The sequence below is a fragment of the Ranitomeya variabilis genome, chromosome 4 (genome assembly GCF_051348905.1).
Source record: "Ranitomeya variabilis isolate aRanVar5 chromosome 4, aRanVar5.hap1, whole genome shotgun sequence".
NCBI lineage: Eukaryota > Metazoa > Chordata > Amphibia > Anura > Dendrobatidae > Ranitomeya > Ranitomeya variabilis.
Window position 1 is genome coordinate 737,486,770 of NC_135235.1, and position 144,179 is coordinate 737,630,948.

Below are 144,179 nucleotides of genomic sequence, written 5' to 3' on the forward strand. Positions count from 1 at the left end.
TTCCTCGGGACAGGTGGAGCCTTCTGACTGTCCTGGGGTAGATTCCGTGGTGGATAGGTTGCAGCAGATCTGGAATCATGTGGTGGACAACTTAAAGTTGTCACAGGAGAAGGCTCAGCGTTTTACCAACCGCCGCCGCGGTGTGGGTCCCCGACTTCGTGTTGGGGATTTGGAATGGCTGTCTTCTCGATTTGTTCCTATGAAGGTCTCCTCTCCTAAATTTAAGCCTCGCTTCATCGGTCCTTACAAGATATTGGAAATCCTTAATCCTGTGTCCTTTCGCTTGGATCTTCCGGTGTCGTTTGCCATTCACAACGTGTTCCATAGGTCTTTGTTGCGGCAGTACGTTGTACCTGTGGTTCCTTCTGTTGAGCCTCCTGCTCCGGTGTTGGTTGAGGGCGAGTTGGAGTACGTGGTGGAGAAGATCTTGGATTCTCGTCTCTCCAGGCGGAGGCTTCAGTATCTGGTCAAGTGGAAGGGCTATGGTCAGGAGGATAATTCCTGGGTGGTTGCCTCTGATGTGCATGCGGCCGATTTAGTTCGTGCCTTTCACGCTGCTCATCCTGATCGCCCTGGTGGTCTTGGTGAGGGTTCGGTGACCCCTCCTTAAAGGGGGGGTACTGTTGTGAATTAGACTTTTTTGGCTCCCTCTTGTGGTCACTAGTGATATGACTCTGGGATTGTCTTTCCTCAGTTTGGCACCCACCTGGGTCGTTAGTCCAGGGGTGTTGCTATATAAACTTCTTGGATTCTCAGTCCTGTGCCTGGCATCGTTGTAATCAGTTCCTTTCTGTTTGCTCCTGTCTGCTGGTCCTGGATCTTGCAAAATTAAGCTAAGTCCTGCTTCCTTGTTTTTTGGTTATTTGCATAGCTCTTATTTTTTGTCCAGCTTGTACTAAATGTGATTCCTGATTTTGCTGGAAGCTCTAGGGGGCTGGTGTTCTCCCCCCGGGCCGTTAGACGGTTCGGGGGTTCTTGAATATCCAGCGTGGAAATTTTGATAGGGTTTTTGCTGACCGTATAAGTCATCTTACTATATTCTGCTATTAGTCAGTGGGCCTCTCTTTGCTAAATATCTAGTTCATTCTTACGTTTGTCTTTTCTCCTTACCTCACCGTTATTATTTGTTGGGGGCTTGTATCCAACTTTTGGGGTCTTTTCTCTGGAGGCAAGAAAAGTCTATCTTTTCCCTTCTAGGGTTAGTTAGTTCTCCGGCTGGCGCAAGACGTCTAGAACCAACGTAGGCACGTTCCCCGGCTGCTGCTATTTGTGGTGCTAGGATTAGATATATGGTCAGCCCAGTTACCACTGCCCTAAGAGCTGGTTTTTTTTGTGTTTGCAGACTTGGTATGTACTTTTGAGACCCTCTGCCATTGGGGTCATAACAACAATGGTCAACTGTGTCAAAAGCAGAGGACAAGTCTAGAAGGAGGAGTATAGAGAATTGTCTGTTAGCTTTGGCTGTAAATAAGTCATTAGCAATTTTGGTCAGGGCAGTCTCAGTGGAATGGTGGGGACGGAAGCCAGATTGTAGGTTGTCGAAGAGAGAGTTAGATGCAAAGTGAGAGGAAAGCTCAGCATGGACGTGCTGCTCAAGGAGTTTGGAAGCAAATGGGAGCAAAGATATGGGGTGATAGCTGGACATAGCGCTCAGGTCAAGGGATGGCTTTTTGAGGATAGGTGTGATTGTGGCATGTTTGAAAGCAGAGGGGAAGGTACCAGAAGTTAGTGATAGGTTGAAGAGATGGGTTAGGGATGGGATGAGTGGTGGTGAGGATGGGGATTGAGTCAAGAGCACAAGTGGTGAGGTGTGATTTGGAGAGAAGATGTGCAAGCTCTTCAGTGATTTTGGAGAGGGAAGTTATGGGGTTAGGGTATTGGTCTGGTATACAAAGGGTTTGACAACGAAGACTTGCCTTGTTTGGTTGATCTTATATTTGAAGTGTGTGGCAAAGTCTTCAGCAGAGATCAGGGAGGTTGCAGGGGGCAGTGGTGGACGGAGGAGGGAGATAAAAGTGTTGAACAACTGTTTGGGGTTGTGGGATAAAGAAGATAAGAGGGATGTGTAATAGGCCTGTTTAGCAGAGGTGAGAGCTGATTTCAATGCAAGTGTTGCTTGTTTGATTGCAGTGAAGTAAGGGTGTATACAGCGTACACAGAGGGGTCTGCGACCAAAGAAGGGGGTATAGGGGTGTATACAGAGTGGTCCGCATGCACGTGGCTCCACTCCATTCACCTCGTACACACACGGCTCCACTCCATATACTTCGTACACACACGGCTCTGCTCCATACACACGCGGCTCCGCTATGTACATCTCGTACAAGCAAGGCTCCGCTCCGTACACTTCGTACACACACAGCACAGCAGAGTCCTGCATGTACTGAAGCCCCTGATCATGTGACCCCTGACTCCTCCCCTCCTGTGACCTCATCACAGGTCCTGTGCGCACAGAGCAGCCATATATGTGGAGTGCGGCTCTGCGGGTGGAGGTCGGTGCTGGAGGCTCCATTATTCTCTATGTGGCTCTGCGGATGGAGGGATGTGGAGATTCCCCATCACTGGCGCATTAATACTAAAAATATATTGCACAGGGGATATCGCAGCCAATTCCCACAAGAAGAATCCTGGAAACGTCGGCTCATCTTCTCATTCGAGTCTCTACAATATCGGATCCTCTCAGTGAAGACCTTTTATATAAGAGAATTTTCCTGATTTACCCATCATTGATGGACATGGACAGATACAAGATGGCGGAGAGGATATTACACCTCACCCTAGAGATCCTCTTCCGGCTTACTGGAGAGGTGAGAGATTCTGATGACGTCACATTACATCATTCTTATCTATGGGAATAACAGATGGACAGAACTGGAGAGGTGAGGACTCTGGAAATGTCTGTAGTGAGATTTATTAATGTGTCTCTCCATAACCAGGATTACACGGTAGTGAAGAAGACCTCTAGTGAGCGCTGTCAGGACCCTGTGTCTGAGGGATGGGGAAGACCCCTGAGCCCAATCACGAGGCCTCCACCTCATCCCCTGATACATGAGGACATCAATGACCAGAAGATCCTAGAACTCACCTACAAGATGATTGAGCTACTGACTGGAGAGGTGACACTGCTGGGAATGCTGGGACATTATACAGTAACGCTATGAAGGGATCGGGGGATGACGGTATCATTTTACACTGGGGGAAATAATTATTTGATCCCTTGCTGATTTTGTTTGCCCTGACATGAACAGTCTATAATTTTAAGGGTCGGTTAATTTTAACATTGAGAGATAGAATATCAAAAATGAAATCCAGAAAATCACACTGTATAAATTATATAAATGTATTTGCATTTTGCAGTGAGAAATAAGTATTTGATCCCTCTGGAAAACAAGACTTAATACTTGGTGTCAAAACCCTTGTTGGCAAGCACAGCAGTCAGACGCTTTTTGTAGTTGATGATGAGGTTTGCGCACATGTCGTGAGGAATTTTGGTCCACTCCTCTTTGCAGATCATCTCTAAATCATTAATATTTTGAGGCTATCGCTTGGCAACTCGGAGCTTCAATTCCCTCCATAAGTTTTCTATGGGATTACGGTCTGGAGACTGTCTAGGCCACTCCATGATCTTAATGTGCTTCTTTTTGAGTCACTACTTTGTTGCCTTGGCTGTATTTTTTGGGGGTCATTATCTTGATGGAAGACCCAGCCACGACCCATTTTTAATGTCCTGGCAGAGGTTGTCACTCAAGATTTTACGGTACATGGCCCCATCCATTCTCCCATTGGTGAGGTGAAGTAGTCCTGTGCCCTTATCAGAGCAATACCCCCAAAACATAATGTTTCCACCTCTATGCTTGAAAGTGGGGACGGTGTTCTTTGGTTGATGGGCAGTATTTCTCTTCCTCCAAACACGGCGAGTTGAATAAATGCCAAAGACCTCAATTTTTGTCTCATCTGATCATAGCACCTTCTCCCAATCCCTCACAGAATCATCCAGGTGTTGCCAAACTTTAGACAGTCCTGTACATGTGCCTTCTTGAGCAGGGGGACCTTGCGGGCACTGCAGGATTTTAAACCTTTACTGCGTAATGTGTTACCAATGGTTTTCTTGGTGACTGTGGTCCCAGCTGCCGTGAGATCATTAACAAGTTCCCCCCATGTAGTTTTAGGGTATGTGCACACGTTGCGGATTCTCTGCGGATCCTCAGCTTTTTTTGCAGTGCAGAAACGCTGCAGATCCGCAACTGATTTACAGTACAATGTAAATCAATGAGAAAAAAAAAATGCTGTGCACACTTTGCGGAAAATCCGCTGCGGAAACGCTGTGGTTTTAAAGAAATAGCATGTCAATTCTTTTTTGTGAATCTGCAGCGTTTTTGTACCTATTCCATTATAGAAAACCGCAGGGGTAAAAAATGCAGCAAATCCGCAAGAAAACCGCAGCAAAAACGCACAAAAAACACTGCGGAACAGCACAAAAAACCGCAGGTGCGTTTTCGGCCAGGAGAGACAGAATCCGCACCAGAAATTCCAAAGCCGAATCCGCAACATGTGCACATAGCCTTAGGGTGATCTCTCACCTTCCTCATGATCAAGGATACCCCATAAGGTAAGATTTTGCATGGTGCCCTAGATCGATGTTGATTGACAATCATTTTGTTTTTCTTCCATTTTCTTACTATTGCACCAGAAGTTGTCTCCTTCTCACCCAGCTTCTTACTTACTTATGGTTTTGTAGCCCATTCCAGCTTTGTGCAGGTCCATGATCTTGACCCTGACATCCTTGGAAAGCTCTTTGGTCTTGCCCATGTTGTAGAGGTTAGAGTCTGACTGAGTCTGTGGACAGGAGTCTTTTTTAAAAGTGAATATGTAAGACAGCTGTCTTTAATGCAGGTAACGAGTTGATTAGGAGCGTCTAATTGGTCTGTAGGAGCCAGAACTCTTAATGGTTGGTAGGGGATCAAATACTTATTTCTCACTGCAAAATGCAAATAAATGTATATAATTTTATACAATGTGATTTTCTGGATTTTATTTTTGATATTCTGTCTCTCAATGTTAAAACTAACCTACCCTTATAATTATAGACTGTTCATGTGTTAGTCAGTGGGCAAACTTAAAAAATCAGCAAGGGATCAAATATTTATTTCCCCACTGTATGTGTCAGGTTCCTATAAGGTGTCAGGATGTCGCTGTCTATGTCTCCATGGAGGAGTGGGAGTATTTAGAAGGACACAAAGATGTATACAAGGACGTCATGATGGAGGTTCCCCAGCCCCTCACATCACCAGGTAATAGACAGGACTAATTACACAAGAACTATAATTATCTGTATGTAATGAATGAATTCAGTCCCTGTATGTGTTTCCTCCAGATGTATCCAGTAAGAGGACAACACCAGAGAGATGTCCTCATCCTCTTCTTCCACAGGACTGTAAACAAGAAGATCCCAATGTTCCTGAGGATCATCAGGTAGATGGAGAGAAGGAGTCATGAGATCTCCCCTATGATGTGTAGACGGCTGTGAAGGTCTTGTGCTCAGTCTTGTTTTATCCACCAGTATTATATGTTTTATACTTGTGTAATGAGAACGGTGGAGATGGCAGGATTAGAGCTGATCATAGATGTGACTTCTCCATCTGTCTGTGACTTTTACAATATTTGTTTCAGGGTGAAGATCTGACCCATATTAATACTACAGAGACATATGTGAGGGGGGATGAGTGGTGTAAAGAGGAGATTCCTACATATGACTACCCAGGTGAGTAGTAACCACAAAATGCAGAGAAGTCACAGATTCTTCTCAGTCACCGGCTGTGGCTGCTTTATCGGTGGTGTAGTCCGACCATATTACAATCGTGTGATCAACATTTTGCCTCTAGAACACATTCTCCTCCCAAAAATATTCAGATGACTTTGGACATTGAAAGCCCTTTTCTATAGAACTTACAACCTGGAAAATCCACCTACCCCCTGGGATTAGGAGATGCTGACCGTCACCTGCCCAGATCTGTAAACTACAAAGACAAATGACGTAGAATGTGCTGACAAGTTAGAATCACTTGAACAAAAATATTATGATGGGCCTGTAAGAGAAAGCGGAGGGTAATGATGCTGTTGGTTTCCTAGAACCCTGATATCTTATTGGATGAATCTACCTTCTCCCCCTTCTGTGCTGCTGAATGTGCTCATATGGTCCCTACAAGACCAGGTCCAGTCTTTCTGGCCAAACTTCACTTTTATAATCAACAACATTAAATGTGCAGTGAGGCCAAGTGTGAATTTCTGTACAATAACAACAGCGTTGTCCTTTATCCTAAATTTGTAATTTGTTTTAAAACCAACTAACTTTAAACAGGATTGTGATAAACTTCATAAAAACCATCACCCCTGTGCCATGATATATCTCTAAGCTGTGCGTGGCTGATGGCTGTAATATACATTTAGTCACCCCTGCTGGAGATGTGTTGGCATGGCTCGAGCCCTGGTTTTGTGGATTCACTCCACGTCATAAACTCCACGTCATTATTTTTTCAACCCTAAGGAATTCACATTATTGCACAATTTCTCCTGAAATGGGGAGCACTGATACTTATTGTTCTTTTCTGGTCAGGACTCATATTAGCTCCATTGGTCCACCATTAATGACTGCAACTCCTCTTTAGTGTTGGAGCTTGCCCCTATACATACGTTATTGTTACGGATGTAACATTTTTTTATTCTATGTCTATTTGATTACACATTTTCATTTTGGATGATTTGTGGTGGGATTGGTCTGATTGACTCCATTTTTGAAATGATAACCCTCAGTGAGCTTATCTTTAGAAGAGGGGACTATTTTGACTCCACAGTGTGATTCCGCCAATTAGCATGCATTAGATGTTGGAGAGTGAAAATTGCACATTTGTCATTTTGTTACACAACACATAGTGCCCGGATTGTGCTTGAGAAGACGCACACACATACAAATGAAGTGGGTTCTTCTCACTATAGTAATGCAAAATACATGGATGATAAATGTGGTTTGGGCACACTACAAGGTTCAGAAGCAAGGGGGCATTTGACTTTGGCAGAGCAGATTTTGTTGCACTGGTTTATGAAATCCGTGTTGCTTTTTAAGAGCCTTTGATATACTAATAATGTGGAAACCTCTATTTTTAAATTGACAGATGATGGACTTGAGTGGGAGCTTTTTTTTGTGATGAGTAGAAGTTTTTACTGGTATTATTTTCACCTACATAACATTGTTTGGTGGCTTTTTATTCCATATTTGGGAGGCAGAATGAACAAACAGTTGAACACCACACTCTACTGGTTGAGATTTTCCATTAGACTGTGACCTGTTATTGTCTTGGTGAATAATTACACTTTTTACATACCTTGCCATTCTTACAGAGAGTTTAAGTAGAAATTTTCAAAAATATAAATTTCAAGGATATAATAATTTGTTTTATTCTTAGCAGATGTCTGTACCAGAAGATCAGAGGCACAGCTGACATTTTCAATTTTTAAATCAGATGATCTTGAGATCCCGGATACAATTGAAGAGAATGCCATTACTCCAGATATACCATCATCCCTTCAGAACAAAGATCTGTCATCTGATCCTTTGAAACAGGTCCTGTGTTCTGATTCATTACCGACTACTAAGGAAAATCTAAAGCACAAATTAAGCATTAAAAAACAAACTACTCCTAAAGCAAAGGAACTATTTTCAAGTTCAGAATATGGAAATAGTTTTCCCCTTAAAAAGTCTTTCGTTAAACAGCAAAAATTTCACACAGCACAAAATAGATTTTCTTGTTCCAAATGTGGGAAATGTTTTAACCGGAAAGCGCATCTTGATAACCATCAGAGAACTCACACAGGGGAAAAGCCTTTTTCCTGTTTAGAATGTCGAAAATGTTTTACAGAGAAATCAAGTCTTATCAGACATCAGAGAACTCACACAGGGGAGAAGCCTTTTTCATGTTCAGAATGTGGGAAACATTTTCTAGAAAAATCAAATCTTGTCACACATCAGAGAACTCACACAGGGGAAAAGCCTTTTTCATGTTCAGAGTGTGGAAGATGTTTTACAGCAAATTCTACTCTTAGCAGACATCAGAGAACTCACACAGAGTAGAAGCCTTTTTCCTGTTCAGAATGTGGGAAATATTTTATACAGAAGTCAAATTTTGTTAAGCACCTGAGAACTCACACAGGGGAGAAGCCTTTTACTCTTTCAGAATGTGGGAAATGTTTTATCCCGAAAATGCATCATGATAGACATCAGAGAACTTTGGAAATGTTTTAACAGAAAATTATATCTTCTTTAAGGAGTTGTCCTCCATTAAGACAGTCCGTTGTCATTCATCATGTGTGGCCTAGTTAAATAAAAATATACTCAGCTCCCATGTCAGCGCCGTTCTTTTGGCATTAAAACGCACATTCCTGGGGCTCACATGAAGTTGTTACATCACACAAAACCTGCTCCCAATGAGTGCAGACTTCATTGTCCCCACCTTCGGACATATTTACCATCAACAGGAAGCCAGTACTTTGGCTTCTCTCCGACTTCCTCATGATGTTCGATTTGTTTGAAGGAGGGGACAGTGATAACAACACAGATTAGGTGGAGGGCTCACATAATGTAACAACCTCACATGAGCCCAAGGAACACACATACTGACACTGCTGTAACAGCATCTGCATGGGAGGTTTGTGCAAGGGTTTTTTTTTTTTTAATAGAACCAAACAAGAGGAATAAAAAAGTTGGCCAAGTAGTGAGTAACAATTTTATACATTAAAAATCCCACACAGAGAGGTGGCATTATCACACCCAGGGTGTGAAAAACAAATTACTGGAAAATCGTATTTTGTTGATCATCAAAAATAACTCAGGCGGGGAGAAACTATACACCATATTTTTCAGATAATAATACTATCTCCCCCCCCCCCAGATTTGGGAGGAAAATGGGAGTGCATCACATAGTCTGAATGTAGCTCACCTATGGGGGCGGGGGTGACTGCCATGGAGGGGGCAGGGTCAGTGCTGCAGGAGGACGGTGGTGGCAGGAGTGGGGCAATGCTGAAGTCCCTGAATTTCCCATTGATTTCTTGGCAGTGGGCTTTAGGAAAATGGCCGCCTCTGGTGCGTAGATTGAGATTTCAGCTCCCGTGCATTGTACCACTTCTACTGCCGCTGCCAGCTTCCTGCAGCAGAGACCCTGCCTTATATGACTGCTCCATCGCCACTGTGTCCCCTTTCCTGGTAAGAAAGTCATATATTTAATTAAGAAATGGTAATAACTTTAGAACTTACCATGTTTTTTGGACTTTGGAATATTAGACATGCTTTTACAAAAATAAAATCTGGTTAGTAAGTGAGTGCCTCTTGACTGTAGGCAGCTTCCTGTAATAGAGGAGAATGGTGAGACAGTGTCCTTCCTGATCACTGAGTTAACTACTCAATGGTCCACTGTGTCGAAGGCAGAGGAAAGGTCCAGGAGGAATAGAACAGAGTAGTGTCATTTGGATTTGGTGAATAGTAGGTAATTTGTTACGTTAGTCAGGGCAGTTTCTGTCGAATGATGCAGTTGGAAGCCAGATTGTAAGCAGTCAAAGAGGGAGCAGGAGGAGAGGTGGGGGACAGTTTAAGATGGAAGTGTTATTCCAGTAGTGTTGAGGCATAGGGGAGAAGTGATATGGGGCCGTAGCTAGACACCGAGAATAGGTCAAGGACAAGAATATAGGACAAGAATAGTCAGACTTATGTGCCAGGGTTACTTGTTATCGCTCAAGCTTTGGAATGTGTGAGGGGGCCGACCCATTCGCTAGCTGTAGCGGTGTTATATAAAGCGTCAACAGCATCTTCATTGTGAAAGAAGGAGAAGAGACTGAGAATGTGAATGTAAGGTGATTGAAGTTTCCGTGAGCATGTGCAAGTTTTTGGATTGGGGATTGCGTACATGGATATGAGAGGAAATAGAATGTAGTAGGTTGTGGTCAGATGGGAGAGAGGTTAGATAGCAAATAGAGGCTGATGAAGATGAGGTCCATTGTGTGGTCAACTTTGTGAATGGCTACTGAGGACCATTGAGCAAAGCCGAAGAAAGAAGTGAGTTAGGGTACTGTCTCACAGTGGCACTTTTGTCGCTACGACGGTATGATCCGTGACGTTCCAGCGATATCCATACGATATCGCTGTGTCTGACACGCAGCAGCGATCAGGGACCCTGCTGAGAATCGTACGTCGTAGCAGATCGTTTGGAACTTTCTTTCGTCGCTGGATCTCCCGCTGTCATCGTTGGATCGGTGTGTGTGACACCGATCCAACGATGCGTTCGCTTGTAACCAGGGTAAACATCGGGTTACTAAGCGCAGGGCCTTAGTAACCCGATGTTTACCCTGGTTACCGTCGTAAATGTAAAAAAAAAAAAACAGTACATACTCACCCTCTGATGTCCGTCAGGTCCCTTGCCGTCTGCTTCCAGCACTGACTGACTGACTGCCGGCTGGAAAGTGAAAGCACAGCACAGCGGTGACGTCACCGCTGTGATCTGCTTTCACTTTACGGCGGCACTCAGTCAGAGCGGGAAGCAGACTGCGAGGGACCTGACGGGCACTGGAATGTGAGTATGTACGTTTTTTTTTTTTTTTACTTTTACGATGGTAACCAGGGTAAACCATCGGGTTACTAAGCGCGGCCCTGCGCTTAGTAACCCGATGTTTACCCTGGTTACCCGGGGCCTTCGGCATCGTTGGTCGCTGGAGAGCGGTCTGTGTGACAGCTCTCCAGCGACCACACAACGACTTTCCAATGATCACGGCCAGGTCGTATCGCTGGTCGTGATCGTTGGAAAGTTGCAGAGTGTGACAGTACCCTTAGAAGCTTAGAAACAGGTGAGTGGGAAATGTCAATGGGGACGTTGAAGTAGCATATGGTGACAGTGGGGATGTCAGTGGAAAAGAAATGTGGGTAGATAAAAACTGGAATGACAATAAGCGTAATAGGGTTTTATCCAGATTACAAAAGAAAGAGTAAAACGGGATTTGTATACCTTGTTAGGGTTGCGAAAGTCACAGCCTCTTTCTTAGCTTGTAAGTAAAGATGGGTGCTGCAGATCCACCAAACAGATAATAAACAAAATTGGATAAAGGTGGATGCAAAACTGGCTGCTGAGAATTCAATATGCAATAGGAAACCAGATGCGGTTTTATTTGTCAATGCATTTCAAGGTGATCATACCTCTTCATCAGGAAGAAAAAGGTATTAGAAAAAAAAAAGAAAGAGGGGGATGAAAAAGAGAAAAGGGGGATGAGAAGATAAAAAAATGGGGGGTAAGGTAAACATTTTCAATTAAAAAAAGCTAAAAAATATTGTGGAGTGATGAAAGAAAGAGATGTTTGCTTTTATTGAAAAAAAAACAAAACAGTACTATTGTGAAAACTCAAGCATTGTGGAGTGAAGGAGAATATTCCTACTTTTATTTTTTTTAAAAAAAAACTTCTATTGTGGTGAAGACTTAGAATATTGTGGAATGGTGAAAGAGAAGATGCTTGGCTTTGTTGAAAAAGACTGGGAGAACTCCGATAGCTGTATTAGTACTGAGCCTATGAGAAGAGAATGGAAGCCCCCTCTAACTGCAGTTACCGTGAAGCACGAGTCGTTGCTCTGCATAAAATGTTCATCAGTGCGTCAGACTGTTTAATATGCTTATTTTGCACATTTATTTAATTAGGACTCTTCACCAGGTGCGTTACTCTTAAAGAAAAAATGTCATGATATTTTCATAAAAAATGTAGTGGTTTATTGAATTGTCCACAGAAAAACCACATTGCAGCAAAACATAATAGGTAAAATAGTTACGAACAGATTGTCCATTTGTTCCTATCAGCGTTTGTTCCACATCTTTCCCAAAGTTCTAAATGGTAAAAGCCATCTGTCTGTGTGAAGTCTGAAGTCATCATGGCTACCAGTTGTTCCTTCCTTCTGTGACTTGTCTGACATCCATGGAGAATGATGGTGAAGGCAGGAGGTGACTGCCCCCACGTGACAAAAAAACCCCTCCCTCGTGAGAGACGTAATTATATATATGTCCCACAAAACCACGTGTTCTCTCTATATGGTGTTAACTTATACTCTGAGCTATATATACATAAATAGCTTTTGTAATGTCAGCGAGAGACAATGTGTTCAGTACAGAATTGAGAATAAGAATAATTAATATTTAACAATTCCCCCTTTTGAGGGTGACAGACATTGATTGGAACCCTCAAAGTAAATATGTATTGATAATAAGATCTTTCTTCTTTTCTTCTTCTTCTTTGGCAAAACAATTTAATAATGATAATAATTTGTTATACGTACTCAATAACATAATGATATGTAAATTCATGTTATGGTAAGCTGTGACCAATATTCATATAAAATATATAATTATACTTCCCTATACATAATTGAAGCATCTCAGGTCTGATGTCATCTGATCTTCATCTTGATGTCTTCTTCTTGGTTCTTTTAAAACAATCTTTATTATAATTCTTTTGAAATAGATGATGGCATGTAGATATTGTAGAGACCGTGTGTCATGTGTCAATCAAAGTCCATAAATTCAAATGTTGATAAGAAAACAAAGTCCATAGATGTAATGTAGCTCTAATATCTGTGCATTGTCACCTTTAAAGACCTGGACTTACATTGGCTCGCCTTGGAAATCATCTGGAATCCTTCCATATCATCCGCACTGGTCTTGGAAGAGGTGTGACATCTTTGGTCAGCACAGCAAGGGTTAAATTGACTCTTCCTTGCTAAACATAGCACCATAACCAGTCCTTAATGCACAAGACACATGTCAGGGTTGTAGCGTCCTGACAATTACCTGATTGTTTACCAGCTTTCATGGAAGTCTTATAGATGATAGGAAACCACTGGAACATAATAAAACGTAATAACAAAGTTCATCTTGGCATCATAGGATCATCATCATCTCCAATTGTGGTTGTCAGTTAGATACTGTACTCATAGTTGTCAGTGATGGATGCTGCAGTCGTGATTGTCAGTGGTGACATGAAATGCAATTGACACAGTCTATTATTATTATTCAGAAATCATATAGCATTGTTACCTTGTAAAACTTGTGGATAGCAGCTTTTTCTTCTTGCAACTTTTAAGAATCAATTGAATTTAGAAATATGAAAAGTCTTTATTAACGTAACTTCAGTATCTTGATTGAAGTCTTCATTCCCTATTCTATACCAAATCTGGTCATTTTCCTAACCTATAATATCACAGCTTACCATAACATGAATTTACATATCATTATGTTATTGATTACGTATAACAAATTATTATTATTATTATTAACATTCAATTATTTTGCCAAACAAGAAGAAAGAAGATCTTATCAATATATATTTACTTTGAGGGTTCCAATCAATGTCTGTCACCCTCAAAAGGGGGAATTGTTAAATATTATTCTTATTTTCAATTCTGTACTGAACACATTGTCTCTTGCTGACATTACAAAAGCTATTTATGTATATATAGCTCAGAGTATAAGTTAACACCATATAGAGAGAACACATGGTTTTGTGGGACATATATAATTACGTCTCTCAGGAGGGAGGGTTTTTTTTGTCACGTGGGGGCTGTCACCTCCTGCCTTCACCATTATTCTCCATGGATGTCAGACAAGTCACAGAAGGAAGGAACAACTGGTAGCCATGATGACTACAGACTTCACACAGATAGACGGCTTTTACCATTAAGAACTTTTGGGAAAGATGTGGAACAAACGCTGATAGGAACAAATGGACAATCTGTTCGTAACTATTTTACCTATTTTATGTTTTGCTGCAATGTGGTTTTTCTGTGGACAATTCAATAAACCACTACATTTTTTATGAAAATATCATGACCTTTTTTCTTTAAGAGTATCGCACCTGGCGAAGAGTCCTGATTAAATAAATATGCAAAATAAGCATATTTAACACAGACATTTATGAAGGAATCTTCCCTGTTAATGACTTGAATAAAGTGATAGACTAACTGCCAGTTATATACCAGGTTACTACACTGCTCAAAAAAATAAAGGGAACACTAAAATCCCACATCCCAGATATCACAATGAAATACTCCAGTTGTAAATCTTTATTCATTACATAGTGGAATGTGTTGAGAACATAAACATCTAAAAATGATCAATATAAATCACAACTAATATCCCACGGAGGGCTGGAGTTGGAATGATGCTCAAAATCAAAGTGGAAAATGAAGTTACAGGCTGATCCAACTTCAGTGGAAATGCCTCAAGACAAGGAAATGGTGCTCAGTAGTGTGTGTGGCCTCCACGTGCCTGTATGATCTCCCTACAACGCCTGGGCATGCTCCTGATGATGCGACGGATGGTCTCCTGAGGGATCTCTTCCCAGACCTGGACTAAAGCATCCACCATCTCCTGGACAGTCTGTGGTGCAACATGACATTGGTGGATGGTGTGAGACATGATGTTCCAGATGTGTTCAGTCGGATTCAGGTCTGGAGAATGGGCAGGCCAGTCCATAGCTTCAATGCATTCATCTTGCAGGAACTGCTGACACACTCCGGCCACATGAGGTCTGGCATTGTCCTGCATTAGGAGGAACCCAGGGCCAACCGCATCAGCATATGATCTCACAAGGGGTCTGAGGATCTCATCTCAGTACCTAATGGCAGTCAGGCTACCTCTGGCGAGCACATGGAGGGCTGTGCGGCCCTCCAAAGAAATGCCACCCCACACCATTACTGCAAAAATCGGGTCTTGATGCAGAGTGTGCGTGGGAAGGCTCTATGTAGTGGAAACCACCACCAGGTGGCCACCCACTCACCTGCGTAATCACAATCCTACTAGTCTAATAAAAACATAAAAGTGATTAAAAACAATCTGAGAATAAGCACTTTACATAAATATGGAATCTTGAACATGAACTGTGCAACCAACATCATATGATACTGCCAACTCTCCATTATAAATATACTGACATATCCAGTCTCATTTAACCCCAAGGGTCCTGTAGCATTAACCCTCATGATCCACTTCCCCTCTCTTCTCAGAAGTAATTTATTATGATCTACTCCCCGATCAGACAAAGCTACTCTTTCTAGTCCTGTGAATCTTAAAACTGACGCATCCCCTCCATGATGTAAACGCATATGTGATATTAACCAAGGGACACCCTTGCCAGTGCTGACACCATTACTGACCCACTGCCAAACCGGTCATGCTGAAGGATGTTGCAGGCAGCAGATCGCTCTCCATGGCGTCTCTAGACTCTGTCACATGTGCTCAGTGTGAACTTGCTTTCATCTGTGGAGAGCACAGGGTGCCAGTGGTGAATTTGCCAATCCTGGCGGCCTGTGGCAAATGCCAAGCGTCCTGCATGGTGTTGGGCTGTGAGCACAACCCCCATCTGTGGACGTCAGGCACTCAGACAATCCTCATGGAGTTGGTTTCTAACAGTTTGTGCAGACACATGCACATCTATGGCCTGCAGGAGATCATTTTGCAGGGCTCTGGCAGTGCTCCTCCTGTTCCTCCTTGCACAAAGGCTGAAGTAGCGGTCCTGCTGCTGGGTTGTTGCCCTCCTACGGCCCCCTCCACGTCTCCTGGTGTACTGGCCTGTCTCCTGGTAGCGCCTCCAGCCTCTGGACACTACGCTGACAGACACAGCAAACTTTCTTGCCACAGCTCGCATTGATGTGCCATCCTGGATGAGCTGCACCACCTGAGTCAATTGTGTGGGTTGTAGAGTCCATCTCATGCTACCACGAGTGTGAAAGCACAACGAACATTCAAAAGTGGATACACCTAAATAAAATGCTGCACATTTCATATGCACACAGCATAGACAATTGCCTTCAGATGACCCCAAAACATCTGAAACAACGGATACTGGAAGAGGGTTGCATTGACAATCCAACACAATGGGCAGCACATTGAACACATTCTATGAGTAGTCAATAAATAACTCATGAAAGAATAAAGTTATGTTGAAACCAGGCACACCATTGTTTTTCTTGTGAAATTCTCAATACGTTTGATGTGTCACATGACCCTCTTTCCATTGAAAAAAATAAGGTTAGATCCAAAATGGCTGACTTCAAAATGGCCACCATGGTCACCACCCATCTTGAAAAGTTTTCCCCTCCCATATACTAATGTGCCACAAACAGGAAGTTGATATCACCAACCATTCCCATTTTATTTAGGTGTTTCCATATAAATGGCCCAGCGTTTATACCGATAGGTGTCAAATGCACCCCATCCTGATGTAAATGCTCCCTGGATGGCACGTCCAGATCGCGATGCCGCACTACCACCACCCCATTCCTAGCCAAAAAACGCAACACCTCCTGATTCACCTAATCTGGGCCCTAATTATTTGTTCCAGTGAATGACCATATTTCCATGCCAAACGAGCCACAATATCGGACCAAACAATGACCATCCCTGAGTGAGCAGCCATGAGGCGCAAGCAGTCAAACTTAATATCCTGAACCAAATCTCTAGAAGTGCTGACCCCCAAATCATTTTCCCCACGTGAATCAATAAAACATCCGGGGGTCTATCCAAACCCATATAAAAATAAATTCTGGAACCAACCTGGACCAGAGCATTCTGCTAATCCCAAACCACCTGACCGGCCCTTCATCGTGTCTTAACCCAAGCTGCCAGATGGACGGTCTGACGTCAGCCCGTAAATCTCCCCACACCACGTACGAGTGTCCATGCCAATTGAACCTAAGCACCTCCTGATTATGGCTAGAAACTGGAATTTAGACAAAGCCGAACCATCCTAATGAATCAATAAAGAACCCTCGGCACCGCCCCTTACCAGAAAAATTGAGACGTTCTATACATCGGCCTCTCCATTATTCCTTCCACTGCCCACAATTCCACCATACAACCCTTGCTATAGATATGTCTTTGACCTCCAAAGTATACAACAGATAACCCCGGGTTCACATACCACATCATGAAATTGCAACCCCCTTTGATGACAACAATTCTTACTCACTAATTCGTTTATTCGAAATGCGCCAAAGAAAGCTAAACTAAAAGCCGTCTGAAACAACAATTTTGACCGACAGACATTTTTCAATGCTGCTAACAGCAGGGCCGTATTTAGTGTTTCTGCTGCCCTAGGAACTTTTAGTGCTGCCTCCCCCTTTGGTGAGTATGACACTATCGGCAGTGACTTTGGCAAGAATCGCTGATGTGAAAGTAGCCTTTTGCAGCAGATCGGACAGTTTTTCGGCATCTGCCGCGTAACAGATCACTTACAGCAACACTGCGTTCGGCCTCATTCATTCCCTATGGGATTTGCAGCACTTGCCGTGATCTGGCAAATGCGGTACAATACCCCCCAACTTTTGATGAAGGGAAGGAGGTGACCACACCCATTTCACAACTAGTCACACCCATATCCACGCCCCAACCACAGCCTTTTAGCACTGCTGATCACGCTGTTTCATATACAATAATTATAAACAAAAAAAAATGGCCACACAGTGCTCCATACTGTATAATGGCCACACATGATGCTCAATACTGTATAATGGCCACACATGATACTCCATTCTGTATAATGGCCCCACACAGTTCTCCATACTGTATAATGGCCACACAGTGCTCCATACTGTATAACAGCCACAAATGATGCTCCATAATGTATAATGGCCACACATTCTCCATACTGTATAATGGCCACACATGATGCTCCATACTGTATAATGGCCACACACAGTTCTCCATACTGTATAATGGCCACACAGTGCTCCATACTGTATAACGGTCACACATGATGCTCTATAATGTATAATGGCCACACACAGTTCTCCTTACTGTATAATGGCCACACATGATGCTCAATACTGTATAATGGCCACACATGATGCTCCATACTGTATAACGGCCACACATGATGCTCCATACTGTATAACGGCCACACATGATGCTCAATACTGTATAATGGCCACACACAATGCTCAATACTGTATAATGGCCACACACAGTTCTCCATACTGTATAATGGCCACACAGTGCTCCATACTGTATAACAGCCACACATGATGCTCCGTAATGTATAATGGCCACACACAGTTCTCCATACTGTATAATGGCCACACATGATGCTCAATACTGTATAATGGCCACACATGATGCTCCATACTGTATAACGGCCACACATGATGCTCCATACTGTATAATGGCCACACGATGCTCAATACTGTATAATTGCCACACACAGTTCTCCATACTGTATAATGGCCACACAGTGCTCCATACTGTATAACAGCTACACATGATGCTCCATAATGTATAATGGCCACACACAGTTCTCCATACTGTATAATGGCCACACATGATGCTCAATACTGTATAATGGCCACACATGATGCTCCATACTGTATAACGGCCACAGATGATGCTCCATACTGTATAATGGCCACACATGATGCTCAATACTGTATAATGGCCACACACAGTTCTCCATACTGTGTAATGATCTCACATGATGCTCAATGCTGTATAATGGCCACACATGATGCCCCATACTGTATAATGGCCACACAGTTCTCCATACTGTATAATGATCCCACATGATGCTCAATACTGTATAATGGCCACACATGATGCTCCATACTGTATAATGACCCCCCTCCTGTATGCATGGCTCATCTCCCTCCCATCCCATATGCATGGCTCATATCCCCCCTCCTGTATGCATGGCTCATATTCCCCCCCTCCTGTATGCATGGCTCATATTCCCCCACTGTATGCATGGCTCATATTCCCCCCCTCCTGTATGCATGGCTCATATTCCCCCCTGTATTCATGGCTCATATTCCCCCCCTGTATGCATGGCTCATATTCCCCCCAGTATACATGGCTCATATCCCCCCTGTATTCATGGCTCATATTCCCCCCCTGTATGCATGGCTCATATTCCCCCCCTGTATGCATGGCTCATATTCCCCCCCTGTATGCATGGCTCATATTCTCCCCCCCATATGCATGGCTCATATTCCCCCCTGTATTCATGGCTCATATTCCCCCCCTGTATGCATGGCTCATATTCCCCCCCTGTATGCATGGCTCATATTCCCCCCCTGTATTCATGGCTCATATTCCCCCCCCTGTATGCATGGCTCATATTCCCCCCCCCTGTATGCATGTCTCATATTCCCCCCTGTATTCATGGCTCATATTCCCCCCCTGTATGCATGGCTCATATTCCCCCCCCCCTGTATGCATGGCTCATACTCCCCCCTGTCTTCATTTCTCACATTTTCACCTGTATGCATGGCTCATATTCCCCCCCTGTATTCATGGCTCATATTCCCCCTCTGTATGCATGGCTCATATTCCCCCTCTGTATGCATGGCTCATATTCCCCCCCTCCTGTATGCATGGCTCATATTCCCCCCCTCCTGTATGCATGGCTCATATTCCCCCCCTGTATGCATGGCTCATATTCCCCCTCCTGTATGCATGGCTCATATTCCCCCCCTGTATGCATGGCTCATAATCCCCCTCCTGTATGCATGGCTCATCTCTCCACCCCCCGCTCCTGCTCCCATCTTGCATGGCGCCAATTACCATCCTCCTTCATCCCCACTGTCCCCCGTCCCTCATACTCACCTGTCCCATACCGCACGGCCGTGCCGGCATCCCTCTGGCTCTGTCCCGACTCCCGGTGCAGCACCTTCTTCCTGCGTGAGCGGTCATGTGATACCGCTCATTAAGCTCATGAATATGTGCAGACTCATGACCTTAATGAGCGGTACCATGTGACCGCTCACTCAGGATGAGCTGCAGATGCTGAGACCAGGCATCGCTGGAGCAGGCTGAGTATGACGTCTTCAAGGAGGGTGGGTAGGAAGCGGCTGGGGGGCGGGCGGTCGGGAGGTGACCCACGACTTAAATAAAAAAAACAAGAAAAAAACCTTGCTCAGGTGCCGCCCCCCGCATTGTTCCCGCCCTAGGCACGTGCCCTCAAGTGCCTAGTGGCAAATACGGCCCTGGCTATCAGTCTACCCAACATATGAAATGAGATCGGATGCCTCCAATCCTGAACCGCCCTTCCTTTCCTGTACTCCTTCAAAGCTTGTCGTATCACAAAAGCCTTGGTAATGTTTTCCACGCCAGACAATTTGAACAAAAATGCCAATGCTGCCATTCGACCATTCAACACCGACACCCCTTCCTCACATGACCTGCCGATCATGTATAACAGATCCACTCTATCGTCATCTGACTGACAACTCCCTGTACTCGCCTCCAACCTATACCAGTAGTCCCACACCGACTTATATCGATGCCACATCCCAGGAGCCACCGATGCCTTAATCAACCTTATCGCTGATCCGATACCAGATATTATAAGCTCGCCGGCCATTGTGTTCCGTGCTGCTCTGACTCCGTGCCAGCTTCCAAAACAGACTCCACTAAAAGTGAGAAATTGCATCAGCAATGGAATTTTTGACTCCTGGTACATGCGTCGCCCTCAACCATGCATTCAAATGCAAGCATCGAAGTACCAAATGACGCATCAAGTTCACCACAGGAGAAGAATGAGCTGACAAGCACTTAACACTGTGCACCACGCTCATGTTATCACACAAAAAACCTCACCTTCTTGTTTTGCAAAACCTCCCCTCACACTTCCACGGCTACCACAATGGGGAATAGCTCTAAGACCACTAAATTCTTTGTCAGCCCATTAACTCTACACTCCTCCGGACACTTCCCGGCCAACCATTTGCCTTGAAAATAGGGTCTAAATCCCGATGATCCTGCTGCATCCATAACCAACTCCACATCAACATTTTCAACCACCTCGTCCATCCACACCGATCATCCGTTATAACTGCCCAAAACTGATCCCACATGTGTAGATCTGCTTTCTGCCCTGCATTCAATCGAATAAAATGCCGTGGTTGAGTCGCACCCACCGTTGCTACAGCCAACCTCCTGGTAAATATTCTACCCATGGGTAAAATCATGCACGCAAAATTTTATTTACCCAGTAAAGATTGCAACTGGCGCTACTGAATCTTGTGGGCTCTCAACACCTCTTGTATGACCATTTCCAAATCCTCCAGCTTTTCAACTGGCAAAGTCTTCTCTGGTGCCAAAGGAATCCCAAACCTCTCCTCTGCTTGTTCCATCGTTCGCATTAATATTGTGCACACCGGAGACCCAGCTGGTCCAATACACAAAAAATCATCAAGATATTGAATAATAGAATTTGCACCTGCCTCCGTTCGAAACACCCATTCCAAAAAGGAACTAAACTTCTCAAAATATGCACATGAGATAGAACAACCCAAGGGCAAACAAAAATGAACATTATAATATCCTTCCCAAAAACAGCCCAACAGGTGAAAATTGTCGGGATTATCCGGCAACAATCGAAAAGCCGCCTCTATGTCCATCTTGGCCAACAGTGCACCCTGACCACACTACCTTACCCACTCCACCACCTTATTGAATGACACGTAAGACACCGAGACCAACTCTGGATAAATGCCATCATTGATCGATTCCCTCTCTTGGTATGATAAATGGAGTATCAACCGATACTTATTTGGTTCCTTCTTTGGAACCAAACCCAATGGAGAAATCTTTAAATGCAGTAATGGTAATTTCCAAAACGGACCTGCCATCCAGCCCAACTCCATTTACCCAATTTTTGACCAACTCTTTTTTCTCCATAGCAGACTTCCAATTCTGACCCAAAACCGATACTTCCTTCACAAACCAAATGAAACCCCCCCTTCAACAAACATGCTGCCTCCCTAACAGGGTAATTTTCTAAATACTGCTCCATCCTCTTTACCCTCAGGAAAGAAAGGAAGATGTTGATGCTCTCGGTGCCGACACTAAACACATCCATAAACTTATGTCCTTGTTATCCCACCGCAAACTCGGACAAACCGCCTTCCTTTGCCTAAGCTGTTCATCGTACCGCAACCAACCAGTCCCACCATACGTACGATATGCTTCCCCGATGCTATCCAGATAGCAAAAAAGAGAAGAACACTTTTCCGGGGCCTTTTCCCCACCATACTAGCCAATATAGAGAATGCCTGCAGCCAGTTGGCAAAAGTTCAGGGAATCAACTGATACCTCCTCCTTTCCTCTTTTTTCCTCTTCATTAACTTCACCCTGTCCAAATTAAACTTCTCCAATGGCAAAAGCAAAAAAATCTCTACATATTCATCCCTCCATATCTTCTTTTTCACCTCCATTTTTAAATGAGCACCCAATTGCCCATCAAAACACACATATACTTCCTCACGAGCCTTATCATCCAGTCTCACTGGGTCAACACTCACCACACTCTCTGACTCAGGGGGCCCCCCTGAGTATCACTTGCCACCCCTACCTAGGCTGAAGCCACTGCAGCAGTTTTCACCATGTGCGCCCCACTTCCTTGCCACACCGCCGCTGGAGAAGACCTAGCGATGCCCATCAATTCATGCATCATTCCCAACAACTGCGACACCTTGCTACCTTCCTACCCCTCAGACACAACCTGCCACATGACACCCACATCACAGCCACTCGCTGCATTACAGTGACCACAAAGCTTACCGGGCCTACTTCGAGTCACTCTCGGAACTGCCACTGCATATCTCCCCCACTTGTCCTCCTGTAGATGCCAGGCCCTCCTCCTCCTCCTCCATCTCCAACACCCCAGCAGCCAAGAACCTCCCGGCCCTTGTTGCGTCAGTGTTGCAAATGTCATTACGGTGGTGGAAGACACTTCAGTTGCATGCCTGCAGCCAGAAATCCTCCAAATGCCTTCATCCTCCCCTTCCGATCTGTCGTCCCTAGGTCCTACAGCTCGTCTGCTTCTTGCTCTATTGTTGGCCCTGCACAGTACAGCAGGCACCCTCTCGGTCTTTCCTCCATTCCCAGGGCCAGTCCCTCTGCTCCATCCTCCTAGGACTGCTCGCTCAAGTCCTCGCTCCCCGGATACTCCAGCCACTTCCATGGTCCTCTTCCTGATGCTCCGTGACCTTGTCCCTCTGCATGACGTCGGCGCCTGAACACCGGAAGATGATGTCACATCCCGGCTCTTACGCATGCTTGCAATCGCAGAAGACTTCCGGCGTGAATTCAAGGCCTCCTGCTTCTCGTATCCTGCCTTCCTCCGTGCCCTGGATGGCAGTTTAGGGCTCACTCTCTAGGGTGTTTTGGGGGCATCGGGTCCACAGCTGATCCGCCTCTGCTGCCACTTAACAGCCACAACTGCTCCTGAAGCCACACTGTGCTCTTTGTCGCTGCCAGTTTCTTAAAGTCCTAGAATAGAGCCTCAATCACGGTACTGTGTGTCCCTGACTCAGATGTACTAACAGACTGTTCCTGGCCCTAACAATCCCCCTAATATACCTGGTCCCCTTATCCAAATTAACCCCCCTCAAATGGCCCCATTCACACCCCTTTTTACTATCTCCCACCATACTTTGGGACTAAACACCTCCTACCTACCCTTATTCCACCATTTTAGATCCTAACCCTCTCCCTCCCCCCACCAAAACTCCATTTAAGTTTACTTCTGATTAACCCCTATTAGGGCCTGGCATACATCCTGGTCATGAGGCCCTCCCCTCTATAGCCTGTGGCTTGCAGTATGGGCCCCATTGGAAGGACAGGAACTCCTGTCTGACATTTAACTCAGCAGCTTCCGCAGAAAACCAGCTGAGAGAGTGTCATGTGACCAAAACTCTTGCACATTTACACTTTGGATAGTAAACGACAATTGAATATTGAATAAAACACAGAACAGGACATAGGTTTTTGGCAACTAACCACCTGACAACTATATTTTGCAACAGATAGGAGACGGTACTGGGACACTACATAACTATTAAGAATTGTAATTGGATGGTTATTCATATAAATAGCTTGGTTGTGAGGAAATATACCGTATTTTTCGGACTATAAGACGCACCTGATTATAAGACGCACCCCCAAATTTGGTGAAGAAAAAGAGAAAAAAATATTTTTTTATGTTAAATGGGGGTCTGTCTTATAATGCCAGTGTTGCCAGTTTCCGTCTTACAAATCATATGTCCCTATCCTGGTATCTTATTAACCCCCATCCTTGTGCTGGCACATGCCCCCCTGTGCTGCTGTCAGGCACATGCCCCCCTGGTCACTATATGCCCCCTGTACTGCTGGCAAACACATGCCCCCCCGGGTCACTATATGCCCCCTTTGCTGCTGGCAGGCACATGCCCCCCTGGGTCACTATATGGCCCCCTGTGCTGGCAGGCACATGCTCCCCCGGTCACAATATGCCTCCTTGTGCTGGTAGGGACATGCCCCCCTGTGCTGCTAGCAGGCACATGCCCCCCAGTCACAATATGTCCCCCTGTGCTGCTGACAGGTACAGCCCCCGGTCACTATATGCCCCCCAGTGCTGCTGGCAGGTTCAGGCTCCCCGGTCACTATATGACCCCTGTGCTGCTGGCAGACACATGCCCCCCCTGTGCTGCTGGCAGACACATGCCCCCCCTGTGCTGCTGGCAGACACATGCCCCCCCTGTGCTACTGGCAGACACATGCCCCCTGTGCTGCTGGCAGACACATGCCCCCCTGTGCTGGTGGCACACATACCAGCCCCCCTGCTGCTGGCAGGCACATGCCACCCCCCCTGCTGCTGGCAGGCACATGCTTCCCCCCTCTGCTGCTGGCAGACACATGCCACCCCCATGCTGCTGGCAGACACATGCCCTCCCTGTGCTGCTGGCAGGCACATGCCCCCCTGTACTGCTGGCAGACACATGCCCTCCCCCCATGCTGCTGGCAGACACATGCCCTCCCTGTGCTGCTGGCAGGCACATGCCTCCCCCTGTACTGCTGGCAGACACATGCCACCCCTGTGCTGCTGGCAGACACATGCCCCACTGTGCTGCTGGCAGACACATGCCCCACTGTGCTGCTGGCAGACACATGCCCCCCTGTGCTGCTGGCAGACACATGCCCCCCCGTGCTGCTGGCAGATACATGCCACCCCCTGCTGCTGGCAGGCACATTCCACCCCCCTGCTGCTGGCAGGCACATGCTTCCCCCCCTCTGCTGTTGGTAGGCACATGCCACCCCCCCTGCTGCTGGCAGACACATGCCCTCCCTGTGCTGCTGGCAGACACATGCCCTCCCTATGCTGCTGGCAGGCACATGCCCCCCTGTACTGCTGGCAGACACATGCCCTCTCCTGTACTGCTGGCAGACACATGCCCCCCTGTGCTGCTGGCAGGCACATGCCCCCCCTGTGTTGCTGGCAGGCACATGCCCCCGTGCTGCTGGCAGGCATATGCTCCCCCTGTGCTGCTGGCAGGCACATGCCCCCCCCCCCCGTGCTGCTGGCAGGCACATGATAAAATAACAAACACTTAACTCACCTTTCCCTGATGGCTCTGTGCTCACAGCTCCTTGGTTGCGCTTCCTGTTTCCCAGGCATTGGATCATGTGACCTGGGCACACAGTGATGTCATCACTGTGCTGTGCCGATCACATGATTGGATGTCAGCACAGACACAGAAAGCAACCGAGGAGCTGTGAGCACGGAGCCATCAGGGGAAGGTGAGTTAAGTGTTTGTTATTTTATCATGTCATTTTACCAGCAGCACAGGGAGGGGGAAGCATGTGCCTGCCAGCAGCACAGGGGGGCATATAAGAGTGACCGGGGGCCATATCCATGATAGGAGTGGGGGGGAGATGCAGGCACAAGCAATATTCGCTGCTCCCCTGTGAATCAACTCGGCGCAGGTTCAGCACAAGGTGATGGACAGCAGGTGCAGTGAATATTACATGAGGCTAATGAGCGGGAGCACAGAACCTCCTGCTGTCTCAGCAGCCCGCAGGCAGCCCACCCCAGCCCCCTGACACCACTCCAGAGCAGCCCCCCTCCTCTACAGCACAGCACACAGATTCGGATTATAAGACGTACCCCCCACTTTCCCAAAAAAATTTTGGGTAACAAAAGTGCGTCTTATAGTCCGAAAAATACAGTATATGAAATGTCTTGTAGACTGTGAGCCCTCATTGGCAGGGACCTCTCTCCTCTTGTACCAGTCGGTGACTTGTATTGTTTAAGATTATTGTACTTTTTTTATAATGTATACCCAATTCATACGTAAAGCACCATGGAATAAATGGCGGTATAATAATTACAATAATAATTATAATAATATAATAATACTTATAGAAACCCAACTTTCCGCCCTTCTCTCGAGATCACATCTCACCACCTGTGCACTTGGCCCGATCCCTTCCTACTTCATCCCAAACCTCACCACAGTCTTCAGCCCAACTCTTACCCATCTCTTCAACCTATCAATAACAAATGGTGTTTTCCCCTTATGCTTCAAACGTGCCTCAACCACACCTATCCTCAAAAAGCCCTCTCTTGACCCATCCTCTGAATCTAACTATTGCCCCATATCACTTCTCGCCTTTGCCTCATAACTACTGGAACAACAAGTCTATTTCGAACTGTCCTTCCACATCTCTTCCTGCTCCCTCTTCGACCGCTTACAATCTGGCTTCTGACAGCATCACTCCAATGAAACTGCCCTAACTAATTTCACCAATGGCCTCCTGACTGCCAAAGCCAAGCGACACTACTCTGTCCTCCTTCTAATGGACCTGTCCTCTGCCTTTGACACACTGGACCACTCCCTATTACTACAGACCCTCTCATCTCTTGGCATCACAGACTTGGCCCTATCTTGGATCGCATCATACCTAACAGATCAGTGTCTCCCACTCACACACCACCTCACCTTGCCTTCTATCTGTCGCAGTCTTGCAAGATTCAGTCGTAGGACCCCTGCTCTTCTCCATTTACTCCTTCAGACTGGGACAGCTCATAGAATCTCACAGCTTGCAGTATCACCTCTATGCTAATGACACACAGATCTACCTCTCTGGATCAGATATCACCGCCCTACTAGCCAAAATACCACAATGTCTGTCCACTATTTCATCCTTCTTCTCCGCTAGATTTCTGAAACTTAACATGGACAAAACCAGAATTCATCATCATTCATCTTTCCTCATTCTCACTCGACTCTCCCAACAAACCTATCGATGAAAGTAAATGGCTGCTCACTTTCACATTTCCACAAGCTCGCTGCCATGGGATAATCCTTGACTCTGATCTCTCCTTCAAACCACATATCCAAGCTCTTTCCACTTCCTGCCTACTTCAACTCAAAAACATCTCCTGGATCCGTACATTCCTCAACAGGTCCAGACTGGGACTAAAATTCAGCCCTGGCATTTGAAGTTACACAGGTCCAATTGTCCCATGGTGACTGTATATCTTTGTACACTTGTAGGTTACAAGAAGTGAAGGGAGTGTAACACGACATGATGACGAGTTTTGTTTCTACCAAACAGTTCTACTTTGGTTGCATCAGACCATATGACATTCTCCCAATACTCTTCTGGATAATCCAAATACTCTCTAGCAAATTTCAAATGGGCCCGGACATGTACTGGCTTAAGCAGTGAGACACGTCTGGCACTGCAGGATCTGAGTCCCTGGCGGCGTAGTGTGTTACTGATGGGTAGCCTTTGTTACGGTGGTCCCAGCTCTATGCAGGTCATTTACTAGGTCTCCCAGTGTGGTTCTGGGATTTTTGCTCACCGTTCTTGTGATCATTTTGACCCCACGGGGTGAGATCTTGCGTGGAACCCCAGATTGAGAGAGATTATCAGTGGTCTTGTATGTCTTCCATTTTCGTATTATTGCTCTCACAGTTGATTTTATCACACCAAACTGCTTGCCTATTGCAGATTCAGTCTTTCCAGCCTGGTGCAGGGCTACAATTTTGTTTCTAGTGTCCTACGACAGCTCTTTGGTCTTCACCATAGTGGAGTTTGGAGAGTGACTGTTTAAGGTTGTGGACAGGTGTCTTTTATACTGATAACAAGTTCAAAAAGGTGCCATTGCAGCGCCCCAGAGTCCTGGTCGTTGCAGTACTGTGGCTCCGCCACTATGGGGAGCTATGGTGCGTCTGATGGCACTGAAGGAGTTCATCTGATCAGGTATCACAGACACCAATACATTTCACAGTCGGGCCTCCGGGGGGAGCTAAGGGTTCTATTCACTAGGCCACTCCCCACCATAGTGGGTAAACTGGGGGTCAGGCAGGAAGTTAGATCAGAAAGCTGACTGGGTTGGAACCAGGCAACACCTTGTGGCAGAGGGTGTTGTAGGGGAAGATACAGTAGGGTCTCTGTCAGGGGTGGGATCCTGACAGAGGCTTGGCAACTTGAACGAACGTAACGGGACCGTGCCTGCTCCGGGTAGCGGCGGTGCCCAAGGAAGGACTAGAAGCGAGATAGATTGTGCTGAGTGAGAAACGAGATCACGCAAAAGGAGAAATACCAGTAGGAGTCGTGCTGTAAGACCGAAGCAACATCCTACTGAGGCGCACTACCGGTGGCCGGAACGCCGAGGGAGTATCATAACATTCAGCTTCAAGCAATACTCCAAACAGCGGCAGGACAGTCAGTTTAAGGCGGGCTGTCTAACTTAAATCACCTATGCAGTCTTGGGGGGCAACTTGTGGAGAGGGGCGACTCTAGGGTCCCGGAAGAGCTCCGAGCCTACCCGTCAAACGGGTGCCGTCCCAACCAGAACAGGGAGGGACGGAGGATTAGCAGAACATCATCTAATCGAGTTGTGAGGGAACTTAAGAAACAGACACAACAGTTGTGGGGACTTTCCGTAAGCACAGCAGGGAAGGACCGCAACACATAGCGCTAGAAGGAAGGCACAGATTTCCACCTGTGAAGAGAACTCTGGAGGTGCCATTGGACCGGCCGGACTTGCGCAGCCTGGTGAACCGTGTTCTGGACTGAGGACCCAGAGATCTTCAGTAAAGAGGTAAAGAGACTGCAACCTGGTGTCCTCGTTATTTACTGCACTGCACCACTACAGCCTCACCACCACCATCTACATCCGTCACATCATTCACTGTGCGCCCCTCGGCAGGGTCACGGATCGGGCCTAGCCACCGTGACAACCCCAGAGCAGAGACTCAGAGGCCCGGTACCGGGTACCCCTCGGCCCTGCGGCAGTGGGGGCGCTCCAACTTGGCGTCACGAACAGGATCTACTTAAGCCTGAAGAATCAGGTCATGTGTGCCTTGGAACTGTGATTTATTGTGCTTGGACTGTGTATTGTCACTTGCCGCCAAAAGTTCGCGCCAAAACCGCCGCCATTGCAGCGTCACAGGGAGCGCAGAGGGAGACGGAGGGCGTGCCATGGGAGGAGACTACCAAAGCGGCGCCAGAAGTAGCGACCGCCCCCTCCAACTCCTGCTGCGAGAGGACGACCTGCCCAGCAGCAGAGGAGAACCGCCCCCTGATTTGCAACGGCGGGAACGAGGTGAAGGAGGAGCCCGACCTCGGAGAAATGGCGGAGCCAGGTGCATGCGTTGCCGTCGAATGCCTGACAGCGACGATGAGCAGCAAGTGCCCGAGCAACGGCGAGATGATCCCGACTTGCCCTCACCCATCAGAAGCGGACTCGTGTCCCCCGCCGGTGAGGGACCTGAACTCCTTGGAGCCGCCAGTGGAGGAGCCGAGCCTACCTATCCCCGCCACGGAACCATGGGAGGCGGAGTTACATCAAGAGGTGACTCCGGAAGAGCCGCGGTCCGGGCTGCAGCCGATTCCAGTGTCCCTGTCAATGGACCGGGGCGACATCGGTGGAATCACATCAGGCGCAGGTATGGACGGCATCCCTACTCCCCTGGTCGATTCTGCTCTCCCGACCGATCCGGCTCCCCTGACCGATCCCGCTCCTGTGACCGCTCCTCACCCCAGCAATGATCGGTCCTTCTTGGTGGAGCGGGTCATCCTCACCTCTAACGCGATGGGAAAGCTAGTGCCTCCGCTACCAACCAAGATGGGAGAACCCATAGATGTGGGCCTAGACGGGGTGATCCTCCGGTGGGACACTCCCTGGACCGGGCCGGATGGGACCCGGGAGGATGGCCTCACCCTTGCGGTACTCACCTGGGAACAGTATAAGCAATGTCTAATACAGCACTGGAAAGATCGAGACGAGACTGAACAACCTGACACACAACGTAAGAAGTCTGCGCCCGGCAGGAAAGACGTAGTAAAGCGGGGAACTGTGCTGGCCTACCACCCGAAGAGGGGATGGGGCTCCATACAGGAACCGGGGCTAGCAACTGATGTCTTTGTTACTAGCTACAACGTGAAAACCCCATGCTGCAGTCGAGATGGTGACCCATTACAAAGAGGGGATCAGGTGACTTACACCCGTCATCGGAATGCACAAGGGTGGTGTGCCCGGAACGTTCGGCGGTGTGAACCTGAGAGAGCGCCCCCTGTTGCTCCGATCAAGACTGATCCCGATTTGCCAGATCTGGTTCCTATCACCACCATGCGCCTTGTAGCGGCTACTGAACTCGCAAGCAGGATTAACCTTCAAATCCAGACACCGGCTGATCTGATGGCATCTGCGGGACCAACTATCAGTACAGGTGCTGCGGTGGCCGGGAAACAAAGATCACCCCCAGATTTAGAAGGATAAACCTTGATACCATGAATATGTACATAGTTTCTTAACTGTTTGGTCGTTTCCTGTTTTTGCTGCTACAACCCGTTCAGAGTTAACTCTTAAGGGGATCCTTCTGTTGACCCGGGATCCCTATTGTTTTGTTTTTGTTTGTTTTTCCAAAGTTTTTGCACAAGTTTTTAGTTGAAAAGAACTGCTGAAATCATGAACAGTGCATGATACGAACTTTTTGTACATAGTTTGCACCTTATTAAAGGTGCTCCCTACTGGTTTTACTTAAAGAAGGACTCTTTGTGAAGATACCACACTGGAACCTTTGCTGAGTATGGACTGGTAGCTTGAGAAGACGCGCTACCTCATAGAGACTTGGTCCCCTCTTAAAGGGGATGTTCATTTGCCGCACTTAAACGATGATATTGCTTTAAGACAGGTAGCAATAATGTTTTGACGAAAGAAAGTGATGATAATGTTTACATGAGTAAGTTATATGTATTCAACTAGTTAATTGTGAAGAAATGCTGATGATGTTCTCTGAAAAGAAAAAGTGAAGGATAGCAGAAGGATGCAGTGGGCCCGTAGGGGTAGACGTGGTGTCCAGCATGCATGTTAGTGAGAAGGATAATGAGAAGGTTTGATGTTATATAAAGAAAATGGTTGATAACGTTGATAGATAATTAGGATAGAAGGTAAACCCTGAGTCCTCATAGGAGTCATGTAGAGATGGCTCAGTGCTCTTAAACTGAAAGTAATGTTATGCTCTATACTGTGTATAGTAGTGGAAAAGGCAGTAGGCCCGGGCTGAACGGGGCGGTCGTGCATAGAAAGGAGAGGCAGTAGGTCTGGTGCCGTTAGGACAGGCGGTCCTGCAGATTTAAAGAAGGAGAATGGAAAAGTTAAATTACCTTATAATGTGATTATAGGAAGGTCTTTAGTGGATTCAGAGTGTATGTCCTTAAAGGCAATGTTAAATTATTGTTCAACAATTTTGCACTTAGTAGAATACCCGGTTGGGTAAGAAAAGTTATTTATAGCATGTTGCTATGATATTTAACCATGTTTGTAACGTTCAAGTGTCCTTACCTCCCATAAAGGGAAGCCTGTTCAAGTATACTTATTGTTATTGCACTCAACAAAACTGTATGTCTTTTTGCTAACTTGTATTGTTGTTTTCTTCCCAGTCCCGGAGTACTGTGTTTAACCAGGGGGGAGTGCAGCGCCCCAGAGTCCTGGTCGTTGCAGTACTGTGGCTCCGCCACTATGGGGAGCTATGGTGCGTCTGATGGCACTGAAGGAGTTCATCTGATCAGGTATCACAGGCACCAATACATTTCACAGCCGGGCCTCCGGGGGGGGGCTAAGGGTTCTATTCACTAGGCCACTCCCCACCATAGTGGGTAAACTGGGGGTCAGGCAGGAAGTTAGATCAGAAAGCTGACTGGGTTGGAACCAGGCAACACCTTGTGGCAGAGGGTGTTGTAGGGGAAGATACAGTAGGGTCTCTGTCAGGGGTGGGATCCTGACAGAGGCTTGGCAACTTGAACGAACGTAACGGGACCGTGCCTGCTCCGGGTAGCGGCGGTGCCCAAGGAAGGACTAGAAGCGAGATAGATTGTGCTGAGTGAGAAACGAGATCACGCAAAAGGAGAAATACCAGTAGGAGTCGTGCTGTAAGACCGAAGCAACATCCTACTGAGGCGCACTACCGGTGGCCGGAACGCCGAGGGAGTATCATAACATTCAGCTTCAAGCAATACTCCAAACAGCGGCAGGACAGTCAGTTTAAGGCGGGCTGTCTAACTTAAATCACCTATGCAGTCTTGGGGGGCAACTTGTGGAGAGGGGCGACTCTAGGGTCCCAGAAGAGCTCTGAGCCTACCCGTCAAACGGGTGCCGTCCCAACCAGAACAACAGGGAGGGACGGAGGATTAGCAGAACATCATCTAATCGAGTTGTGAGGGAACTTAAGAAACAGACACAACAGTTGTGGGGACTTTCAGTAAGCACAGCAGGGAAGGACCGCAACACATAGCGCTAGAAGGAAGGCACAGATTTCCACCTGTGAAGAGAACTCTGGAGGTGCCATTGGACCGGCCGGACTTGCGCAGCCTGGTGAACCGTGTTCTGGACTGAGGACCCAGAGATCTTCAGTAAAGAGGTAAAGAGACTGCAACCTGGTGTCCTCGTTATTTACTGCACTGCACCACTACAGCCTCACCACCACCATCTACATCCGTCACATAATTCACTGTGCGCCCCTCGGCAGGGTCACGGATCGGGCCTAGCCATCGTGACAACCCCAGAGCAGAGACTCAGAGGCCCGGTCCCGGATACCCCTCGGCCCTGCGGCAGTGGGGGCGCTCCACCATTACTACAGGTAATGAGTGGAGGACAGAGGAGCCTCTTGAAGAAGTTCAGGTCTGTAAGAGCCAGAAATCTTGCATGTTTTTAGGTGACCAAATACTTATTTTCCACCATAATTTGCAAAATAAATCTTGCCAAACCAGACAAGGTGATTTTCTGGATTTGTTTTCTCATTTTGACTCTCATAGTTGTGGTCTGCCTATGATGTCAATTATAGGACTCTCTCATCTAAGCAACATCACATGTGAAAAATACTTGGGTATACTAATAGATCATAAACTGAACATGAGGCAACAGTGTGATGCAGCAGCAAAAAAGGCAAATGCAATTATGGGATGTATTAACAGAAGCATACAGTCTAGATCACGTGAAGTCATTATTGCCCTCTAATCGTCTTTGGACAGATCTCATCTGGAATACTGTGTCCAGTTTTGGGCACCACATTTAAAAAAAGACATTAACAAACTCGAGCAAGTTCAGAGAAGAGCAACCAGAATGGTGACCGGTCTGCAAACCATGTCCTATGAGGCACGGTTACAGGATCTGGGAATGTTTAGCTTGCAAAAAAGAAGACTGAAAGGAGACTTAATAGCGGTCTACAAATATCTCAAGGGCTGTCACATTGTAAAAGGATCATCTTTATTCTCATTTGCACAATTATTCACATCGATTTTTCTGGCTAACACGGTGCCACAATACAATTTGTTATTGTACATCATTTGCACAAGGAAAGACTAGAAGCAATGGAATGAAACTGAATGGGAAGAGACAGAGATTAGATATTAGAAAACTTTTTGACAGTTCGGGTGATCAATGAGTAGTACAGGCTGCCACAAGAGGTGGTGAGTTCTCCTTCCATGGAAGCCTTCAAACATAGGCTGGATAGACATCTGTCTGGGATGATTTAGTGAATCCTGCTTTGAGCAGGGGGTTGGACCAGATGACCCAGGAAGTCTCTTACAACTCTACCATTCTATGATTCTATGATCTTTTTAAGTGGGAAACTTGCACATTTGGTGGCTGACTAAATACTTTTTTTTCCCCACTGTAAATCTGGTATCACTGTAATCACACCGACCTGAAGAATAAAGTCGCCTAGTCAATTATACTGCGAGATGAATGGCATAAGAAATAAATAAAACTAATTCTTCACATGCTGTGGATCTTTTCATTCTGCCTCCCAAAGATCACAGTAAGGCTCGGCGCACATTTATTCTGCGCTCTACACTGAGCGCTAACATCGGGGATTCCATGTAAATCTCTGAAATACGTGATTCAGACAGAACCCCCTGCAGAAAATTCCCTATAATGAGGCAGATGGAGGCACTGTGGACGCCGTCTGACCTGTGATCTGGGGGTGTCCATCTTTTTAGGACTGCATAAAAGTGCTGTTAGCCACAGTTTTGTGCACTTCTATAAAGAAAGACACTGCTGAACAGAGGCCAGACGAAGTCCAGAATAAGTCTGCTGCCTCATTATAGTGAAGGGATCCCTCAGGGGTTTCATCTGAATCACGTCACTCAGAGATTTAGATGAAAACCCCAAAGTAAGTGGTCAGCGTAGAACGCCAGATAACTGTGATCTCAAACGTAATGTGAAATGTTCCCAATAGGGTTGAGCGACTTTCATTTTTTTAAGGTCGAGTCGGGTTTTGTGAAACCCGACTTTGTCCAGAGTCGAGTCGAGTGCAGTCGGCCGATTATCGCTAAAAGTCGGGGATCGACCGAAAAACGAAACCAATGCAAGTCAATGGGGAAGCATAGTCGGCAGTGAGTGGAGGCCAGGAAAACACCTACAGTGCCCATTTTAATGCCAAAAACATCCATTCTTGTTTCTGAAGCTTGTCAATCTTAATTAACTTTATAATAATAGTTGGGCATTGGAACTTGGGGGTCATTTGGCAAAAGTTGTGGGGGGTAGGGCTGGTTCAAGGTTTTAGTGGGCCCAGGAAACGTGGACTACGTCACGGCGGTGGAGCAGGGAGAGGTAAGTATTTCAACGTTGCAAGTGCTGTGATCCTGAGCAAGCAGGGGGGGCCCACTCGTTCGCATTGGCACTGGCACAGGGCCCCTCAAAGTACAGCGGTGTGTTTGCATGGCGGGGGCGCCTCCCACCAGCAGCAACACTTTTGCGTACTCTGAGGGGCCCTATGCCAGTGACGTCGCCAACGAGTATGCCCCCCCCACCTGATGAAGGAACCTGCACTTTCATCTGCACCTTCCTCTTTGTCCCTGTGTAAGGTGGTATAACATGCGGGAAGGGGAACCTTACTTTCAGCAGGGTCAGATTCTGGCTGTGTAGAGTGCAAGGGGAATGTAGTGGTCTAGGTCAATGTACCAGCAGACTCATCTAGCAGTGGCTGGGCAATGGGCAGGATGAGGAGGAAACAGATATAGGGCCAAAGAATATAGTAGGCTAAATGCAGTTCAAAATTGGTAACAGGACTAAATAGGCGGCATTGCTTTGTTCAGTGGAGTAGCAAACCCAAGAGCAGCAGACACTGTTTTAAGGGCCCAACCACACTAGTAGGCCAAGTGCAGGTTAATATCTGCTACTGTAGGCCAAAAGCCAGAAGGTTGAAGCTCAGCTGTATTCAGTTGAGGTCAACACCAGGGAGGGGCAGACACCGTTAGTAGGCCGTAACCAAAGTTGAAGGCCAAATGCAGTTTAATATCTGATACTATAGGCCGAAAGCCAGAAGGTTGAAGCTCAGCTGTATTCAGTTGAGGTCAACACCAGGGAGGGGCAGACACCGTTAGTAGGCCGTAACCAAAGTTGAAGGCCAAATGCAGTTTAATATCTGATACTATAGGCCGAAAGCCAGAAGGTAGAAGCTCAGCTTTATTCAGTTGAGGACAAACACCAGGCAGGGGCAGACACCGTTAGTAGGCCCTAAACACCAATTTTTAAAAAAAAAACAGCACTTAATGAGAGCCAGAAGGTTGAAGCTCAGATTTATTCATTTGAGGACAACTTGAATTAGGGACTGCAGACAGACTTACCAGGCTGTCCCCTGTGTGGACCATGCATCCAATACATTAACCCATTGCGCCACAAAGGACACGTAACCTTCCGTGGCCATGCCTACAGGTCCATGTGTCTGTTGTCAGGTGTACCTTTGGACTCACAGATTGACATAGTGTGCATGGACAATGCTGTCTTTTACATGCTGGTGGAGGGGTGGGATGGCTTTTCTCGCAAAAAAATTGTCAACTGGGTAGCCCATAGCGTGGTACAGCATAGTCAATCATGGCTTTATTAATATTAAATAAAATAAAAAAATAGGCTCTATGCACTGTAAAATAGGTTCCAGGGGTAAACGGGCAGCATTGGTGTGGTCAGTGGAGGAGTAATGCGAGTAGGGGCCGCAGACAGGCTATCAAAGGCCTAAAATAACAAACAATAGGCTCATGGCAGTTTTATGTCGGTTACATGGATGCACAGGCAGCATTGTGGTCAGTGGAGGAGTTATGCAAGTAGGGACCGCAGACAGGCTATCAAAGGCCTAAAATAACAAACAGTAGGCTCATGGCAGTTTTACATCGGTTACATGGATACACAGGCAGGCAGCATTGTGGTCAGTGGAGGAGTAATGCAAGTAGGGACCGCAGACAGGCTAACAAAGGCCTAAAATAACAAACAATAGGCTCATGGCAGTTTTACATCGGTTGCATGGATACACAGGCAGGCAGCATTGTGGTCAGTGGAGGAGTAATGCAAGTAGGGACCGCAGACAGGCTAACAAAGGCCTAAAATAAACAATAGGCTCATGGCAGTTTTACATCGGTTACATGGATACACAGGCAGCATTGTGGTCAGTGGAGGAGGAGTAATGCAAGTAGGGACCGCAGACAGGCTAACAAAGGCCTAAAATAACAAACAATAGGCTCATGGCAGTTTTACATCGGTTACATGGATACACAGGCAGGCAGCATTGTGGTCAGTGGAGGAGTAATGCAAGTAGGGACCGCAGACAGGCTAACAAAGGCCTAAAATAACAAACAATAGGCTCATGGCAGTTTTACATCGGTTACATGGATACACAGGCAGGCAGCATTGTGGTCAGTGGAGGAGTAATGCAAGTAGGGACCGCAGACAGGCTAATAAAGGCCTAAAATAACAAACAATAGGCTCATGGCAGTTTTATATCGGTTACATGGATGCACAGGCAGCATTGTGGTCAGTGGAGGAGGAGTAATGCAAGTAAGGACCGCAGACAGGCTATCAAAGGCCTAAAATAACAAACAATAGGCTCATGGCAGTTTTACATCGGTTACATTGATACACAGGCAGGCAGCATTGTGGTCAGTGGAGGAGTAATGCAAGTAGGGACCGCAGACAGGCTATCAAAGGCCTAAAATAACAAACAATAGGCTCATGGCAGTTTTAAATCGGTTACATGGATACACAGGCAGGCAGCATTGTGGTCAGTGGAGGAGTAATGCAAGTAGGGACCGCAGACAGGCTAACAAAGGCCTAAAATAACAAACAATAGGCTCATGGCAGTTTTATATCGGTTACATGGATGCACAGGCAGCATTGTGGTCAGTGGAGGAGGAGTAATGCAAGTAGGGACCGCAGACAGGCTATCAAAGGCCTAAAATAACAAACAATAGGCTCATGGCAGTTTTACATCGGTTACATGGATACACAGGCAGGCAGCATTGTGGTCAGTGGAGGAGTAATGCAAGTAGGGACCGCAGACAGGCTAACAAAGGCCTAAAATAACAAACAATAGGCTCATGGCAGTTTTATATCGGTTACATGGATGCACAGGCAGCATTGTGGTCAGTGGAGGAGGAGTAATGCAAGTAGGGACCGCAGACAGGCTATCAAAGGCCTAAAATAACAAACAATAGGCTCATGGCAGTTTTACATCGGTTACATTGATACACAGGCAGGCAGCATTGTGGTCAGTGGAGGAGTAATGCAAGTAGGGACCGCAGACAGGCTATCAAAGGCCTAAAATAACAAACAATAGGCTCATGGCAGTTTTAAATCGGTTACATGGATACACAGGCAGGCAGCATTGTGGTCAGTGGAGGAGTAATGCAAGTAGGGACCGCAGACAGGCTAACAAAGGCCTAAAATAACAAACAATAGGGTCATGGCAGTTTTACATCGGTTACATGGATACACAGGCAGGCAGCATTGTGGTCAGTGGAGGAGTAATGCAAGTAGGGACCGCAGACAGGCTAACAAAGGCCTAAAATAACAAACAATAGGCTCATGGCAGTTTTATATCGGTTACATGGATGCACAGGCAGCATTGTGGTCAGTGGAGGAGGAGTAATGCAAATAGGGACCGCAGACAGGCTATCAAAGGCCTAAAATAACAAACAATAGGCTCATGGCAGTTTTATATTGGTTACATGGATGCACAGGCAGCATTGTGGTCAGTGGAGGAGGAGTAATGCAAGTAGGGACTGCAGACAGGCTATCAAAGGCCTAAAATAACAAACAATAGGCTCATGGCAGTTTTATATCGGTTACATGGATGCACAGGCAGCATTGTGGTCAGTGGAGGAGGAGTAATGCAAGTAGGGACCGCAGACAGGCTATCAAAGGCCTAAAATAACAAACAATAGGCTCATGGCAGTTTTACATCGGTTACATGGATACACAGGCAGGCAGCATTGTGGTCAGTGGAGGAGTATTGCAAGGAGTGTCTGACACAGTTAGTACTCCAAAAAAATAAATAGATGTTAATGTCTCGCAAAACAACTATAAGTAAAAAAAGGGTGGCATGCTTAGGTACAGGGGTGGGCTCATCTGCAGAGTTTATGACAAAGTAATTTGGCAGTAAATTAGTATTTACTGGTATTAACACATAAGCGGTAAAAAACCACCAAACGAGTATAATCCATAATAAAATAATTTTATTTGGTCAGAATGACATAATAAAAAAGACGAACATTATTGGATGCCACAGTAACAAGGAACCATCGTGACCAGCACAAAAAGAAGCCTTAGTGAAAAGTCTTTGCTTAGTCTCTCTCAATACATATCAATATGTTGGAGTGTGCAAAAAACAAACAGGACCATGTCCATATAAAGTGCTAAGATACTACATATGAGCTAATAAATAAGCACAAAAGTGCATGGTGTCCAAATGGACTAACCATTGAATCTATGCACACAAATGTGACTAAAGAAGGTGAGAAGTACTTACAAAGACTGCAACTGGCATAGAAGTGCTGGTAGCGTGTGGTCCCCGCCGCCCCAACGCACGTTTCGTTAGAACTTCTTATTCTGACCAAATAAAATTATTTTATTATGGATTATACTCGTTTGGTGGTTTTTTACCGCTTATGTGTTAATATTGTACCTCTGTGAGTTTTTTGTCCTATGCTATTCTCCAGGGCATTCGTTTGGTGTTAATAGTATTTACTGGTGTCAATATAGGACACTGACCCAGACTACTTTAACTAGCATCATAGATGCAAACAAATTGGTATTGTTTGTCAGTGCCAGGCATTGAATGATGTCAGTGCATAGACTAAACATTGGTGGAGCTGTGCGAGATAATTTTGCACGTGGTAGAGCACAGTTTGAGCTGGGGGGGAACTCTCTTGTGGCCGGCGGTACCGCCCCAGGGCCCCTCATGTTACAACGGTGTGTCTGACGTTGGGTGCGCACCACCACCGCCAGAGACACTACATTGTACTATGAGGGACCCAGTGGCAGTGCCGTCGACCAAAAGCGGGCACACCCACCTCTTCAGACAATCAGCACTGTAACGGGTGCTTGCGCCAAGTGGCGAGACAACGGCCCAGTGGGGGGATTTTTCCCATTGGGGGAGGTGTAAGCATGTCGTATGCTGGACAAACAGCTGCTGCAAATTAACAGATTGGAACACTCAGTAAGACCAGTCAACAAGCAAGACCTTTTTATAGGAAAGCTAGGTGTCAGCCGGGAAAGGTGGGGCAAAATAATTTGAAATCCAGGAGTGGTTCATTTTAATGAAGGTGAGATCATCCACATTTTGTGTAGCCAGACGAGTCCTTTTTTCGGTTAATATTGATCCAGCAGCACTGAATACTCTTTCTGATAGCACACTAGCTGCTGGGCAAGCAAGCTCCTGCAATGCATATTCTGCCAATTCAGGCCAGGTGTCTAATTTTGATGCCCAGTAATCAAATGGGAATGACGGTTGAGGGAGAACATCGATAAGGGAAGAAAAATAGTTAGTAACCATACTGGACAAATGTTGTCTCCTGTCACTTTGAATAGATGCTGCAGTACCTGTCCTGTCTGCGTTCATTGCGAAATCACTCCACAACCTGGTCAGAAAACCCCTCTGTCCAACGCCACTTCTGATCTGTGCACCTCTAACACCTCTGCCATGTAGCCCCCTGCAGCTTGTGTGAGACTGAGAACCATCACCGGCGCTGTGTGCTGGGAATGCCTGAATCAAACGGTCTACAAGAGTAGCTTGTTTGGTTGCTAATATTTATTCGAGGTTCTCATGTGGCATATTATTTTGCAATTTGCCTTTATAGCGAGGGTCAAGGATGCAGGCCAACCAATAATCGTCATCGCTCATCATTTTAATAATGCGTGTGTCCCTTTTGAGGATACGTAAGGCATAATCCGCCATGTGGGCCAAAGTTCCAGTTGTCAAATCTGCGGTTGTGCTGGTTGGAGGGGCTGTTACAGGCAAATCTACGTCACTTGTCTCCCTTAAAAAAACAGAACCCGGCCTTGCAACGCCACTAATTTCTGTTGGCCCAGGAGAAGCTTCCTCATTCAAAAAGTACTCATCCCCATCATCCTCCTCGTCCTCCTCCTCCTCTTCGCCCGCTACCGCGTCCTCTACACGGCCCTGACCAGACAATGGCTGACTGTCATCAAGGCTTTCCTCTTCCTCGGCTGCAGACGCCTGCTCCTTTATGTGCGTCAAACTTTGCATCAGCAGACGCATTAGGGGGATGCTCATGCTTATTATGGCGTTGTCTGCACTAACCAGCCGTGTGCATTCCTCAAAACACTGAAGGACTTGACACAGGTCTTGTAGCTTCGACCACTGCACAACTGACAACTCCATGTCTGCCATCCAACTGCCTGCCCGTGTATGTGTATCCTCCCACAAAAACATAACAACACGCCTCTGTTCGCACAGTCTCTGAAGCATGTGCAGTGTGGAGTTCCACCTTGTTGAAATGTCGATGATTAGGCGATGCTGGGGAAGGTTCAAAGACCGCTGATAGTTCTGCATACGGCTGGAGTGTACGGGCGAACGGCGGATATGCGAGCAAAGTCTGCGCACTTTGAGGAGCAGGTTGGGTAACCCCGGGTAACTTTTCAGGAAGCACTGCACCACCAGGTTTAAGGTGTGAGCCAGGCAAGGAATGTGTTTCAGTTGGGAAAGGGCTATGGCAGCCATGAAATTCCTTCCGTTATCACTCACAACCTTGCCTGCCTCAAGATGTACAGTGCCCAGCCATGACTGAGTTTCATTCTGCAAGAACTCAGACAGAACTTCCGCGGTGTGTCTGTTGTCGCCCAAACACTTCATTGCCAATACAGCCTGCTGACGCTTGCCACTAGCTGTCCCATAATGGCACACCTGGTGTGCAACAGTGGCAGCTGCGGATGGAGTGGATGTGCAACTGCGGTGTGTGGACGAGCTCTCGCTTCTGCATGAGGAGGAGGAGGAAGAGGAGGAGGGGGGCAAACGCCTACAGCCAACTCTTTCCTTGACCGTGTACTAGGCAAAACTGTCCCAATATTGCTGTCCCCTGTGGACCCTGCATCCACCACATTCACCCAGTGTGCCATGATGGACACGTAACGTCCCTGGCCATGCCTACTGCTCCATGCATCTGTTGTCAGGTGCACCTTTGTAGTCACAGACTGCCTGAGTGCATGGACGATGCGGTCTTTATCATGCTGTTGGAGGGCGGGGATGGCTTTTCTAGAAAAGAAGTGCCGTCTGGGTAGCTCGTAGCGTGGTACAGCGTAGTCCATCAGCGCTTTGAAAGCTTCGCTTTCAACTAACCGGTAGGGCATCATCTCTAATGAGATTAGTCTAGCAATGTGGGCGTTCAAACCCTGTGTACGCGGATGCGAGGATGAGTACTTCCTTTTCCTAACAAGAGTCTCATGTACGGTGAGCTGGACTGGAGAGCTGGAGATCGTGGAACTAGCGGTGGTGCCGGTGGACATGGGTGAGTGAGAGAGGGTTGGAGATGGTATTCTTGCCGGTGCCCTACATGCAGTGTTTCCTACTGCAAACCTGGTGATTCCCTGACTGCTTTGGCCTGGCGACGAAAGCTGCACAGATACTGCCGGTGGTGCGGGAAATGGTGGGTTTACAGTGAGGGAAGGGATGTAGCGTTGCTGACTAGCTTCATTGGCCGAGGGTGCTGCAACCTTTAGGGACATTTGGTAGTTATTCCAGGCTTGCAAATGCATGGTGGATAAATGTCTATGCATGCAACTTGTATTTAGACTTTTAAGATTCTGACCTCTGCTTAAGGTAGTTGAACATTTTTGACAGATGACTTTGCGCTGATCATTTGGATGTTGTTTAAAAAAATGCCAGACTGCACTCTTTCTACTATCGGATAACTTTTCAGGCATTGCAGACTGAGCTTCTTTAACCGGATGGCCACGCTGTCCTCCAACAGGTTTTGGTTTTGCCACGCGTTTTTGGCCAGATACGGGCCCGGTAGATGGAACCTGTTGTGATGTTGATGCCTGCTGCGGCTCCTCCTCCTCCGCTTCTGAACTACTGCCGCCTGCACCCTGTTCCCCCAATGGCTGCCAATCGGGGTCAACAACTGGGTCATCTATGACCTCCTCTTCTATGTCGTGTGCAACTTCGTCTGTGTCACCGTGTAAGCCGGTGGTATAGCGTTCGTGACGGGGCACCATAGTCTCCGCTGGGTTTGATTCTGCCTCAGTACACTGCGAGGGCAATGTTCTGGTCTGAGTCAAAGGAACAGCATAGTAATCTGGCTGTGGCTGTGCATCTGTGCACTCCATGTCCGATTCAACTTCTAATGGGCATGGCCTGTTAACTGTTTCACTGTCTAACCCAGGAACGGTATGTGTAAAGAGCTCCATGGAGTAACCTGTTGTGTCGACTGACGCATCCTTCACTGTTGTTCTGGGTGAAGGACACAAGGAAGCGACTTGTTCCTGACCGGGAGCATCCACTGATGATGCACTGCTCTGACATTTGGCACTTTCCGAGGAGGAGGCGAAAGAGCTAGAGGCAGAGTGAGCAATGAAAGCCAATACTTGTTCCTCCTGCTTCGGCTTTAAAAGTGGTTTTCCTACTCCCAGAAAAGAGAGCGTTCGAGGCCTTGTGTAGGCAGACGACGTTTTTGGCTCAACAACTCGAGACTTAGGTGCTGTACTGCTTTTACCACGACCACCTGATGCTCCACCACCACTACCATCATTACCAGCTGACAATGACCGCCCACGGCCACGACCTCTTCCACTAGACTTCCTCATTGTTTGCAAAACGTAACCAAAGTAACGCTATTTGTTACTGTAAAACAACTTATAAGGTGAACTCAAACTTCTGTAGGATTTATATATACCTTTATAGGTGCCTGACACTAAAAGGAAAATCAGGCCCAATGTTACACACTAGGCTTTCTGTGCCCCAATAATTTGAGACAGATGGCACACACAGGAGCAGCACTCAAGCAGACTTGCCAATATTTATCTCCCACTAATTATTTTTTTTTGAAAAGGGAGAATGTCCCCAAAAACAAAAAAAATGGCCAAGTATCACACACTGGTTTTCGGTGGCACACAATGAGAGACAGATGCCACACACAGGACTGGCACAGAGGCAGAGTTGCCAATATTTATCTCCCACTTATTTTTTTTCTTTAAAAGGGAGAATTTACCCCAAAAAAAAAAAAAAACGCCCAGTATTACACAGTGGTTTTCGGTGGCACACAATGAGAGAGAGATGCCACCCACAGCAATGGCACGGAGGCAGACTTGCCAATATTTATCTCCCACTAATTATTTTTTTTTTTTAAAAGGGAGAATGTACCCAAAAACAAAAAAAATGGCCAAGTATCACACACTTGTTTTCGGTGGCACACAATGAGAGACAGATGCCACACACAGGACTGGCACAGAGGCAGACTTGCCAATATTTATCTCCCACTAATTATTTTTTTTTTGAAAAGGGAGAATTTAGAAAAAAAAAAAATGACCAAGTATCACACAGTGTTTTTCGGTGGCACACAATGAGAGAGAGATGCCACCCACAGCAATGGCACGGAGGCAGACTTGCCAATATTTATCTCCCACTAATTTTTTTTTTCGAAAAGGGAGAATTTAGAAAAAAAAAAATGGCCAAGTATCACACAGTTTTTCGGTGGCACACAATGAGAGACAGATGCCACACACAGGACTGGCACAGAGGCAGACTTGCCAATATTTATCTCCCACTAATTATTTTTTTTTGAAAAGGGAGAATGTACCCAAAAACAAAAAAAATGGCCAATTATCACACACTGGTTTTCGGTGGCACACAATGAGAGACAGATGCCACACACAGGACTGGCACGGAGGCAGACTTGCCAATATTTATCTCCCACTAATTTTTTTTTTCGAAAAGGGAGAATTTAGAAAAAAAAAAATGGCCAAGTATCACACAGTGATTTTTGGTGGCACACAATGAGAGACAGATGCCACACACAGGACTGGCACGGAGGCAGAATTGCCAATATTTATCTCCCACTAATTATTTTTTTTTTGAAAAGGGAGAATGTACCCAAAAACAAAAAAAATGGCCAATTATCACACACTGGTTTGAGAGACAGATGCCACACACAGGACTGGCACGGAGGCAGACTTGCCAATATTTATCTCCCACTAATTTTTTTTTTTTGAAAAGGGAGAATTTAGAAAAAAAAATAAAAATGGCCAAGTATCACACAGTGTTTTTCGGTGGCACATAATGAGAGAGAGATGCCACCCACAGCAATGGCACGGAGGCAGACTTGCCAATATTTATCTCCCACTAATTTTTTTTTTTGAAAAGGGAGAATTTAGAAAAAAAAAAAAATGGCCAAGTATCACACAGTGTTTTTCGGTGGCACACAATGAGAGACAGATGCCACACACAGGACTGGCACGGAGGCAGACTTGCCAATATTTATCTCCCACTAATTATTTTTTTTTGAAAAGGGAGAATGTACCCAAAAACAAAAAAAATGGCCAATTATCACACACTGGTTTTCGGTGGCACACAATGAGAGACAGATGCCACCCACAGCAATGGCACGGAGGCAGACTTGCCAATATTTATCTCCCACTAATTTTTTTTTTGGAAAGGGAGAATTTAGCAAAAAAAAAAAAAATGGCCAAGTATTACACACTGGTTTTCTGTGGCACACAATGAGAGAGAGATGCCACCCACAGCAATGGCACAGAGGCAGACTTGCCAATATTTATCTCCCTGCAGTAATCTCAGAAAAGTATGGCAGGCAGCTATAAAAAGGACTGCTGCACACAAAAGTGTGGACAAACACACAAGATAGCTGTGCAGAAAGGAAGGAAAAACAGGATTTGTGCTTTGAAAAAAGCAGTTGGTTTGCACAGCGTCGTACACACACAGCAACGCAGCTATCAGGGTCAGGGAGCCTTCTAGGGCAGCCCAATGAGCGACAGCGCTGAGGAAAAAAAATTTAGCTTCCACTGTCCCTGCAAACAAAAGGTGGTGTTGGACAGTGGAAATCGCTACAGCACAAGCGGTTTGTAGCTTTATGTACCCTGCCTATCACTATCCCTGCTTCTGAAGAAGCGGCAGCAACCTCTCCCTACGCTCAGAGCAGCAGCAGTAAGATGGCGGTCGGCGGGAACGCCCCTTTATAGCCCCTGTGACGCCGCAGAAAGCAAGCCAATCACTGCAATGCCCTTCTCTAAGATGGTGGGGACTGAGAACTATGTCATCACGCTGCCCACACTCTGCGTCCACCTTCATTGGCTGAGAAATGGAGCTTTTAGCGTCATCGAAACGCGACTTTCTCGCGAAAGTCGCGTACCGCATGGCCGACCCCACACAGGGATCGGCTCGGTTTCACGAGACGCCGACTTTGCCAAAAGTCGGCGACTTATGAAAATGAACGATCTGTTTCGCTCAACCCTAGTTCCCAATAAAAGCAAGTCCCTACTCAGATCTGTCATCTGTTAATGGAAATATAGGGGGCTTCCACATTACCGGTATCACAAAGGCTCTGGAAAAGCGAAATGGCTCCTCACTTGCCAAAAGAAATTCAGCAAATTCTCCGTTCCCAAATCCGAATGCCCCCTCCCTTCTGAGCCCCAATGTGCCTAAACGACATTTAGTGCCCACATGTTTGCCATTTCTGTAGTGATGAGAGCCTGCCTAATTTACAGGTGCGTGTCCCCAGAAGCATGAGCTGGGCATAACGTACGGGTGACTGCAATGTACTGGTCACTACAGTGTACTGGTCACTACAACGGCAGTTTGCAATTTTCACTCAGCAACATCCAGACACTGCTGTCTGTTTCTGGAAAACACCCATGGAGTCAAAATCATCACTATATCTGTAGATAAATTCCCAAAGGGTTCTAATTTCCAAAATGTGGTCACTTGAGGAGGGATTCTGCTTTTCTAGCCCGTAGGGGCTCTTTATATGGAATCCGCAAACTAGTCTAGGAAAATCTGCGCTCCAGGAGGCAAATAGCGCTTCGTCCCTACCGAGTCACTCCGTATGGCAAAGTAGTACTGTACAGCAACATACGGGGTATTTCTACATTCAGCATAAACTGTGGGACAAATTCTGGTGCCATTTTTACCCATTTCCCAGTGTGAAAATGTAAAACTTGGGGCTAACACAAAAATTTAAATTATGTTTTCTTCACTGCCCAATGGTAAAGTATGTGACACATCTGTGGTGTCAATATAATCACTGCACCCCTAGATGAATTAAGAGATTTAATTGGTAAAATGGGGTCACTTATGGGGGTTCTGCTGTTCTGGCACCTCAAGGGCTCTATCAATGTGACATGGCACCCTCAAACAAATGCAGCAAAATCTGCTCTGTAATATGTCGCTACTTCCCTTCTGAGCTTTGCACTGTGCCTCAAAAGTAGTTTTCGACCACATATGAGGTATCGGTGAACTCAGGAGAAATTGCACAATGCACAACAATCTTTTGAGTTAATTTTCTCTTTTTACCCTTGTGAAAATAAAAAAGTAGCTAAAAAAGATTTTTGTGAGAAAAATGTGATTTTTTTTATTTTCACGGATCAACGCTACAAACTTCTGTGAAGCATCGGGGAGTTCAAGGTGCTCAATACACATCTAGATAAGTTCCCTAATGGGTCTAGTTTAAAAAAATGGTGTCACTTGTTGGAGGTTTCCACTGTTTAGGCACATCAGGGGCTCCTCAAACGCGACATGGCAACCTCTAATTATTGCAGCATATTTTACATTCAAAAATTGAAATGGAGCTATTTCCCTTACAAGCCCTGTAATGCACCTAAACATTTGTTTTTCTCCACATATTGGGTATCTGCGCACTCAGGAGAAATTGCACAACAAATTGTATGAAGCAATTTCTCTTGATACCCTTATGAAAATGCAAAATTTGGAGCTAAAAAGATTTATCTGGGAAAAATCTGATTTTTTTAATTTTCATGTCTTAACTTTATAAACTTCTGTGAAGCACTTGTGGGTTCAAGGTGCTCAACACACATCTAGATAAGTTCCTTCAGGGGTCTAGTTTCCAAAATGGTGTCACTTGTTGGGGTTTCCTCTGTTTAGGCACATCAGGGGCTCTCCAAACATGACATGGCATCTGCTAATTATGAGAGCAAATTTTACAATCAAAAAGTGAAATGGCGCGCCTTCCCTTCTGAGCCCTGCTGTGTGCCCAAACAGTAGATTTCTCCCACATGTGGGCTATCGGCACGCTCAGGAGAAATTGCACAACAAAATGTATAGTCAATTTTCTCCTGCTACACTTGCAAAAGTAAAACAAAAATTAGGTCTAAAGGAAAATATTTGTGAAAGAAAAGCAAATGTTTATTTCTTCCTTCCAGATTACAAAAATTAATGTGAAGCACCTGAAGGGTTAATAAACTTCTTGAATGTGGTTTTGCGTATCTTGAGGGTTTTAGTTTTTAGAATGGTGTCATTTCTGGGTATGTTCTCTTATATAGACCCCTCAAAGTCATTTAAAATATGAGGTTGTCCCTAAAAAAATGGTTTTGCAAATTTTGTTGTAAAAATTAGAAATCGCTGGTCAACTTTTAACCCTTACAACTTCCTAACCAAAAAAATATGTTTCCAAAGTTGTGCTAATGTAAAGTAAACATGAGGGAAATGTTATTTATTAACTATTTTGTGCAACACGACTTAAGGGCATAAAAATTAAGTTTGAAAATAGAGAAATTTTCAAAATTTTAGCCAAATTTCAATTTTTTTCACAAATAAACGCAAGTCATATCAAAGAAATTTTACAACTATCATAAAGTGCAATCTGTCACGAGATAACAGACTCAGAATCACTGGGATTGGTTGAAACGTTCCAGAGTTATTACTTCATAAAGTGACACTGGTCAGAATTGTAAAAATTGGCCTGGTCAGGAAGGTGAAAACAGACTTCGGGGTGAAGGGGTTAAAGAATCTTCTTGTGAGAATGCGATATTCATAGAGGAATATCGTGAGGTCCAGGAAGTCTATACTAGAATTGCTGATGTTGGAGGTAAAAATGAGACCCCAGCTATTGGAATTAGTCCAGGAGATGAACTTCTGGGTGTTATTATTTCTATTGTTGCATATAAAGTAAATAATCTGACTTCCTGTTCTGGCTGCAAAGGAGAGAGAGAAGAGAGCGCCACAAAGCCCCGGCAGATTTCATCCCCTCACCATAGTAATAACTGGGCTGAAACCACAAGAAATGAAGTGGAGAGAAAAGATTAGGTTGTTGTTATTTTTGTTGTTATTGGGCAAGGGGGTGTTTGCTGTAGGGGAAGACATGCCGGAGTACAATGTAGGACGGAATTAAATAGGAAACATTTGGTGTAGTTGTGTAATATGTAACCCAGCTCGGAGCCCCAACAAAAAGAATGCAGGTCTTAAGGCATTTAAAGAAGTGGAAAGCAGATATTGCCTTAATACAGGAAACACATTTGAGAAATGAAGACATTTTCAAAATGAAAAAATTGTGGGTGGGGAGGTATACGGATCTGAAGGAGAGGGGAGAAAATCAGGAGCGTTAATATTATTGCACAAAAAGCTTCCATACAAAGTCAAACAGGTAGAGCGGGATACAGAAGGGTGATACATACTGTTAAATTAGAAGGCAATGAAGGGGAAATGAGTATAATTAATGTCTATGCACCTGTGGAGGAACGGGGTCAGTGGGTCATCTCGTCCGCTGGCCCGGCTGTCTTTAGCAAGACTGCATGGACCAGGGCTCATACCACTGAACACCCGCTCTATCTCCCGGTGGGCAATACACTACACAGACAACACAGGGTTAAGGTAAAACAGTGTGGCAGTACTTTATTGAACCACAACACACAATAGCAAACAGAACAATCCCAGCAATTATCCCAAGATGGTGCACATTACAGGGCCTCACCCTTCCGCTGACTCACCGAGATAATGGTAGATATTATGTCAGAGCTCACAGGGTCACTACTCCATCTGTGGTATGCACACAGAGAGAAGGTAACTACAAGCGTAGGGAGATATCCGAGAGCAGTCCTGTGTTCTTCAGCCGGGTCCGACAGACCCTCAGCTAAGATCATGGAGAGTCTCCTACCAGAAGAAAAGAAGTCTCTTTTATACCCAAGGCCTGTAAGCTATTTTTAGAATTACCCAGGGTCCTTCAGACCAACATCAAGATAAGGTAAACAATGGTGATGAGATCCATTCAATCCATTTGTAGTCTTTCCCTCTCTGCTTTCGAAGTTACCAAGCTGGTTCCAGAATATAATGCACTATTAGCATATCAGCACACATCAGTAAACAAAGCTTAACACACCCTATGTACAGTCACTATTAGGCCATGTGCACACGTTCAGTATTTTTCGCGTTTTTTCGCTATAAAAACGTGATAAAAACGCGAAAAAAACGCTTACATATGCCTCCTATTATTTTAAGTGTATTCCGCATTTTTTGTGCAAATGTAGCCTTTTTTTCCGCGAAAAAATCGCATCGCGGAAAAAAAAGCAACATGTTCATTAAAATGCGGAATTGCAGGGGATTCCGCACACCTAGGGGTCCATTGATCTGCTTACTTCCCGCACGGGGCTGTGCACACCATGCGGGAAGTAAGCAGATTATGTGCGGTTGGTACCCAGGGTGGAGGAGAGGAGACTCTCCTCCACGCACTGGGCACCATATAAGTGGTCAAAAAATAAGAATTAAAATAAAAAACAGTCCTATACTCACCCTCGATGTCTTCCCGCCTCCACTGCACGCTGCCGTTCGGTTCCTGTAGCTGGTGTGCGGCGAAAGACCTGCCGATGACGTCACTGTCCTGTGATTGGTCGTGAGCGGTCATGTGACCGCTCACGTGACCGTGACGTCACGGAAGGTCCTGTGCGCACAGACCAGCTATAGGAAGAGGAGCCGGACGCCGGTGAGGAGATGTCTGGGTGAGTATAAGCATTTTTTTATTTTTTTTATTATTTTTAAACATTCTATCTTTTACTATAGATGCTGCATAAGCTGCATCTATAGTAAAAAGTTGGTCACACTTGTCAAACGCTATGTTTGACAAGTGTGACCAACCTGTCAGTCAGTTTTCCAAGCGATGCTACAGATCGCTTGGAAAACTTTAGCATTCTGCAAGCTAATTACGCTTGCAGAATGCTAAAAAAACGCAAAAAAAAAAATGCGGATTTCTTGCAGAAAATTTCCGGTTTTCTTCAGGAAATTTCTGCAAGAAATCCTGAACGTGTGCACATACCCTTACAGACTTACACAGTATGTTAGATAGTATATCAGTTGGCAAGTCTGTCTTCTTGATCCACCAGACATAAACACTTAAATTCACAAGCCAATATACAGATAAAAAATCAGTTCTTTTTGGTTTACAAAAACATGGTTGTCTGGGAAATTAAGATACAATCTGGTTTCTTCACAGCACCTAATTCGAACCAAAAACCTTTTTTTGAGCAATTGCATACTACAGTTGTGCTCAAAAGTTTACAAACCCCATCAGAATTTTTGCTTTCTTGGCCTTTTTTCAGAGAATATGAATGATAACACCCAAACTTTCTCTCCACTCATGGTTAGTGGTTGGGTGAAGCCATATATTGTCAAACTACTTTGTTTTCTCTCGTTAAATCATAATGAACACCTAAAATATCCAAATGACCCTGATCAAAAGTTTACATACCCCATTTCTTAATACCGTGTATTGCCCCTCTAACATCAATGACAGCATGAAGTCTTTTGTGGTAGTTGTGGATGAGGTTCTTTATTTTCTCAGATGGTAAAGCTGCCCACTGTGTTTGGCAAAAAGCCTCCAGTTCCTGTGAATTCCTGGGCTGTCTAGCATGAACTGCGCTCTTGAGATCTCCCCAGAATGGCTCAATGATATTGAGGTCAGAAGACTGAGATGGCCACTCAAGGACCTTCACTTTGTTCTGCTGTAGCCAATGACAGGTTGACTTGTCCTTGTGTTTTGGATCGTTGTCATGTTGGAGTGTCCAAGTATGTCCCATGCACAGCTTCCGGGCTGATGATTGCAAATTTGCCTCCAGTATTTGCTGATAATGTGCTGCATTCATCTTTCCTTCAACTTTGACCAAGTTTCCTGTGCCTTTGTAGCTCGCACATCCCTAAAACATCAGCGATCCACCTTGGTGCTTTACAGTAGGAATGGTGTTCTGTTGTGAACTCTATTTTTGGGCTCCCTCTAATGGTCACAAGCGGTACTGTGTAGTGTTGTCTTTCTGCAGGTTGGCAGCATCAGCTGGTTCGTTATCCTTGGTTGGTTTCCTATTTAGCTCACCTGGATACTCAGTTCCTTACCTGCTATCAATGTATTCAGTGCTCTTCAGATTCCTTGTGTCTACCTTGCTCCCAGTTTCTCCAAGACAAGCTAAGTTTTTGTTTGATCATTGATTATCAGCGTTCACTATGTTTTTAGTCCAGCTCGCTAAAATGTGATTTCCTCGCTTGCTGGTTGCTCTAGGGGACTGAGTTTCTCCCCCCACACCGTTAGTTGGTGTGGGGGTTCTTGAAATCTCAGAGTGGATATTTTGTAAGGGTTTTTTACTGACCGCATAGATTCCCTTTTCTATTTTCTGCTATCTAGTATTAGTGGGCCTCATTTGCTGAATCTGTTTCACCCCTGTGTATGTGCCTTCCTCTTACCTCACCGTTATTATTTGCTGGGGGCTTCTATATCTTTGGGGATTATTTCTCTGGAGGCAAGAGAGGTCTTTCTTTCTCTCTAGGGGTAGTTAGTTCCTTAGGCTGGCTCGAGACGTCTAGGATTTTTAGGCACGTTCACCGGCTACTTCTAGTGTGTTTGGATAGGTTCAGATTTGTGGTCAGTCCAGTTTGCCACCTCCCTAGAGCTTGTCCTATGTTTGTTACTTAGCTGGAGTAATTTGTGATCCTCAACCACTAAGGATCATAACAGTATAGCAGGCCAAAAAGTGTTTAATGCATCGCAGAAGTGGGATAAAAAGACGACCTGAGTACATTTTTTTTTTTCCTCCCGCTTTTCCTTTGCTGCAGTCTGTTTAGCTTCTTTCATCCCCTTGAACTTTGGGTGGTTTTGAGCTCAGCTGCAGACATGAATGTTCAGACTCTGACTTCTAGTGTGGATCATCTTACTACACGGGTGCAAAGTATTCAGGATTTTGTTATTCATAGCCCTATGTCAGAACCAAAGATACCCATTCCTGAGTTGTTTTCTGGAGATAAATCTAGGTTTCTAAATTTTAAGAATAATTGTAAGTTATTTCTATCACTGAGACCTCGTTCCTCTGGTGATTCCGCTCAGCAAGTTAAAATTGTTATCTCCTTGTTGCGTGGCGACCCTCAGGATTGGGCTTTCTCTCTGGCGCCAGGAGATCCTGCATTGCTTAATGTAGATGCATTTTTTCTGGCTCTTGGACTACTTTATGAGGAGCCTAATCTTGAGAATCAGGCAGAAAAAGCGTTGCTGGCTATCTCTCAGGGTCAGGATGAAGCAGAGGTGTATTGTCAAAAATTTCGGAAATGGTCGGTGCTTACTCAATGGAATGAGTGTGCCCTGGCTGCAAATTTCAGAGAAGGTCTTTCTGATGCCGTTAAGAATGTTATGGTGGGGTTTCCCACCCCTACAAGTCTGAGTGATTCTATGGCTTTGGCCATTCAGGTTGATCGGCGTTTGCGGGAGCGCAAATCTGCTCATCCTTTGGCGGTATTTTCTGAACAGAGACCTGAGTCTATGCAATGTGACCGAACTCTGACCAGAATTGAGCGACAAAGTCATAGATGTCAAAATGGGTTGTGCTTTTACTGTGGTGATTCTACTCATGTTATCTCAGCATGCTCTAAACGCTTACAAAAAAATCGCTAAACCTGTCACCATTGGTACTATACAGCCTAAATTTATTTTGTCTGTTACTTTGATTTGTTCTTTGTCATCCTACCCGGTTATGGCTTTTGTGGATTCGGGTGCTGCCCTGAATCTGATGGATTTGTCGTTTGCCAGGCGCTGTGGTGTTGTCCTGGAGCCTTTGGAATTTCCTATTCCTCTGAGGGGAATTGATGCTACGCCATTGGCTGAGAATAAACCTCAGTATTGGACGCAAATGACCATGTGCATGACTCCCGTACATCAGGAGGTGATTCGCTTTCTTGTTCTGCATAATTTGCATGATGTTGTCGTTTTGGGTCTGCCATGGCTGCAGGCTCATAATCCAGTTTTAGATTGGAAAGCTATGTCTGTGTCAAGTTGGGGTTGTCAGGGAATTCATGGCGATACTCCGTTGGTGTCTATTGCTTCTTCCACTCCTTCTGAGGTCCCTGAGTTTTTGTCTGACTACCAGGATGTATTTGATGAGCCCAGGTCCAGTGCCCTGCCCCCTCATAGGGATTGTGACTGTGCTATAAATTTAATTCCTGGTAGTAAATTCCCTAAGGGACGACTTTTTAATTTGTCTATACCAGAGCATGCCGCGATGCGGAGTTATATAAAGGAGTCTTTGGAGAAGGGACATATTCGCCCATCCTCTACCCCTCTTGGTGCAGGATTTTTTTTTGTGGCCAAGAAGGACGGTTCTTTGAGTCCTTGTATAGATTATCGTCTTCTGAATAAAATCACAGTCAAATTTCAGTATCCTTTGCCACTATTGTCTGATTTGTTTGCTCGGATTAAGGGTGCCAGTTGGTTCACCAAGATAGATCTCCGTGGTGCGTATAACCTTGTGCGCATTAAGCAGGGAGATGAATGGAAAACAGCATTTAATACGCCCGAAGGCCATTTTGAGTACTTAGTGATGCCTTTTGGACTCTCTAATGCTCCTTCTGTGTTTCAGTCCTTCATGCATGACATCTTCCGAGAATATCTGGATAAATTTATGATTGTTTATCTGGATGATATTTTGGTCTTTTCTGATGATTGGGAGTCCCATGTGAAGCAGGTCAGGATGGTGTTTCAGGTCCTGCGTGCTAATGCTTTATTTGTGAAGGGCTCAAAATGCCTCTTCGGAGTACAGAAGGTCTCCTTTTTGGGTTTTATTTTTTCTCCTTCTACTGTGGAGATGGACCCAGTCAAGGTCCAGGCTATTCATGACTGGACTCAGCCCACGTCTGTTAAGAGTCTTCAGAAGTTCTTGGGTTTTGCTAATTTTTACCGTCGTTTCATCGCTAATTTTTCTAGCGTGGTTAAACCTTTGACGCATTTGACCAAGAAGGGTTCTGATGTGACTAATTGGTCTCCTGCAGCCGTGGAGGCCTTTCGGGAGCTGAAGCACCGGTTTTCTTCAGCTCCAGTCTTATGTCAGCCAGATGTCTCTCTCCCCTTCCAGGTCGAGGTTGATGCTTCTGAGATTGGAGCAGGGGCTGTTTTGTCGCAGAGAAGCTCTGATGGCTCTGTGATGAAGCCATGTGCTTTCTTTTCTAGAAAATTTTCGCCTGCCGAGCGAAATTATGATGTTGGTAATCGGGAGTAGTTGGCTATGAAGTGGGCATTTGAGGAGTGGCGACATTGGCTCGAAGGAGCTAAACATCGTGTGGTGGTCCTCACTGATCACAAAAATCTGATTTACCTCGAATCTGCCAAGCGCCTGAATCCTAGACAGGCTCGTTGGTCGTTGTTTTTCTCCCGTTTCAACTTCGTGGTCTCATACCTGCCTGGTTCGAAGAACGTGAAGGCTGATGCACTTTCTAGGAGCTTTTTGCCTGACTCTCCGGGAGTTTCTGAGCCGGCTGGTATTCTCAGAGAGGGAGTGATTTTGTCTGCCATTTCTCCAGATTTGCGAGGAGTGCTGCAGAAATTTCAGGCGGATAGACCTGACCGTTGTCCACCAGAGAGACTGTTTGTCCCGGATAGATGGACCAGCAGAGTTATTTCCGAGGTTCATTCTTCGGTGTTGGCGGGTCATCCTGGGATTTTTGGTACCAGAGATTTGGTGGCTAGGTCCTTCTGGTGGCCTTCCTTGTCGCGGGATGTGCGTTCCTTTGTGCAGTCTTGTGGGATTTGTGCTCGAGCTAAGCCTTGCTGTTCTCGTGCCAGCGGTTTGCTTTTGCCTTTGCCTGTCCCGAAAAGGCCTTGGACGCACATTTCCATGGATTTTATTTCGGATCTTCCAGTATCTCAGAAAATGTCTGTCATCTGGGTGGTGTGTGATCGTTTTTCCAAGATGGTCCATTTGGTGCCCTTGCCTAAGTTGCCTTCCTCCTCCGATTTGGTTCCTCTATTTTTTCAGAATGTGGTTCGCTTGCACGGCATTCCTGAAAATATTGTGTCTGAGAGGATCCCAGTTTGTGTCCAGGTTTTGGCAAACTTTTTGTGCTAAGATGGGCATTGATTTGTCTTTTTCGTCGGCCTTCCATCCTCAGACTAATGGCCAAGCCGAGCGAACTAATCAGACGTTGGAAACTTATTTGAGATGTTTTGTTTCTGCTGATCAGGATGATTGGGTGACTTTTTTGCCATTGGCCGAGTTTGCCCTTAATAATCGGGCTAGTTCTGCTACCTTGGTTTCGCCTTTTTTCTGCAATTCTGGTTTCCATCCTCGTTTTTCCTCGGGTCAGGTTGAGTCTTCTGACTGTCCTGGGGTGGATTCTGTGGTGGATAGGTTGCAGCAGATTTGGAAGCATGTGGTGGACAATCTGAAGCTGTCACAGGAGAAGGCTCAGCGCTTTGCCAACCGCCGCCGCGGTGTGGGTCCCCGACTTCGTGTTGGGGATTTGGTGTGGCTGTCTTCTCGGTATGTTCCTATGAAGGTCTCCTCTCCTAAATTCAAGCCTCACTTCATCGGTCCTTATAAGATCTTGGAAATCCTTAACCCAGTGTCTTTTCGTTTGGATCTCCCAGCATCGTTTGCCATCCATAATGTGTTCCATAGGTCTTTGTTGCGGAGGTATGTGGTACCTGTGGTTCCTTCTGTTGAGCCTCCTGCTCCGGTGCTGGTCGAGGGCGAATTGGAGTACGTGGTGGAGAAGATTTTGGATTCTCGTATCTCTAGACGGAGACTTCAGTATTTGGTAAAGTGGAAGGGCTATGGTCAGGAGGATAATTCCTGGGTTGTCGCCTCTGATGTTCATGCGGCCGATTTGGTTCGTGCCTTCCACGCGGCTCATCCTGATCGCCCTGGGGGTTTTGATGAGGGTTCGGTGACCCCTCCTCAAGGGGGGGGGTACTGTTGTGAACTCTATTTTTGGGCTCCCTCTGGTGGTCACAAGCGGTACTGTGTAGTGTTGTCTTTCTGCAGGTTGGCTGCATCAGCTGGTTCGTTATCCTTGGCTGGTTTCCTATTTAACTCACCTGGATACTCAGTTCCTTGCCTGCTATCAATGTATTCAGTGCTCTTCAGATTCCTTGTGACTACCTTGCTCCCAGTCTCTCCAAGTCAAGCTAAGTTCTTGTTTGTTCATTTTTCTGATTATCAGCGTTCATCATGTTTTTTTGTCCAGCTTGCTAAAATGTGATTTCTGTGCTTGCTGGTTGCTCAAGGGGACTGAGTTTCTCCCCCCACACCGTTAGTTGGTGCGGGGGTTTTTGAAATCTCAGTGTGGATATTTTTGTAAGGGTTTTTTACTGACCGCATAAGATCCCTTTTCTATTTTCTGCTATCTAGTATTAGTGGGCCTCATTTGCTGAATCTGCTTTCACCCCTGTGTATGTGCCTTCCTCTTACCTAACCGTTATTATCTGTTGGGGGCTTCTATATCTTTGGGGATTATTTCTCTGGAGGCAAGAGAGGTCTTTCTTTCTCTCTAGGGGTAGTTAGTTCCTCAGGCTGGCTCGAGACGTCTAGGAATTTTAGGCACGTTCACCGGCTACCTCTAGTGTGTTTGGATAGGTTCAGATTTGCGGTCAGTCCAGTTTTCCACCTCCCTAGAGCTTGTCCTATTTTAGTTACCTTGCTGGAGTAATTTGTGATCCTCAACCACTAAGGATCATAACACCGTATGCCCAAACCACATTTAGCATCCATGTAGTTGGCATTACTATAGTGAGAAGAACCCACTTAATTTATGATATGTGTGTCTCCTGCAGCACAATCTGGGCACTGTGTGTTGGGTACTAAAATGGCATATTTGCAATTTTCACTCTCCAACATCCACTGCGTGCTAATTTGTGGAAAGTGGCTCTGGCGTCAACATAGTCACTACTCCAATAGATTAATCCTCTGAGGGTTATAATTTCCAAAATTAAGTCAATTTATGGGGATTTCTACAGCTCTGGTTTTCTGCCATTTTCTCATATTAGGGCTTCTGCATATGGTATCTCCTATCTTCTCTGGGATCTGCTCCTGTGACATCTGGTTCTGTTACCAAGTACGACTTTCTTCATTCTACAAGCAGCACTGGTAATGGAAGAGACATCGAAACCAGAAGCTCTGGGCAACGCAGGCTCTGTCCTGCCATTATGATTAGGGTGCCTGCGATTTGTAGTACCATCCAGTCTGGCATTATGGGTGTGTGTTGTCCAGCTTCCTGCTCCAGCCAGCTGGAAAGCACCACACCCTACTAAAGCTCAAACCATATTGCTGGACGCTGTCAGATACAGCCTTCTCCTCTGGTTAACTCCTCTGTACTCAGCTCCCGGCTTGTTTATTTGTTTCCTGTTGTGACCTCGGCCCACTTACCGACTACTCGTGTCTTCTGATTTTGTATTTTCTCTGCTCTCCTGGTACTGACCCGGCTACCTGATTATTTTTGCATCACAGAACAGAAAGTAACACCATGGCCAAAGCCTAGGGGTCTCTGTCTAGGTACAGACCCGTGTAGAAGGGTTAAAGTATGATGAACAAGGCAATCCCTGGGATCTGTAAAATGGAGTAGATCGCGCCAAGTCTTTTCATAGTGGACATCTTTTGAGCTGCCAGGTGACCACGAACATTGCCCCCAATACATTGTATCTCCAAACTATTTCAGCAAGATCTGCATTCAAATAGCTAAATAGCTTCTTAACCCTGCCATGTACCCAGACAGTAGTGTACAACTGTATATAGAGTATTGTCAGATTCAAGAGAAGTTGGAAAATAATTTGTAAACTCCACTTGTTTCCTATTATCCTTTGTGAAGAATTTCAAAGTTATCGCCACAAAGTGACACACGTCAGGTTCGAAAAATTGGGCCCTGATTAGGAACAAAAAATGGACTGCGTCGCTAATGCAAGTCAATGGAGAAAAAACGCATCCTGCAAGCCATTTTGCAGGATGCGTTTTTTCTACAAAACGACGCATAGCGACGTGCAGTGCTCGACGCTAGTGTGAAAGTAGCCTAATGGTTACTACTCACCTGGGTAGTCACATGTAGGAATCTCTTCTTTACACCGCTCACCACCTCTCTCATATGTCTCTGTAGTATTAATATGGGTCAGATCTTCACCCTGAAATAAACATAGTAATAGTCACAACTACGATCAGCTCTAATCCTGCCATTGGTTCCACCATCAGAGCATTACTGCCCTTACTGGCGTATAGGGCCTGGCGAGCAGAGGAGGCCCGCAGCAGGCTGCCTCTCCTCTATGGGCCCCAGCGGCTCAACTGACGACGCACGGCAAGTTAAAATCTATTGCCTTGCAGGAGATCACAAGCTGGCAGCTGATGTCAGTGGACATGTTGCCGACATAAAATGTCACTCTCATATGATGGTATGCGCCTAAGATGTATCAGATGGAGGACACCGCTGGACCTCAGCCAGGTTAGGATAAACTTTTTTTTGTAAAGCTACAGTAAGAGGCTGCATTATACTACTATGGGGGTGCATTATACTATTATGGGGCTGTATTATATTACGGAGTGCATTATACCACTATGGGAGTGCATTATACTACAGGGCTGCATTATAGTATGAGGTGCATTCTACTACTATGGGGGTGCATTGTACTATTATGGGGGTGCATTATACTATTATGGGGCTGCATTATACTACAGAGTACATTATACCACTATGGGGGTGCATTATACTATGAGGTGCATTATACTACTATGGGGGTGCATTATACGCCTAAGGGGATGCATTGTACTGCTATGGGGCTGCATTATTCAACTATATATGACTATGGGATGCATTATACAGATACAGATGTAGATTTTTTCTATGAGTGGGCAGTGAGACTGTTCGAGAGTTGGAAGTGGAGCTGGGGGGTGTAGACTGGGCGGAGTCCCAAGGGGGCCCGAAAGTTTTGCCAGTATAGGGCCCTGAAATTCCTGGTGGCAGCCCTGCATGCCATCTGCACCATTCTCATTACACAAGTATAAAACATAATACTGGTGAATAAAACAAGACTGAGCACAAGACCTTCACAGCCATCTATATATAATAGGGGAGATCTCATGGCACCTTATCTCCATCTACCTGATGATCCTGAGGAACATTGGGATCTTCTTGCTTACAGTCCTGTGGAAGAAGAGGATGGGGACATCTCTCTGGTGCTCTCATCTTACTGGATAGAACTGGAGGAAACACATACAGGGACTGAATTAATTCTTTACATACAGAAAATTATAGGCCGTGTGTATTTAGTCCTGTCTATTACCTGGTGATGTGAGGGGCTGGGGAACCTCCATCATGACTTTCTTGTACACATCTTTATGTCCTGCTAAATACTCCCACTCTTCCATGGAGAAATAGACGGCGACATCCTGACACTTTATAGGAACCTGACACACACAATGATACCATCATCCCCCGATCCCTTCATAGCGTTACTGTATAATGTCCCAGCATTCCCAGCAGTGTCACCTCTCCAGTCAGCAGCTCAATCATCTTGTAGGTGAGTTCTAGGATCTTCTGGTCATTGATGTCCTCATGTATCAGGTGAGGTGGAGGCACCGTGATTGGGCTCAAGGGTCTTCCCCATCCCTCAGACACAGGTTCCTGACAGCGCTCACTAGAGGTCTTCTTCACTATTGTATAATACTGGTTATGGAGAGACACATTCATAAATTTCAGTGTAGACATTTCCAGAGTCCTCACCTCTCCAGTTCTGCCCATCTGTTATTCCCATAGATAAGAATGATGTAATGTGACGTCATCAGAATCTCTCACCTTCCCAGTAAGCCGGAAGAGGATCTCTAGGGTGAGGTGTAATATCCTCTCCGCCATCTTGTCTCTGTCCATATCCATCTTTGATGGGTAAATCAGGAAAATTCTCTTATATAAAAGGTCTTCACTGAGAGGATCTGATATTGTAGAGACCTGAATGAGAAGATGAGCCGATGTAACATCATAAAAATCCTGTGTAATAATACAATTACAGTATTTAGTTTTCTTCTCTACTTCTACTAATAAAACCTGAATATTTTACACCACAGACAACAAGCAGTTTCTTCCTCGGAGTCGGCAGCTGAATACGTTTCTCATAGACTCATCTTCCATAACGCTAATTCTAGTCTCATTTACGACAATGGAATCGGCATTAGCAATACTGCAGGAGATATTCATTACACGTGACATGAGAAATAACTACTTCATGATGAGGACGACATCTTCATCTTCTACTACGGCTCTAGAAACATATTTGGCCAGAGTCCGTCACTGACTCCATCACCACCGGCCATCTATATGAATGTTTCCCATCTTTCCCGCACTGTAACCTTCTATTTATTATTATTTATTTATATAGCACCATTGATTCCATGGCGCTGTACATGAGAAGGGGTTACATACAAAATTACAGATATCACTTACAGTAAGCAAAACAATAATTACAGATTGATATAGAGGGGCGAGGACCCTGCCCTTCCGGGCTTACATTCTACAGGATGGTGGAGAAGAAGACAATAGGTTGATGGTTGCAGCAGCTCTGGTGTTGGTGAGGCGGTAGCCCAGGTAGTGATGAGGAGGCAGGGGGGGTCATTGCAGGCTGTAGGCTTTCCTGAAGAGGTGGGTTTTCAGGTTCCCTCTGAAGGATCCAAATGTGGTTGATAGTTGGACGTGTTGGGGCAAAGAATTCCAGAGGACGGGGGATATTCGGGAGAAATCTTGGAGGCTGAAGAGCGAATAAGTGTGGACGAGAGAAGGAGGTCTTGGGAGTTCCAGAGATTACGTGAGGGAAGATATTGGGAAATTAGTTCAGAGATATATGGAGGAGACAGTTTATGGATGGCTTTGTAGGTCAGTATTAGTAATTTGAACTGGATACGCTGAAGGGAGCCAGTGAAGAGATTTGCAGAAGGGGGAAGTGGAGGAGTAGCGAGGAGAGAGATAAATTAGTCAGACAGCAGAGTTAAGGATGGACTGGAGAGGTGCAAAGTTGTTAGCAGGGAGGTTTCAGTAGTCGAGGCGGGAGATGATGAGGGCATGTACAACAATTTTAGTAGGTTGTCGGTTGAGGACAGCACGGATTCTGGAGATATTTTTGAGCTGAAGGTGACAGGAGGTGGAAAGAGCTTGGATGTACCATTTGAAGGACAGGGCAGAGTCAAGGGTTACTCCGAGGCATCAGGTACGGGGGAAAGCGTGATATCGTTAATTGTGATAGATAGGTCAGGTAAGGAAATCTGTGAGATGGAAGAAAGATGATGAGTAGTGATGAGCGAATATACTCATTACTCGAGATTTCCCGAGGAAGCTTGGGTGTCCTCCGAGTATTTTTAAGTGCTTTGAGATTTAGCTTTCATTACCACACCTGAATGATTTACATTTCTTAGCGAGCATGATTACATGTAGGGATTCCCTAGCAACCCCTACATGTACTTATGCTGGCTAACAGATGTAAATCATTCAGCTGCTGCGATGAAAACTAAATCTCCGAACACTAAAATATACTCAGAGGACACACGAGCGTGCTCGGGAAATCTCGAATAACGAGTACCGTATATACTCGAGTATAAGCCGAGATTTTCAGCCCAAATTTTTGGGCTGAAAGTGCCCCCTCGGCTTATACTCGAGTCACGGTCGGCGGGTGAGGGGGAGAGGGCGCTGAGGCATACTTACCTAGTCCCGGCGATCCTGGCGCTCCCCCTGCCTGTCACACGGTCTCCGGGTGCAGCAGCTCTTCCCCTGTTCAGCGGTCACGTGGGACCGCTCATTAGAGAAATGAATAGGCGGCTCCACCTCCCATAGGGGCGGAGCCGCATAATTCATTTCTCTAATCAGCGGTGCCGGTGACCGCTGACAGAGGAAGAGGCTGCGGCACCGAAGACCAGCTGTCCGGGGGAAGGAGCGGGACGCCGGGAGCAGGTAAGTATCGCATATTCACCTGTCCTCGTTCCACACGCCGGGCGCTGTCTCCATCTTCCCGGCGTCTCGCTCTCCTCACTGACTGTGCAGGTCAGAGGGCGCGATGACGCATATAGTGTGCGCGCCGCCCTCTGCCTGATCAGTCAGTGCGGAGAGACGCCGGGAAGATGGCGCCGAGGAGCTGCAAGCAAGACAGGTGAGTATGTGTTTTATTATTTTTATTGCAGCAGCAGCAGCACAGCTATGGGGCAATAATGGTGCAGAGCACTATATGGCACAGCTATGGGGCAATAATGGTGCAGAGCACTGTATGGCACAGCTATGGGGCAATAATGGTGCAGAGCACTATATGGCACAGCTATGGGGCAATAATGGTGCAGAGCACTATATGGCACAGCTATGGGGCAATAATGGTGCAGAGCACTGTATGGCACAGCTATGGGGCAATAATGGTGCAGAGCACTGTATGGCACAGCTATGGGGCAATAATGGTGCAGAGCACTGTATGGCACAGCTATGGGGCAATAATGGACGGTGCAGAGCACTATATGGCACAGCTATGGGGCAATAATGGTGCAGAGCACTGTATGGCACAGCTATGGGGCAATAATGGACGGTGCGGAGCACTATATGGCACAGCTATGGGGCAATAATGGTGCAGAGCACTCTATGGCACAGCTATGGGGCAATAATGGTGCAGAGCACTATATGGCACAGCTATGGGGCAATAATGAACGGTGCAGAGCACTATATGGCACAGCTATGGGGCCATAATGAACGGTATGAAGCATCTATTTTTATTTTTGAAATTCACCGGTAGCTGCTGCATTTTCCACCCTAGGCTTATACTCGAGTCAATAAGTTTTCCCAGTTTTTTGTGGCAAAATTAGGGGGGTCGGCTTATACTCGGGTCGGCTTATACTCGAGTATATACGGTATATTCGCTCATCACTAATGAGGAGTTTGTCCACACAGTTTGAGGAAGCGAGAGGAGAAGAAGGAGGTTATGGCTGATAGACACTCTGGGACTTCAACAGAGAGTGGGTGGAATGAGGAAGTAGTGTGGGAGTTGGAGACCCTGAATGTGCGGTTGGAAAGCTATGAGGAGATCCAGGATAGGGCGAGGTCCATCACGTTAGATCTCATACAGTGGGGCAAAAAAGTATTTAGTCAGTCAGCAATAGTGCAAGTTCCACCACTTAAAAAGATGAGGCGTCTGTAATTTACATCATAGGTAGACCTCAACTATGGGAGACAAACTGAGCAAAAAAATCCAGAAAATCACATTGTCTGTTTTTTTAACATTTTATTTGCATATTATGGTGGAAAATAAGTATTTGGTCAGAAACAAACAATCAAGATTTCTGGCTCTCACAGACCTGTAACTTCTTTAAGAGTCTCCTCTTGCCTCCCCTCATTACCTGTAGTAATGGCACCTGTTTAAACTTGTTATCAGTATAAAAAGACACCTGTGCACACCCTCAAACAGTCTGACTCCAAACTCCACTATGGTGAAGACCAAAGAGCTGTCAAAGGACACCAGAAACAAAATTGTAGCCCTGCACCAGGCTGGGAAGACTGAATCTGCAATAGCCAACCAGCTTGGAGTGAAGAAATCAACAGTGGGAGCAATAATTAGAAAATGGAAGACCTACAAGACCACTGATAATCTCCCTCGATCTGGGGCTCCTCGCAAAATCCCACCCCGACCCCAACCTAGTGAATGAACTGCAGAGAGCTGGGACCAATGTAACAAGGCCTACCATAAGTAACACACTACGCCACCATGGACTCAGATCCTGCAGTGCCAGACGTGTCCCACTGCTTAAGCCAGTACATGTCCGGGTCCGTCTGAAGTTTGCTAGAGAGCATTTGGATGATCCAGAGGAGTTTTGGGAGAATGTCCTATGGTCTGATGAAACCAAACTGGAACTGTTTGGTAGAAACACAACTTGTCGTGTTTGGAGGAAAAAGAATACTGAGTTGCATCCATCAAACACCATACCTACTGTAAAGCATGGTGGTGGAAACATCATGCTTTGGGGCTGTTTCTCTGCAAAGGGGCCAGGACGACTGATCCGGGTACATGAAAGAATGAATGGGGCCATGTATCGTGAGATTTTGAGTGCAAACCTCCTTCCATCAGCAAGGGCATTGAAGATGAAACGTGGCTGGGTCTTTCAACATGACAATGATCCAAAGCACACCGCCAGGGCAACGAAGGAGTGGCTTTGTAAGAAGCATTTCAAGGTCCTGGAGTGGCCTAGCCAGTCTCCAGATCTCAACCCTATAGAAAACCTTTGGAGGGAGTTGAAAGTCCGTGTTGCCAAGCGAAAAGCCAAAAACATCACTGCTCTAGAGGAGATCTGCATGGAGGAATGGGCCTTGTGAAGACTTACAGAAAACGTTTGACCTCTGTCATTGCAAACAAAGGATATATTACAAAGTATTGAGATGAAATTTTGTTTCTGACCAAATACTTATTTTCCACCATAATATGCAAATAAAATGATAAAAAAACAGACAATGTGATTTTCTGTATTTTTTTTTCTCAGTTTGTCTCCCATAGTTGAGGTCTACCTATGATGTAAATTACAGACGCCTCTCATCTTTTTAAGTGGTGGAACTTGCACTATTGCTGACTGACTAAATACTTTTTTGCCCCACTGTATCTGAGTCACACACAGAAGTTTGAGGCTTTTATAAAAGCTTTTTTTGTTTGCACAAACACCGCAGACAGAAATGATCTGATCACAAAGTCTCCATGTACAGTGTTTTATGGGATTTATTTCTGGCCTTAGAATGTCCTATATTACAGGAAAAACACCAGAAAAAAAAATATATATTTTTTTTTACACAAACATTTGTTTTACTCTTTTGGGCCCCAGAACATAGATTTACCCTGCTAAGATGGCACAGGGGAGGCTACAACGAAACCCTGGCAGTTTAACCACTTGCTGCTGCCAAAAACAAACATGGCTTCTAAGAAGGTGTGACAGAGTTCGGCACAATGCCCTCCGACCCAAAGTACTCGATAGTATGGGGCGGCCTAGTTACTAGGATACTTACATGCCTAATAATGGTTTCTGGGCCTGAAATGTAAGAAGGTCTATTTGGCTGGGCCAGAGGCAGCGTCCAATAGGACAACCCCTTCTTGATTAGTTTGGCCCCGATTATAATAATAAACCCTATACTCATCTCCCGTTCCGGCGCCGTTTCCATGGTGTCTGCACTCGCTCTCCCCCGAGACTCTCATACAGTGTTGTGACAAGTGATTGCTGGTGCCCAATCAGCACTGGCGTCACTGTCTCTGCCTTCAGACAAATGGAACATGAAAAGGAAATCCAGTTCTTGCTCGATTTCTCCGAAAGCAGAGACAGCGACACCAGCTTTGATTGGGGACGTTACATAACAACAGCATGGGAGCCGTAGGAGAACTATGCCGACCATGCAGGAACAGTGCAGGCACGGGAGGAGAGTATAGGCTTTAATTTTTTAATTGCAGCTCAGTGAGGGGAATGAGAAGAAGTTGGCCAAGTAGCGGACAACTTCTTTAGTGTTTTACAGGAGTTAAATGACTTTGGGCCACTGATCTCACACCACCAATACATACATACATACATACATACATAGCGATGCTTGTGTGAGATCAGTGACCCAAAGTCATTGAATCCTTTCAATAATGCCCTTCGGTGCACACTTTGGCCATTTTTGTGCCAGTTTTTTCATTTTGTAGCAGTTTTTATGTGTATTCACATCAGGGCACCTCGCTGCATTGTATTTCATTATTGTAATGTTTTTAGTTTTGTCTGACAAATAAGAAACCAATTTCAGCCCTGAATAAGAAACTGGACAAATACAAAACCAATTTCAGCATCGTAACCAGCAGCACCGTAGCCACCGGGGAGGAGGCAGAGGGGGCTGTCACCCTGGTCCCCATGCTCTGAGAGGCACAACGGAAGCTATGCTATGGTTAATTGTATTGGGGTGTATAGGAATGCAGTATACTACATGGAGGACAATGGGGAGTTAATTATACTGTATTGAGGAATATATTGTACTACTGTATATGGAGGACTATGTGGAGTGCATTATACTATATGGAGCACTATGGACTGTGCAGTATACTATATGGAGGCCTATGGGGAGTGTATTATACTATATGGAGGACTATGAGGAATGTAATATACTATATGGAGGACTATGGAGCGTGCACTATACTATTAAGAAGGCCTATTAGGAGTGTATTACAATATATGGAGGGCTATGAGGAGTGCATTATACTGTATGGTGGCCTATGGAGAGTATTATACCATACATAGGCCTATGAGGTGTGCAGTATACTGTATGGAGGACTATGGGGTGCATTATGCTATATGGGGGCTATTTAGGGGGCCATCATACAATGAGGGGGGCCATCAGTGTGGGGGCGATCATACAGTGTTAGGGCCATCAAACAGTTTCGGGGCTACTAAGGGGTCAATATACTGCGATGGGTACTATAAACTGAGAACACATAACACTGTAAAAGGCTAGGTTCACGTTAGCGTTTAAGTCCGCAAGGTATCATCCGCATGTGCAAAGTGGCCAGATCGCTGCTGCATGATTGGGATCGTGCCACGCCGCGTACGGCCGGTTTCACACGCCAGTTTCTCCGGTACGTGTAGTGAGTTTTCTCACGTACCAGAGACACTGACACACGTAGACCCATTCAAATGAATGGGTGTATGTACATGCCTGCGTGTTTTCACGGACCGTGTGTCCGTGTTGAAAACACGTAGACATGTCCGTTTTTCTCCGGCAGCACGGTCCGCAAAGCGTTCCGCACACGGAGAACAGTGTGCACTCTCCTCCATGTGCACATACCGCGGTAGGAGAGACAACGCTACATTAAGCGCTGTCCCCTGCGTGTGGTGCTGAAGCCGGCATTCATCCCTTCTCTCCTGCTTGGCTGAAAGCAGTGCTAGCAGGAGACCCTTCTCTCCAATGCAAGATCAAGTTTTTTTTTGTTTATTCATCACCTTAATGAGCGGTACCACGTGACCGCTCACACAGGACGAGCTGCCGGCGCTGAGAGCAGGCATCGCGGGAGTTGGGTGAGTATTTCTCTTCAAGCGGGCGGGCGCGCAGGGGTCGGGTGGGAGGTGAGAGGTGACCCCAAACTTTAATTTAAACAAAAAAAAAAACTTGATCTTTCATCCCTGCTCTTCTGCTAGCGCTGCTTTCAGCTGAGCAGGAGAGAAGGGATGAATGCTCATTAAGGTGATGAATATGCGATGAATAAACAAAAAAAAACTTGATCTTGCATTGGAGAGAAGGGTCTCCTGCTAGCACTGCTTTCAGCCAAGCAGGAGAGAAGGGATGAATGCCGGCTTCAGCACCACACGCAGGGGACAGCGCTTACTGTAACGCTGTCTCTCCTACCGCGGTATGTGCACACGGAGGAGAGTGCACACTGTTCTCCGTGTGCGGGACGCTTTGCGGACCGTGCTGCCGGAGAAAAACGGACATGTCTACGCGTTTTCAACACGGACACACGGTCCGTGAAAACACACAGACATGTGCATAGACCCATTCATTTGAATGGGTCTACGTGTGTCAGTGTCTCTGGTACGTGAGAAAACTGTCACTACACGTACCGGAGACACTGACGTGTGAAACCGGCCGTACCTGGTGTGGCACGGTCCCAATCATGCAGCAGCGATCTGGCCACTTCTTCCCAGAGTTGTCGAATCACAGCAATGTCGGAGAGCTGACGATCACGGGTGTCCCATAACGGCACTCCCTCTTGCACAAGGTGAATTAGTTGCTCATTTTCAATGTCCTGTTTGGCTTCTTCCTGTTGTGGAACCTATAGATCCAATAAAACAACTCTTAAGTAAAAATGAATCAAAAATCAATTACTGCTCTGATGAAAAGAATACTTACACCACGTCGCTCCTCCTGAGACACATGAGCCCGACAACCCTGTGAATATTCTTTTCCTCTCGTCTGCTCCTGCTCTTCATCAGTGGAAGATACACGTAAAGAAATTACATGATTTAACACAGGTATAGTATTGCCAGTCAACACATACCCATCAGTATAGCAGCTGTGATTACATAATCAGTGTCATTTCCACCCTGGGAAGCAGTTAAGGCAGCAGTCAAGTGAAAAACTACAGAAAAGTAAAAAAGAAAATTTAAACTTGTTAAGAGCCAAGCACAATGTAGCCCCCCCCAAAAAAAAAAAAAAAAATGGACACCATTACTTACATAACAGTTAGTAGTCCAACAGCACACCAGTCAGCACAGGACAAGGACAGACGGCAGCACCAGGACAGATGGCAGCGCCAGGAGACAACCAGTCTAAAGGAACAGAAAAAAAAATTGAGAGAGACATTTTCAAAGGTTCTATTCATACATAGCCACTGTTGTCCTCACCAGGACTGCAGCACCAGGAGAGACGCCAGCACCAGGACAGATGGCAGCATCAGGAGAGACGCCAGCGGCAGCACCAGGACAGATGGCAGCACCAGGTGAGAACCAGTCACACCCCCTTTTATGCATCAGTGATTCTGCAGGTGGTAACATCGTTTCCTGGACATGATCAGTGTGAAGTACTCATTGCGTTTCGAACACATGCGTACGCATGTCCTTGCGTACCAATGCGTTCCCATAGACCGTAATAGTTTTTTGGGTTTTTTTACGCAATCATCTGCAGTCGTCCATATGCAGATGATTGCGCAATATTTGACGCCTCCAAAAATGCAACATGTTGTGTTCGCCGCGCCCTGCTGCACACCGCCAAACTACGCATACTGTATGTACTCAAAAGCATGCAAACGCATGTCCTTGTGTACACCATGTTAAATATATGTACGCATGTGGATCTATGGGGATGAATCACTGCGTGCACAGACGCAAATGTGAAATCAGCCTAAGAGAGCATCATACTGCGGAGAGCGGAGCTCAACAGGGGGGAGACTCGGGACATTACTGAATGTTAAGTGGGCACTTATTGTTATAGGGGCACTCTGGTTATTGTGAGTGTCAGAGGGGCACACAGGGAACATTATTACATGAGAAGAGGGCACTACTATATTCTAAAGGTTTGTTTTACCATCTAGAGCAGGGGTGGGCAATTAATTTCCCCGGGGGGGGCACATGAGAGACTGCGACCATTGTGGAGGGCCGAACCAATAGGCCGAAATTAATTCTGCTCAATTTTAATACTGATATATTATAATTATTATATTGATAATTGTATTAATATTCATTGTATAACTTAATATTGAGCAGAATTAAGAATGCTGACATCCCCTTATATATCGTATGAGCCCCACACAGCCTCCCCCATATGCGGCATGAGCCCCGCACAGCCTCCCTATATACACTGCATGTCGCACCCCATAGCCATTCCATGTGAAGCATGTCGCCTCCATATGCAACACCATGTGCCCCATGTCACCCCCCATGTGTGCAGCGCCATGTCGCCCCATGTGTGCAGCGCCATGTCGCCCCATGTGTGCAGCGCCATGTCGCCCCATGTGTGCAGCGCCATGTCGCCCCATGTGTGCAGCGCCATGTCGCCCCATGTGTGCAGCGCCATGTCGCCCCATGTGTGCAGCGCCATGTCGCCCCATGTGTGCAGCGCCATGTCGCCCCATGTGTGCAGCGCCATGTCGCCCCATGTGTGCAGCGCCATGTCGCCCCATGTCACACCCCCATAGCCTCCCGATGGCCACCAAAATAAACCAATCACGAGAAAAAGAAAAAAAAAACACCACATACTCACCTCAGTCCCATTCCCTGGTGCTCTGCTTCTCTCCCTGCCTCAGCTTACACGCTGATTGGTGAAGGAAGTGGCCGCACATGGAGACAGTGAGCGGGCAGGCACCGTGCGGCCCGTGGACCTCCGATTTCCAGCCCACAGACATGGGCCGCACTTTGCCCAGACCTAATCTAAAGGGCACACAGTACCACATAGTAGGTGCAGTAATAGGGACACATATGGCAGCAGCAGCTCAGTACTGGGGTATTGGAAGGATTAGAAGGTTCTTTGGGTTGGGAATAGATGGGGACGGGGCTGGAAATGTGAGAAGTGAAATGTGTCTGGTGTAATCTCTGCAGAGGAGTCCTGGCTGAAGAAGTTGTCGCGTCGGTCTGGGCCAGATGGAAAAGACAAGCCAGCTGTAACTCACCATTTATAACTGTGCTCTAATCTCCTATATGTTCTGCAGGGCTGAGATCTCTCACTATATGGTCACCATATGGCGGTAATATCAGTACCGGTCTTTGTATAGAGATTATTTTCCGTAATAGCGCAGTCATTTCCAATCTTTTTTGGTGCGGGAGGTTTATCGACGACCTCCTATTCATTTGGAGGGGTGATATGTCCCCAATACCTGAATTTGTGCAGTATATTAACAGTAATCCTTTTGGTTTGTCCTTTACATCAGTTTCTCACAAATCATCTATCTCTTTTTTAGATCTACAATTGGTGGGTTCAGTCAACAAAATTAACACTTTTACATATTCTAAACCTTTATCTGGAAAGAGCATATTGCATGCATCCCAAGCCTACAGTAAGATCAATACCAGTGGGTGAGTTTTCCCGTATTAAACAAAATTGTAGTGATGATGGCAATTTAAGGGGTGCATTTTCTGATTGTGAGAGCAAACTAAAAAAATAGGGGTTGCCCTACATGAATGTTACATAGCGCTAAGAAAATTGTGGAAAAAAATTGTTCAGATATACTGGATAATAATTCATATAAAAAAAAAAAAAAAGGGACAACAAACCTGTTCTCTCACTACAATATAGTCCTCAATTTATGGACATTAAGAGGATATTTTAGAAATGCCTTCCTATATTGGAGGATAATGTTCTGTCTAAAATCTTAAATCCTGGTTGTGCCGTTGTTGCTAAAAGAGCCCAGACTATGGGTAACACTGTATTTTGTCCAACCCCCACAATACAAATCATGACGCACATACTTGGCTTAATTATAAGGGATTTTTTAGATGTGGAGAGAACCGATGTAGAATGTGCAAATTTGTATCAGTGGTAAAAGTTTTTGTAATTCTGATGCATCCAAGCATTTTTTCATTAAGCAACATTTAAACTGTAATAGTAACGATGTTGTGTTTATTATTCATTGTTCCATTTGTGATAAAATGTACATTGGCTGCACTATCAGAAACCTTAAAAAACGTGTTTCTGAGCAGTTGACCGATATTTATAGTAATGCTGATTCGTTTCGTGCCAGGTCACAGGCTTCCAGGCATTTTGTACAGGTTCATGGACGAAGTACTTCATCTTTCCATGTCTATGCTATAGAGAAGATCCATCTGACACAAGGAAACATCTCCGTGATTGGGAAGCACATTGGATGTTCTATCTGTTAAATATTAATTATTAATTGAATTATTCTTATTCTCAATCCTGTACTGAGCACATTGCTTCTTGCTGACATTACAAACAGCTATTTCTGTGTATGTAGCTCAGAGTATAAGTCAACACCATATAAAGGGAACACGTGATCTGTAGGACACATATATAAACACAGCTCTTAGGAGGGTGGGGGGCTTTTTGTCACGTGGGGGTTGTCACCTCCTGCCTTCACCATCATTCTCCATGGACATCAGACAAGTCACACAAGGAAGGAACAGCTGATAGCGGTAGCCATGATAACTTCAGACTTCACACAGATGGCTTTTACCATTCAGAACTTTGGGAAAGATGAGTAACAAGCGCTGATATTTACACATGGACAATCTGTTCGTAACTATTTCATCTATTTTTATGTTTTACTGCAATGTGGTTTTTCTGTGGACAATTCAATAAACCACTACACTTTTTATGAGAATATCATGACATTTTTCTTTAAGAATAACGCACCTGGTAAAGTCCTGATTAAATAAATGTGCGAAAATAAGCATATTTAACACTATCTTAACCCTTACAGTCCTGCAGGATTAAATCTTCGAAAGAAATTATTTCATTATTAATTTATTATTTTTCTTGTTTGATGTCGATTGTTATTTTGCAATTTTAAAATTTCTCGACAGTTTTAGATCACATAACTTTCTGGTGGGTGTGGTTTATTTGCCAATGTATACATTGCCGGTCAGTTGTATGTGTTGCAGCTTTGGCAAAGAAGACAGTTTGTGTTCGAAACGTGTTGCTGCGTTATTTGGGCGCCATGTAATTTATACCATTCTGGAATAAAGTAAAGCTGGACTCATCCTCGCAATTTTTTCATTCAGTTGGAAAAGATGTCAGCTGTAAGTCACCATCTATAACTGTGCTATAATCTCCTATATGTTCTGCAGGGCTGAGATCTATCACTATATGTCACCATATGGCGGTAATATCAGTGCTGGTCTTTGTATAGAGATTATTTTCAGTAATAGCGCGGTCACCTGCTGAGGTTCTCCTACATGCACTATTAAGCCGGAGTCACATTTCTGTATAACATGGCCGAGGGCTATGGGCTAAAACCTCACACAGAACTCAGCCCCGTGTTACCATATAGAGCAGCGAGGATCTAAGATTGGTAGCAAGACTCGCGTCACTCGTCCCCATACAAGTCTACGGTGTCACCCATAGTGTAATCAGGGTTACCTGGTTATGGGGCCACTCAGAAGGTTCTCCCTGATCCAAACCCACTAGATGCCCCCAGAAATGGGGAATCTCCACATCCCTCCACCCACAAAGCCGCACTCCACATAGGGAATAATGGAGCCTCCAGCGACCGATCTCCACCGGCAGAGCCGCACTCCACATAGAGAATAATGGGGCCTCCAGCACCGACCTCCACCCACAGAGCCGCACTCCACATATAGAATAATGGAGCCTCCAGCACCGACCTCCACCCGCACACCACATAGAGAATAATGGAGCCTCCAGCACTGACCTCCACCCGCACACCACATAGAGAATAATGGAGCCCCCAGCACCGACCTCCACCCGCACACCACATAGAGAATAATGGAGCCCCCAGCACCGACCTCCACCCGCACACCACATAGAGAATAATGGAGCCCCCAGCACCGACCTCCACCCGCAGAACCGCACTCCACATAGAGAATAATGGAGCCTCCAGCACCGACCTCCACCCGCAGAGCCGCACTCCACATAGAGAATAATGGAGCCTCCAGCACCGACCTCCACCCGCACACCACATAGAGAATAATGGAGCCTCCAGCACCGACCTCCACCCGCACACCACATAGAGAATAATGGAGCCCCCAGCACCGACCTCCACCCGCAGAGCCGCACTCCACATAGAGAATAATGGAGCCTCCAGCACCGACCTCCACCCGCAGAGCCGCACTCCACATAGAGAATAATGGAGCCTCCAGCACCGACCTCCACCCGCAGAGCCGCACTCCACATAGAGAATAATGGAGCCTCCAGCACCGACCTCCACCCGCACACCACATAGAGAATAATGGAGCCCCCAGCACCGACCTCCACCCGCAGAGCCACACTCCACATAGGTGCTGGAGGCTCCATTATTCTCTACCTCCACCCACAGAGCCGCACTCCACATAGAGAATAATGGAGCCTCCAGCACCGACCTCCACCCGCAGAGCCGCACTCCACATAGAGAATAATGGAGCCTCCAGCACCGACCTCCACCCGCACACCACATAGAGAATAATGGAGCCTCCAGCACCGACCTCCACCTGCACACCACATAGAGAATAATGGAGCCCCCAGCACCGACCTCCACCCGCAGAGCCGCACTCCACATAGAGAATAATGGAGCCTCCAGCACCGACCTCCACCCGCAGAGCCGCACTCCACATATAGAATAATGGAGCCTCCAGCACCGACCTCCACCCGCAGAGCCACACTCCACATAGGTGCTGGAGGCTCCATTATTCTCTACCTCCACCCACAGAGCCGCACTCCACATAGGGAATAATGGAGCCTCCAGCACCGACCTCCACCTGCAGAGCCTCACTCCAAATAGAGAATAATGGAGCCTCCAGCACCGACCTCCACCCGCACTCCACATAGAGAATAATGGAGCCTCCAGCACCGACCTCCACCCGCAGAGCCGCACTCCACATAGAGAATAATGGAGCCTCCAGCACCGACCTCCACCCGCAGAGCCGCACTCCACATAGAGAATAATGGAGCCTCCAGCACCGACCTCCACCCGCAGAGCCGCACTCCACATAGAGAATAATGGAGCCTCCAGCACCGACCTCCACCCGCAGAGCCACACTCCACATAGGTGCTGGAGGCTCCATTATTCTCTACCTCCACCCACAGAGCCACACTCCACATAGAGAATAATGGAGCCTCCAGCACCGACCTCCACCCGCAGAGCCGCACTCCACATAGAGAATAATGGAGCCTCCAGCACCGACCTCCACCCACAGAGCCGCACTCCACATAGAGAATAATGGAGCCTCCAGCACCGACCTCCACCCGCACACCACATAGAGAATAATGGAGCCCCCAGCACCGACCTCCACCCGCAGAGCCGCACTCCACATAGAGAATAATGGGGCCTCCAGCACCGACCTCCACCCGCAGAGCCGCACTCCACATAGAGAATAATGGGGCCTCCAGCACCGACCTCCACCCGCAGAGCCGCACACCACATAGAGAATAGTGGAGCCTCCAGCACCGACCTCCACCCGCAGAGCCGCACTCCACATAGAGAATAATGGAGCCTCCAGCACCGACCTCCACCCGCAGAGCCGCACTCCACATAGAGAATAATGGAGCCTCCAGCACCGACCTCCACCCGCAGAGCCGCACTCCACATAGAGAATAATGGAGCCTCCAGCACCGACCTCCACCCGCAGAGCCGCACTCCACATAGAGAATAATGGAGCCTCCAGCACCGACCACCACCCGCAGAGCCGCACTCCACATAGAGAATAATGGAGCCTCCAGCACCGACCTCCACCCGCAGAGCCGCACTCCACATAGAGAATAATGGAGCCTCCAGCACCGACCTCCACCCGCAGAGCCGCACTCCACATAGAGAATAATGGAGCCTCCAGCACCGACCTCCACCCGCAGAGCCGCACTCCACATAGAGAATAATGGAGCCTCCAGCACCGACCTCCACCCGCAGAGCCGCACTCCACATAGAGAATAGTGGAGCCTCCAGCACCGACCTCCACCCGCAGAGCCGCACTCCACATAGAGAATAATGGGGCCTCCAGCACCGACCTCCACCCGCAGAGCCGCACTCCACATAGAGAATAATGGGGCCTCCAGCACCGACCTCCACCCGCAGAGCCGCACTCCACATAGAGAATAATGGAGCCTCCAGCACCGACCTCCACCTGCAGAGCCGCACTCCACATAGAGAATAATGGAGCCTCCAGCACCGACCTCCACCCGCAGAGCCGCACTCCACATAGAGAATAATGGAGCCTCCAGCACCGACCTCCACCTGCAGAGCCGCACTCCATATAGAGAATAATGGAGCCTCCAGCACCGACCTCCACCCGCAGAGCCGCACTCCACATAGAGAATAATGGAGCCTCCAGCACCGACCTCCACCCGCACTCCACATAGAGGATAATGGAGCCTCCAGCACCGACCTCCACCCACAGAGCCGCACTCCACATAGAGAATAATGGAGCCTCCAGCACTTACCTCCACCCGCAGAGCCGCACTCCACATATATGGCTGCTCTGTGTGCACAGGACCTGTGATGAGGTCACAGGAGGGGAGGAGTCAGGGGTCACATGATCAGGGGCCTCAGTGTGTGCAGGACTCTGCTGTGCTGGTTGTCATGGTGCTGGATGAGGGGAAGTTTATGTGTGGGGTCAGGAGGGGTTTACTGTGTGGATGTAGCAGAGTCATGTGTGTATGAGGTGTACAGAAGTCATTGAGCTGTAGGTTGGATTGCTGCTAAAGGGGAAAAAAACCTTTAAATCTTCTTCCTTAGCGAGTGTGACCGAGCTGAGTGTGTCCGGAGCATAAGTGCGATCTGAAGTAAGTGTGTGTCTTGTGATTTAGTGACTTTGGATTCAGGGAGATTACAAGGGAGGAATTACTGAATTGCTTTTTGCATTTTATTAATACTCTAAATTTCTTTTTACTTAACGTTTCTGTGTGGTGCAATCCCCATTAGGAAATCTGCTCCACTATTGTTAATGCCATCCAGTGCACATCTTGCCACATGTATGCAATCCTTGATCAGCCGGGCGAGGGTGCATACTGCTGTGCGAGATGTGAGCACGTTGTGCATTTGGAAACCCAGATACTGGATCTAAATGTGCAGCTGGCAACACTGAGATCCATAGACAACATGGAAAGGAGTCTGCTGCTCACTGAGCTCAATGGGACAGATGAAGGGAGGGATGGTAGGATGGAGCTGCAGGACAGTGGAGCAGCAAGCTGGGTGACAGAAGAGTGCCAGGGAGGCTAGTCCTGATCTGGCACACCTCAATAAGTTAGCTAAGTTGGCAGAAAAGGGGGTGCCAGTACAGGGGTAGCACTGCTGCAGCCAGGCATGTCCTCTGAAAGCCAGAGGAGTGTCTGCTCCAGTAAGGAGGGAAATAGGAGAGCAGGGCAGGCCAGACAGGTGCTGGTAGTGGGGGACTCAATTATTAGGGGAACAGATAGGGCAATCTGTCACAAAGACAGGGATCGTCAAACAGAGTGCTGCTGTCAGGACTCTGAACATTTTTTATTACCCTTGGTACATTACTGCCCTTTTCCAAGATGGCGTCTTTGGTCTCATGTGCACTGTGTCTTCCTGCTATAAAACTCCACCCCAGCCTTCAGTCTGTGCTAGAATATTCTGCCTTGCATCCAGCTCCTGACCTCTGGTGACTCCCTGGCTATATACATGCTCCTGTGAACCTGTGGGGTTATCCTGCTACTCTGCTCTGAGTTCCTGCTGCATACACAAGTTTCCAGTAATCTTCCTTCATCTGCTGCTCGTGTTTACTTCCATCTGCATTTGCTGGACATGAAAGCTATGGCTGCTCTGCAAGAACCTGAGACTATTACCCAGGCCTCCCTGGTTGAGCTAAGATAATATTTGAACTGCCTTATAAGCATATCTATCTGTGTTTTGGACTAAGCAAGGACTTATTCCTGTCAAGTATCCTCAAGAATAATTGTGCTTCATAGACTTTCTGTGTGATTGCATTTTCCTCTGAAGTTTCCTATAGACTGCATTTAATATTTACTCCAAGTGTTGTGGACTTGAGTTTCTCTCTGCACCTGTTTGAATCACCGTGTGATAATATAGACTTTACCACTTATAAAACTGTGTCCTGTAGTTGTCTTGTTCCACGCAAAGAGTCTCCTGAGTTATCCCCTATAATTATTACAGCTGAAAACTGCTCTTCACAAACGATCTCCATCAAACCTCACTGAGCTCGAGCTGTTTGCCAAGGAAGAATGGTCAAGAATTTTAGTCTCTCGATGTACAAAACTGATAGAGACATACCCCAAGAGACTTGCAGCTGTAATCGCAGCAAAAGGTGACGCAACAAAGTATTAAGTTAAAGGGGCCGAATAATATTGCACGCCCCACTTTCAGTTTTTGAATTTCCACAAAAATTTAAAGTAACCAATAAATTTCATTCAACTTCACAATTGTGTTCCACTTGTTGTTGATTCTTCACCAAAAATTTACATTTGGTATCTTTATGTTTGAAGCATGATATGTGGGAAAAGATTGAAAAGTTCCAGGGGGCTGAATACTTTCGCAAGGCACTGTATATATTTAAAAATGTAAGTAAAATATGCAAATTATGGATATGCAAATACTGCCTGCACGTCAGAAGATGAATATATAGATATACACTCACCGGCCACTTTATTAGGTACACCTGTCCAACTTCTTGTTAACACTTAATTTCTAATCAGCCAATCACATGGCGGCAACTCAGTGCATTTAGGCATGTAGACATGGTCAAGACAATCTCCTGCAGTTCAAACCGAGCATCAGTATGGGGAAGAAAGGTGATTTGAGTGCCTTTGAACGTGGCATGGTTGTTGGTGCCAGAAGGGCTGGTCTGAGTATTTCAGAAACTGCTGATCTACTGGGATTTTCACGCACAACCATCTCTAGGGTTTACAGAGAATGGTCCGAAAAAGAAAAAAAATCCAGTGAGCGGCAGTTCTGTGGGCGGAAATGCCTTGTTGATGCCAGAGGTCAGAGGAGAATGGGCAGACTGGTTCGAGCTGATAGAAAGGCAACAGTGACTCAAATCGCCACCCGTTACAACCAAGGTAGGCCTAAGAGCATCTCTGAACGCACAGTGCGTCGAACTTTGAGGCAGATGGGCTACAGCAGCAGAAGACCACACCGGGTACCACTCCTTTCAGCTAAGAACAGGAAACTGAGGCTACAATTTGTACAAGCTCATCGAAATTGGACAGTAGAAGATTGGAAAAACGTTGCTTGGTCTGATGAGTCTCGATTTCTGCTGCGACATTCGGATGGTAGGGTCAGAATTTGGCGTAAACAACATGAAAGCATGGATCCATCCTGCCTTGTATGGAGCATCTTTGGGATGTGCAGCCGACAAATCTGCGGCAACTGTGTGATGCCATCATGTCAATATGGACCAAAATCTCTGAGGAATGCTTCCAGCACCTTGTTGAATCTATGCCACGAAGAATTGAGGCAGTTCTGAAGGCAAAAGGGGGTCCAACCCGTTACTAGCATGGTGTACCTAATAAAGTGGCCGGTGAGTGTATACATATCATAAAATATTAATCGCAAAATATATGGGTGTCTACAAAGGACATACACGGCCATCTGCACATGCTGCCCGCAAGAGGGAAAAAGACATGTTAAAAAATGTACATGCAGTATGCACATCTCAAGTCAAAACTATCGACTCCACAGCCCGACCGACTTCGCAAGAAAAACCTACACTGACTGCAACTATAGAAGAGAATCTACAGGTGCTTGTCACAAAATTAGAATATCATCAAAAAGTTACTTTATTTCAGTTCTTCAATACAAATAGTAAAACTCATATTATATAGAGTCATTACAAACAGAATGATTTATTTCAAGTGTTTATTTTCATGTTGATGATTATTATGGCTTACAGCAAATGAAAACCCAAAAGTCATTATCTCAGTAAATTAGAATACATTATAACACCAGCTTGAAAAAAGATTTTAAAATCCAAAATGTTGGCCTCCTGAAATTTATGATCAGTAACGCATTACTTGGTGTGGGCTCCTTTGGCATCAATTGCTGCATCAATGCGGTGTGGCATGGAGGAAGGCTCGGACTGGCCTATAGGGGAACAGGGGAATCCCCCGGTGGGCCCCTCTGCGGATCTGGGCCCTCAACCTTACTGTATAGGCAGTACTTGTCATAATTCACTCCGTTCAGAAAAAAGCAGCATCTCATTCATTAACCAAACTACCCAGTTTATTATTACATAGAGATATAGGTAAATTTGTGAACCAGGGTCATTTAATATTTGTGTGCAGGTGAAAAGTGGGCCCTCCCCAAAGTCAATGATACTGGTGGGTTCTTGGCACCCCAGTCCGACACTGCATGGAGGTGATCAGCCTGTGGCACTGCTGAGGTGTTATGGAAGCCCAGGTTGCTTTGATAGCAGCATTCAGCTCGTCTGCATTGTTGGGTCTGGTGTCTCACCTTCCTCTTTACAGTACCATATAGATTCTCTCTGGGGTTAGGGTCAGGCGAGTTTGCTGGCCAATCAAGCACAGTGATACTGTTGTTTGTAAACCAGGTATTGATCCTGCTGGAGAATGAAATTTACTTCTCCAAAAAGCTTGTTGATAGAAGGAAGCATTAAGTGCTCTAAAATTTCCTGGTAGACAGCTGCTTTGACTTTGGTGTTGGTAAAACACAGTGGACCTACACCTGCAGATGACATGGCTCCCCAAACCATCACTGATTCTGGAAACTTCACACTAGACCTCAAGCAGCTTGGATTGTGGCCTCTCCACTCTTCCTCAAGACTCTGGGACCTCGATTTCCAAATGCTAAATTTACTTTCATCTGAAAACAACACCTTGGACCACTGAGCAACAGTCCAGTTCTTTTTCTCCTTGGCCCAGGTAAGATGCTCCTGGAGTTGTCTATTGGTCATGAGTGGTTTGACACAAGGAATGCGACACTTGTAGCCCATGTCCTGATATGTCTGTGTGTGGTGGCTCTTGAAGCAATGACTCCAGCAGTAGTCCACTCCGTGTGAATCTCCCCCAATTTTTTGAATGGCCTTTTTGTAACAAGCCTTTCAAAGCTGCAGTTATCCTGGTTGCTTGTGCACCTTTTTCTACCACACTTTTTCCTCCCACTCAGCTTTCCATTAATATGCTTGGATACAGCACTCTGTGAACAGCCAGCTTCTTTAGCAATGACCTTTTGTGACTTACCTTCCTTGTGGAGTGTGTCAATGACTACCTTCTGGACATCTGTCAGGTCAGTGGTCCTCCCCATGATTGTGGAGCCTACTGAAACAGACTATGGGACCTTTTTAAATGCTTAGGAAGCCATTGCAGGTGTTTTTTTGTTAATTATTCTAATTTACTGAGATAATGACTTTTGGGTTTTCATTGGCTGTAAGCCATAATCATCAACAGTAACAGAAATAAACACTTGAAATAGATCACTCTGTTTGTAATGACTCTACATAATATATGAGTTTCACTTTTTGAATTGAAGAACAGAAAAAAGTTAACTTTTTGATGATATTCTAATTTTGTGAGAAGCACTTGTATGTGAATTAGCCGTGAAAAGGGCTGTTGGTTTAATGTAACACCAGCAGAAACTCTCCCTACACTATGTCCGGCTACAATGCTCCAACCATGGCGTCACCAGGTCTTATACAGACTTGATGGTACTATACGGCGGGCAGTCACAATAATGCCAGTAGCCAACATGTTTATGTCATTACTGTGTATGGCGGGCAATCCCCGAGTGTTTATTGGCTGTTTAATAGCTGCTAAACATGTGAGTATAACACCCAAATACCCGGATACTCGATCAAGTACTGAGCACGCTCTCCCATCACCACACATCAATCTTCTTGATGCGTTTCAAATTATAAGCCTCTCTGAGGTCAAGGACAGAAAACCATTTAGCCCCCAAAGGCTGATTATAATCATAGCTCCGCTCCGTACACCTCGTACACATATGGCTCCTCTCCTTACACCGTGTACACACACGGCTCCGCTCCGTACACCTTGGACACAGGCGGCTCCGCTCCATACACCCCGTACATTCGCAGCTCCGCTCCATACACCTCGTACACACACGGCTCAGCTCCATACACCTCGTACACATGCAACTCCACTCAGTACACCTCGTACACACACAACTCCACTCCGTACACACTCCGCTCCGTACACCTCATACACACACGGCTCAGCTCCATACACCTCGTACACACGCGGCTCCACTCCGTACACCTCGTACACACACACACAACTCCGCTCCGTACACCTCGTACACACACAACTCCGCTCCGTACACCTCATACACACACGGCTCAGCTCCATACACCTCGTACACACACGGCTCAGCTCCATACACCTCGTACACACGTGGCTCCACTCCGTACACCTCGTACACACACACACAACTCCGCTCCGTACACCTCGTACACACACAACTCCGCTCCGTACACCTCGTACACACACAACTCCGCTCCGTACACCTCGTACACACACGGTTCTGCTTGATGCAATTTGTACACACACAACTCCGCTCCATACACCTCTTACACACACAACTCCGCTCCGTACACCTCTTACACACACACAACTCTGCTCTGCACACCTCGTACACACACACAACTCCGCTCCGTACACCTTGTACACACACAACTCCGCTCCGTACACCTCTTACACACACACAACTCTGCTCTGCACACCTCGTACACACACACAACTCCGCTCCGTACACTTCGTACACACACGGCTCCGCTCCATACACCTTGTACACACAACTCCGCTCCGTACACCTCGTACACACCGGCTCCGCTCCGTACACCTCGTACACACACAAGTCCGTTCCGTACACCTCGCACGCATACGGTTCCGCTCCATACATCTTGTACATGCGCGGCTCCACTCCGTACACCTCGTACACACACGACTCTGCTCCGTACAGTCTGCACACACAGCTCCGCTCCGTACACCTCGTACACACTCGGCTCCGCTGCATACACACTGTAAACCCCTCCTGACCCCACACATAAACTTCCCCTCATCCAGCACCATGACAACCAGCACAGCAGAGTCCTGCATACACTGAGGCCCCTGATCATGTGACCCCTGACTCCTCCCCTCCTGTGACCTCATCACAGGTCCTGTGTGCACAGAGCAGCCATATATGTGGAGTGCGGCTCTGCGGGTGGAGGTCGGTGCTGGAGGCTCCATTATTCTCTATGTGGAGTGCGGCTCTGCGGGTGGAGGTCGGTGCTGGAGGCTCCATTATTCTCTATGTGGAGTGCGGCTCTGCGGGTGGAGGTTGGTGCTGGAGGCTCCATTATTCTCTATGTGGAGTGTGGCTCTGCGGGTGGAGGTCGGTGCTGGAGGCTCCATTATTCTCTATGTGGAGTGCGGCTCTGCGGGTGGAGGTCAGTGCTGGAGGCTCCATTATTCTCTATGTGGAGTGCGGCTCTGCGGGTGGAGGTCGGTGCTGGAGGCTCCATTATTCTCTATGTGGAGTGTGGCTCTGTGGGTGGAGGTCGGTGCTGGAGGCTCCATTATTCTCTATGTGGAGTGCGGCTCTGCGGGTGGAGGTCGGTGCTGGAGGCTCCATTATTCTCTATGTGGAGTGCGGCTCTGCGGGTGGAGGTCGGTGCTGGAGGCTCCATTATTCTCTATGTGGAGTGTGGCTCTGCGGGTGGAGGTCGGTGCTGGAGGCCCCATTATTCTCTATGTGGAGTGCGGCTCTGCAGGTGGAGGGTCCACACCAGAACTGTAGCAGGTAAAGACCCCAATATCCACAGGTGTCCCTTCTAATGGGGGAAACTATCACCTCTAATAATCCTCGGACAGTTGTGACAAACACGGAAAAGTGCCCCTTTATGGAGGTGACAGAAAGTCTGTTTAGTCCCTTTAGCTCCATAGTATCAGCTCTAATCCAATGGTGAGAGAGCGATTTACCCTGAAGAGTCACAGATTGTGGGGTTGTTATAAAATGTGATATTTAGGGGGTTTGTGTTGTCTCCTTATAAGAATCACAATGGTTTTGTTCCTTTTCCGCTGATAGATACAAACGACCCAACTATGAAAGACGGGAACCGAGGAAATAAGTATTACTCTCATAGTACAGGGCTCCTTTATTGCCGCCACACAGTATTGTCAGGAAACCTTCATATAGAGGCCGGTGGTGATGGAGTCAGTGACGGACTCTGGCCAAATCTGTTCCTAGAGCCGCAGTATAAGATAATGTCGTCCTCACCATGAAGTCGTTATTTCTCCTGTCACGTGTAATGAATATCTCCTGCAGTATTACTAATGCCGATTCCAGTGTCGGTAAATGAGACGAGAATTAGCGTTATGGAAGATGAGTCTATGAGGAACGTATTCAGCTGCCGACTCCAAGGAAGAAACTGCTTGTTGTCTGTGGCCTAAATATATCGGTTTTATTAGTAGATGTCAGGGAAGAAAGCAGTATGTAGTAAAATAATAAAAATACCATTACTACTTGGGTCCCCGCCAGTCTCTGTATTTCTTGGTCATTCCCAATGAACTTGTAATTCCTCAAGCCAATCAGTTGCTGAAGCAGTGAGTAACATAGCCAGAGATTGGGAGCATGGAGGAGATGTCTTAGTCAGCAATTCAACTTACCGTATTTTCTGGTGTATAAGACGACCCCCAACTTTTCCATATAAAATATGGAATTTGGGATATGCCCGCTGTATAAGACTGGGGTCATCTTATAAGACCAGTCATCTTATACGGCGTGTGGTTCCCAGGGTCTGAAGGAGAGGAGACTCTCCTTCAGGCCCTGGGATCCATATTCATGTTAAAAATAAAGAATAAAAATAAAAAATATGTATATACTCACCCTTCCGAGAAGCCTGGCTGTCACTGCTGCAAGCATCTGCCTCCGTTCCTAAGAATTGCAGAGCATGAAGGACCCTCGATGATGTCACGGTCAGGTGACTGGCCTGTGATTGGTCCGTGACCGCTCATGTGACCAGTCACCTGACCGTGACGTCATCGAAGGTCCTTCACGCTCTGCAATTCTTAGAAACGGAGGCAGACGCTTGCAGTGGTGACAGCCAGGCTTCTCGGAAGGGTGAGTATATACATATTTTTTATTTTTATTCTTTATTTTTAACATGAATATGGATACCAGGGCCTGAAGGAGAGTCTCCAGGATCGCTCCCTGCACATGCCGTACCTGGCGTATAAGACGACCCCTGACTTTTGGGACAATTTTTAGGGGTTAAAAAGTCGTCTTATATGCCGGAAAATACGGTATGTTCCAATCCATACAAGAGAATACAACATCTACACGTTCTATCTCCTCATGTGTTTCCCTTATTATCTCCAGTAATTGTATTATTACACAGGATTCTTATGATGTTACATCGGCTCATCATCTTCTCAGTCAGGTCTCTACAACATCGGATCCTCTCAGTGAAGATCTTCTACATAAGAGAATTTTCCTGATTTACCCATCAAGAATGGATATGAAGAGGGACAAGATGGCGGAGAGGATATTACACCTCATATAACATCCTTCAGAAACCCTTCAAATATTTTACCAACAGTAGAGGTTAGACTTACTGGCCTATAATTTCCAGGTTCACCTTTAGAGCCGTTTTTGAATATTAGTACCACATTTGCGCCAGTCCTGTGGAGCAGACCCCGTAGCTATAGAGTCCCTAAATATAAGAAATAATGGTTTATCTATTACATTACTTAGTTCTCTTAGTACTCGTGGGTGTATGCCATCCGGACTCGGAGATTTATCTATTTTAATCTTATTTAGCCGGTTTCGCACCTCTTCTTGGGTTAGATTGGTGACCCTTAATATTGGGCTTCGTTGTCTCTCGGCATTTCACCTAGCATTTTATTTTCCACTGTTAATACCATGGAGAAGAAGGTGTTTAATATGTTAGCTTTTTCCTCATCATCTACAACCATTCTTTCCTCACAATTTTTTTAAGTGGCCTACACTTTCACTTATGATTCTTTTACTATTGATATAGTTGAACAGTTTGGGTTTAGTTTTAAGGTATGTGTCCACTGGCCGGATTACATCCGGGTTAGCTGCGGATTGAACGCAGCGTCCAGATGTTACAGCATAGTGGAGTGGATTTTATGAAATCCCGTCTCCACTATGCCTGTGAACACGCATCCGGAGACCCTGCGTTTACGGACATGCGGCACGGCTTTATAGAACGCAGCATGTCTGTTTACCTTGCTTCAACGCTCTGTCACCGAAAGGTAAATAACAGGGTCCTATGTATTGGGTGCAGCGATTCTGGATGTATGCAATGAACACGTCCGGAATCACCGCATGTACAGAAGGGGCCGCGCTTTGGGCGAAGCAAGTTTTCCGCTCCTTCCAAAGCGCCGGCAATCCAGACAGTGGACACATACCCTTACGCTCCTTAGCAATATGCTTCTCCGTTTCCTTTTTGGCAGCTTTAATTAGTTTTTTAGACAAAGTATTTCTCTAGTCACCTTCCACGACAGCCACTTCGGAGGTTGTGTTCCCCGCCCTAATAGGGGACAGGAACACAAAGAGGTTAAATACCCCTCCCCTTCCTGCACCGCCAGTGTTTTCCTGTCCCCTATGGGGTATGAGGAGATTCTGAAGGGGCTGCCGTGGCCGGCGATCGGAGCTCCTCTTACCAGAAGCCGGGCGGCATGAGGTCGGGCGTCCCTCCTCAAAGATTGCTGCTCCCGTCTCCTCTCTTTGGAGGGACTCGGGACCTTCCCGCCCCTCCTGCGCTCCTTTCGCGGAGTAATGCGGGGCGGTGATGTGCGTGCCGGGGGCCTCCTGCAGCCCCCCGGTTTCCTCCTCCCTGCTGCAAGCGCTGGAGGTGGCGCGCGTCCCGGAGTCTGTGGCCGGCCGACGGCTGGGTCACTTCCGGGTTATCGCGCGTCACTTCCGGTTCACTCAGGTGCGTTCCAGGAAGCACGCGCCGGCCGGCAATGGCGTCCAAGCAGCAAGAACACGCCATACAGCAGCGTTTCAGGGGCGTCCCAGGACCTACCCCAATCGGGCGATGGGGGGGGGAGGAGCACCATGACGCTGGGCCTTCGATCCTACATAAGAGATCCAGGTTGCAAGGTAAGCTGTCTGACTGTTCACTAACGTGACGGACATGGACGGTGACAGACCCCCTTGCGCTGCAGCTGCAGTTGCCAGCGTTCCCCCTCCTACCCAAGTAAGTAGCAGGGATTGGGCCCAGCTATCCCGTATATACATATATGCATATATGTATATATAAGTATATACCCTTAGTGGCTTAGCAAACCCTCTTTCTCTCTTTAATAGGGAGAAAAGGCTGATCCTAGAAAGTCAAGCCGCAAATGTAAAGTGTGTGCGACCAAACTCCCATCGACGTATGGGAAAAAGCTCTGCCAATCCTGTACGGATGAGGTCCTACGCGCTGAACAGCCCTCGCTGCTGGATAGCATTAGATCCCTCATTAAGGATGAGGTCCGTTCTTCTATGGCCACCTTCTCACAGATGTCGGTGCCTCAGCCACCCCCTCCAAAGAAGAGGAAAAAAGCCCCAGTAGAATCCGACCCGGACTCAGGAGAAATCCACTCCTCGGGTTCGGAAGATGACTGGGAAAATAAAGGCTCCACTTCTACCCCCACTCTTAGATCAGAAAACAAAAAATACTATTTTAATTCTGAGGACATGAGTGACCTAATCAGTTTAGTAAGAGGCACCATGGGGGTAGAGGATGAAGAAATTACACTCACAGTACAAGATGAGATGTTTGAAGGTCTGAAGCCCAAAGATCAAAAAGGGTTTCCGGTACATAAGAATTTACGAGATCTAATTCTTCATGAATGGAACCTCCCTGAAAAAGGTTTGACTGTGCCATCAGAGCTAAAAAACCGGTATCCATTGGATGGGGATAACTCTCTATGGGAGACCCCGAAAGTGGACGTACAGGTGTCCACGGTAACTAAGAAGACAGCCCTCCCATTCGAGGACTCTTCACAACTCAAGGATCCGATGGATCGTAAAATAGAGAGTTTGTTAAAAAAGTCCTGGGACACCTCCACAAATTTATTAAAATCCAATATTGCCTCCACTTGCGTGGCCAGATCTCTATTTGTCTGGTTACGCAAGCTTGAGGATCACTTGACACAGGGTACCCCAAGGGAGGAAATTCTAGACTCTCTGCCCTTGCTACAGAAGGCAACGGGATTCCTAGCTGACGCTTCTGCTGAAACGGTCCGTGTAGCCGCAAAGGCTGCCGTCCTTTCCAGCTCATACAGAAGAGCACTTTGTATAAAATCCTGGGGAGGCGATTTTGTCTCCAAGTCCAAATTATGTAGCATACCCTTTCAGGGTCATAATGTGTTTGGACCCATTCTGGATGACATTTTGGATAAGGCGGCAGACAAAAAGAAATCTCTCCCTGAGCAGAAGATTCCTAAAAAACGCTTTTTTTCGTCCCTCCCGTGACCAATCTTCACAGAGGGGAAAAGGCAAAACGGGAAGATGGAGCTATCCCAAGGGAGGCAGGGGAAAAAATATCTTGGCCCCTCAAGCCCAACAGACCCCAGATAAGCAATGACTGTGCTCCGGTCGGGGGTCGACTCTCACGTTTTTTCACCAAGTGGCAGAACATCTCCACAAATCAGTGGGTCCTTCGTACAGTTCAAGAGGGACTAAAAATAGAATTCGTGAGACCACCCCCTCAATGCCTAAGAATAACCTCCCTTCAAAACCCAGACCTCCAAAATTCCTTGTTACAAGATCTACAAAAATTACTGCGGTCAAATGTGATCTCGCAGGTACCAAAATTGGAGGAAGGACGTGGTCATTATTCACGCCTTTTTCTGATAACCAAGCCATCGGGGAAGAACAGAATTATCATAAATTTGAAACCCTTGAACGAGTCAGTCCGGTACAGGAGATTCAAAATGGAGACAGTCAAATCAGTAATCCCCCTCATCGGTCAAAATTGGATGATGGCGACTGTGGATCTGAGGGATGCGTATTACCATGTGCCAATCCACCCAGAGTACAGGAAATTCCTCAGATTCGCAGTCTCCAGGGGTCACCAGATCGAACATTTCCAGTTCAATGTCCTCCCCTTCGGCATCTCATCAGCCCCACGGGTTTTCACAAAAATTATGGCAGAAGCAATAATCTTCATCTGTCAACAAGGAATATGCATCGTCCCGTACTTAGACGACTTCCTGATTATGGCTCCATCTGCCCCCCGTCTGGAAACAGACGTATCAAAGACCCTAGAGATATTACAAACTCTGGGCTGGATCCCAAATCTGGAGAAGTCAGAAATCCGTCCCTCCACAAGGAGAAAATTTCTGGGGGTGCTACTGGACTCGGAAGTAAGAACATCTTTTCTGCCCAAGGATCAGCAAATCAACCTTGTCCGCAAAGTAGCCAAATTCAGGGGCCAGCGTACACCGACCCTCAGAGAATCAATGTCTGTACTAGGGTCCTTGACCGCATGTATACAATCAGTGTCCTGGGCCCAGGCTCACACACGAGCTCTCCAGACTTACGTACTCCTACATTCCAGGAGACGACAGATTCCATTGAGTCAAAAGATTCCTCTCCCTGGCCATGTAAAAGCATCTCTAAAATGGTGGCTAGATTACCAAAATCTCCAGAGAGGAGTCAGCTGGGATCACCTTCCCCTAAAAACACTCCGCTCAGATGCCAGCAAAAGAGGCTGGGGTGCAGTGGTAGAGGGTTTCCACTTTCAGGGACAATGGGCATCGAATATCAGCAGCAGCTCCTCGAATCTAAGGGAACTAAAAGCTGTAGAGGAAGCCCTAAAAGCGTCATCTTCGCTGATCAAGAATCATCACGTTCGTATTTACTCGGACAACATGACCACGGTAGCCTATCTACGACACCAGGGAGGAACAAAGTATGCCTCTCTGAAGGAAGTAGCTGCAAGAATATTTTTCTGGGCAGAGAAAAACCTTCTATCGGTCACAGCGATACATCTGAGGGGGTTAGACAACACTCAGGCGGATTTCCTCAGCAGGAAAGACGTTCATCCAGGAGAGTGGTCCCTAGACCAAACAGTGTTTCAATCCCTAACCTCAAAATGGGGTACTCCAGAGGTGGATCTATTCGCCAACAGGCAAAATGCGAAGGTAGAAACATTTTTCTCCCTTCATCACAAAGACAAGGCACAGGGAATAGATGCCTTCTCACAGCGGTGGAAGTTCAACCTTGCATACGCTTTTCCTCCCATTCCCATGCTGGCGAAAACTCTGCAGAAGATCAGAGCGGATGGAGTGACCACAATTTTGATTGCCCCATTATGGCCCGGGAGGAGTTGGTACGGCGCCCTGTTAGATATGGCCCTGGAAGGTCCCTACCTTCTACCTCAAAAGCCCGATCTCCTACACCAGGGTCCCCTACTACATCCAGACCTAAACAGGTTGAACTTGGCTGCATGGCTACTGAAGCCACAATCTTAAAAGCTAAAGGTCTCTCGGATGACTTAATTCAGACCCTTCAAAAAAGCAGGAAAGAGGTAACCAACGCCATCTATACTAAGGTCTGGAAAAAAATTACGTCCTGGTGCTCCCCAGAAGTTCCAGACCCCTTCAATCCTGATATAGCAAAAATCCTGCAATTTTTACAGAAGGGCTTGGAAATGGGCCTTACCCCTAGCACACTCAAAGTGCAAGTATCGGCCCTTAGTAGCTTTTTTGATTACAGCTTAGCCAATCACCGCTGGATCAAACGATTCATGACAGCAGCATCCAGAATTCGTCCTACGCTCCGTAGTAAGGTGCCTTCCTGGGACCTCAACACAGTACTTAACGCACTAACCCAGAGTCCATTTGAACCCCTGGATGTATAACCATAAAGAACTTAACTTTGAAAACTGTCTTTCTGGTTGCAATCACTACGGCTAGACGGATTGGTGAGTTACAGGCCCTGTCGATACAGGAGCCTTATCTAACGGTCACTGAGGATAACATTATACTAAAACTAGACCGGTCCTTTTTACCTAAAGTGGTCTCGAATTTCCACAGAGATCAGGACATTCTACTACCTTCATTTTGCCCAAACCCCTCCAACCCTAAAGAACAGGCCTTCCACACCTTGGATGTTCGCAGGGTGGTCTTATCTTACTTACAACAGACTGAAGCCTGGCGAACTGACCAAAATCTATTCATCCAGTTCTCGGGACGAAACAAGGGAAAGAAGGTGGCAAAAAACACTATTGCAAGATGGATCAAACAGTCTATTTGTCTGACCTATTCATCACAGGGACTGGATCCTCCTGCCTCTCTGAAAGCACACTCTACCCGAGCGATGGCAACATCATGGGCAGAGAGGGGGAATGCCTCAGCAGAGCAGATATGTAGAGCCGCTACCTGGTCGTCCATCCATACGTTCACCAGACATTACCGGCTTAATTTCAATAGGGATTTAACATTTGGCAGACGTGTTCTGCAGGCCGTGGTCCCTCCCTAGAGAAATTAGCTGTTGGTACTACTCCGAAGTGGCTGTCGTGGAAGGTGACTAGAGAAAATAGAATTATTCTTACCGTTAATTCGGTTTCTAGGAACCTTCCACGACAGCACTAATTTCCCTCCCTGTCTGATATTCTTATTGGATGATTCCTGCACTTTTGTGGTAATTATACATGCTACGGTGTCCAGGAAAACACTGGTGGTGCAGGAAGGGGAGGGGTATTTAACCCCTCTGTGACCTTAGACGTACTATCCCGTCGAGGTGACCTGGGCCTATCTGACCCTCGACGGGATAGTACGTCATAGCCGATCGGCCGCGCTCACGGGGGGGAGCGCGGCCGATCGCGGCCGGGTGTCAGCTGACTATCGCAGCTGACATCCGGCACTATGTGCCAGGAGCGGTCACGGACCGCCCCCGGCACATTAACCCCCGGCACACCGCGATCAAACATGATCGCGGTGTACCGGCGGTATAGGGAAGCATCGCGCAGGGAGGGGGCTCCCTGCGGGCTTCCCTGAGACCCCCGGAGCAACGCGATGTGATCGTTGCTCCGAGGGTCTCCTACCTCCCTCCTCGCCGCAGGTCCCGGATCCAAGATGGCCGCGGCATCCGGGTCCTGCAGGGAGGGAGGTGGCTTACCGAGTGCCTGCTCAGAGCAGGCGCTGGTAAGCCTGCAGCCCTGCACAGCAGATCGTCGATCTGACAGAGTGCTGTGCACACTGTCAGATCAATGGTCTGTAATGTCCCCCCCTGGGACAAAGTAAAAAAGTAAAAAAAAAATTCCCCACGTGTGTAAAAAAAAAAAAAAAATATCCTAAATAAAGAAAAAAAAATATATATATATTATTCCCATAAATACATTTCTTTAGCTAAATAAAATAAAAAAAACAATAAAAGTACACATATTTAGTATCACCGCGTCCGTAACGACCCAACCTATAAAACTGCCCCACTAGTTAACCCCTTCAGTAAACACCGTAAGAAAAAAAAAAAAAAAAACGAAGCAAAAAACAACGCTTTATTATCATACCGCCGAACAAAAAGTGGAATAACACGCGATCAAAAAGACTGATATAAATAACCATGGTACCGCTGAAAACGTCATCTTGTCCCGCAAAAAACGAGCCACCATACAGCATCATCAGCAAAAAAATAAAAAAGTTATAGTCCTGAGAATAAAGCGATACCAAAATAATTATTTTTTCTATAAAATAGTTTTTATCGTATAAAAGCGCCAAAACATAAAAAAAATGATATAAATGAGGTATCGCTGTAATCGTACTGACCCGACGAATAAAACTGCTTTATCAATTTTACCAAACGCGGAACGGTATAAACGCCTCCACCCAAAAGAAATTCATGAATAGCTGGTTTTTGATCACTCTACCTCACAAAAATCGGAATAAAAAGCGATCAAAAAATGTCACGTGTCCGAAAATGTAACCAATAAAAACGTTAACTCGTCCCGCAAAAAACAAGATCTGACATGACTCTGTGGACTCAAATATGGAAAAATTACAGCTCTCAAAATGTGGTAACGCAAAAAATATTTTTTGCAATGAAAAGCGTCTTTCAGTGTGTGACGGCTGCCAATCATAAAAATCCGCTAAAAAACCCGCTATAAAAGTAAATCAAACCCCCCTTCATCACCCCCTTAGTTAGGGAAAAATAAAAAAATTTAAAAATGTATTTATTTCCATTTTCCCGTTAGGGTTCGGGCTAGAGTTAGGACTAGGGTTAGGGTTAGGGCTAGGGTTAGGGCTAGGGTTAGGGCTAGGGTTAGGGTTAGGGCTAGGGTTAGGGCTAGGGTTAGGGCTAGGGTTGGGGCTAGGGTTAGGGTTAGGGCTAGGGTTAGGGCTAGTGTTACGGCTAGTGTTAGGGCTAGTGATAGGGTTAGGGCTAGGGTTGGGGCTAGGGTTGGGGCTACAGTTAGGGTTGGGGCTAAAGATAGGATTAGGGTTTGGATTACATTTATGGTTGGGAATAGGGTTGGTGTGTCTGGGTTAGAGGAGTGGTTAGGGTTACTGTTGGGATTAGGGTAAGGGGTGTGTTTGGATTAGGGTTTCAGTTATAATTGGGGGGTTTCCACTGTTTAGGCACATCAGGGGCTCTCCAAATGGGACATGGCATCCGATCTGAATTCCAGCCAATTCTGCGTTGAAAAAGGAAAACAGTGCTCCTTCCCTTCAGAGCTCTCCCGTGTGCCCAGGACAAATGCCAGCGTACTCAGGACAAATTGGACATCATCTTTTGGGGTCCAATTTCTCCTGCTACCCTTGGGAAAATACAAAACTGTGGGCCAAAAAATAAGTTTTGTGGGAAAAAAAAGATTTTTTATTTTCACGGGTCTGCGTTGTAAACTGTAGTGAAACACTTGGGGGTTCAAAGTTCTCACAACACATCTAGATAAGTTCCTTGGGGGGGTCTAGTTTCCAATATGGGGTCACTTGTGGGGGGTTTGTACTGTTTGGGTACATCAGGGGCTCTGCAAATGCAACGTGACGCCTGCTGTTGTGAAATTGGATTCTGGGCTCCCCCGGTGGCCACTTGTGGAATTGAACTTGTGTGCATCATCCCCTCTGTTCACCTGCTCCTATCAGGATGTGGGAGTCGCTATATAACCTTGCTCCTCTGTCAGTTTCTTGCCGGTCAACAATGTAATCAGAAGCCTTCTGTGCTTGTTCCTGCTACTAGACAACTCCCAGCTAAGTTGGACTTTTGTCCTTGTGTGTTTTTGCATTTTGTTCCTGTTCACAGCTGCTGTTTCGTTACTGTGTCTGGAAAGCTCTTGTGATCGGAAATTGCCACTCTGGTGTTATGAGTTAATGCTAGAGTCTTAAAGGAATTTCTGGATGGTGTTTTGATAGGGTTTTCTGCTGACCATGAAAGTGTCCTTTCTGTCTTCCTGCTATCTAGTAAGCGGACCTCGATTTTGCTAAACCTATTTTCATACTACGTTTGTCATTTCATCTAAAATCACCGCCAATATATGTGGGGGCCTCTGTCTGCCTTTTGGGAAAATTTCTCTAGAGGTGAGCCAGGACTGTCTTTTCCTCTGCTAGGATTAGGTAGTTCTCCGGCTGGCGCTGGGCATCTAGGGTTAAAAAACGTAGGCATGCTACCCGGCCACTTCTAGTTGTGCGGCAGGTTTAGTTCATGGTCAGTATAGTTTCCATCTTCCAAGAGCTAGTTCTCATATATGCTGGGCTATGTTCTCTCGCCATTGAGAATCATGACAGTTTGACCGGCCCAAAAAAGGGTTAACTTACTGGCTGAGAAAGGAGAGAAAGAAGAAGTCTGCTACAATTTTTTTTTTTTTTTTTTCCTCTAGTTCTGAGTGTGCTCTTAATTGAATCACTTGCTAGTCTGCCTATACTGCAGCCTTCTTCTCTTTCTCTCCTTCTAATCCTTGAATGGCTCTGTGTTCACCTGTTTCAAATGGATCTTCAGAGTGTAGCTACAGGTTTGAATAATCTCGCCACAAAGGTACAAAATTTGCAAGATTTTGTTGTTCATGCACCTATGTCTGAGCCTAGAATTCCTTTGCCTGAATTCTTCTCGGGGAATAGATCTCACTTTCAAAATTTTAAAAATAATTGCAAATTGTTTTTGTCCCTGAAGTCTCGCTCTGCCGGAGACCCTGCACAGCAGGTCAGGATTGTAATTTCCTTGCTCCGGGGCGACCCTCAAGACTGGGCTTTTGCATTGGCACCAGGGGATCCTGCGTTGCTCAATGTGGATGCGTTTTTTCTGGCCTTGGGGTTGCTTTATGAGGAACCTCATTTAGAGCTTCAGGCGGAAAAGGCCTTGATGTCCTTGTCTCAGGGGCAAGATGAAGCTGAAATATACTGCCAAAAATTCCGCAAATGGTCTGTGCTTACTCAGTGGAATGAGTGCGCCCTGGCGGCGATTTTCAGAGAAGGTCTCTCTGATGCCATTAAGGATGTTATGGTGGGGTTCCCTGTGCCTGCGAGTCTGAATGAATCCATGACGATGGCTATTCAGATCGATAGGCGTCTGCGGGAGCGCAAACCTGTGCACCATTTGGCGGTGTCTACTGAGAAAACGCCAGAAAATATGCAATGTGATAGAATTCTGTCCAGAAGCGAGCGGCAGAATTTTAGACGAAAAAATGGGTTGTGCTTCTATTGTGGTGATTCAACTCATGTTATATCAGCATGCTTTAAGCGTACTAAGAAGCCTGACAAGTCTGTTTCAATTAGCACTTTACAGTCTAAGTTTATTCTATCTGTGACCCTGATTTGTTCTTTGTCATCTATTACCGCGGACGCCTATGTCGACTCTGGCGCTGCTTTGAGTCTTATGGATTGGTCCTTTGCCAAACGCTGTGGGTATGATTTGGAGCCATTGGAGGCTCCGATACCTCTGAAAGGGATTGACTCCACCCCATTGGCTAGTAATAAACCACAATACTGGACACAAGTGACTATGCGTGTTAATCCGGATCACCAGGAGGTTATTCGCTTTCTGGTGCTGTATAATCTACATGATGTTTTGGTGCTGGGATTGCCATGGCTGCAATCTCATAACCCAGTCCTCGACTGGAGAGCTATGTCTGTGTTAAGCTGGGGATGTAAAGGAACTCATGGGGACGTACCTTTGGTTTCCATTTCATCATCTATTCCCTCTGAGATTCCTGAATTCTTGTCTGACTTTCGTGACGTTTTTGAAGAACCCAAGGTTGGTTCACTACCTCCGCACCGGGAGTGCGATTGTGCCATAGACTTGATTCCGGGTAGTAAATACCCTAAGGGTCGTTTATTTAATCTGTCTGTGCCTGAACACGCTGCTATGCGAGAATATATAAAGGAGTCCTTGGAAAAGGGACATATTCGTCCTTCGTCATCTCCCTTAGGAGCCGGTTTTTTCTTTGTGTCTAAGAAAGACGGCTCTTTGAGGCCGTGTATTGATTATCGACTTTTGAATAAAATCACGGTTAAATATCAATATCCGTTACCACTGCTTACTGATTTGTTTGCTCGTATAAAGGGGGCCAAGTGGTTCTCTAAGATTGATCTCCGTGGGGCGTATAATTTGGTGCGAATCAAGCAGGGGGATGAGTGGAAAACCGCATTTAATACGCCCGAGGGCCATTTTGAGTATTTGGTGATGCCTTTTGGTCTTTCAAATGCCCCTTCAGTCTTCCAGTCCTTTATGCATGACATTTTCCGCGATTATTTGGATAAATTTATGATTGTGTATCTGGATGATATTCTGATTTTTTCGGATGACTGGGACTCTCATGTCCAGCAGGTCAGGAGGGTTTTTCAGGTTTTGCGGTCTAATTCCTTGTGTGTGAAGGGTTCTAAGTGTGTTTTTGGGGTTCAAAAGATTTCTTTCTTGGGATACATTTTTTCCCCCTCTTCCATCGAGATGGATCCTGTCAAGGTTCAGGCTATTGGTGATTGGATGCAACCCTCTTCTCTTAAGAGTCTTCAGAAATTTTTGGGCTTTGCTAACTTTTATCGTCGATTTATTGCTGGTTTTTCTGATGTTGTAAAACCATTGACTGATTTGACTAAGAAGGGTGCTGATGTTGCTGATTGGTCCCCTGATGCTGTGGAGGCCTTTCGGGAGCTCAAGCGCCGCTTTTCTTCCGCCCCAGTGTTGCGTCAGCCTGATGTTGCTCTTCCTTTTCAGGTTGAGGTCGACGCTTCTGAAATCGGAGCTGGGGCGGTGTTGTCGCAGAGAAGTTCCGACTGCTCCGTGATGAGACCTTGTGCTTTTTTTTCCCGTAAATTTTCGCCCGCCGAGCGGAATTATGATATTGGGAATCGGGAGCTTTTGGCCATGAAGTGGCTTTTGAGGAGTGGCGTCACTGGCTTGAGGGGGCCAGACATCAGGTGGTGGTATTGACTGACCACAAAAATTTAATTTACCTTGAGTCTGCCAGGCGCCTGAATCCTAGACAGGCGCGCTGGTCGTTGTTTTTCTCTCGGTTTAATTTTGTGGTGTCGTACCTACCGGGTTCTAAGAATGTTAAGGCGGATGCCCTTTCTAGGAGTTTTGAGCCTGACTCCCCTGGTAATTCTGAGCCCACAGGTATCCTTAAAGATGGAGTGATATTGTCTGCCGTTTCTCCAGACCTGCGGCGGGCCTTGCAGGAGTTTCAGGCGGATAGACCTGATCGTTGCCCACCTGGTAGACTGTTTGTTCTTGATGATTGGACCAGTAGAGTCATCTCTGAGGTTCATTCTTCTGCGTTGGCAGGTCATCCTGGAATCTTTGGTACCAGAGATTTGGTGGCAAGGTCCTTCTGGTGGCCTTCCCTGTCACGAGATGTGCGAGGCTTTGTGCAGTCTTGTGACGTTTGTGCTCGGGCCAAGCCTTGTTGTTCTCGGGCTAGTGGATTGTTGTTGCCCTTGCCTATCCCGAAGAGGCCTTGGACGCACATCTCGATGGATTTTATTTCGGATCTGCCTGTTTCTCAGAAGATGTCTGTCATCTGGGTGGTGTGTGACCGTTTCTCTAAGATGGTCCATCTGGTTCCCTTGCCTAAGTTGCCTTCTTCTTCCGAGTTGGTTCCTCTGTTTTTTCAAAATGTTGTTCGTTTGCATGGTATTCCTGAGAATATCGTTTCTGACAGAGGGACCCAATTCGTGTCTAGATTTTGGCGGGCATTCTGTGCTAGGATGGGCATAGATTTGTCTTTTTCGTCTGCTTTCCATCCTCAGACTAATGGCCAGACCGAGCGGACTAATCAGACCTTGGAGACATATTTGAGGTGTTTTGTGTCTGCGGATCAGGATGATTGGGTTGCTTTTTTGCCTTTGGCGGAGTTCGCCCTCAATAATCGGGCCAGCTCTGCCACCTTGGTGTCCCCGTTTTTCTGTAATTCGGGGTTTCATCCTCGATTTTCCTCCGGTCAAGTGGAATCTTCGGATTGTCCTGGAGTGGATGCTGTGGTGGAGAGGTTGCATCAGATTTGGGGGCAGGTGGTGGACAATTTGAAGTTGTCCCAGGAGAAGACTCAGCTTTTTGCCAACCGCTGTCGTCGTGTTGGTCCTCGGCTTTGTGTTGGGGACTTGGTGTGGTTGTCTTCTCGTTTTGTCCCTATGAGGGTTTCTTCTCCTAAGTTTAAGCCTCGGTTCATCGGCCCGTACAAGATATTGGAGATTCTTAACCCTGTGTCCTTCCGTTTGGACCTCCCTGCATCCTTTTCGATTCATAATGTTTTTCATCGGTCATTGTTGCGCAGGTATGAGGTACCGGTTGTGCCTTCCGTTGAGCCTCCTGCTCCGGTGTTGGTTGAGGGTGAGTTGGAGTACGTTGTGGAAAAGATCTTAGACTCTCGTGTTTCCAGACGGAGACTCCAGTATCTGGTCAAATGGAAGGGATACGGTCAGGAGGATAATTCTTGGGTCACTGCCTCTGATGTTCATGCCTCCGATCTTGTCCGTGCCTTTCATCCTGATCGCCCTGGTGGTTCTGGTGAGGGTTCGGTGCCCCCTCCTTGAGGGGGGGGTACTGTTGTGAAATTGGATTCTGGGCTCCCCCGGTGGCCACTTGTGGAATTGAACTTGTGTGCATCATCCCCTCTGTTCACCTGCTCCTATCAGGATGTGGGAGTCGCTATATAACCTTGCTCCTCTGTCAGTTTCATGTCGGTCAACAATGTAATCAGAAGCCTTCTGTGCTTGTTCCTGCTACTAGACAACTCCCAGCTAAGTTGGACTTTTGTCCTTGTGTGTTTTTGCATTTTGTTCCTGTTCACAGCTGCTGTTTCGTTACTGTGTCTGGAAAGCTCTTGTGATCGGAAATTGCCACTCTGGTGTTATAAGTTAATGCTAAAGTCTTAAAGGAATTTCTGGATGGTGTTTTGATAGGGTTTTCTGCTGACCATGAAAGTGTCCTTTCTGTCTTCCTGCTATCTAGTAAGCGGACCTCGATTTTGCTAAACCTATTTTCATACTACGTTTGTCGTTTCATCTAAAATCACCGCCAATATATGTGGGGGCCTCTGTCTGCCTTTTGGGAAAATTTCTCTAGAGGTGAGCCAGGACTGTCTTTTCCTCTGCTAGGATTAGGTAGTTCTCCGGCTGGCGCTGGGCATCTAGGGTTAAAAAACGTAGGCATGCTACCCGGCCACTTCTAGTTGTGCGGCAGGTTTAGTTCATGGTCAGTATAGTTTCCATCTTCCAAGAGCTAGTTCTCATATATGCTGGGCTATGTTCTCTCGCCATTGAGAATCATGACAGCCTGCAGACCAATCCATTTAAGTCTGCATTCCAAATGGCGCTCCTTCCCTTCCGAGCTCTGTCATGCGCCCAAACAGTGGTTCCCCCCCACATATGGGGTATCAGCGTACTCAGGACAAATTGGACAACAACTTTTGGGGTCCAATTTATCCTGATACCCTTGTGAAAATACAAAACTGGGGGCTAAAAAATAATTTTTGTGAACAAAAAAAGAATTTTTATTTTCACGGCTCTGCGTTATAAACTGTAGTGAAACACTTGGGGGTTCAAAGCTCTCAAAACACATCTAGATAAGTTCCTTCGGGGGTCTACTTTCCAAAATGGTGTCACTTGTGGGGGTTTTTAATGTTTAGGCACATCAGGGGCTCTCCAAACGCAACATGGCATCCCATCTTAATTCCAGTCAATTTTGCATTGAAAAGTAAAATAGCGCTCCTTTCCTTCCGAGCTCTGCCATGCGCCCAAACAGTGGTTTACCCCGACATATGGCGTATCAGCGTACTCAGGACAAATTGCACAACAAATTTTGGGGTCTATTTTCTCCTGTTACCCTTGGTAAAATAAAACAAATTGGAGCTGAAATAATTTTTTTGTGAAAAAAAGTTAAATGTTCATTTTTATTTAAACATTCCAAAAATTTCTGTGAAACACCTGAAGGGTTAATAAACTTCTTGAAAGTGGTTTTTAGTACCTTGAGGGGTGCAGTTTTTAGAATGGTGTGACACTTAGGTATTTTCTATCATATAGACCCCTCAAAATGACTTCAAATGAGATGTGGTCCCTAAAAAAAAATGGTGTTGTAAAAATGAGAAATTTCTGGTCAACTTTTAACCCTTATAACTCCGTCACAAAAAAAAATTTTGGTTCCAAAATTGTGCTGATGTAAAGTAGACATGTGGGAAATGTTACTTATTAAGTATTTTGCGTGACATATGTCTGTGATTTAAGGGCACAAAAATACAAAGTTGGAAAATTGCGAAATTTTCAAAATTTTCGCCAAATATTCATTTTTTTCACAAATAAACGCAAATTATATCGAATAAATTTTATCACTATCATGAAGTACAATATTTCACGAGAAAACAATGTCAGAATCGCCAAGATCCGTTGAAGCGTTCCAGAGTTATAACCTCATAAAGGGACAGTGGTCAGAATTGTAAAAATTGGCCTGGTCATTAACGTGCAAACCACCCTTGGGGGTGAAGGGGTTAACCTCTTTGTGTTCCTGTCCCCTATTAGGGCTGGGAAGACAACCTCCGAAGTGGCTGTCGTGGAAGCTTCCTAGAAACCGAATTAACGGTAAGAATAATTCTATTTTTTCTTCTTATAATTTTTTTAGAGCTTCAATGGTGCCATCCTGCTTTAGCAGTTTAAATGCTTTCTTTTTACTGTTAATTGCCCCTCTTACCTCTTTGTTTAGCCACATCGGGTTTTCCCTATTTCTTGTCCTTTTATTCCCACAAGGTATAAACCGCTTTCAGTGCCTATTTAGGATGTTCTTAAACATTTCTCATTTATTATCTGTATTCTTATTTCTGAGGACCTTGTCCCAGTCAACCAGATTAAGGGCATCTCTAAGCTGGTCAAACTTTGCCTTCCTAAAGTTCAGTGTTTTTGTGACTCCCTGAAAAGTCCCCCTAGCGAAAGACAGGTGAAACTGTACAATATTGTGGTCGCTATTTCCTAGATGCCCGACGACCTGCAGATTTGTTATTCTGCGGCGAAACGCGCATTGGGGTGAGGGGACACCAACACTCGCACCAGGTAAATATCCCTTCCCATGGGGAACGATATGGGTGAGGCTGAATAGGATCGCAGCAATGGAGGGATTGTCACGGATGATATAGTTCAGAATATTTGGAGAATTTATTAAGGGGGATTGTTTAACCCTTAAGCCATTGTGCTCTGTTTGGTAGTAACCGAACTACTTTGTATGTTTTGTTAATTGACATTCTCCATCCATTGCATTTTTTTGAGCGAGTTCTCACATTCTTTACATGTGGGTGGTATATTTAGGCCTATTGTAGGCAAGATTAACAGATATTTCATCAGAGGAATTTTGTATCCCACATTTAATTGCATTTTATGTACCACTCTGTGTGTTTATAGATACCATATACCTGAATTGTAGCACATGTTTTTTGGTGTTTTTCATGGTGTCCCCTACAGTACTTTTTGCTTTGTTTTATATTTATGTATTTTAACTATTTATCAATAAATATGGGTTTTTTAATGAATTTTGGGATCTCTTCTTGTTCTCACATACAGTTTGTGAGATACAGTGGGGCAAAAAAGTATTTAGTCAATCAGCAATAGTGCAAGTTCCACCACTTAAAAAGATGAGGGGCGTCTGTAATTTACATCATAGGTAGACCTCAACTATGGGAGACAAACTGAGGAAAAAAAATCCAGAAAATCACATTGTCTGTTTTTTTAACATTTAATTTGCATATTATGGTGGAAAATAAGTATTTGGTCAGAAACAAAATTTAATCTCAATACTTGTAAAATATCCTTTGTTGGCAATGACAGAGGTCAAACGTTTTCTGTAAGTCTTCACAAGGTTGCCACACACTGTTGTTGGTATGTTGGCCCATTCCTCCATGCAGATCTCCTCTAGAGCAGTGATGTTTTTGGCTTTTCGCTTGGCAACACGGACTTTCAACTCCCTCCAAAGGTTTTCTATAGGGTTGAGATCTGGAGACTGGCTAGGCCACTCCAGGACCTTGAAATTCTTCTTACGAAGCCACTCCTTCGTTGCCCTGGCGGTGTGCTTTGGATCATTGTCATGTTGAAAGACCCAGCCACGTTTCATCTTCAATGCCCTTGCTGATGGAAGGAGGTTTGCACTCAAAATCTCACGATACATGGCCCCATTCATTCTTTCATGTACCCGGATCAGTCGTCCTGGCCCCTTTGCAGAGAAACAGCCCCAAAGCATGATGTTTCCACCACCATGCTTTACAGTAGGTATGGTGTTTGATGGATGCAACTCAGTATTCTTTTTCCTCCAAACACGACAAGTTGTGTTTCTACCAAACAGTTCCAGTTTGGTTTCATCAGACCATAGGACATTCTCCCAAAACTCCTCTGGATCATCCAAATGCTCTCTAGCAAACTTCAGAGGGGCCCGGACATGTACTGGCTTAAGCAGTGGGACACGTCTGGCACTGCAGGATCTGAGTCCATGGTGGCGTAGTGTGTTACTTATGGTAGGCCTTGTTACATTGGTCCCAGCTCTCTGCAGTTCATTCACTACGTCCCCCCGCGTGGTTCTGGGATTTTGGCTCACCGTTCTTGTGATCATTCTGACCCCACGGGGTGGGATTTTGCGTGGAGCCCCAGATCGAGGGAGATTATCAGTGGTCTTGAATGTCTTCCATTTTCTAATTATTGCTCCCACTGTTGATTTCTTCACTCCAAGCTGGTTGGCTATTGCAGATTCAGTCTTCCCAGCCTGGTGCAGGGCTACAATTTTGTTTCTGGTGTCCTTTGACAGCTCTTTGGTCTTCACCATAGTGGAGTTTGGAGTCAGACTGTTTGAGGGGGTGCACAGGTGTCTTTTTATACTGATAACAAGTTTAAACAGGTGCCATTACTACAGGTAATGAGGGGAGGAAAGAGGAGACTCTTAAAGAAGAAGTTACAGGTCTGTGAGAGCCAGAAATCTTGATTGTTTGTTTCTGACCAAATACTTATTTTCCACCATAATATGCAAATTAAATGTTAAAAAAACAGACAATGTGATTTTCTGGATTTTTTTTTCTCAGTTTGTCTCCCATAGTTGAGGTCTACCTATGATGTAAATTACAGACGCCTCTCATCTTTTTAAGTGGTGGAACTTGCACTATTGCTGACTGACTAAATACTTTTTTGCCCCACTGTATATTTGTTGTACATGATGCGAAGTGCCCTTTGATTTAGTGGAACATATGTGATACAATCTGTGAACATGTAGCACATATTGCAGCTCACCATGTAGGTTGTCACATCTGCCATGTTGCTCCTGGATCCTGCTGACTTGCTATGTGTTTTCCTTCTTGTGAAATCTACTGTGTAACCTTCTTGTGTAATCTGCTGTGTTTTTTATTTCTTGTGTAATCTATTCAATCAGCCAAGCTTTCTTGCAATAATGTCCTAGAGGCAAACATTTCTCAAGCTTCAATTCCTTATTTGGCTATGCTTTCCAAGCAGCTGGTCCCGGCTGTACCGAACAATCTTCTTGCCTGAGGGAGACTCTTCGCTTTTCCCAGAAGGCAATTGGAACATGCAAATTGTCCTCCTCAAGCCTCAGTTTTCTAGACTACCATTGTCAGAAAAATTTAGGGATATTAACATGGGTAGTTGAGTCCAATGAAGTGGAGGCCTGATGGTCTCGGAGGCCTACGGCTACAGGCAACATGCATGAAGGAGACCCAACCAGGAGTGTTCACATTTCCAAAAATTATTAGCAGACACAACACAAGTGGCATCAATTTCACCACAGTAGAAATAGTATAATAGGGACTGACTTTGAGTGCAGTTACGTGACATTAATGCATCATGCTAAAAAATGCAATATCACCTAGTCTGTACAATCTACAATTGGGTGCAAAAGTCCTTGGAGATCCATGACTTGTTCATCTTGATGAAAGTTAGGTGGTCTACACTTTCAGGGCACTGCCGGCTGCGTTTATCTGTCATGTTCTGAGAGAATGCTGGCTGCCGGGCATGGTAAAGCCTCCAAGGCGGGTGAGGCGAGCTCAGGCCACTCATCAATTTTAGAAGACCAAAATGTGAAAGGGTCCAAACCCTCCCTGATGGTATTGATATTTAGTTCTAGATACTCCTGCACCATCCTCTCAATTTGTTCACAACATGTAAGACTTGGACTCTGTTGTGGTGGTGCACGAGTTGGTCTAAAAAAAAAGTCTCAAAGGACTCACAGAAATTGCTTCTTCTACTTCCACCGCTGCTGTGCTAATGTTTTGGTGTTGACTAATTGACGTGCCGGAGGTTGGAAGTCTATAGTTGCGATGCGAACTGTGTGCTTCATTGCTGTCTTGGGGAAAAGCTCTATTAAGCCTGTTTTGATACTCCAGCATTCGTGGGTCCCTTTCTTTTTTTTGTTTCAATATGTTTATTTAAAGTTTTCGTAACAATATATAACAAAAACGACCTTCCATGTAAAGAAGACATAGTTATTTGCAGAGTATCTTGACAGAAATATAAAAGTAACCATATCCATAAAGGTCAATCATATAAACCAGACAAGAAAGACAAGACAGGACAGACTAGGGAAAGGAACAACAAGGGGAATAACACCACTTCGTTTTACCAGATATGGGGGGTAATCCAACATGTCATGGCATCGAGCGCTAATAATTAGGCGAGTGCTGATTTGTCGCAACATACTAATTATGTTAATGAGCTTTACAGACATTAGATGCAAGAAATTCATGGGGACAGTAGGAGGGTCCGAGTCAGGGGGGAGCTGGAGTCAAGATCGAGCCAAGGGCTCCAGATCCGAAAAAAGGCACTCAGGTCATCACACCTAGTTGCTTGGATTCTCTCGCACATTAAAATTTCATTCATTCTGTCTCTCACCATTGAAATGGACAGCGTCTGAGTTCTCCATTTAGAAGCTATATGAATTTTAGCTGCCATGCACAATGTATTCGCTAATCTCTGAAGGTTCTTCGAGAATCCATGTTGCATCTTACCCAATAGGAATACGTGGGTCCCTTTCTAAGGCGAGAATCATCTTTCAAAATTTGGTTTTATAACGTGGATCTAATAAAGTGGCAACCCAGTAGTCAGCATTATTCTTAATCATAACTGTACAGGGATCATGTTGCAGATAGTGCAGCACGAAGGCACTCATAAGACTGTCTCTACCAAGAGGTCCAAGCCCATGCTGTATTGGTGGCTGGGTAACAATGAGGCTCGTTTCCTCCAACCACTCCTGCTCCTGCCAACCACGAACAACAGAGAGGAGAGGATTATCCTCTTCATCTGACAGTTGCTCGCCCATCACCTCTTCCTCCTCCATTTGTTCCTCGGATCTTGCACCTTTGATAACAGTTTGTCTGTTATCACCAGCTCCCATCGATCACAGTAACCCACCCTCCCTTGGCACCCACCTGTGTTATGACAGTCTTTAAACTTAGAGACAATGTTATCCCTTCTGCAACCTCCTCTGCTTCCTCTTTTCTGGGACCACCATCTCCTCCCGCAGGCTATTCATAGTCTGCTCCAGCATATAGATGAGCGGAATAGTGATGCTGATGACAGCATCGTCAGCGCTAACCATCTCAGTAGCCATTTCAAAACTGTGCAGTAGGGTCCAGAGGTCCTTAATCTGTGCTCACTCTGTAAATGTGATATGCACCACGTCCGTAGTGCGTTGGCTCAGGCTATACGACATGACATACTGCGTCAGGGCTTGTTGCTGCCACAGTCGCTGCAACATGTGCTGAGTGGAATTCCACCATGCCGGCACATCGCATATCAACCTGTTAACTGGCATGCACAAAGACCTTTGTATAGATGCAAGTCGATGACCAGAGGGGGTCTGAACGATGGAAATGAGCACACAGATTACGTACTATCTTTTCTCACCCAGGCTAGGATAGTGGATGAGAAAACGCTGCACCACCAGGTTGAGGATGTGAGCTACACGAGGCACATGTGTGAGCTTGCCTCGCCATAGTGCCGCCACCAGGGTCGCACCATTATTGGACATGGCCTTCCCTGGATGCAGGTTCAGGGGAGACAGCCATTGATCAAACGCGGCCTGGCGAGCTGTCCACAACTCTTCAGCTGTATGATTGCGATCTCCAAGCCATATCAACTTTAAGACTGCCTGATTGCAGTGAGCCCTGGCTGCGCACTACGGAGGTAGTTGGGGGTTCACTCTGCACTGTTGGGACACGTGTCTCATGAAGGCAGAGGTTGAGGGCGCAGGTGGAGGCCCTAGAGGAGGCAGAAGCAGTGAAGGAAGTGTTAAATGTAGGTTTGTCCTGCAAGCCTTGGGGATTCCCAGTGCCCAGTCAGTGAGATGTAATGCCCTTGACCGTGCTTACTCGTCCAAGTGTCTGTGATGAAATGAACCCTGTCAGACAGAGATTTTATCAAGGAACCGGTGATGTTGTCTGCGACATGCTGGTGTAGCGCAGGTACAGCTTTCTTAGAAAAGTAATGGCGATTGGGTAATTGGTACTGAGGGACTGTGACGGCCATCAGCTTTCAGAAACCAACTGTGTCTACCCGGTGAAAAGGCAGCATTTCAATGGCCAAAAAATTGGAGATGGTGGAGTTAAACTTCTTAACTTTGTCATGCATAGGAGGAAACAATCTTTTACGTCACCACAACTGTGGAACAATAGGCGAGCTACAGTGCTGTGGGAGGGCAAAGTACAGTGAACTGGACAAACTGCTGGACCGTGAGAGGTGCAGGCGGAGATGTTACTGTGGATTGAGAAACTTGTGGTGTGATCACTGTCTGAGATCAGTTAAAAACAGTAGGCATGTCTGCTTCTGTTACAGCTGAAGGCAGCCTCTCAGTCACCGTGACTCGAGTGGGTAAAGAACTCAAGGTTCTGTGGTCAAAGACCTGGGTCTCAATAGTTGGCAAGGTAGCAGAGGAGGAGGAAGAAACAGCAGCTGCGATTGCTGGGGCAGCTGATGGTGGTTGATATCCGCTGGTCCTCATTTTTGCGCATTGGGATTCCCACAGTAAAGCATGTTGATTGTGCTTGTGAAGGTACATACATGTAGTAGTTAATTTATTGCTACTACAATGTTGCCAGGTTACATGAGTTGGCTCATCCTTTCCAGTGTCAAAAAGGTCCACGCTAGGCAACCCTTGCCACCCCTGCGAGCTACAGACCCACAGACGCTGCTGGTCAGAGGCACAGTTGTGGCTGAAGATGCATGATTTGTCGCGGCTGCCTCACTACGTGTCTGCCACGTACGGTGCAACGTAACCTCATCATCTTCCTCCTCAGATGACCTACTCAGCGGTGTGCCTCTATGTTCACACCAACTGGGATCTAACACCTCATCATCATTCTCTGTGTTATCACATTCCTCGCCATTGGAGTCACCTTCCTCTTCTTCTTGCCCTGACAACACAGTACACACCACTTGAGCCTCAGATATCTGAGTCTCATCAGGATCACCTCCCCCCAGGGTATCTGACGAATATACAACCACATAAATAACCATCTAAAATGTGGATACAAAAGGCTTTTTCACATTTAGCTACTAAAAATATTACCATATATACTCGAGTATAAGCCGAGAATTTCAGCCCATTTTTTTTTAGGCTGAAATTGCCCCTCTCGGGTTATATTCGAGTCATTCCCAGGGGTCAGCAGGGGAGGAGGAGCAGCAGCTGTCTAATAACTCACCTGCTCCTGGCGCGGTCCCTGCACAGCCCTGGTTCTCCGGGCGCTGGCAGCTTCTTCCTGTATTGAGCGGTCACATGGTATTGCTCATTACAGAAATGAATATGGACCCGACTCCACTCCCATAGGGGTGGAGAAGCATATTGATTACTGTAATGAGCGGTACCATGTGACCTCTCAATACAGGAAGAAGCTGCCATCACCCGGAGAACCAGGGACGTGCAGGGACCACGTCGGGGGCAGGTGAGTATGACGGGGCAGTGCGCGATATTCACCTGTCCCCCGTTCCACCGTCGGCGCCGCTGTGTCTCCTGGGTCCTCTGCAGTGACGCTCAGGTCAGAGGGTGCGATGACATGATTAGTGTGCGTGCCGCCCTCTGCCTGAACACTCAGTGCGGAAGACGGAGCGGCGCCAACAGTGGAACGCGGACAAGTGAATATAGCAAGTGCCGGGGGCCTGAGCGACGAGAGGTTAGTATGTCATTTTTTTATTTTTTAATCGCAGCAACAGCATATGGGGTATAATAGTCTATGGAGCATCTTATGGGGCCATAATCAGCATTTTTGCAGCATTGTATGGGGCAAATATTTCTATGGATCATCTTATGGGGACATAATTAACATTTGTGCAGCATTATATGGGGCAAATATCTCTATGGAGCATCTTTATGGGGCCATAATCAGCATTTGAGGAGCATTATACGAGGCAAATGTGTCTATGGAGCCTCTTATGGGGCCATAATCAGCATTTGTGCAGCATTATATGGGGCAAATGTCTGTATGGAGCATCTTATGGGGCCCATCATGAACTGTATGGAGCATTATATGGGGCTCCTGATTCAATATGGATATTCAAAAACACTTAACCTACTGATGTCTCAATTAATTTTACTTTTATTGGTATCTATTTTATTTTTAACATTTACTGATAGCTGCTGCATTTTCCACCCTAGGCTTATACTCGAGTCATTAGGTTTACCCAGTTTTTTGTGGCAAAATTAGGGGTCTCGGCTTATACTCGGGTCGGCTTATATTCGGGTATATACGGTATTTAGAATGCTATACTTGTGCACTGATTCTTTTGTGCTCCATGCACAACACACTAGTAGGACATGTGCCCTGCTGACTTTGTGAACCTCAGTAATGCCCCCCCCAAAAAAAATTCCGGAAGGTTAATTTTACAGCCAAACTGAACACTGTCTAGCTACACTATCTGATTAATATACAATCGCCTAACTAACTAGCTGAAATCTTGATGTTAACAGTGGCAGTGTGTAATAATTATAGGGGATAACTCAGGAGACTCTTTGCGGGGACCAAGACAACTACAGGACACAGTTTTATAAGTGGTAAAGTCTATATTATCACACGATGATTCAAACAGGTGCAGAGAGAACCTCAAGTCCACAACACTTGGTGCAAATAATAAAGGCAGCTTAGCAGTCTATAGGAAACTTCAGAGGAAAATGCAATCAAGCAGAAAGTCTATGAAGCACAGTTATTCTTGAGGAAACTTGACACGAATAAATTCTTGTCTTAGTCCAAACACAGATAGATATGCTTATAAGGCAGTTCAAATCATATCTTAGCTCAACCAGGGAGGCCTGGTTAATAGTCTCAGGTTATTGCAGAGCAGCACAGCTTACATGTCCAGCAAATGCAGATGAAGTAAACACGAGCAGCAGATGAAGGAGAATTACTGGAAACTTGTGTATGCAGCAGGAACTAAGAGCAGAGTAGCAGGATCACCACACAGGTTCACAGGAGCAGGTGTATAGCCAGGGAGTAATCAGAGGTCAGGAGCTGGATGCAAGGCAGAATACTCTAGCACAGACTGAAGGCTGGGGTGGAGTTTTATAGCAGGAAGAATGTCACGGGGAAACTAGGTGGGCAAGAGCTAATAACCCAGGCCCCTGCAATTTCCCTCAGACTAGGGAAATTCTGACTGACCCTCTACCTAGAGTTTACACTGATAGTGTGCATGTCTAGGCCTCGACCCTCGCCCTGTCTCCTGTTTCAACCCTAGGCTGAAACCACCGCCCACCACCCGGTGAAAAGATCATACACCAATACCCACAGTTAGAACAGACAAGGATAACGGAAAATATACACCACGCCGCAGTCACTCAGGAATACACTATAAATGCGCAGGGTAAAATAAATACAAATATAGGAAGGAGTAAATAAGACAAAGGGAAATACACCACCAGCAACGATACTCCAACTACTAGCTCACCACTCCAGACCGAGATAACAACGCACAAGACAGAAGCTATAATCGGCGACGCCCAATGTTCAGGAGAACTATTTAAAGGCAATGGGCATGGCCCAGCTTCCAATCCGAGCATCAGGTAAATTAACCCCGGACCAGCTAGATAAAATCTAGCCGACACCAATGAGCACATAGTGGTCAAAAGCGGAATTACCGCTGTCTGTCGAACGACCTGGTCTGAACAGCGTCCGATATAACAAAGACAGAGCACCTGAGACCAAAGACGCCATCTTGGAAAAGGGCAGTAATGCACAAAAGGTAAAAAATGTTCAGAGTCCTGACATTACTCCCTCCTTAGAAGCGGCCTCAGGACGATCCTGGACCTAGTTTCTCAGGGAATCTCTGATGAAAACGAGAAATCTTCTGTTGGGCATTGATGTTTTCCACAGGTTCCCAAGAGTCTTCCTCGGGGATATCCCTGCCATCTTATCAGATATTGGAGCTGATTCCTGCGAATCCTGGAATCAATAATTTCCTCCACCATAAATTGTTCTTGCCCATCAATCACCACAGGCTGCGGAGGTGGCACAACACGTCCCTGGAAGGTATTAGGAGATACAGGCTTTAGTAAAGATACATGAAAAACTGGGTGTACCTTCATTGTCCTAGGCAGCTTCAGCCGGCAAGCCACAGAGCTCACAATACCGTTGATCTTTAAAGGGCCAATGAATTTCTGTGCAAGTTTTTGTGAAGGAACTTCAGATTCTTAGTTACTAACCACATGGAATCTCCTACCTTAAACATGGGTGCAGGTTTACGGAATCTATCAGCCGATCTCTTATAACGTTCTTGAGCTGTGGTCAGGGATTCCTTCAGAACCTCCAGATTTTGTCTCATCGCAGTCAGCCTTTCCTCCACTGCCGGCCCCGGAGAATTAATTGGAGACCTAGGTAAAATACACTGATGATAACCCAGATTGGCAAAGAAAGTTGTAAATTTAGTGGAGGCGCTCTGAGAATTATTATATGAAAATTCGGCTAACGGCAACAACTCCAACCAATCATCCTGGAGATGGCTGACATAGCATCTTAGATATTGTTCCAGCGTCTGGTTGGTACGCTCAGTCTGACCATTTGTCTGGTGATGGTAAGCAGAAGAGAGACAGACCTTAATATTGAGTGCAGAGCAAAACCCCTTCCAGAATCTTGAAGTGAACTGTACTCCACGGTCAGAGATGATCTCATCTGGAACCCCATGTAACTGAAAGACATTCTGTATAACCAAGTTCACTGTATCTTTAGCTGAGGGGAGGCCGGTGCACGGAACAAAATGAGCAGCTTTAGTCAGGCGATCAACTACCACCATGATTGTACTCATGCCCCCTGATGTAGGCAGCTCTACAATAAAGTCCATTGATATAGACCCCCAAGGGTGGGACGGAACAGGTAATGGTTGTAGAAGACCCGTAGGTGCCACATGAGGAGTCTTGTAACGGGCACATACCTCGCAAGAGAGAACATAGTCCTTGGTATCCTTCAGGCAAGTTGGCCACCAGAAGAATCGGCTCAGCAACTCTTGTGTCTTCTGTACCCCCCTGTGACCAGCCAACTTGGAGTCATGTACCAACTTGAGTATCTGCAGACGGACAACCTCAGGGATATAGATACGTCGATCTCTAAACCACATGCCATCCTTAAAGACAAGAGTAATATCCACAGGTGGGTTGGCCAGAAATACAAAACCTTCATAGGCCTCCCTGCACTTCTTCCACAAGTCCTGATCGTGAATAACTCAGATGAAATTGGCATCAGATAGAATGGTCTTGGACGGGGCTCAAGGTACGGAATCCGCAGCATGGATTCGGGATAAAGCATCAGCCTTCCCATTACGAGAACCTGGACGGTACGAGATAACAAAGTTAAATTGATTTAAAAATAAGTTCCAACGAGCCTGACGAGGAGAAAGACATCTAGCGGATCTAAGGAACTCTAAATTGCGATGGTCAGTTAGCACTATGATCTGTTGTGCAGCTCCTTGCAGATGATGCCTCCATTCTTTGAAAGCCTAAATAATAGCCAGCAATTCCTTGTCTCCCATGTCATAATTCTTCTCTGCTGAGGTTAGTCTACAGGAAAAGAAAGCACAAGGATGTAGCAGACCCATCTCTCCAGTTCTTTGGGAGAGAATAGCCCCCAAAGCATCATCAAAAGCGTCCACCTCCACAATGAAAGAATGTATTGGATCTGGGTGTATCAACAGCGGTGCTGATGTGAAACAGATCTTAAGCCGATCAAAAGCTTCTTGAGCCTGTGATGACCACTTAAAGGGCTTTTCCTTCTTTGTCAAGGAAGTAATGGGACCGACAATATCAGAAAAATTTTGAATGAAGCGTCTGTAGAAATTTGCAAAACCAATAAAACGTTGGACCTCCTTAACGTTCTTGGGTACCGGCCAGTCAAGGATAGCCTGAATCTTACCAGATTCCATGTTCAGCCCCTGGGGAGAGCTGAAATAACCTAAGAACTGTATCTCAGAACGATGGAACTCGCATTTCTCCAGCTTAATATACAGATGGTTCTCTTTCAGACGTCTTAAAACAGTTTTGACATGTTCTTCATGTTCCTGTAGAGAATCAGAAAAGATTAGTATATCGTCCAAATAGATCACTACAAACTGGTCCAACAAATCTCTGAAAATGTCATTAGCAAGGTGTTGAAATGTTGCAGGGGCGTTACAAAGCCCGAAGGGCATCACAAGAGATTCAAAGTGTCCATACCAGCATCTGAATGCTGTCTTCCACTCATCCCCTGCACGAATAAGCACCAAATTATAAGCCCCACGAAGATCCAGTTTAGAGAACACCTTACCATGGCGGACTCTTTCCAGTAATTCGGGAATCAGAGGCAAAGGGTAACGGTTTCATACGATTACCTTATTGAGTTCCCGATAGTCAACACAGGGTCTCAGGGTCCCATCCTTCTTCTTTACAAAAAAGATAGGTGCCCCTGCTGGTAAGGAAGAAGGACGTATGAAGCCTTTGGCCAGATTTTCATCAATATACTCCTTTAAGGCTTGAAGCTCAGGTGCCGCCAAAGGGTATACGTTACCAAAAGGAATAGCTGCCCCAGGAAGCAGCTCAATGGGACAGTCATAATGCCTGTGTGGAGGAAGCTGATCTGCATTCTTCTTGTCACAGATGTCAGAGAACTCTTTATATGCTGGAGGTAAAGAAAATACCTGTGGTTCCGTAGCCGTGGACTGCGGCAGCGATACGCGTGGGGTCTCTCTCTCAGCACCCCTTTATCTTCCTATGCCGGCCACTTATGGCTTGTGGGTCTGCCTGGCTATTTTCGCCAAGAAAAGTTGCGACTCTCACTACTTTTATCTCTCTGGGTTCTGATTCAGTTGAGTATTCATGTCATTATGTTTTGGTCGCTGACTCCTCAGGAGCCCTGTTTTTTCATCTCATGAGTGGTTCTTTCAGTTAATCCTGCATGCTTTCTTATATTTTATGACATGTTTCTGCATTACCATCTTGCATGCACCTCTGCATAGGTGGTTAAGGGATTAACTCTATCCCACCAGTGAGGTCCCACCAGGACTCCATTGTTCTACCATTTAGGATCTACTGAGCCACGTTACTTATAACATTTATGCATGTGAGCCTGTTTTCATATTGCTCTGGCAGACATATTATGTTTATATAGGGGTGTTCTACACATGATTGTGGTATTTTAAGTGTTTTTATGTTTTTTGTGGTGTTTAATAAAGTTTGTTAATTTTCTATATTTGGTGGTGTGCAAGCCGTTATTAGTCCATTCTTTCTCTTCCTTTTTGGCTAATACAATATTGGACTAGGCATTGCACCCCCATATTTATTTAACTTACAGCCAGGGTGCACCTCTTTTTGTTTTCATTAGGAAAATGCAATCAAGCAGAAAGTCTATGAAGCACAGTTATTCTTGAGGAAACTTGACACGAATAAATCCTTGTCTTAGTCCAAACACAGATAGATATGCTTATAAGGCAGTTCAAATCATATCTTAGCTCAACCAGGGAGGCCTGGTTAATAGTCTCAGGTTATTGCAGAGCAGCACAGCTTACATGTCCAGCAAATGCAGATGAAGTAAACACGAGCAGCAGATGAAGGAGGATTACAGAAAACTTGTGTATGCTTCCGAACTCAACTCAGCGCACAGTAGCAGGATCACCACACAGGTTCACAGGAGCAGGTGTATAGCCAGGGAGTAATCAGAGGTCAGGAGCTGGATGCAAGGCAGAATACTCTAGCACAGACTGAAGGCTGGGGTGGAGTTTTATAGCAGGAAGACACAGAGCACATGAGACCAAAGATGCCATCTTGGAAAAGGGCAGTAATGCACAAAAGGTAAAAAATGTTCAGAGTCCTGACACAGTGTCAGGAACAGCCTTTCTGCACTGTTAGTGTCAAAATGGCGCTAAAAAAAAGATGACTGCTATTTATATGGAGAGGGACATGTTATTTGAGCAGCCAATGACACAAGTCATGGTGTCAGGACATTGTGTGTGTTTCCTGCGCACTTGTTGGCTAGCTGCAATGTGCACACATAAAGTTAGGAAGAATAAAAAAAGACTGCTGTGCTTACAAGAACACCGCGCCTTTGAGCTCTGCACTTCGCCTCTCCTCATCAAACAGGTGCCAAACGCTCATGATGCACCACCATTATCATTGCTAAAGTGCTGAAAATATTTTTGTGGCAACGCAAATATTTTCCCACACTTTTACTGAATGTTACCGATTTTTATCTATTTTATAAAATTTTGCTCGGGTTTCCGATCACGAATTCTAATGTGCCATATCAGTGCTGAATTTATGTTTGGTGATCGTTTTCCGAACAAATTCACTCATCTCTAGTAGTGATCACTAAATGCAGAGAAGTCAAAGATTCTTCCTAGCCACCGGCTGTGGCTGCTTTATCGATCGTCTTTGCCAGTCGTATCCCAATCGTGTGATCACCATTTTGCAGAAAAATCAATGAATCCAGCAGGAATGTAGTAAAATCAGTATATTTTTTTAAAAAGGAAAGGGTTGTATCCTATGGTACACCACTTGTAAATAAGTTATAATTTCTTACAGCATTTTGCACACATGGCAGCGTTTCGACTAACGTCTTTATCATGGTGATCGAAACGCATCGGAAGAACGCTTTCATGTGTGCATAATGCTGTAAGAAATTATAACTTATTTACAAGTGGTGTACCATAGGATACAACCCTTTCCTTTTTAAAAAAAAAATGAAGAAATAAATATACTGATTTTACTACAATAATGCTGGATTCCTTGACTTTTCTGTGGACTGAGTGCTCAACTTTTCCAGGAACAGGTGTGGAACAGGTGTGGAATAGCCGATATTCAGGTGAGCTGACTATCTTTTGTTTTTTTGTGGATCACCATTTTGCCTCTAGACCACAACATTCTGATCCATATGGAAATGTTGAAATTACTTTGTGAAATTGTTATAAGGAATGTCACCTCAAAATTCGCCTATAAGCTAAGGCCACCGGCATCAGGGGCTTATCTACAGCATTCTGTAATACTGGAGATAAGCCCTCGATGTCATCTGAAAAATAATAAAAAACAGGTTATATTATACTCATCCTGGGGCGCTTCCGATGCGGTCCGGACCGATGGGCATCGCAGTCCGGGTCCAGCACCTCCCATCTTCATACGATGACGTCCTCTTCTTTGCTTCTTGCCACGGCTCCTGCGCAGGCGTACTTTATCTGCCCTGTTGAGGGCAGCATAAAGGACTGCAGTGCGCAGGCACCGGGCCTCTCTGATCTTTCCCGGCACCTGCGCAATCAGTACTCTGCTCTGCCCTCAACAGGGCAGATAAAGTATGCCGGAGCCGCGGCAGGAAGCAAAGAAGAGGACGTCATCATATGAAGATGGGAGGCACTGGACCTGGACCGTGACGTCCATCGGACCTGGACCGTGACGTCCATCGGACCAGACCGCAGCGGGACCGCTCCTGGGTGAGTATAATATAACCTGTGTTTCTTATCTTTCAGGTGACATCGGGGGCTTATCTACAGCATTACAGATAAGCCCCTGATTCCGGTGGCCTTAGCCTACAGGCGAATCTTGGGGTGACCGATTCCCTTTAAATCCTTTTCTATAGAACTTACAACCTGAAGTATCCACCTACCCCCCGGGATTAGAAGACGCTGACCGTTACCTGCCGAGATCTGTAAACTAGAAAGCCAAAAGACGTAGAAAATCGCTTGAATAAAAAATTATGATGGGCGTGTAAGACAAAGCAGAGGGTAATGATGCTGTTGGCTTCCTAGGTCCCTGACATCTTATTGGATGAAACTACCATCTTCCCCTGCTGTGCTGCTGAACATGCTCATATAGTCCCTACAAGACCAGGTCCAGTCTTTCTGCCCAAACTTCGCTTTTAAGAAAGACAACAATAAATGTGCAGTGAGGCCAAGTATGAATTTCTGTACAATAACAGAGTTTCCCTTTGTCCTGACTTTTCAATTTCTTTTAAAACGGACTAACTTCAAGGAGGATTATGATAAACTGCATAAAAAACATTACACTTGTCCCAGGATATATTTCTAAGCTGTGCGTGGCTGATGGCTGTAATATACATTTATTTATGCCTGCAGAAAATGTTGGCATGGCTCAAGCCCTGGTTTCATGGATTCACTCGACGTCATAAATTCCATTATGTTTTCAATTCTAAGGAATTCAGATTAATGGACAATCTCTACTGAAATGGGGAGCACTAATACATTTTCTACTCTTATGATCGGCTACCTAATATTTTTTTTAAAAACTGATCTGACAGAAAATATTGGCCCTTACGATAATTTAGATTGCCAAGAACCACCAAGCCCCATACTGTAACTACTAGTTACTCATTTTTTACTGATGAAGATTGTTGTTTGATAATTTCAGTAGATGTGTTACTGTCTATAGTCAGTTTTTGACTACAGTAGTTAGTTCCCAAAAGACTCTGATAACTAGTTCCTGTAGCCAGTTTTGTGTTCCTAATCTAGGCCCACTTTTCAAATCTTTATATGGTGTTAAATTTTAGAATTCTTCACAAAATAGAAGCCTCATTTTTTTCACTTTCATAAAGGGTAATACCAAACAGATGGACCTCACAAATTATTTTACAACTCCTCTTGTATCCGACAATACCCTATAAACCGTTGTACATTACTGTCTTGGCACATTTCCGGGTTTAGAAGGGAGGGAGCTCCATTTAGCTATTTGAATCCAAATCTTACTGGAATAGATTGCAGACACAATATATTAGGAGAAACAGTCTTGAGTCCAATTATATGCAAATTACAAAAAGAACTTTATTAAGAATAGCAGGTGAACAAACGGCAGAGAGAGGATCCCCCATGGTATCCTCAACACGCAAAAACAGGGCATAAGTGGGTCCACATCCTATTATCCATTATTCATAATGTATACAGTAATAACCTATCATGTATATACGTAATATAACCAGATAATTGACATGTATTACAGACAGGGGAGTGTCAGAGATATTCACATATACATGAAAGATACATACCTGTAGGTTAGACGTATAGGTAGATGCGCACCCAGTTCCTGCTATTCTTAATAAAGTTCTTTTTGTAATTTGCATATAATTGGACTCAAGACTGCTTCTTCTCTTTTTTGGTGTTGTTGGTTATATCTATTTGCAGTTTGTCTGCTACAGTCCGACCCAGTACTATTACTTTTGTTTCACAGTGTTAATGGTTGTGCCTATCTGTATATATTTGACTGGTATGTTTTCCATTAAATATTTTTGGTTAATAATATATTAGGAGCAGTGTTTGTGGCCACCTGATAGCTCAAAAGATGGCCACCTTGAACAGGCTTGGCGCCATCTACTCCATTTTCCTGATCCCTGGGATTGTCTTGGGCATCACCATTTAACAACTCTACATGGATCTGGACTTACACAGAGACCCCTAGGCTTGGGCCACAGTGTTGCCTTCTGTTCGGTGGTGTGAAATGGGAAGAACAATAGTCAGGTAGCTGGGTCAGAACCAGTAAGGCAGAGAAAATACAAAATCAGAAGATGTAAGAGTAGTCGGCAAACAGGCCAGGATCACAAAAGGAAACAAATACACAAGCCGTGAGCTGAGCATAGAGGACTGAACGAGAGGAGAGCAAGGCTCTATCTGGCAGCTTCCTTTAATATGCTTCGAGTTTTTGTAGAATATGGTGCTATCCAATTTGCTGAATCAGGGAGAAGATTACTTCAGCTGGACAGCACATACACCCATACTGCCAGACTGGATGGTACTACTTGTCTCAGGCACCCTAATCTTAGTGGATGAATCGAGCCTATGTTGTCCAGAGCTTTTGGTTCCAACGTCTACTCCATTACCAGCGTCCCCTGCCATATGAATAAGGACACGCCTGGTGACGTCATAGGAGCAGATGACAGAAGAAATGTGACACACCATCTGCAGAAGCCCTAATATGACAAAATTTCAGAAAATCAGAGCTGAAGAAATCCCCATCAAATGGCTCGATTTTGGAAATTATAATCCTCAGAGAACTAATCTATTGGAGTAGTGACTATTTTTGATTCTACAGGCACTATCCAGAAATTAGCACACAGTGGATGTGGGAGAAAAAAATTGCAAATATGCCATTTTATTACCCAACACATACTGCCCTGATTGTGTTCCAGGAGACACACACACCATAAATTAAGTGGGTTCTTCTCACTATAGTAATGCCAAATACATGTGGTTTGGGCCCACTGAAAGGCTCCGAAGCGAGGTGGAAATTTGACTTTGGCAGAATGGTTATTGCTGGATTGGTTAATGGAAGCCATGTTGCATTTCAAGAGCCTTTGAGCCACTAATAATGTGGAAACCTCTGTTGGAGTCCCTGAGTGGGGACTTGTTTTTTGTTAGATGAATAGAAGTTTTTATTGATATTATGTTCGTCAACCTAATGTTTCTTTGTGGCTTTTTATTCCATATTTTGTAGGCAGAATGAACAAACAGTTAAATACCACGCTATACAGATTCATCATATGAGATTCTCTATTAGACTATGAACTATCATTGTCTTAGTGAAGAATTCAATATTTTTGCATAACTTTCAATTTTTGCAGACAGTTTAAGTAGAAATGTTAAATGACATTCAAGGATATTATATTCAAAAATAATAATTGGTTTATATCTTGCAGATGACTGTACCCAGAGATCAAAGGAACAGCTAACATCTTCAATTTTTAAATCAGATGATTTTGAGATCCCACTGGATACAATTGAAGTTAATGCCATTACTCCAGATATACCATCATCCCTTCGCAGCAAAGATATCTCATCTGATCCTTTGAAACAGGTTGTGTCTTCTGATTCATTAGTGACAACTAAGGAAAATCAGAGTCACAAGATAAGCATTAAAAACAGAAATACTCCTAAATCAAAGAAGCCATTTTCATGTTCAGAATATGGAAACCGTTTTGTCATCGAAAAGTCTTTTCTTAAACATCCAAAAATTCACACAGTGGAGAAAAGATTTTCTTGTTCAAAGTGTAGAAAATGTTTTAAACGCAAATCACATCTTCTTATACACCAGAGAACCCACACAGGGGAGAAACAGTTTTCATGTTCAGAATGTGGGAAATGTTTTAACCAGAAATGCAATCTTGTTGTACACCAAAGAACCCACACAGAGGAGAAACCTTTTTCATGTTCAGAATGTGGGAATTGTTTTACCCGGAAATCAAATCTTGTTACTCACCAAAGAACCCACACAGGGGAGAAACCTTTTTCATGTTCAGAATGTGGTAAATGTTTTAACCGGAAATCAAATCTTGTTACTCACCAAAGAACCCACACAGAGGAGAAACCTTTTTCCTGTCCAGAATGTGGGAATTCTTTTAGCGAGAAATGCAGTCTTGTTAGACACCAAAGAACCCACACAGGGGAGAAACCTTTTTCATGTTCAGAATGTGGGAAATGTTTTGTAAGGAAATCATGTCTTCTTAGTCACCAAAAAATTCACACAGAGGTGAAGCCTTTTTCATGTTCATAATGCAGGAAATGTTTTACACTAAAATAACTCTTTAACTTCAGAAAAGTCACAAAGGGGGTGAAGCCTTTTCATGTTCAGAATGTTGGAAATGTTATAACATAAAAATGTATTTCTTAAAGGAGTTGTCCATTACTAGGACAACCCCTTGTCATTCTTCATGCTTGGTCTATTTCAAATAAAAATATTCATACTCACTTTCCGTGCCAGTTTCGTTCCAATAATCTTTGCACTCACGTTCCCGGGGCTCATGTGAGGTTGTTACAAAATCATCGCTGGCTTCACTGTTCCTGCCTTTGGATGTATTGAATATCACCAGGAAGCTAGGGCCACCGCTGCTCTGACTTACTCTTATGTTATGATCCGGTGACCTAGGAGCAGCATGAGACTTTTTCTGGAGTAGGTGGAAACTGTACTGACCGCAAACCCTAAACTGACACCGCAACTAGAAGTAGCCATGGGGTGTACCTAAGGCTGGTTTCACACTTGCGTTTTGATCTGCAGCGTTTTTTAAAAAAACGCATGTGGTGAAAAAACGCATGTAAACGCGGCAAAACGCCGCGTTTTTTAGACGCATGCGTTTTTGCGGCAAAAAAAAAATTGCGGCAAAATGCGGCGTTTTCCCGCGTTTACATGCATTTTTTCCCGCGTTTGCATTTTTGAAACGCATGCTGAGAAGTGTGTGACAGCTGCCAATCATCAAAATCAACTAGAAAACACACTATTAATAGAATTAGCTAGGGTTAGGGTTAGGATCCCTAGCGTTAGGGGTAGCTTTTTATTAGAATGTCCTGGTCACCAGGTCACTGATAAGCCACCCACCACCATCAAGGTGATAAAGGGATCCAAACCCTAACCATAACCCTTGGGATCCTAACCCTACCCCTAACCATAACCCTTGGGATCCTAACCCTACCCCTAACCATAACCCTTGGGATCCTAACCCTTGGGATCCTAACCCTAACCCTTGGGATCCTAACCCTAACCATAACCCTTGGGATCCTAACCATACCCCTAACCATAACCCTTGGGATCCTAACCATAACCCTAGGGATCCTAAACCTAACCCTAAGGGTTAGGATCCTAACCCTAAGGGTTAGGGTTAGGATCCCTAGAGTTAGGGTTAGTATTCCTAGGGTTACTAGGGATCCTAACCTTAGGGTTAGGGTTTGGACCCCTATGGTTAGGGTTAGGGTTTTCTTGTTTTTTTTTGTGTTTTCTTGTGTTTTTCTATAAAAACGCATGCGTTTTTAACGCAAACAAACGCATGTGCTTAAAAACGCATGCGTTTACATAGACAGCAATGCATTATTTTGCCGTGAAAAACGCATGCGTTTTTTCCGGCAAAAAAACGCCGCTAGAAATTACAGGTTGCATTTCTGCAAATGAACGCACGCGTCAAAAAACGCATGCTTTGCCGAAAACGCGTCAAAACGCATGCGGAAAAACGCATGTGTTTTTAATGTTAAGTATAGGAAAAAAAAGCATGCGTTTTTTTGCGTTTTTTAGCGCTAAAACGCAGCTTGCAAAAACGCAAGTGTGAAACCAGCCCTTACACATCCTAGACACCTCGACACAGCCGGAGGACTAAATACCCCTATAGATGGAAATGGGAATTCTATCTTTCCTCAGCAGAACCCCAAAGGATAGGCAGCCCCCCACAAATATTGACTGTGAGTAGGAGAGGATAGACACACGCAGGCAGAAAGCAGGATTTAGCAAACGAGGCCACTCTAGCTAAATAGGAAAGGATAGGACAGAATACTAAGCGGTCAGTATTAAAACCCTAAAAATATCCACAGCAAATAATACAAAAATTCCACCATCTAACTAAAGACATGGAATGTATATCTGCATCTCCTGAGAATCCAACATGACTGAAAAAATCCTAACAGTCTAAGCTGGACAAGAAAAAACAATGAATAGCACTGAATAGTAAAGCACACAGCATGTGTGCTGCAGAAACAAAAACCAGACACTTATCTTTGCTGACTTGGCAGTAGGGCAGGAGGAACCAGACAGAGGTGCAACACCTCCAAGAACAATGGACAACTGGCAAGGACTACTGAATCCTGCACACCTAAATATCCCAGTCAGAGCTGCAATCAGCAGAGACACCTGACCAAGATTGCAACCCAGGGACAACTGCATTACCACCAACAACCACCGGAGGGAACCCAAGAGCAGAATTCACAACACTCTTATTGTTTGATATGTCCAAAAGTGGAGACAGTGAACCAAGTTTAAGAACGCACTTGCTTTCTAAACGCATTTGGTATTCTATTAGTCTTTTCCCTATGATCTTTTACTAAATTTTCCTACAGCTTTCAACCAAGAAATAAAAAAAAGACTTTGATATGACTATATTTTAACTTAAAAAAAATAAAGAATTCATAATTTTAAACTTGTCGTGGATTTGTAGAGTAGAAGCTGAATCAATCTTTCCTTTTCCAATGAGAAGGGTTTGTCCAAGTAGTTGACATCACTTTTAAACAACAAAAATCCCACACAGAGAAACCATTATCATACCTACAGTAGAGTGTGAAAAATAAATTACTAGAAAATCGTATTTTGTTGACCATCAAAAATAACGCTGACTGGGAGACACTACATATGTTACTGACGAATTGCACAAAAACATAAGTCGTATAATTAAATGAGAAAGGATAATTACTAGGGATGAGCGAAAATGCTCATTGATACTTGGATATCACTTGAGTATCTGTGTGCTTGGAAATACTTGATGAGCATTAGCCGTTGCTCGGATCTGGAGGTCAAATTCCTCAGTCCGCATGTTTGGTGTCTGGTACACAGCCAATAAGCATGCATGGGATTGTCTGCCAGTCACTCTAATGCCGTAGCCATCTCAGCAGTGGCATTACTGTGATTGGTGATCGGCTGGCCATATTATACAATCAGGGGTTATAAAAGAACAGGTGTCGCCACGCTCAGCACACTGATGCCAGTGCATAGTTCAGGGACAGTTGTTATTGGAGAAAGAGAGAGGTTGTACAGGCCTGTGTGTGCACAGTATAATGAATCAGTCATGTAGTGTTGATACTGGTGCTGAATCTGAACCATCATATTAACAGTCCTTTTAACACTAGAAGTCCCAGAGACGGGTCATTTGACATTTCTACCTTTGAAACCCAGAGAAGGGTCAAATGACCTAAAGGATTTTATCTATAGCTTATCTTATCTCTATTCACTGTCTTTTGTTCTGTAATTAAGGCCATTAGGGTATGTGCACACGTCCGGATTTCTTGCCGAAATTTCCTGAAGAAAACCGGAAATTTTCTGCAAGAAATCCGCATTTTCTTTTTGCGTTTTTTTCCGGTTTTTTTCGCGGTTTTTTTAGCATTTTGCAAGCGTAATTAGCTTGCAGAATGCTAAAGTTTTCCAAGCGATCTGTAGCATCGCTTGGAAAACTGACTGACAGGTTGGTCACACTTGTCAAACATACTGTTTGACAAGTGTGACCAACTTTTTACTATAGATGCTGCTTATGCAGCATCTATAGTAAAAGATAGAATGTTTAAAAATAATAAAAAAAAAAAAAAATGGTTATACTCACCCTCTGCAGCCTCCGTTCCTATAGATGCCGGTGTGGTTCAGGGCCTTCGGTGACGTCACGGCTTGTGATTGGTCGCGAGCGGTCACATGAGCGGTCACGCGACCAATCACAAGACAGTGACGTCACCGCAGGTCCTGAACCACACCATCTATAGGAACAGAAGCGGCAGCATGCAGCGGTGAGAAGCGGGAACACTCCGGGGACATCGAAGGTGAGTATAGGACTATTTTTTATTTTAATTCTTTTTTTTCGACCAATTATATGGTGCCCAGTGCGTGGAGGAGAGTCTCCTCTCCTCCACCCTGGGTACCAACCGCACATAATCTGCTTACTTCCTGCATGGTGTGCACAGCCCCGTGCGGGAAGTAAGCAGATCAATGCACTCCTAGGTGTGCGGAATCCCCGCAATTCCGCATTTTTAATGAACATGTTGCTTTTTTTTCCGCGATGCGATTTTTTTGCGGAAAAAATCGCAACATTTGCACAAAAAATGCGGAATACCCTGTAAATAATAGGAGGCATAGGTTAGCATTTTTTTCGCGTTTTTATCATGTTTTTATAGCGAAAAAACGTGAAAAAAACGCAAAAAAATCCTGAACGTGTGCACATGGCCTTACTGTTGCACCACAGGAGGTTGTTTGCTGTTTTCCATCGAGTTTACCCATGTAGTTTCAAGTTTCAAGTTAGTTCTGTTCAGTTTATTGTATTTGATAATATAAAGACTATACATATTTTATTTAGTTTAGTTTTATTTGAGCAAAAAAGCGCTGAAACAATGAATCATTTTTTATATATTTTAAATAGAGAATTAGAAATTTTAGAGCAAGGTACAGCTGTGAGTAATGACCAGAAGCATTTGTGTCTAAGGCTATGTGCACACTTTGCGGATTCCACTGCGGATTTTTCCGCAGCGGAATTCCAAATTCTGCAGTGAAAACCCGTTGCGGTTTTTACTGTGGATTTATCGCATTTTTTACTGCGGTTTCTTCTGTGGATTTTCATCTGCAGTTTCCTATTGGAGCAGGTGAAAATCCGCAGAAAAGAAGTGACATGCTGCGGAATGTAATCCGCAGCGTTTCCGCGCGGATTTTTCCGCAGCATGTGCACAGCGTTTTTTGTTTCCCATAAGTTTACATTGTACTGAAAACTCAGGGGAAACTGCTGCGGATCCGCAGCGGTCAAAGGTACCGTTACATGTTACAATCTCGTCGACGATATAGTTAGAAATGTCACGTGATCACATCGTTCGTGCAATCAGTTTCACATCGTCCAAGAGGCGTCACATGCAACTAACTTGTTAACGATGTAAATTTTGGCTCCGCGTTAGCCTCATTGCAAACGTTTGCAGAACGATTTTTCACAATGACAGGAATAGGAGAATTTAGACCGACATCGTTCATCTCAGCATTACACTGAACGATGCTGCACATCTTCTGACACATAATTGGACAAGGATCGTCAGATTTGAGATCCTGACCTCAAATCTGCGATCAGCGATCCAACGATGTGTTCGTCCGATATCTTCAACGATGTAAAAAACGACATCGCATGAACGACGTGATCACGTGACGTTTTCAAACGATATCGTCAACGAGATCGTAACGTGTAACTGTACCTTTAGGCCTCAATCACACTAGCGAAAAAAAATCGCAGCATGTTCATTCTTGTGCAAATTTGGCGCGAAATAATTTTGCACAAGAGGACTGAAATTTTAGTGTGAAAAATATACAAAAGAACAACTGTTATTTGTTTCGATGCTTTTTATTTTTTTTTAAAAACCAATAAGATTTTTTTTTCACTAAAGGGTTATTTCACACCAACATGAAACAAATAGTCACATTCTCAAGATGAGCAGTGTATAAGCGGCATGGCCAAACAAATGTGATAAAACAGTGAACAAGAAAACAATATAATCAAATTATACAACAGGGAGGGATGTTGGTGGAGGAGTGGGAAGAGGGGAGGGGGAAAGGGTAAAGACAAATACATGGGGGTAGGGGAGTAAAGGAGCACGCATCAAAGGATGCTTTTTATTTTTGTTATAAAAATGTTAAAAAAATACAAGGAATAAAACAATTCCACACATATTTTCAATAGGCTGCAGTGGGGGGCTGTGTGTGTGTGAGTGGCATGTCCTTGTGTGACTAGCATTTCAGCACTCACTCAGCAGTCTGTCTGAACATGTCGGAACATACCTGGCACTGCCTGGGTATGTCCCTGGTACATTTGCCACACGTGTATTTGTAGCAGTCAATACATCTCTCAATTGCACAATTGTTCGTGCATTGATGGTTGACCTGACACTTCACCCTTTTGCCAGGGCTGGGTGTGGAAGGAAGTTGCCAAAGGAGTTTCTCCTTGCGTGCCTTCTTTTCAGTCACATGACGGCCACCTAACTCTTTTGCAAGCTCAACCAGGAAGTCCACCCGTCTCTCCTGCACCCCAGTGCATGCCTGATAAAGAACATGAGCATTGAGTGCTGCCATGTCAATCATGTTGTAGAACACGGCGACTGGCCATCTCCGTGTTCCTGCATGCACGCTGTACTCCTGCACCATTTGGTCCATTACATCCACACCGCACTTTGTGTGGTTGTATTGTGTGACCGTGTTTGGCTTCCTTTTGTTGGTATCCTCAGTCTCAACCATGCTGTGCATGCTGCTGAGAATGTAGACGGCCTTCTTTCGTTTGGGTGCATACACTGTCAGTGTGGCACCAGTGGTTGAAAACACCTGAGTGGTGAATTCAGTGCGGTCCATCTGTCTAGCGGATTGAGGAATTTCCCGGCGACTCTTGTTGACTGTGCCGAGGATAGTGGTTTCCCGGCTAAGCAGTCGTTGTGCAAGTGACAATGATGTAAAGAAATTGTCCATGGTTACAGTTCTGCCCTTTTCCATGAATGGTTCCATCAGCCTCATCACTACAGTTTCGGACAGTCTCTTCCCGCTGGGACGACTGGGGGCCTTGCCAAGATATGAAAGGACATTACAGATGTACTTTGATTTCAAGTCGCAAGCCAACCAAAACTTGATGCCAAACTTGTCTGGTTTTGTTGCAATGTATTGCAGAAAACAGCAGCGAGTCTTTGATGGGAAAAGCTGTTCATCAATAGTGATGTGTCGACCAGGGTTGTAGGATGCGATACAGTTGGTGACAAACGATCTCCACACAACGGAGATTGCAGCAAACTTATCGATCTCCACTCGCTCACTGCGCGTGAACATGTCATCAAAGCGTAGGTGTTGCATGATGTCTTGAAAGCGGTTTCGGGTCATAGTGGCAATGATCCTTGGGTTTCCCAGGTTTGCTGACCAGCTGTCACGTAGTGATGGAACCTTGGTCACCCCCCGCAAGATAATGACTGAAATAAATGCCATTAGTTCCGGGAGACCCATGAACCAATCCACCTGCTCCGTGTGACGTGCATGTTGAGTAGTCCATTCTTCAATGCTACGAAGCATGTCAAGACTGATAAAACAGAGGAAGCTCTGAAGGTGACTCTGGACACTTCATCTGGCCTTAGCACTTGGCTCTCCATCTGTAGGGTACGGTTCTATTGGGGTCAAATGGAGATGTTTCCCCACTTGTACTTCATGCCACACTGTGCCATCTTTTGCGGTCTCTGTTGGCTCACTCGCCAACCGAGCTCTCTTTTTTGGTAGAGGCGGAGTCTCCTCATCTGCAAGATAAATAATTTCAAATAAGCATTTTGTTTTGGTTCAAAATAAAAAAGATAGTCAGGAAATAAAATAGGTAACTCACACTGCCTTTTTTGGCATCCTGTTCTGTCCGTTTTTGAAACAAGCAGAACAGGATCCCTATTGGCCCCCATGCACCGTGGGTGATGTCCGTGTGCTATCCGTGAATCCACAGATAGCGCTGTCTGCTGTCACCACATACTCACCTCCCTCCAGCGCCTCTTCTCCTCTCACTTCCGGTTCACTCTTGGCCTCAGTGAAGTGAATATTCATAAGCCTAATGAGCGGCACCGGAAGTGAGAGGAACTGTCAGCGCTGGACTGAGGTGAATATGAAATTCTTTATTTTTAGGCTTTTCACTTTCCTCCGTGGTCCGTGCACACGGAAGTCACACGGATGACATCTGTGTGCATGGACGTTTTCGGCAAAAAGCGGTCCGTGCTTCCGCAAAACAACGGACATGTCTCTGTGTGGAGCAGACGGACACGCATGTGCTCCACACAGAGACACAGTTCGTGCGGAATGGGGCCATAGGGAACATGTGTCCCGTATGTCCGTGCCTACGGCATGTTTCAGCACAGACCCCACATGTGCCGGAGGCACAGATGTGTGAATCATCCCTAAGAGGGAGAACCGGGGATTAGACAGCCAGAGAAGACCGGTAAGACAGTGAAGACACAGAAAAGAGAGAGACACAGGGGAGAGACAAAAAGAAAGCCATAGAGGAAAACACATTAACCCCGCACCACACCCACCCTGCACCGCAGCGTACTGCCCACGCACCACACCTGGCCCGCACCGACCCTTATCTGCACCAACCCCTGCAAAACATAGGATTGAAGGACTATATCTTCTCCATCTGAGTCAGGCTGTGTGCACACGTAGCATATTTTTCGCGTTTTTTTCGCGAAAAAACGCTAAAAAACCGCGAAAAAAACGCTAACATTAAACATCCTATAATAGAATGCATTCCGCATTTTTTGTGCACATGCTACATTTTTTTCCTGAGCGGAATCGCATTCCAGAAAAAAACGCAGCATGTTCATTAAAACTGCGGAATCGCGGCGATTCTGCACCCATAGGAGTGCATTGATCTGCTTACTTCCCGCACGGGGCTGTGCACACCATGCGGGAAGCAAGCAGATCATGTGCGGTTGATACCCAGGGTGGAGGAGAGGAGACTCTCCTCCACGGACTGGGCACCATATAATTGGTAAAAAATAAAATAATTAAAATAAAAAATAGTGATATACTCACCTTCGATGTCCCCCGCAGTCTTCCCGCCTCTCCGCTGCACGCTGCCGCTTCGGTTCCTATAGCTGCTGTGCGGTGAAGGACCTGCGATGACGTCGCGGTCTTGTGATTGGTCGCGAGACCGCATGTGACCGCTCACGCGACCAATCACAAGCCGCGACGTCATCGCAGGCCCTTCACCGCACACCAGCTATAGGAACGGACGCCGCTGAGGTCTGCAGGTGAGTATAACCATTTTTTTTATTATTTTTAAAAATTGTATCTTTTACTATAGATGCTGCATAGGCAGCATCTATAGTAAAAAGTTGGTCACACTTGTCAAACACTATGTTTGACAAGTGTGACCAACCTGTCAGTCAGTTTTCCAAGCGATGCTACAGATCGCTTGGAAAACTCTAGCATTCTGCAAGCTAATTATGCTTGCAAAACGCTAGTTTTCTGCGGGTATATGCATGCTAATTCTGCATGCGATATACCCGCGGCAGGAGGCGCAGAATTGCCGCGGAAATTTCCGCGGCAATTCTGCAACATGTGAACTTAGCCTCAGAAGGGTTTGTGTTGCTCAGAATCAGTTCCAATGCCTCTTCAATTGTGTGCCTTCTCTCCATTTTCTTTCCTGTGAACAAAATAGGTTTCTCCCCCACAGCACATAAAGCTGCATGCAAATTTGCTAATGCAATGCAGCTGGGGGGGTGGGCAGACACTCAGGAGCAGCTCACATTCTTTGGGTAGGGACACACTTCAGTTCCTGATCAGTTTTCTTTCAAGATTGACACCTGTTCTGGGTTTTGGAGTCACTCCTGGGCCCTAATGGGGCCGTCACACGGGGAGATGATTCCCGGTGATGTGCGGGCGATCATGTGCGCGTGCACATCGCCGGGGCATCACTGGTGACATGACACATGCGGACATGTCGCCGGCGAACGTCTGTGAAGGATCGCCTCGGAACCAGCCTGTAGTTCAGAGGCGATCCCCGGGCCAATCTCTGGATGACTGTACCTTCTCTGCACCAACCCCTGCAAAACAGGATGCAAACGATCAGGCAAAAAAAGGCACTGTGAAGCCAGCATTTCTTTCTTGTGAGCAGCAACCCCCACACTCAGGAATAGCATTCTTCTGTTTACACACTCTTATCTAAGATAATCCCCCCTGCAGATTCCTCCGGCAAGAGCACATTTACAAATGAAAGGATGCTAATTAAGGTGTCAATATGGACTGAGGGTCATTTGACCCTCTCTCAGGACTTCAGGGGGGGATCTTGAAATTCCCTGGACTTCTAGTGTTAAGGGCTAATCTTGTGCTTTGTTGTTTGTATCAGATACATTCTGCATTTAGCCTAGTGAGGGACAGTTGCATGAGCAGGGGGATTGGCTGAATACAGGCACTTAGTGCTTTGCAGTCCGTTGCTAAATATATAGCAGGGACGGCTGAACACCATTCTTTTTTAAGGGGGTGAAAAAATAGAATATATATAGTGTTATCCATAAAGTATTAAGTGCTTTGTGGGGCATTTTGGTGGTATATAACACTCCAAATAAGAGTTGAGAATTTTTTCTGGATTGAATTTGTCATCCATACACTTTTACCTGCTTTGTGTTACATTATGGTGTTATTAACTAAAATAAAAAGTGTCAGTTGCAGGTGGCCAATTTTTTTTATTTTTAAATAAAAAATAAACTTGGTTTCCAGATACCTAGCAGTGATGAGCGAATATACTCGTTACTCGAGATTTCCCAAGCACGCTCGGGTGTCCTCCGAGTATTTTTTAGTGCTCGTAGATTTACAGCTGAATGATTTACATCTGTTAGCCAGCATAAGTTTAAGTGGGGGTTGCCTGGTTGCTAGGGAATCCCACATGTAATCAAGCTGGCTAGCAGATATAAATCATTCAGCTGCGGCAATAAAAACTAAATCTCCGAGCACTACAAAATACTCGGAGGACAACCGAGCGTGCTCGGGAAATCTCGAGTAACGAGTATATTTGCTGATCACTAATACCTAGCAATTAGAAAATTTGTAGCGTATAAGGTAAGGGACAGGGAAGTGGAGGTGCTAATGATGGTGCATGTAGATGCAGAGGACGTGGGACAGATGTGACTACGCATGTTGCTTAAGTACAAGAACCGCGCCCATCCACATCACATAGTTTCCTGTCCCATTTTTCAGGAAGGTAAGTTACACCACTTCAGAAGACAGAACAGTGCGAACAGGTGGTCGATTGGATAGCAGATAATGCTTCTAGCATGCTGATCCTTCCATTTTGAGTCCCAGGAGATTAGTGATCCCACACTAGGACATTCTGAGAAGCCCTTTACAACATAATTTCTTGATTGTGACTAGAGATGAGCGGTATTCGAGTCGAACTGTTCGCCAATTTCAAATTCGAGCTGTTTTGGGGGTCTTTGAGTCGTTTGACGAACTCGAACAATTTGCTTAAAATTCGGCTGTTCGAGTTTCTGTTCGATAACTGTTTGTTCACCCAAAGCCTAACTTGATTTGCACATTAAAACTATTTATCATTGTTAATAGACTGTTTCAGTGTATAGTGGGTGGGGGAGGGGGGGCGGGGGATAGATCTGTGCTGAATAATGCCGATCTCCATTTTTTTCTTTCCCGCATTTACAGTGGGGCGGTGCAGCCTTTCAGCCTATCAGCAGGGCACACACACAGCAATGTGCATGTGATGCACACAAGCAAGGACATGTGTCATTGGCTGTGTATGTCACATGTTCTTGCCCTATAAGAACCCGCCATTTGCCCCGTCGCCACCATTTCCTCACTGCTGCAGCTTAGTGTTAGACGGCACGGCTGCTGCTGTGGGCGCTATACAGACTAAAAGTTTTTTGGAGCGAATTTTCAGAGCGATAGGTTTATGGAGTCGGGACTAGTTGTAATATCAGCCCTTTTCAGGGTAGGTTACAGCAGTTCCTAGCACTTTTTGACAGGCAGGTCTGGCCCAGTGCTGTGCAAGTGTTTGTCACAGCATTTGGTGTAATCTAGCTCAGCCAATCCTTTTGGGCTTGTAGCATTGTCTGATAGTCATCTGAGTAGCCCACCTGTGAAGTTAGCTATACCGCCTGTGTGTCTAAATTTTTACTGCATCTAATCCAGTAAATTGTTTTGGGCCTAGGAGCAGTGTCTGCACGCCTGTGTATCTAAATATTTACTGCATCTAACCCAGTAAATAGTTTTGGGCCTAGGAGCAGTGTCTGCATGCCTGTGTATCTAAATTTTTACTGCATCTAACCCAGTAAATAGTTTTGGGACTAGGAGCAGTGTCTGCATGTCAGCGGAGTAGCCCGCCTGTGAAGCTAACTACACCGCCTGTGTATCTAAATTTTTACTGCATCTAACCCAGTAAATCCTTTTGGGCCTAGTACCATAGTTTGACCACTCAGTTCTGCTCGGTTTTCATCCATCAGTTGTTGTGCCAACAACTACAGATACAGAGTTGCCAATTAGTTAAGCACCAAAATGAGTGGCAAAAGGCCTGCTGTTGGTGGAAAGGGGAATAGGCATGTTGGAAAGGGAAAAAAAGGTTGTGTTAGTGGGGTAGGTGGTAAAGCAACAGTAACATCTGCAGAAGAAATACCATCTTCCAGCCAAAGTAAGATGTCTACTTCTTTTCGTGTACAATCTGATATGATCCCTTATGAGCATCGCCACAAATTCCAGATGAGGCACAAAAACAGAAGGTGCTTGAACGGATATCAAGTGCTCGTTCAAGTGGGCTCTCCTCCATTTCAACTCCAACATCACAACTACTCCAGTCCTCAGAGTTGTCACCCCAATCGCACTTGCTTCCTCACAGCTCCCATGTCTCCAGCCACCAGTCTGAGCATGGGTGAAAAGAAAAGAAAAAGCAAGGCCAAATAGAATGGGGATCACCAGACTGTATAAATAAGTGCAATAAATACATCTTTATTCAGGTGTAACACTGGACAAAAAACACATTTAAAAACATCTAAAATCAGTTTAGAAACAACAGTGCCTATAATAAGGCGTGTGCCTATGAATAAACAAGGGGAGAAATAGAAAAGATATGATATGGGTGTGCAAAACAACAAAAATCCTCAGGATCCTATATGGACAGCATATATAAAACACATCCCTCAATAGAGAAATCACATATAGCCTCTAAGAATCACTGGTAGAACAAAGATATTAGTTGTATAAATGCATAGGCAAAGAATATATACAATATATTGGATAACAGAAAGGAGGACTGCTATCAATCCACAGTGTGTAGCAAATAGTGAATATATATAACTGAATACCACTCAAACATGTGACAAAAGCTCAGGTGGTTCAGTATTCAAAGCATACACACATCAATGCCCACTAAAGCTGCTGCACTCCAAATAGGCCAGTCAACTACATGCAAAAGTATACACACCCATAGTCTCCCCACAAGCTCGAGAGCCGGAGGGTATAATAACCCAATATTAAAAATATATAGGCACAGCAAGAATGAACAAATACCCGACGCGTGTCGCCACTAGCGTGGCATACCCCTGATGAAGCCACGCTAGTGGCGACACGCGTCGGGTATTTGTTCATTCTTGCTGTGCCTATATATTTTTAATATTGGGTTATTATACCCTCCGGCTCTCGAGCTTGTGGGGAGACTATGGGTGTGTATACTTTTGCATGTAGTTGACTGGCCTATTTGGAGTGCAGCAGCTTTAGTGGGCATTGATGTGTGTATGCTTTGAATACTGAACCACCTGAGCTTTTGTCACATGTTTGAGTGGTATTCAGTTATATATATTCACTATTTGCTACACACTGTGGATTGATAGCAGTCCTCCTTTCTGTTATCCAATATATTGTATATATTCTTTGCCTATGCATTTATACAACTAATATCTTTGTTCTACCAGTGATTCTTAGAGGCTATATGTGATTTCTCTATTGAGGGATGTGTTTTATATATGCTGTCCATATAGGATCCTGAGGATTTTTGTTGTTTTGCACACCCATATCATATCTTTTCTATTTCTCCCCTTGTTTATTCATAGGCACACGCCTTATTATAGGCACTGTTGTTTCTAAACTGATTTTAGATGTTTTTAAATGTGTTTTTTGTCCAGTGTTACACCTGAATAAAGATGTATTTATTGCACTTATTTATACAGTCTGGTGATCCCCATTCTATTTGGCCTTGCTTTTTCTTTTCTTTTCATATGTCTTCTTCTTAGGTCAAGGTTGGATCCCAGTGTTCTATTTATTCTATGGTGCCCCCTCATTATATTATCTCAGTCTGAGCATGGGGTAACACAGATGCTTGATTCTGCAGAGCTGTTTACTCATACTATAGCCTGGGAACAGGGCCGTATTTAGAGTTTCTGCTGCCCTAGGCACTTTTAGTGCTGCTTCCCCCATTGGTGAGTATGACACTATCGGCACTTACTTTGGCAAAAATCGCTGATGTGAAAGTCGCCTTTTGCAGCAGATCCAGCAGTTTTTCCGCATCTGCCGCCTAATGGATCACTTACGGCAATACTGCGTTCGGCCTCATTCATTCCCTATGGGACTTGCAGACATGTGCGGCACTTGCGGTTTTGCCACGATCCGGCAAATGCGGTACTTGCAGTAATGGAAATAAACACTGCTAGCAGTGTTTTTTGTATCACCGTAAGTGCAAAACCGCAATTGCCGCACATGTCCGCAAGTAGCCATCACTACCTGTCCCTGCACCATGCTAGCTCATCCCTATCCATCCCTCCCTGACCTTAAAGGGACACTGTCACCCCCTCCAGCCGTTATAAACTAAAAGAGCCACCTTGTGCAGCAGTAATGCTGCAGTCTAACAAGGTGACTCTTTTAGTTTTTGTTGGTGTTATTCCCACAATAAAGGTATTTATAAAGTAGCTCAAATACCTCTCTTTGTACCTGGAGGCGGGTCTGAAGCCTCCTCTTTGAAGCGTCCAACCGCCGTCAGTCATCTCTTCTGTGTTGATTTTCGCCGCCCCGTCAGCGCTGTTATTGTCTGAGGGGGGGGGGGCAGGCACTTGACCCCGGAGTTTTATAAAAAAAAAAAAAAAAAATAGCTCAAGTGCGCCCCCCTGCATCCCGCCGCCCCAGGCATGTGCCCTCAAGTGCCTAATGGCAAATATGGCCCTGCCTGGGAATCAGAGGTCTGCTCCAGAGCTTCTGTGAATCCAGACGAGGAAATGATCTGCACTGATGCCCAGAATCTTTGTGAGTCGGATCCAGGCCCAGATGAAGAAGGTTCTGAGCATAATGTAGACCCTCGTTCCCAAACTGTAACTCCTGTTGGTGGAGACAATGAGGAAGATGATGATGAGACTGAGATACCTGATTGGAATGAAAACTTGACTTTTTGGTCAAGGCAGGAAGAAGTTTGCTCTGAGGACGACGGGTGTGAGAACACACAGGATGATGATGACGAGGTTGGAGACCTCACTTACTGTCAACCCACAGTCCACCAGTCCATGAGGTCAGCAGAGGAGGTGGAGGAGGATGCTAGTGACGAGTCTGACAACGAGGTTACGTTGCGCCTTCCTGGACAGAGACGGAGTACTGGAAGCAAGTCAACAACTGCATCCTCAACCCCAACTGTGCCTCTGAGCTTTAGTCGTGGTGGCTCTTCAGGTCGCACGGGCTCTAAGCCTTGCATAGCCTGGGCATTTTTTGACATCGCAAAGGATGACCTAACTCATGTTGTCTGTAAGATTTGTCAACAAAATCTCAGTAGAGGCCAAAAAATGACTAGCTTGAGTACTTCATGCATGAACCGTCACATGGATATGAGGCATAAGTTGCAGTGGGAAGCTCACTGTGCTACAATGCAGCCTAGTGGGCCGGGTCAAGCATCGTCTGCCCCATCAAGTGCATCCGTGTCCTCTTCATCCTCTGTGACTGTGGGGACAGCAGTAGCACATGGTTTTGGACTCAGACCTTCCACCTCTTTACCCGCAACAGCCAGTGTGATTGGCAGATCGTCAGGACATTTGCAAGTGGAAACACCTGCTGGTGTTGAGCGCTCTCCGACATCGACACCACATTTTGATCAAGGCAACATAACATCTCCGCCTGCACCTTCCTCACAGACCAGCAGTTTGCCGGGGACACCCTACTCAACTCCGTCTAAGCACGGCAGCCAGCCCTCAGTCCCTCAGATGTGGACAAGTAAAAGACCATTTCCTCCTAGCCATGACAAAGCTAAGAGGTTGATGTGACGGGGTGTACGGCAGAGCAAGAAGGGACAACAGGCCAAGGGATGATTCCACAGATTTATTATCAAGAACGCTGGAACAACACATGCAGGTAGATCTACAGAGTCCACAATTTGTCCAACGGAACAGGTTCGGGGGCACCTCCCGATAATCCTTGTGCCCGCTAACAAAGCAATAGTCCACACGAGTCCAAGGGATCCCAAACAATCTCACGAACGACGAGATATGTCCTCAGCTCAAGTCTCGCTCCGTTCGCTTCCGCAGTCCCAGATGGACGTGGGGTCTTGCCTCAGCTAAGAATCCCCACTCCTCCTTCCAGGATCAACTCACATCTGATCTCAAAATAAGAATGGATTGTCTGAGCTCCTGGGATCCGCCCATGAAGGGGGGTAGGGGTCACACCTTCTATTCAATGGTTGGGTCCATCAGAAGATTCTAGACTGGGCGGCTCCGCTTAGGCTCTCTAGTATGTACATTTGACTAGCCACCTGCTGTGAGGAAGAATGGCTATTCCTTCACTAGTTGACAAAGCTTAATTACATTATAGCTTAGGGCTGCAAGTATTGGGGGAAGGAGACATTGTTACAGGTGAACTCCCAGCACAAGAAAATACATAAATTACAGCTAATAGAAACCAGAGAACAGTTACATACATCAAATGGCATATTATTCAAATACAGGACAGGGAAAAAGTACATATCATGACAATCCCTTCCCCTCCCAATTTGTGTACGTACTAGGGACCTCTACAGGTCGCTGGTTAAGTACACACAGGCAGAGCGTAACTTACATGTGGCTTCATGCAGCCACGAATTGGCATCGTAGCTCTCCCACATCATTGCCCAGGAGAACATCTGCAGGCAGACCACCCATCACCCCAACCACACATCGCCTGACCCCAAAACCAAAGTTCAGATCCACAGTGGCTGTGGGAATAGTCCTCCATTGTCCACCAGCCAGTTTAATGACAATCCCAGGTCCTCTATGAATTGTCTCAGGCCGAACCATTCGGGGATCAGCCAGTGTGAGGAAAGCCCGAGTCACAAAATCCAATAAGTCTCTGTCCATCCAGCACGACCTCCTGCAAGTGCTTACCTCGATGAGCAGAAGTCGTCATAGCTGCGGGTCGCTGTCATGGATCCCAATGGCTGGGGATCGCACTGGACAAGCAAAATAACATAAATAACGGACGAGCTCTAGGGTGATGGAACCTGGGCTGACCGCTGCCCTACTCCTGACAAACACAACTAGAAATAGCCAGGGAGCGTGCCTACGTTGATTCTAGACGCCTCTCGCCAGCCTAAGAGCTAACTAGCACTGCAGAGGAAATAAAGACCTAGCTTGCCTCCAGAGGAATGAACCCCAAAAGGTATAGTTGCCCCCCACATGTATTGACGGTGAAATGAGAGGAAGGCACGCACATAGAGATGAAAATAGATTTAGCAAAATGAGGCCCGCTATAACTAGAAAGCAGAATGATACAAAAGGGGTCTGAGCGGTCAGCAAAAAACCCTAATCAAAAAACCATCCTGAGATTACAAGAACCCATGTGCCAACTCATGGCACATGGGGAGAACCTCAGCCCACCAGAGCCACCAGCCAGCATAGAGTCATAATTAGCAAGCTGGACAAAAAACCAAACAACTGAAAAACAGAACTTAGCTTATCCTGAGAGATCTGGGAGCAGGTAGTCAGGAACCAAACTGAGCACATCTGAGTACATTGATAGCCGGCAAGGGAATGACAGGAAAGCCAGGTTAAATAGGAAACACCCAGCCTCTGATGGACAGGTGGAAACCAGAGACCGCAACCCACCAAAGTCACCCAGTATCAGCCGTAACCACCAGAGGGAGCCCAAAAACAGAATCCACAACAGTACCCCCCCCTTGAGGAGGGGTCACCGAACCCTCACGAGAACCCCCAGGGCAATCAGGATGAGCTCTATGGAAGGCGCGGACCAAATCAGTCGCATGAACATCAGAGGCGACCACCCAGGAATTATCCTCCTGACCATAACCCTTCCACTTAACCAAATACTGGAGTTTACGTCTGGAAACACGAGAATCCAAGATCTTCTCAACAACATACTCCAATTCTCCCTCCACCAGCACCGGAGCAGGAGGCTCAACCGAAGGAACAACGGGCACCTCATACCTCCGCAATAACGACCGATGGAACACATTATGAATAGCAAACGATGCTGGGAGATCCAAACGAAAAGACACAGGGTTAAGAATCTCCAAGATCTTATAAGGACCGATGAACCGAGGCTTGAACTTAGGAGAAGAGACCTTCATAGGGACAAAACGAGAAGACAACCACACCAAGTCCCCAACAAGAAGTCGGGGACCCACGCGGCGACGGCGATTAGCAAACTGCTGAGTCTTCTCCTGAGACAACTTCAAATTGTCCACCACCTGATTCCAAATCTGATGTAGCCTGTCCACCACCACGTCCACTCCAGGACAATCCGAAGGCTCCACCTGACCAGAGGAAAAACGAGGATGAAACCCCGAATTACAAAAGAAAGGAGAGACCAAAGTAGCAGAACTAGCCCGATTATTAAGGGCAAATTCGGCCAGTGGCAAAAAGGCAACCCAGTCATCTTGATCAGCAGAAACAAAACACCTTAAATAAGTTTCCAAGGTCTGATTAGTTCGCTCCGTCTGGCCATTCGTCTGAGGATGGAATGCAGACGAGAAAGACAAATCAATGCCCATCTTAGCACAAAACGTCCGCCAAAATCTAGACACAAACTGGGATCCCCTGTCAGAAACGATATTCTCCGGAATCCCATGCAAACGAACCACGTTTTGAAAAAATAAAGGGACCAACTCAGAGGAGGAAGGCAACTTAGGCAAGGGTACCAAATGAACCATCTTAGAAAAGCGGTCACACACAACCCAGATAACGGACATTTTCTGTGAGACAGGGAGATCTGAAATAAAATCCATGGAAATGTGCGTCCAAGGCCTCTTCGGGATAGGCAAGGATAACAACAACCCACTGGCCCGAGAACAGCAAGGCTTAGCCCGAGCACACACTTCACAAGACTGCACAAAGGTGCGCACATCCCTTGACAAGGAAGGCCACCAAAAAGACCTGGCCACCAAGTCTCTAGTACCAAATATTCCAGGATGACCAGCCAACACAGAAGAATGGACCTCGGAGATGACTCTACTGGTCCAATCATCCGGAACAAACAGTCTTTCTGGTGGACAACGATCAGGTTTATCCGCCTGAAACTCCTGCAATGCACGTCGCAAGTCTGGGGAGACGGCGGACAATATTACCCCATCCCTAAGGATACCAGTAGGCCCAGAGTCTCCAGGAGAGTCAGGCACAAAACTCCTGGAAAGAGCATCTGCCTTCACATTCTTTGAACCTGGCAGATATGAAACCACAAAATTGAAACGAGAAAAAAACAACGACCAACGAGCCTGTCTAGGATTCAGACGCCTGGCAGACTCAAGGTAAATCAGATTTTTGTGATCAGTCAAGACCACCACACGATGTCTAGCACCCTCAAGCCAATGACGCCACTCCTCAAATGCCCACTTCATGGCCAAAAGCTCCCAATTACCCACATCATAATTGCGCTCGGCGGGCGAGAATTTTCTAGAAAAGAACGCACATGGCTTCATCACCGAGCCATTGGAACTTCTCTGTGACAAAACCGCCCCCGCTCCAATCTCGGAAGCATCAACCTCAACCTGAAAAGGAAGTGAAACATCTGGTTGACATAACACAGGAGCAGAAGAAAACCGGCGCTTAAGTTCCTGAAAGGCCTCCACAGCCGTAGGAGACCAATTAGCAACATCAGCACCCTTTTTAGTCAAATCAGTCAAAGGTTTAACAACACTGGAAAAATTAGTAATGAACCGACGATAAAAATTAGCAAAACCCAAGAACTTCTGAAGACTCTTAACAGATGTAGGTTGTGTCCAGTCACAAATCGCCTGAACCTTGACGGGATCCATCTCAATAGTAGAAGGAGAAAAAATGTACCCCAAAAAAGAAATTTTCTGGACTCCGAAGAGACATTTTGAGCCCTTCACAAACAGAGAATTGGCCCGCAGGACTTGAAACACCTTCCTGACCTGTAGAACATGAGACTCCCAGTCATCAGAAAACACCAAAATATCATCCAAATACACAATCATAAACTTATCCAGATATTCACGGAAAATATTGTGCATAAAGGACTGAAAGATGAAGGAGCATTAGAAAGTCCAAAAGGCATTACCAAATACTCAAAATGGCCCTCAGGCGTATTAAATGCGGTTTTCCACTCATCACCCTGTTTTATCCGCACAAGATTATACGCACCGCGAAGATCTATCTTAGTGAACCACCTAGCCCCCTTAATGCGAGCAAACAAATCAGTCAATAATGGCAATGGATACTGATATTTGACTGTAATCTTATTCAGAAGGCGATAATCTATACAAGGCCTCAGGGAACCATCTTTTTTTGCCACAAAAAAAAAACCTGCTCCCAGAGGGGACGAAGATGGACGAATATGTCCCTTTTCCAAGGACTCCTTAATATAATTCCGCATAGCAGTATGCTCTGGCACTGACAGATTAAATAAACGACCCTTAGGGAACTTACTGCCAGGAATTAATTCTATAGCACAGTCACAATCCCTATGAGGAGGGAGCGAATTGAGCTTAGGCTCCTCAAAAACATCCCGATAGTCAGACAAAAACGCAGGGACCTCAGAAGGAGTAGATGAAGCGATTGAAATCAGAGGTGCATCATCATGAACCCCCTGACATCCCCAGCTTAACACAGACATTGTTTTCCAATTCAGGACAGGATTATGAGTTTGTAACCATGGCAGACCAAGCACTAGTACATCATGTAAATTATACAGTACAAGGAAGCGAATCACCTCCTGATGAACGGGAGTCATGTGCATGGTCACTTGTGTCCAGTACTGCGGTTTATTCATAGCCAATGGTGTAGAGTCAATTCCCTTCAAAGGAATAGGAACTTCCAGAGGCTCCAGACTAAAACCGCAGCGTTTGGCAAATGACCAATCCATAAGACTCAGGGCAGCGCCCGAATCCACATAGGCATCGACGGAAATGGAAGACAGTGAACAAATCAGAGTTACAGACAAAATGAACTTTGACTGCAGAGTACTAATGGCAAAAGATTTATCAACCTTTTTTGTGCGTTTAGAGCATGCTGATATAACATGAGCTGAATCACCACAATAAAAACACAATCCATTTTTCCGCCTATAATTTTGCCGTTCACTTCTGGACTGAATTCTATCACATTGCATAGTCTCAGGTGCCTGTTCAGAAGACACCGCCAACTGGTGCACAGGTTTGCGCTCCCGTAAACGCCGATCAATCTGAATGGCCATAGCCATAGACTCATTCAGACCTGTAGGCGCAGGGAACCCCACCATAATATCCTTAATGGCCTCAGAAAGACCATCTCTGAAGTTTGCAGCCAGGGCGCACTCATTCCACTGAGTAAGCACCGACCATTTCCGAAATTTTTGACAATATACTTCCGCTTCATCTTGCCCCTGAGAGAGGGCTAATAAAGCCTTTTCAGCCTGAATCTCCAGGTTAGGTTCCTCATAGAGCAATCCCAGTGCCAGAAAAAACGCATCCACACTGAGCAATGCAGGATCCCCTGGTGCCAATGCAAATGCCCAATTCTGAGGGTCGCCCCGCAGGAAAGATATTACAATCTTAACCTGCTGAGCAGGGTCTCCAGAGGAGCGAGATTTCAAAGAAAGAAACAATTTGCAATTGTTCCTGAAATTCAGGAAGGTAGATCTATCTCCAGAAAAAAACTCTGGAATAGGAATTCTAGGTTCAGACATGGGAGTGTGAACAACAAAATCCTGTATGTTTTGAACTGTTGCAGCAAGATTACTCAGGCTGGAAGCCAAACTCTGGACATCCATGTTAAACAGCTAAGGTCAGAGCCATTCAAGGGTTAAGAGGAGGTAAGAAGCAGCTAGACAGCAATTAAGGGCTAGGCAGCAAAACTCTGAGGGGGAGAAAAAAAAAAAAAAAAATTTCCCTTAAACACTTCTTTTTCTCCTGCTTCAGCCCAAACAATTAACACTTTGTGGGCCGGCTATACTGTCATGGATCCCAATGGCTGGGGATCGCACTGGACAAGCAAAATAACATAAATAACGGACGAGCTCTAGGGTGATGGAACCTGGGCTGACCGCTGCCCTACTCCTGACAAACACAACTAGAAATAGCCAGGGAGCGTGCCTACGTTGATTCTAGACGCCTCTCGCCAGCCTAAGAGCTAACTAGCACTGTAGAGGAAATAAAGACCTAGCTTGCCTCCAGAGGAATGAACCCCAAAAGGTATAGTTGCCCCCCACATGTATTGACGGTGAAATGAGAGGAAGGCACGCACATAGAGATGAAAATAGATTTAGCAAAATGAGGCCCGCTATAACTAGAAAGCAGAATGATACAAAAGGGGTCTGAGCGGTCAGCAAAAAACCCTAATCAAAAAACCATCCTGAGATTACAAGAACCCATGTGCCAACTCATGGCACATGGGGAGAACCTCAGCCCACCAGAGCCACCAGCCAGCACAGAGTCATAATTAGCAAGCTGGACAAAAAACCAAACAACTGAAAAACAGAACTTAGCTTATCCTGAGAGATCTGGGAGCAGGTAGTCAGGAACCAAACTGAGCACATCTGAGTACATTGATAGCCGGCAAGGGAATGACAGGAAAGCCAGGTTAAATAGGAAACACCCAGCCTCTGATGGACAGGTGGAAACCAGAGACCGCAACCCACCAAAGTCACCCAGTACCAGCCGTAACCACCAGAGGGAGCCCAAAAACAGAATCCACAACAGGTCGCACACCATAAACTCCTAGTGGTGCAACATGGGTGGGTGAGGCACTAGGCCAGTCCTCACGTAGTGGTGACACGTCTTCCTCCATGGCACTTGGCTGTACATAATTAATAATACGACTGGGTACAGAATCAATCCTCATTTGAACAGCTGGGCAGGAGGCGTGCAGATGCCCCAGCTGCCCACATCAATAGTATCTGTGCTGGGTCTCACTCCATCCAAGGCGTCCTCTTGGGCGAGGGGTAAGGGAACCTGGAGGCCGGCTCCCACCTGAAGGTGCTGTAGGGGTTTGAGGACTACTCCTCCATGGGCTGGCTGGGCATGAGGCCTGCAGATGCCCCGGATACTCACAACCATAACACCTGCACTCTGCTACTTCCTCTCCTCGTCGTATTCCAGAAAACGCAGTAGAAGCAACTGGAGGCACATTTACACGGGTATCCAGCAGGAGGTGGTGGCTTAGAGGACCAGGAACAATGGGGACAGAAGAACTGGGGGCCACCGGTGTGTGGGGCTGGTAGGCCTCTCTCGATCCTCTAACAGAACCCTCCACTGAGGCTTGATGGTGAGAGCCTCATCAGCGAGAGATGTAGCTTCTTCCACTGTCGCTGGTCTCCTCTCACACACCCATTCCTGGATCTCAGCAGGGCACTTGAAGTAAAACTGCTCTTTTAGGATAACCTGGAGGAAGGTCTCCCAGGTTAAGGCGTCCTCTGCCTCCAGCCAGCGATGACATATTTGTTTGAGTCTATGAGCATATATCTTAAAAGACACTTCCCCATCACAGGCTAAAGTACGGAACTGAGTCCTGTAAGTGTCTGGCGTCACAGCATAATGTTCTAGAATAGTCTGTTTAATCTCCGCATACTCACGGTTCCCCCGAGGGTCCATAGCTCTATAGGCTTCGGCAGCTCCACCCTCTAAGAGCCCCACAAGATGTCGGACTCGCTCCCTTTCCGGGACTTCCATTAATCGACACTGATGCTCAAAGTCCTGGAAGAAGCCCTCAATGTCACCTGCAGCCTCATTAAAGGGCTTGAAGTCTTTGCGGGACACTCATGGTGGGTGCTGGGGCTACAGTCTGTCTGGAGCTTTTAGCTGCTTCCAAAGCGATCTGCCTCTCCAGCAATGCCATCTTCTGAGCTCTGTGAATGGCCTCCCTCTTATCGTCTATGGTGGCCTCCTCTCCCAGCACTGCCATCTCCTCCTCGTACCACACAACCCACTGACTTTTTTGGGTATTTACCTCCGGCTGCAGTCTTTCCTCCATTTGCTGTGAG

The 144,179-nt window shown here is 45.7% G+C and overlaps 2 protein-coding genes and 1 long non-coding RNA gene across 6 annotated transcripts; 2 read left to right on the top strand and 1 right to left on the bottom strand.

Annotated features, from left to right (window-relative positions):
- The first annotated feature begins 2,420 nt into the window (after positions 1-2,420).
- Positions 2,421-120,718, top strand: LOC143768035 (oocyte zinc finger protein XlCOF8.4-like). Of its 3 annotated transcripts, none has more exons than XM_077256691.1 (6): positions 2,421-2,807; positions 2,937-3,116; positions 5,168-5,291; positions 5,375-5,472; positions 5,671-5,761; positions 7,461-8,972. In XM_077256691.1, exons 1-6 carry the CDS (start codon positions 2,730-2,732, stop codon positions 8,123-8,125), a joined length of 1,236 nt encoding a protein of 411 aa, XP_077112806.1. In that variant the 5' UTR covers positions 2,421-2,729; the 3' UTR covers positions 8,126-8,972. The 3 variants fall into 3 exon arrangements, with proteins under 3 accessions (XP_077112806.1, XP_077112805.1, XP_077112807.1); XM_077256690.1 differs by lacking the exon at positions 7,461-8,972 and adding an exon at positions 119,458-120,718 and having other exon boundaries at positions 2,436-2,807; XM_077256692.1 differs by having other exon boundaries at positions 2,436-2,807; positions 7,464-8,972.
- Positions 49,461-68,859, bottom strand: LOC143768040 (gastrula zinc finger protein XlCGF66.1-like). Its single transcript, XM_077256698.1, has 7 exons — positions 68,726-68,859; positions 60,662-60,811; positions 60,356-60,532; positions 60,150-60,273; positions 59,969-60,066; positions 58,907-58,997; positions 49,461-49,741 (listed from the first exon to the last, which is right to left on the bottom strand). The coding sequence occupies exons 2-7, from the start codon at positions 60,737-60,739 to the stop codon at positions 49,728-49,730; spliced, it is 582 nt and encodes a 193-aa protein (XP_077112813.1). The 5' UTR covers positions 60,740-60,811; positions 68,726-68,859; the 3' UTR covers positions 49,461-49,727.
- Positions 83,420-100,929, top strand: LOC143768044 (uncharacterized). Of its 2 annotated transcripts, none has more exons than XR_013213783.1 (3): positions 83,420-83,578; positions 85,347-85,514; positions 100,871-100,929. It is a non-coding gene; the product is annotated as an uncharacterized LOC143768044 (long non-coding RNA). The 2 variants fall into 2 exon arrangements; XR_013213784.1 differs by lacking the exon at positions 83,420-83,578 and adding an exon at positions 84,966-85,031.
- Positions 120,719-144,179: the final 23,461 nt, after the last annotated feature.

What these genes read in the sequence shown, in the direction of transcription:
- LOC143768035 (XM_077256690.1), top strand. Translation starts at nt 2,730, where the DNA reads ATGGACATGGACAGATACAAGATGGCGGAGAGGATATTACACCTCACC. An exon ending in CCAGCCCCTCACATCACCAG is followed by an intron (nt 5,292 to 5,374) that starts GTAATAGACAGG and finishes TGTTTCCTCCAG; the next exon opens with ATGTATCCAGTAAGAGGACA. An exon ending in ATGTTCCTGAGGATCATCAG is followed by an intron (nt 5,473 to 5,670) that starts GTAGATGGAGAG and finishes TATTTGTTTCAG; the next exon opens with GGTGAAGATCTGACCCATAT.
- LOC143768040 (XM_077256698.1), bottom strand. Translation starts at nt 60,739, where the DNA reads ATGGATATGGACAGAGACAAGATGGCGGAGAGGATATTACACCTCACC. An exon ending in TCTTCCGGCTTACTGGGAAG is followed by an intron (nt 60,533 to 60,661) that starts GTGAGAGATTCT and finishes CTCCATAACCAG; the next exon opens with TATTATACAATAGTGAAGAA. An exon ending in ATGTTCCTCAGGATCATCAG is followed by an intron (nt 58,998 to 59,968) that starts GTAGATGGAGAT and finishes TGTTTATTTCAG; the next exon opens with GGTGAAGATCTGACCCATAT.